Raw genomic sequence first — 140,493 nt, 5'->3', positions numbered from 1 at the left:
TGAAGATGACAGCTCCTGAAAAAGCGGAAGCCATCGAGACTCAGAGAGTGCCCTGGACATCCACAGGTGCACACCCATTAACAGAGACACACACTCACACCCTGTCCTCACACACATGGTGTCACACACCATCACACATGTTCAAAGCCAAGCCCCTGCCCATCACCATGGACACTTACACATGCCCCTGGGATGTGGCCTCCCCAGCCCCAGGACAGCCCCCAGAAAACCCTCCATGAGCCATCCTGCTCCAGTGGCCCCTGGGGCCAGTCCACAGACCTGCAGCCCTGCCCTGGCTCTAGGGGCCCCTGCACTGTCTCACCTGACTGCACCGCACTCTGTATAACGTGGAACGCTGTCCAGTCTGGTCAGTTCTCACTTGGGCAGTTCAGCTCTGACAGTCCTCTCCCTCCATGGCCACTCCACCCTGTCTGCACTGCCGCAGAAAAATGTTGGCTCTCCAACTGGTGAGGGGTTGGAAAGGAGCCATTCCTCAGGGTCTGACCTCTGCTCTCTGGAGCCGTACATACACACATGCCACACATACATACATGCCACATACATACACACACACATGCCATACACACACACACAAGGTGCAAGGTGGTCCCCATCATCAGTACTGTTCTTTAGAGGGATGTCACCTTGAGGCTGGGCTTCCAGGTGCCTCAGTGGTAAAGAACCCACCTGCCAATGCAGGAGACATGGGCTGGAGCCCTGGGTTGGGAAGATCCCCAGGAGTAGGAAGTGGCAACCCATTCTTACCTGAAAAATTCCGTAGACAGAGGAGCCTGGAAGGCTATAATCCATGGGGTCGCCAAGAGTCAGACATGACTGAGCAACTGAGCATGCACACACACTTTGAGGTTAAACAAGAGAGCCCAACAAGATGATTCTGCACATATGAAGGTAAGGGCCCTCCTGGCTGTCAGGCACTGTGCTAGGTGCCCCCGGGACGCTTCACTGGGAGCTGGGCTCTGCCCTCATTCCTACCAACACAATCCCTTGGAGCCCACCCACTGGCCCAAGTTAGGAACCCCTACTCCAGGGAGAGGGCGGCTGGGTCAGAACTGTCCCAAGGGCCAGGCCACATCCTCAGCAGCCCCTTCTCGAGCATCCCAACCAGGAAAGGTTCTCCTTGCTGCCCCTGCTCCTTTCTGGATTGTAGCCGTTGCCAGCCTGACTCACACACAGCCAGGCCAGGGCTATGAGTGCTGGGCTCAGTTTCCCCAAACTGACAGGGGGAGGCCTCCAGTTTTGTTCTTGTTCAGTCACTCAGCCGTGTCCGACTCTTTGAGACCCCACGGACTGCAGCATGTCAGGCTTCTCTGTCCTTCACTATCTCCCAGAGTTTGCTCAAACTCATGTCCACTGAATCAGTGATGCCAGTTTAGTCTGAGACAGGAAAAGCCACTGGAGGCTGGGCCAGGCGGTGGCAGTAGTGACCCTGGCCCAGTTTCCCCGAGAAGGGCCAGGCACAGCCAGATGCCCGGTGTTGCTGTCATTGAGGCAAGGCTGGCTGGCTGAAGCTACAAGATCACCCAGCAGCAGGGAGGCCAGGCAGGAGGCCAGAACAAGGCCACGGGCTCCAGGGTGCAACTCCAAAGACAACAGTCACTAGGAGAGGATCCCAGGGAGCTGGAGCCTCATCACAGCTGGTCTGGTTGCTGAGGGCAAGGGAGGGGAACTGGGGACATGGGAGGGCGGGGAGGGTGTGCTGCCTTTTCCTGGGCCCCATGGGGTAACTGCAGCAGGACAGAGGAGACTGGACTCCATCCCTGGGTCAGGAAGATCCCCTGGAGGAGGGCATGGCAACCCACTCCAGTATTCTTGCCTGGAGAATCCCATGGACAGAAGAGCCTGGAGGGCCACAGTCCAAGGGGTCACAAACAGTCGGATATGACTGAAGCAGCTGAACACACACAGCACCTTCTTCACTCATCAGGCACCTCTGCCCAGGCCTTGGACTCCAGACCAGAATGGCCACTTTGCTGATGGGCCCAGTCAGGAGCCACCCAGAAGCTGTCCCACTCTCCCCAGGTCCTGGAAGCTTGGCCAGCGCTGGATAAGGCCAGGGCCTTCCTACGGTGGCCCCACTTGAGACCCTAAGGGCTTCCTTGGCTCTGTTTCAGCAGCCCCAGGCACCTAGGTGTTGCCTCATTCTGGCTGAAAGCAAGAACCACTTGGTGGAAAATTCCCTGTGTTAAGATTTGCGCTTCCACAGTAGGAAGCCTGGATTAGATTCCTGGTCGAGGAACTAACATTCCGCATGCTACACGGTACAGCCAAAACAAAAAACAAATGAAAAAACACTTGGCAGAGTTTCCAAACTCACACTTTTGGGGACCTCCCATGGGCTAGATATATCCCGTCACATCTTCATCAGTTTTACATCACTTTAAGAGATAGGAATTACTCATTCATCCTGTTTTGTAGATGAAAAAAACTGAGGCTCAGAGATTTTCCCTAGCCTGCTCAAGGTCGAGCTGGAAAGACGGTCCTTTCTTTCCCCATGAGGTCCCTGTACTCTATGCACTGGTCCTGCCTGTCCACCAGCCAAGGTGTGTCTGGCCCAGAACCGCCCCCCCCTCTAAAGCACCGCCTGCAGGAGAGGCTTCCCAGGTATGCACGGCAGGCCTGCTGGGCTGTCTGCCTCCATGGCCCCTGGCAGCTTCTGATCTTGGTTGAAGTCAGCAGCCACTCCCCTTACGTGTGGTTACAAATAGGGGGCCAGGTTCCCTCTTCCAGGGGAGCCCCCTCCACTGTGGCTCAGAGAGGAGCCCACCTCACCTCTGCCTCCAGGAAGCCTCCCCGGGAGCCCTAGTGGAGCGCTGACTCCCTCTTGGGAGCACCAAGCCCCACGGAGCCCCCCAGGTGCTGCCCAATGGAGTCTCCACCCACTCAGCCACTGCCAGCCCACCTGCTCGCTCTGCCCCTGCCAGGCATGGGACCAGGGTCAAGGAGGCGGGGTGACTTGACTCACCAGCCCACCCTCACAGAGGGGCTGCCCAGTAGCGGTCACTGGGAAGGGGAAGACGCCCGCCCGGCTGAGTTGGCGGGAACTCACCAGGTGTACAGTCACGCCTGCCTCTCCCTGCATTCCCTCATCCAGGCCTCAGCCCAGGGATTTTCACCACATGAGGAAACAGAGGCTCAGAGAGGGGAAGTAAGTCCTACAAGGCCAAGTGCACAGCCAGGGGCTGGCAGAGGGGATGGCTTTGTTCAGGCCACTCAAAACAGCACTCGCTCCCACACTGCCCCCAGGTCAACCCCAGAGCCCCATGGGCCTCCCACAAGGGGCCCCCATACCTGACCAAGCTGGGATCCTGCAGGGCAAGGGGCAGGTCACAGAGGGGCTGCCAGGCTCATCTTCAGTGAAATCCCACCTCCCATCTCCCTATTCTCCAGAGCTCCGGGGGGTGGAGAAGCAGCCATGGAGGCAGTGGGCACAGGAGCACCCAGAGCAGTGGCCACGTGGGTCTAGGGGGCACAGGGCAAGGTGGGGTGCAGCTGCCCAAAAGCCCTGAGGCGAGGCCAGCCGAGACTCACCCCACACCCCGCCTTTCACGGGGTCAGGCCTGCTTCCCCGCACTGCATCCAGTGGGAGTGACAGATCCCGTTAGGATTAGGGCTGTTGTTTAATCACTAAGTCCTGTCCAACTCTTTGCAACCCCATGGACTGTAGCCCACCAGGCTCCTCTGTCCATGAGATACTCCAGGAAAGAATACTGGAGTGGGTAGCCATTTCCTTCTCCACAGGATCTTCCCTACTCAGAGATCAAACTCGCATCTCCTGCATTGACAGGCAGTTTCTTTACCACTGAGCCACCTGGAAAGCCAGAGTTAGGGTTAGGGTTAGGGTTAGGGTTAGGGTTAGGGAAGAGGCCCCACAGCCCCAGTCAACAAATGAAACAGAAAGTACTCTTCCAGCAACAATGGGACGGTGTCTTCCCCTTCTCAGAGAGCCCTGCGGGGCAGCCCCTTGCAGGCGCGCTGATGGGCAGGCGTGGTGAGTCACGTCACCCCAGTCTCAGCCGCCTCCTGGGGAAGGGATCTCATCTGGCTGTTGTGGGAATTGAATGAGCCACCATCCGAGAAAGCGATTTGGAAACTATGAAGGGCTGTCGCTGTGTAATAATGTAAATAATGAAGGAACAACAGGCTCCTGAGGGTAGGAAAGTGGGCTCCCTCTGCTCAGGCTCCCTTCTCTTCGGGGAAGTTGCAGTCACTTCTGCCTATACCCCAATGGCCGGAGGGTGGTCACCTGGACACAGCTTACCACCAGGAAGGCTTTGTTCATCCTGCACAGACATGGGCTCAGCTAACACCCCAGTCTACACCACACCAAGCAGACTTGTCAAAAAACTGATACCGGGCTTCCCTGGTGGCTCAGCAATAAAGAATCTGCCTGTCAAGGCAAGAGACATGGGTTTGATCCCTGTTCTGGGAGGACCTTACATGACACGTAGAGACTGAGCCTGTGCTCTAGGGCCCGGGAGCCGCAACCACTGAAGCCGCTGTGCCCTAGAGCCCGTGCTCCTCAATGGGAGAGGCCTCCACAGTGAGGAACTGTGCGCCACAACCAGAGAGCAGCCCCTGCTCTACACAACTAGAGAAAATCCACGCAGCAACGAAGGCCCAGCACAGCCAAAAACAAATAAATAAGTTAAGTGTTTACAACTGATACCATTTAACATTCATCCTAAATAACAGAAAATTCTTAGAACAATACAAATAGAAAAACAGAAGTCTTCTTAACTCCAGCAAACCTCACAGGGAACAGTGAAACTTGGGATCATCTCCATGAAGGAGGAGCAGACAAGGGAGCCCACAAGGATGGACAAGTTGCCATGTTTGGGGGGTACCCATGTTTCAGTGGAGCAAGAAAGAGATGTAGGAGACCTCCCTGGTGGTCCAGTGGTTTAGACTCCATGCTTCCAGTGCAAGGGGCATGGGTTCGATCCCTGGTCAGGGAACTAAGATCGTGCATTCAATGCAGCAAAACAAAAAAGCAAAAAAGAAAGAGACATAGAAGAGAATGCATGTGTGTGGGCTGGCTCTCTCAGTCGTGTCCGACTCTTTGTGACCCTATGGACTGTGGCCAGCCAGGCTCCTCTGTCTCTAGGATTTTTCAGGCAAGAATACTGGAATGGATTGCCATTTCCTCCTTCTCCAGGGGATCTTCCCGACCCATGGATCCAACCTGTATCTCCTGTTTCTCCTGCATTGATAGGCAGATTATTTACCACTGAGCCACCTGGGAAGCCCAGAGAAGAGAATAAATCATCATTATTTGCAGAAAATATGACAGCTTGTCAGAAAAACCTAAGAGAATCATCTTACAAATACTGGGACCAAAAAGGGAAATCAACAAGGTAACCAGATACACGATCAGCATATAACAATTGCTTTTCTACACACTAGACAAACCAATGAGAAATTGTAATAATAGAATTTGGCTGTTCAAAATGTTAACAAAAAACTGTAGGATACCTGGAACTGAATCTAACAGGAATGTGTAAGACCTATATGAAGACAGCTATAAAATTTGGATGAAGGAAGTGATCAAGCTAATTTTACAGATAATCATATCATGTCCTGTAATAGGAATATCTGACATAAAAATATTGGATCCTACCTGACTTGATCTGTGAATGACCACAACACAATCAAAATCACAGGATGTTTTCATGGGACCTGACAAGCTGGTTTTCATATTCATCTGAAAGAGAAAATACAAAAATAGTGAAGAAAGTTTTGAAAATTAAAAACAGAGAGGGGAGGACTTCTCTGCTAGTTCCACAGTTAAGACTCCAAGCTTCCAATGCAGGGGGCCTGGGTTCAATCCCTGGCAGGGGAACTAGGGTCCCACATGCCACATGGTATGACCGAAAAAGGAAAAAAAAAAGAACAGAGGTAGGAGACCTGTCTCACTCGATAGAAAAATAAACTAAAAAAGTCTAATGATTTTTAAAGAGTTGTTCTGGCATAGTAATATACAAAAGGAATCAATTAGAAATTCAAAGACCCAGTAATGATAAAGGCAACATTTCAAACCAACAGAGTGAAGATTGGCCTTTTTAACATACAGCAAAAGTATATTGTTCATTAAAAAAAATTTTACCTATATCTCCTATCAGTCACAAAAATACACATCATGGGAAATAAGCCATTTCAATAAGACCCAAAAATACAAGCCTTAGGGAAAATATATATCAGAATGTATTTATAACTTGGGGTAAAAAAAAAGCCTGAAGCAAACTTCAGAACACAAAACCCATGTGTGAAAAAACCGAAAGATCTGACCTCATATTAATTAAAACTTTCTGTACAATTAAACTTAACATAAATGAAGGTAAAGAGCAAGTGACAGACATGGAGAAAGTATTTGAAAAACAAATAACAGACAAAAGATTATTATAGACTAATTAGGCATGCATACTATGTGCCAGGCACTGTTCTGGACACTGGAAACATTGGCATGAAAAATGACAAAACCCCTGCTCTCCTGGCTCTGACATTCTAACGGGGTGAGGAGGGACGGGCATGAAGAAGTAGACATACAGTATGTCAGATGGCAGTCATGGAAAAAAATACAACAGGGAAGGAGAAAAGGCAGTGCAGGGAAGGCGAGGCACACATCTTTATATGAGACTCTCCAAAATGAGTAAGAAAAGTCAAAGAACAGCAACATAGGATTCACAGATCAAAGGGACTTCCCTAGTGGTCCAGTGGCTGAGACACTGCACTCCCCATGCAGGGGGCCCAGGTTTGATCCTGGGTCAGGGAACTGAGCCCCCATGCCAAAACTAAGAGATCAAAGATCCCGTATGCCGAAACTAAGACCCTGGACAGCTAAAGTTATTTTTTTTATTTTTTAATAAAATTTTCAAAAATTAAAAAAAAAAAAAAATTCAGGGGCTAAGAAATGCAAATGCTCAGGAAGCATGAGAAACACGCTGTCCCCACAGAAAGGATGTCAGGGCATTATTCTCCCACCTGGTTGGCAAACATTCAGTGCTGGGAGTGGGGTGGGTAGATGAGTAACCTTGTGCCTGCTTGGTGGGAGCGCAACTTGGTATTTTTAGAGGGTGACTGGGCAGAACCTATCCAGATGTGGGAAGCACATGCCCTTTGACTCCAACCCCTCTTCCGGATGTCACTCTGAAAAGAGAGAACTGTACAGCGATTTCCAGTGCAGCAAATATCTATTTTGGGTGAAATGGGACACTTAGTTGTATGATTCCTAAGCATTAAGTGAGGAATAATCTACCACAGTAATACAGGACAAGCTTCAAGGGACTTCCCTGGTGGTCTAATGATTGAGTCTGCCTTCCAATGTATGGAACACGGGTTCGATCCCTGGCCAGGGAACTAGGATCCCACATGCCATGGGGTAACTAAGCCATCGTGCCACAACTAGAGAGCCTACCGGCTGCACAGAAAAATCTCGCAAGCCATAACAAAGAGATCCCGTGGGCCACCACTAAACCCGACACAGCCAAGAATTAAATAAATAAGTAAAAAGGAACCAGCTCCAAGACAACGAGAAAAAATTGCAAATGAAGGGTCATGCAACATGATACCATTTCTATAAAAAAAGAGAAAGTTCTGTATGCTATATGAACATAAATATGTATGAAACACTCTAGGAGCAAAAGTCTGGTTATAAACCAAGGAAAGGCGCTGAGCCACCGGAAGGCCGATATGACTTAGCAGGAGCCTCAGGGGTGACCCTCCCGCGGCTGTCGGCTGTCACCATGGAGTGGTGGGTGGGGCAGTATGTGGTAGGGGGAGGCCCCAGGTTTGCTGGTATATGCAGGAGTGGGGCAGCTCTGAAGGGGAAAGAGAATGCTGGTGTTAATGCTAGTGAGTGACCAGGCTAGAGAGGAGACCCTAGGCCCTGAGCAGGCCAAGCAGGCGGACTCTGGCCAGATGGGCAAAAAGAGCCCCCCATGACACTGAACCACACAGCTCAGCGCCCTGTGCTGGCTGACCCTGACTGGGATGCCTTTAACCCGCCTTCCAGACTCTTCTTTGGTCTCACCTCTTCCAGGAAGGCTTCCTAGATCCTCAGGCTAAACCCAGGGTCTCACAGAGTCCAGGCTCACTTCTGCCCTCCCAACACTTGGGCCTCCCTGAAGTCAGCGTGGGTCCTGCAGTTTCACTTTCCCTGCTCCTTGCTCAGGCCTGGCCCCAGCAGGTCCTCCATCAGCGTGGGCTGGGTGGACCAGTGAGCTGTCCGCCTTGTTCTTCCTTCATTTTTGCTTTCACCATTGGATACCAGGCCTCCCTGGGGGATCTAGGAGCCGTTGTTAAGATTGAATCCCCATCCCTCCAAAGGGCAAGGCTCTGTCCTTTGCCCACCCGCCCCCATAACCCCAGCCGAGGAGTTGGACTCTGCCTGTGTCAGGGAGCCAGGTGGGCGGGAGAGGCCTGGCAGGGAGCAGGATGTGACGACTCCCACACAGCCCAGGCTCTTTTTCCATGATCAGAACACAGTGTACCAGGTGGCTGCCTTTGCTGGGAGCCACCTTGCTTCTCACGGCCCCCTCTCTGCTCACATCCTGTTTCCACCCGCTAACACCCGGGGCCCCAAGCCCTGGGCCCCCACCCCCGCCACCTGGGTTTTCACATCGCTTTTCCTGGGTTGCTCTAGGGGCACAGGGCCTCTCGTTTTCACCTTCTGGGGGCTTGAGGGATTTTACACTTGATTTTGTTCTCCTGACAGTATCCACTGTGGTCACGTGAGGCAGGCTCAGCGGAGGACAGCGCCAAGGTGGAGGGAGTAGAGCAGTGACCTTGGGCCAGGCCCTTCAGTGACCCAAGCCCCACTTTCCTCAGCTACCAAGTGGGAACCCAAGGGGGTGACCTCACAGGGAAAAGCCAACGACAAGGGCACCCACAGCAGGGGCCGGGGGGTCCTGGCAACCCCAAGTCCTGTCTCCCCAGGGACAGGGGCCTTGTCCACCACACCCACCCTGCACACACTTAGCACACACCATTTGTCACTTTTCTGGTTGCCCCAGACATCTATCCACACCGTAGAAAACGTGGGATGAACAGAAGACAAGGGAGAAGACAGTGAAACATTGCCCCTAACCCATCTTGGTTCATTCTTGGGGTCCCTTCCTCTCTCTGTGTGGGTCTTTTGCAAGGCTCTTAGTGAGAAGGGGCAGGAAGGGAAATCCACTACAGATAACAAAGCGTGGAGGGAGCCCAGGGTGGTGTGTGGCCCCTCCTCAGGCCCATGGGGGGGCCCTAACCCCTCCTCCCTCTCTTCCCCCGCCCCAGGTGCCCAGAGCCGTCCTCCTCCACCCCCGCCCCACCTCTCCCCCTTCCCTCTCCCCTCCCCATCCCTGGCGGCAGAGCCACGTGACTCAGTGCAGACAAAGAAATGTCACTTCTGGGCAAAGGCGGGATTTCCCAGACTCGCTCTCTCTTCCTCTGCTGCTCCCTGATGGAAAAGATGTTCTCCAGGCAGTGTCACCACACAAAGGAGTCTTCGAGGAGCCCAGCCCGTCTGTCACCATGCCAAGAGGCTGGCACCTCCTGACCAGCCCGGCAGTTGGCTGCAGCTGGTGAGCTCGCCATCGGCTTCCACTGGGACAAACCCACTCTCGGTGGCTCTCCTGCCCCATCCCTGATTTCCATCCCATGGCGGGATCTATCCAATCCCTCTGCGGGATCTATCCAATCCCTCTGCTTCCTGCCACCCCCCGCCCCGCACCTGCCACTTTGCCCTGGGGTGAAGGGGCGTCACCTGCCTGACCTGAGGGGCCCACCTTCAGGACAACCCAACCTTTCCCTGTGGAAGGGTGGCTGCCGCTGGACCTAACTCTGACAGCATCACCCCAAGTGCCTCCTCTGCCATCAGGCTGCCCTGGTCTGTGTGTGAGATGGATGAAAGCTTCCCTGTCACACTCAGGCCCTGGGTGAGAGCCCACACACTCAGCTGCCTGCTCGTAATTTCACTTATTCTCACCTAAGTCTGTTCCTGTGTCTCCAGCACCTGCCCACACCTGCAGGAACCAAAAACCTTTGCTTCTGCCCTCAGCACTTCAGGCCCATCTGGCGCACTTCCGCCCCTGCAAAGCCCTGAACACCCTTCCCTCCTGGCCCTTCCAACTCTGACACCTGAAAAGTCCTCATGTCCTCTTTATCCAACCCTCAGCCCTGGCAGCTAAGGGTTGCTGGAGAAAACTGCCACCAGGTCAGACTCAGGGGTCCCCCAACGCCCACGCCCCTCGGCTGATCCTCAGCTTCCTTGCTGCCATGCTAGTGATGTTTAGTACCTAGAGCTAGGAAACCAGGGTAGGGAATTTCAGGTTGGACCCCTCTCTCACAGCCCTTACCTAACAGTAAATGTTTGCTGTTGCTGTTTAGTCGCTAAGTCGTGTCCGACTCTCTGCAACTCCATGGACTGTAGGCTTCCAGGCTCCTCTGTCCAAGGGATTTCCCAGGTAAGAATACTGGAGTGGGTTGCCATTTCCTTCTCCAGGGGATCTACATGTGTAAAATAAAACTCTAAAGCTAAGAGATGAATATGTAGGAGACAACTTTTTTTCTTTGAGGGAGTAAAGGTTTTAAAAGTATAGATTATAGGTGCAAAAATTATGGATTCAACCACATAAAAATGAAAGCTCTCAGGACTTCCCTGATGATTCAGTGGTTAGGACTCAGCATTCCACTGCCATGGCCCTGGGTTCAATCCCTGATCAGGGAACTAAGATTCCGCAAGCTGCATGGCACAGCAAAAAAAAAGAGAAAGACTTCTGCTTCATAAACAATACCATAGAGTTAACAGATGGGGGAGAATTGGGGAGAAAATATTTGCAATGTCTAAAACCGACAAGAATTGGAACTTCCCTGGCAGTCCAGTGGTTAAGATCACATCCAATGCAGGGGCTATGATCAGGGAATTAAGATCCCACATGCTGTGTAGCACAAAGATAAAAATTTAAAAATAAGTAAAACTGACAAACTGAAATTGAATATAATATTTAATTTCGTGAATAAAATAAACAATTAAGGAATTCTAATGTAGCATATACAAGGAATTTTTGCAAAGCAAGGAGAAAAATAGAGGAATTATAGAAAAATGTCAATAGAGAAATGTATACAGCCATGATTGGCAACTCATACAAGGGAAATCTGAATGGTTAACAAGTCTGTGAAGAAATACTTAAACTCTCTAGCAATTAGAGAAATCAAAAATAAAACTATGACACATTCTTTTACAGGTTGGCAAAAAATACATGAAAATTAAAATCAAAGTTAGATAATACCAATTGTTGGCAAGGATATAGGGAAAGCAATGTGGCAGGATTGAGTCAAAAGTATATTCTATATTAACAAAATCTCTATGTATCTTTTCTCCCCAAAAAAAGAAAAGAACAGAAAACAAAAACCATAAAACCATCCCTATAAGGGGTATAGGATAGTGTGGAATAGAGTGAAGAGGAGGAAAAAAAGCAGAGAAAGAAGGCAAATGACATTCCCATTCTTCCTCATACGAAATATGAAATAAACATGAAGCATGGATCTATATGCAATAATACAGAACAAAAAATAATTGGAAATATACTCAATTTCAAACACGACTTGTACCACATAGCTTATATAAAAATTAACTTGAGCAGATCACAATCCTAAATGTAAAAACCTAAAACTAGAAAATATCTAGAAGAACACATGGGAGAACACCTTTGCCTCCTTGAGTTAGGCAAAGGTTTCTTAGAACATAAGAGTACAAAATGTAAAAGAGAAAACTGATAAACTGGATTACATCAACATTATAAACTTGTGTCTTCTTTAAAAGACACCATTACAAAAAAATAAAAGGCCAGTCACAGACAAGGACAAAATATTCCCAACAAATATATCAGACAAAGGACTTGCATCTAAAATATACAAATACACAACTCAACAGTAAAATGACAAATAATCCAACTAAAAATGAGCAAAGGTTTTGAATAGACATTCCTCCAAAGAAGATATACAAATGGCCAATAAGCATAAGATGTTCAACATCCTTAGTCAGAGGTGATGCACACCAGAACCACAATGAGATACTGCATCACACCCACTGGGATGGCTAGAATTAAAAAACAATAACAACCGTTGTTCAGAATGTGAAGAAACTGGAATTCTCAGAAGCTGCTAGTGGGAATACAAAATGGTATGGCTGCTTTGGAAAACAATTTGGTGGTTTCTCAAAAAGTTAAACAAAGAATTACCACATGACCCATCAATTCCACTACAAGGTACATACTCAGGAGAACTGTAAGCATATGTTCATACAAAAACTTGTACATGAATGTTCATAACCACACTGTTTATAATAGCCAAAAAGTGAGAGGGGGGAATTTCAAATGTCCAGCAACTGGTGACCAGGTAAATAAAGTGTGGTATGTCCATAAAGTGGAATACTACTCAGTCATAAGAAGGGATGAAGGGACTTGCCTGGTGGTCCAGTGGCTAAGACTCCATACTCACAATACAAAGGGCCCAGGTTTGATTCCTGGTCAAGGAACTAGACCCTAGTCGGGGAACTAGATCCTCCATGCCACAACCAGGCATAGCTAAATAAACAAGAGTAAATAAATATTTTTTTTTAAAAGGGAATGAAGTGCTGATTCATATGATAGCACAGCTGAAACTTGAAAACATTGTGCTAAATGAAAGAAGCCAGTCACAAAATGCCACATATTATATGATTCCATTGATATCAATGGTCCATTTTATATAGTAGAGACAGAAAGTACATTAGTGATTGGTTGTCTGGGATTGGGAGGAAGAGGATGAGGGAGTGATTGCTGATGAGTTTGGGAATTTTTTTGGCAGGGTAATGAAAACATTTAAATAGTGGTGACAGTTTCCACAACTTTGTGAATATGCTAAAAACCACTGAATTGTACTCATTAAAAGGGTGAATTTGATGATATAAGTATAATAATTCAATTATTAAAGAGCAAAAATAAAATTCTTACTTTGTAAAAACTCCTATAGTGTAACAAAAAGACAAAAAACCCAAATAAAAAATGAGCAAAAGATTTCAAATAGCACTTTAGAGAAGGCTCATCGATTCCAGTAAACACATAAAGATGCTAAATATCACTCATTAGGGAAACGCAAAGCATAATAAGAAGACTGGCCACAACAACTGTTAGCAAGAAAATGGAGCAACTAGAATGCTTATACACTGCTGTTGGGAATACAAAATGTTACAAACACTTTGGACAACAGTTTGGTGGTTTCCTAAGCATATTTAAACATGCAACTACCATTTGACTTAGCCATTCCTCTCCCAGGCATTTATCTAAAAAAACAAAATGAAAACAAACCTTGAAAACATATTCACACAAAGACTCGTACATAGGGACTTCCCTGGTGATCCAGTGGTTAAGAATCTGCCTGCCAATGTAGGGGACACGGGTTCCACCCTGGTTCAGGAATTGAGATCCCACATGCTTTGGGGCAACTAGGCCAGTGTGCCTCAACTACTGAGCCCACGCACTTCTAGCGTCTGCATGCCGCAACCACTGAGGCCCATGCTCCACAACAAGAGAAGCCACCACAACGAGAAGCCTGAACACCGCAGCCAGAGCAGCCCTCGCTTCCTGCAACTAGGGAGAGCCAAAGCACAGAAACAAAGAGCCCCTGTGCTTCATCAGAGACTCAACACCGCCAAAATTGTTTTTTTAATTTTTGAAAACTTGCACATAAATGTTTATAGCAGCTCTATTTGCAACAGCCAAAAACTGGGAGTGACCCAAATGTTCCTCAGCCGGTGAACGAATCGACAAACTGTGATCCATCCAATCAATGAATTAATTCTCAGTAATATAAAGAAATGAACCATTAATAAATGCAACACAGACAAATCTTAGAATCATTATGGTGAATAAAAGGAAAAATCAGTGCTTACTGTATGATTTCATTTACAAAAAATCCTAGACAATGTAGTCTACTTTATGGACACAGCAGGTCAGTGGCTGCCTAGGGATAGGGGAAATAACAAGGGACACAAGGACACTTTTGTGGATGATGAAATATTCATTATCTTAATTGTGACAATGATGTCACAGGTATATACACACATCAAATTGATTAGATTGTTCATCTGGAACACATGCAGTTAACTATACTTTGATTATATTTCAGTAAAGTGCCAGCAGGAGGAAATACGTAAGGAAACAGACCAAGTAAAGATGTCAGACTGAAACACACGTTTACTTTTCTTTTTTTAAGGATCTCATGTTTATATTATTTTTTATATACAGATTTTTAAACCATTATTTGGCTGTGTCAGGCCTTAGTGCCGCAAGCAGGGTCTTCCTTGTGTCATGTGGGGCCTTTCGCTGCGGTGCATGGGCTCAGGGGTTGTAGCATATCCCTCGGCATGTGGGATCTTAGTTCCCTGATCAGGAATCAAACCCATGTCCCCTGCAGTGGAAGTCTTAACCCAGGGAAGTCCCTGGAATTTTTTTTTTTAACATTTTCAATCCATGGTTGGTTGAATCCATGGTTGTGGAACCCGGGTGATATGGAGGACCAAGTGTAATGCCTAAATGAAAAATCAGGGTGTGGTAATGTAAGCTCATTATTTAGAGACCTGGAAGGAAATATCAACATAATCCCCTGTGAGAGATGAGCCTGGTTGTTCCTAGATAGGGGAAATGGTAGGAGAGAGGTTTTCACAACAAACTGGGTAAGAACTATTTTTGACTCTCTATATATGCAAACAACCTACATGTCCACTGATGGATCGATGGATAAAGAAGATGTGGTATATTTATACAATGGATTATGATTATTCAGCCATTATTGATATCATTCATCCATAAAGAAGAATGAAATCCTGCCATTTGCAATAACATGAATGGACTTTGAAGGTATTATGCTAAGTGAAATGTCAGATGGAGAAAGACAAATACTGTATGATTTCACTCATACATGGAAACTAAAAAAAAACAAAGCAACAACAAACTGATACAGAGAACAGCTTACTGTTTATCAGAGGAGAGGGCCTGGGACGTGGTGAAATGGATAAAGAGGTCAACTGGATGGTGAGAGATCATTCTGGAGTATATACAGATGCTGAACTACAATACTGTACACCTGAAACTTATACAATAAGAATTTTAAAAGCAAAAAAGAGAAGAATTATTTGACTTTTTAAACTATATGCATGAAAGCTTTAGATAAAACTACAAAAAATTATGTACAGATACAAGTAAGTAGGGAAAAGACACTGAATCTTTGACTTGTAAGGATTCTAGATAATTTTTCTTCATACTTTCATGTATAAAAGAAATTCATTACCTTTTTAGTCACATAGTTATTACTTTGGAAAATAAAAGAGTATGAAGGGAAAATCCAAAGAGTGTCAAGAATATTCTGTGGGGGGAGGGGATAATTCAGTGCAGTTAAGTTGCTCAGTCGTGTCCGACTCTCTGCAACCCCATGAATCGCAGCATGCCAGGCCTCCCTGTCCATCACCAACTCCTGGAGTCCACACAAACTCATGTCCATCGAGTCGATGATGCCATCCAGCCATCTCATCCTCTGTTGTCCACTTCTCCTCCTGCCCCCAATCCTTCCCAGCATCAGAGTCTTTTCCAATGAGTCAACTCTTCGCATGAGGTGGCCAAAGTATTGGAGTTTCAGCTTCAACATCAGGCCTTTCAGTGAACACCCAGGACTGATCTCCTTTAGGATGGACTGGTTGGATCTCCTTGCAGTCCAAGGGACTCTCAAGAGTCTTCTCTAACATCACAGTTCAAAAGCATCAATTCTGCGGCGCTCAGCTTTCTTCACCGTCCAACTCTCACATCCATACATGACCACTGGAAAAACCATAGCCTTGACTAGACGGACTTTTGTTGGCAAAGTAATGTCTCTGCTTTTTAATATGCTGTCTAGGTTGGTCATAACTTTCTTTCCAAGGAGCAAGCGTCTTTTAATTTCATAGCTGCAATCACCGTCTGCAGTGATTTTGGAGCCCAGAAAAGTAAAATCAGCCACTGTCTCCACTGTTTGCCCATCTATCTGCCATGAAGTGGTGGAACCGGATGCCATGATCTTAGTTTTCTGAATGTTGAGCTTTAAGCCAACTTTTCCGCTCTCCTCTTTCACTTTCATCAAGAGGCTCTTTAGCTCTTCTTCACTTTCTGCCATAAGGGTGGTGTCATCCGCATAGCTGAGATTATTGATATTTCTTCCAGCAATCTTGATTCCAGCTTGTGCTTCCTCCAGTCCAGCGTTTCTCATGATGTACTCTGCATATAAGGTAAATAAGCAGGGTGACAATATACAGCCTTGACATATTCCTTTTCCTATTTGGAACCAGTCTGTTGTTCCATGCCCAGTTCTAACTGTTGCTTCCTGACCTGCATACAGGTTTCTCAAGAGACAGGTCAGGTGGTCTAGTATTCCCATCCCTTGAAGAATTTTCCACTGTTTATTGTGATCCACACAGTCAAAGCCTTTGGCATAGTCAATAAAGCAGAAATAGATGTTTTTCTGGTACTCTCTTGCTTTTTCGATGATCCATTGGATGTTGGCAATTTGATCTCTGGTTCCTCTGCCTTTTCTAAACCCAGCTTGAACATCTGGAAGTTCACGGTTCATGTATTGCTGAAGCCTGGCTTGGAGAATTTTGAGCATTACTTTACTAGCATGTGAGATGAGTGCAATTGTGCGGTAGTTTGAGCATTCTTTGGCATTGCCTTTCTTTGGGATTGGAATGAAAACTGACCTTTTCCAGTCCTGTGGCCACTGCTGAGTTTTCCAGATTTGCTGGCATATTGAGTGCAGCACTTTCACAGCATCATCTTTTAGGATTTGAAATAGCTCAATTGGAATTCCATCACCTCTACTAGTTTTGTTCGTAATGATGCTTCCTAAGGCCCACTTGACTTCACATTCCAGGATGTCTGGCTCTAGGTGAGTGATCACACCATCGTGATTATCTGGGTTGTGAAGATCTTTTTTGTACAGTTCTTCTGTGTATTCTTGTCACCTCTTCTTAATATCTTCTGCTTCTGTTAGGTCCCTACCATTTCTGTCCTTTATTGAGCCCATCTTTGCATGAAATGTTCCCTTGGTATCTCTAATTTTCTTGAAGAGATCTCTAGTCTTTCCCATTCTATTGTTTTCCTCTATTTCTTTGCATTGATCACTGAGGAAGGCTTTCTTATCTCTCCTTGCTATTCTTTGGAACTCTGCATTCAAATGGGTGTATCTTTCCTTCTCTCCTTTGCTTTTCGCTTCCCGTCTTTTCACAGCTATTTGTAAGGCCTCCTCAGACAGCCATTTTGCTTTTTTGCATTTCTTTTTCTTGGGGATGGTCTTGATTCCTATCTCCTGTACAATGTCACGAACCTCCATCCATAGTTCATCAGGCACTCTATCAGATATAGTCCCTTAAATCTATTTCTCACTTCCACTGTACAGTCATAATTGATTTGATTTATGTCATACCTGAATGGTCTAGTGGTTTTCTCCACTTTCTTCAATTTCAGCCTGAATTTGGCAATAAGGGGGGAGGGGATAATTGGGAGGTTGGAATTGCCATATGCACACTGCTATACATAAAATAGAGAACTGATAAGAACCTACTGTATAGCACAGGGAAATCTTTTCAATGCTCTGCAATGACCTCTATAGGAAAACCTAAAAAAGAGTGGATATATGTATGTTATATGTATATATGTATGACTGAATCAGTTTGCTGTAAAGTGGAAACTAACACAACATTGTAAATCAACTGTACTCCAGTAAAATTTTTTTAAAAAGAACAGGCCACACAGAATGGGCACACCCTTGGTCCTCGGTGCTGAGCTATTTAATTCTGTCCACTCGAGTGCATTGGTTATGTACAGATATGAGAGTTGGACCATAAAGAAGGCTGAGCACCAAAGAATTGATGCTTTCGAACTGTGGTGCTCGAGAAGACTCTTGAGAGTTCCTTGGACTTCAAGGAGCTCAAACTAGTCAATCCTAAAGGAAATCAGTGCTGAATATTCATTAGAAGGACTGACGCTGAAGCTGAAGCTCCAATAGTTGGGCTACCTGACGCCACCTGAGCCGACTCACTGGAAAAGACCCTGATGCTAGGAAAAAATGAGGGCAAGGGGAGAAGGAGGTGACAGACAATGAGATGGTTGGATGGCATCACTGACTCAATGGACATGAGTTTGAGCAAACTCAGGAAGATAGTGAAGAACAGGGAAGGCTGGCATGCTGCAGTTCATTGGGTTGGAAAGAGTTGGACACAACTTAGCAACCAAACAACAACCAGTGATGTCTGCCCAGCTGCTTCACAGTTCTTTTGAAAGTCACAGCACATAGTGGGCCTTCAGTAATTCCTTGCTAATTATCTCTACATCCTGCCTTCTTTCTAGGTGCAGAAATACAGCAATCGAACAAGAATTAAAACAGGAAATGTAGGAATGATAGCCAGAAGATAGGACATCCAGCAGTTGGGCCTGCCATCAGCCTGCCCACCAGGCTGGGTCTAGGGGAGCTGACCCTCCTCCTAGATTGGGAACAGGATTGGCCCCTCAAAGCAGAAAGGCTGCAGGGAGCGGGCAGCAAAGCCGAGCTTGGCCCCCTTTATCTGCCCCCCGTTTCTCCCAGGCACTCTCCTTGCCCCAAAGCTGGGGGCTGAGAAGCCCTGCTTCTCCCTTGGCCTCCTCTTCTCAACCTATTCTGCACACCCACACAGGCTGTGCTTGTCTGACCCACTTCCTCTCTCCTTGATTCATAGGTCTTGATGCCAAGGAAGGCTTTGAGGGAGGGGTGGGGATGCCCAAGGAGACCGCAGTGAACCTTCGGTGGTTTCCATGCGCTTCCAGCAGCCACGGTGGCTTGGAAATGAGCTCAAGCAGCGGTGCGGCCCTGCCCCCTGCTGCCGCCACAGTGAAGTGCAGGGCAGGTGACCCAGGCCAGGCGGGGCAGTCGCTCTGGACACCTCAAGGGGCCATTGCTTTTGCATGGGTTGCGTTTGTTAAAGATTTTCTTTTGTTGACATGGACCATTTTAAAAGACTTGTTGAATTTGTTACAATATTGCTTCTGTTTTCTGTTTTGGTTTTTTGGCCAAGAGGAATGTGGGACCTTAGTTTCCCAACCAGGGATCGAACCCACACCCCCCACACTGGAAGGCGAAGTCTTAACCACTGGGCTGCCAGGGAAGTCTCGAGAGGGCTGTTGCTTTTGGAAAGTCATCCTGAAGTTGTGTTCTCTGCAATCTTCCCTTGTTGAATTGGGTTGAATGGCGGCCCCTCAAGGTTCCGATGTTGAAGTCCTAACCCCCAACACCAGGGAAGGTGATCTCCTGTGGAAATAGTGCCATTGAGATGTCCTTACTTAGGTTAAGATGAGATTATACTGGAATAGAATGGGCCTGTCACCAATACGACCGGTGTCCTTACAAAAAGGGGAAATCTTGGCCTAGACACATGCACAGGGAGGAGGAGGCCACATGAGCATGAAGGCCAAGGGTGGCAGGGGGTGGGAGGGTTCCATCTTCAAGCCAAGGGAGGCCAGTGCCTGGGAGAGGCCCACCCTTCTGAACACCTTGCTCCCAGACTTCCAGCCTCCTGAACTGGGAGACCATGCGTTTTTGTTGTTTAAGCCACCAGTTCATGATACTTGGGGTTTTTTTTGGGGGGGGTGTAGGATCTTCTTTTTCAGATTTATTAATTTTTTGGCTGCAGTGGGTCTTCGTTGCTATACATGGGCCTTCTCTAGTTGTGCTGAGTGAGGACCACTCTCTAGCCAGGGTGCTCAGGCTTCTCACTGTGGTGGCTTCTCTTGCTGCGGAACAGTCTGTAGGCCCTCGGGCTTCAACAGTTGCGGCACATGGGCTTAACTGCCCCGCGGCATGTGGGATCTTCCCGGACCAGGGATCGAACCGGTGCCCCTTGCATTGTAAGGCAGATTCTTAACCACTAGATCACTAGGGAAGCCCTGATACTTTGCTTGTTTGCTTTGCTTTGTTTTTTTGGCCATGCTGTGAGGCATGCAGGACCTTAGTGCCCTGGGATCTTGTGAGAATAAACAAGGATGGCTCTAATTCTTGAGTGGCAAAAGGATCTGTTCCCCAGCCAGGGATCAAACCGGGGTCCCCTGAAGTGGAAGCACGGAGTCTTAACCACTGGACTGCCAGGGGATTTCTGTGGTACTTTGATATAGCAGCCTTAGCAAACTAGAATATCTCCTGCCATTACTGCCTTTTTAATGAAGTCCTGAGTCTTGGAAGTGATGCACTTATGCCCCCATTTCCGCTCACTCCTTCCTCAGCAAAATGACCTCTGAATTTTTACTGAGCACATGGCTGCTCAAAGAACAGCCTACTTGTCAGCAGCGAGGCATGGTCTTTGGCCTAAGTTCTGGTCCCCAGCCTGTAAGCAGAAATGGTGTGCCACCCTGGAAAGTGTCCTCAGGGAAAAGATGGTCTCTTTTCCCCCTGCTGCTTCCTGCTGGCAGAGCACAGACACAATGGCTGGAGGGGGAACAGGCCTACGGGCACTGGGCAGACACGGCCCCTGCTCTCATGATGCTCCTCTGCTAGGGAAGAGACTAGCACAATTCTGGACTCCACCTTTTAGGATGAGCATTGACACACTATAATGTATTCAGAAGTATACTTGGGTCTCACCCTCCAGATTCTGATGTAACTGATTTCAATCCCATGTGAGGCAGGAGCCTGGGTCTGGGAGGACCCACGGGACTCACATGGAGCCACCGTGTCCAGCCCAGCGACATTCAGAAAAGAATATCAACATTAGTCTTGTCCCTCAAAGCTGAACATAATCCTAACTCATGTGTTCAGCAGAGTTTTAAGATATGATAAAATGCATTAACCATAAAAACACCCAAACACTACTGCTTTCAACCACGCTATCTTTTTAGGTGTGGTTAGGCTCTCTAAAAATTAGGCTTCCCTGGTGGCTCAGATGATAAAGAATCTGTCTGCAATGCAGGAGATCCAGGTTTGATCCCTGGGTCAGGAAGATCCCCTGGAGAAGGGAATAGCAACCCACTCCAGTATTCCTGCCTGGAGCATCCCGTGGACAGAAGAGCCTGGGGGGCTACAGTCCATAGGGTCCCAAAGAGTTGGACACAACTGAGCGACTAACACTTTTCACTTTCAGGCTCTTTAAAAATAGATGATAAAGTTAGATCATTTGTAAGTTATCTGTCTGAAAAAGTTTTTAAGTTCATCTGTGGACCAGAATCAACTAGCAACTGTGAGTGTGTGTAGCCTGGGAGTTCCTTTGAAATGACACTCTTATCAAGTACTACTGAGGTTTATAAAAATAAGCACATTTCACATCAAAATCACTTTCATCCAGAGCTTATTGTTTTTTTAACTTATTTATGGCTACACTGGGTCTTCATTGCTCCACACAGGCTTTTCACTGCAGTGGCTTCTCTTGTCGTGGACCACAGGCTCCAAGCGTGAGGGTTTCAGGAGTTGTGGCCCACAGACTTCATTGCTCCAAGGCATGTGGGATTTTCCCCAACCAGGGATCAAACCTGTGTCCCCCCACTGGCCAGTGGATTCTCAACCACTGGACCACCAGGGAAGTCCCTATCGTTTAATTTTTTAAGATACTTCTCAGGGTTGTTTGTTAGAAATCAGAGTTCTCAGATTTTCTGAAGGATGTTTTCATTTTGAAAAGAATTTACAAACTCCTGTCCTACTATGCTGGGTTCAGAGACTAGTTACTTTGTAAGTAAACATTTTTAGGAAATGCTACCTCACAAGGTCCCCAAGAAAACTGCCCCACCTCTTTATATTAACCCATGTGTCATGCTAGTGGTGTACGTCCTTAAATTTTCAGGAGAGAAATTATATTTATTGCTTCTAATTCTCAAAGAAAGAGCACCATCAAACAACTGGTAACTGGATAATGGAGCTAGGCAGTAGGGCAAGACTAAAACCACATAAGAACACAGGGGGATGAAAAGAAAGCCCACGATCCAGGTTCCAAGGTAAGTCAACAGCCCTGGGAAGGAATCGAACATGACATCTATGAGAAACTAGCCCAGCTTGAAGCCATTTGGCAGAGGTGTCTTTGCAGAGGTCAAAGTTAGGTCCGCACCCTGGCTCTCTCACTTCCTGTGTGACTTTGAGCAAGAAAATTACTTAACCTCTGATGCCATTTCCTGCTTATAAAACAGGGATAGCTCCATTCTCGCAGAGCTGTTAGGTAGGTTTATAAGAGATCTTGCATGAAAGCATGAAGCACAGTGTTGGGCACAGCAGATGTTCAGTGACTGTGCTATCCCAAGCACAACAGAAGCCAACAGTGACCAGACAGGAGACAGGCAACAAATTAATGCCACTTTAGCTTATGTTAGTAGTATGCAGATCAAGGGAGCTGCCGCCTATGTTGTATCCTTTAGGTTGCGTGACAACATACCGCTGCCACCACCTGCAGTTCTGGGGTAAGTAGCCCGGGGTGGGGGCCAGGTATGGGAGTTCCTAAACAGTTTGAAAACTACTACATTTCACTAAGGGCTTCCCAGGTGGCGCAGTGATAAAGAATCCACCTGCCAGTGCAGAAGACACAAGAGACCCTAGTTCAGTCCCTGGGTCGGGAAGGCCCCCTGGAGGAGGAAATGGCAACCCTCTCCAGTACTCTTGCCTGGAAAATTTTCATGGACAGAGGAGCCTGGGGGTCTACACCCCACAGGGTCACAAAAAGTCGGACATAACTGAGCACGGGACAGGTAGGCACTAAATTATCTTAGGCACCCATGAAGCTACATTACAAAGGGCAGGCTGTTAGCTACTTAGCTGCTCTTGACAAAGGATACAAATGCAACATATACTTAATAGGATCTTAATTTGGGGGGTGGGATGCTAGAGTCATTTAGGGAGCAACTGAGGAAATTTTAATATGAGCTATATGTACAACAGTTTATATGCTATTTGCAGTGTAGTTTACAGAGTAATTTATTAAAAAAAAAAAAAAAAAGCATGCTCAGGCACTTCCCAGGCGGTCCAGTCGTTAGGACTCCATGCTTCCACTGCAGGGGGGCACAGGTTCGATCCCTGGTCAGGAAACTTAAGATCTGGCATGCTGCACAGCAAGGCCAAAAAGAAAAAAACAAAACCCACGCTCAAGTATTTATAATGAAATATGTTTGCAATCTACTTTCAGATGGTGAAGTGAAAAAGTGTATTAATCAGAACACTGTAATGAAATGCCAGACAAGAGTGACTTAAACAGATTTCTCACAACTCTGGAGGCTTCAACATCCAAGGTTGAGATGCTGGTCTATTTCGTCCCTGTTGAGAGCTCTCTGGCTTTTCATGTTCCTCATGTGGTGGAGAGGGAGATCAACTTTGGCAGCAATTAGTATAAAGGGCACTAATCGCATCATGGGGACCCACCCTCATGACATGATCTAAACTAATCATTTAAAGACCTCTCTGTATCATGTTGGGGGTTAGGGCCCCAGCATGCATACACATTTTAAGACACAGTCCAGTCATGGCAAAGTGTATACAGGGAAGATAAAGCACACACTCCAACAGGTTAACAACCAGCAAAGGTAGGGGAAGGGTATACCAGGTTTTATTATTAGTACTCTTTCAACTTTTCTGTATGTATAGAATTGTTCAAAATAAAAAGTTGAATTTTTTAAAACATTTTTTGATGTGGACCATTTTTAAAGTCTCTATTGAATTGTTACAAAACTGCTTCTGCCTCTGTTTCATGTTTTTTGCTTACAAGGCATGGGGAATCTTAGCTCCCACCAGGCATCAAATCCAGACACCCTGCAATGGAAGGCAGAGTCTCGACCACTGCACCACCAGAGAAGTACTGAAAAAGCTGGAGGGTTTTTAAAGTCACTGGTGACATAAAGCCTGGGGAATGCTGTCACATGGACACGCCTTCAAGAAAACAAAGGGTTCTTCCACGGGAGAGTTTTCCAGTGTTGCTTCAAGCTCAGGGCTTGACCCTTCAGTAGAAAGTATGAGGCCCACTTGGTGTCAGTGTAAAGAACTTCCTGAAAGCTAGAGCTGTCTGGCAGCACAAATGCTGCTCTCAGTTAAGAACCCAACTGCTTCTCCGTGCAAGTGTTCACGCGCAGCCTGGACCGTGGCCAGGGTGCTAAGCAGGGGCGTCCCCAGCAGGGCGAAGGCCAGCACCCAGCTCTCCAGTGAGGGGTTACACAGACCCATGTCTCTCTGCGGCCCACGACCTCTGACAGGTCTGCTAGCCGAGAGGACGTTCCCTTCGTGTCTCCCACAGGCAACATCACACACACACTCAAAACTCATTGTGTGCTCGGTGTCTTCAATTGACCCACCAACCGGCACCAACCTGCCTCCCAGCAGAACTGCCTGCGTGACCTCACTTCCCACCACGCCCTGGGTTTGGGGGCTCACTCCCCCCTCTCCAGCTCCAGGGCTCCAGACCCAGGCCAGAGGCCCTGCTACTCTTCCAATGCTGTTCCCTCCAAGTCAATCCTTTTAAAGCAAAGGGTGTGGGTTACCAGTGGATCAAGACAAGGACGTGGAAATGGGTGGTTTGTTTTCAACTGCCAATCTGGTCACCTGGAAAGGCCTTACAGTCTACAGACAAGGTGGTGGGTGGTGTGTCAGTTACCGCCAGGGAAGTCCAAATCTTGCTGTTTTCATGTGCCAACTCTGCCAGCAGGAGTACACTTTTTGATCAGGAAGAAATAATAAGCCCAGTATGCAAGACTTCCTTGACAATGTATGTCCAAAGACACATTCCTTCATACCAATCTTTATGTATTTATTCACGCATTTGGTAAAAACGTCACAGTCAGGAGTGAAATCATTACAATGACGTAAGTAACTGTACAGACCAACACCAAGTGCAGAGTCAAACTGCCAAAAAGCACAGGAGCAACCCACAGCTCCTTTACTCAAGTGTACTCACGGCACTCGCCCAAACCACCCGTCCCAACAGTCACAGGCGCTAAGTTCCAATGTAACCCAGGGACTCATCCCTGGGGATGAGGAGGGAGACACGACTGATGAAGAGAAGCTGGGACTGTCTGATGTCGAAGAGTGGGGCAGGCGTTTCCTTGGCACAAAACTTAGGCCACAAAGAGGTTAAAGGGGCTTAATCTCAGGTTTCACTCCTCTTTCAGCAACACAAAAGGGTAGCAAGTGGGGGTGGGGAAATCTGGTCATTCATATTCTAAGAAATAAGGGGAAGGAGGAGGATCTGAAACCTGTTTCCAATGCTCCCAGTCAGAGTGCAGCATGATCATAAGCCCCATTAGCCAGGCCCATCTGATTGTGACTTTATCTGAACAGTGTGGTTTGCCTTAATTTTAACTTGGAAGAGGACGAAAAGCTTTTCACAGGGTCACATGAATCATATCCCCCTTGTATGAGCGTTTCGGACAGATTGCATCTGTCTGCTCACGCAGCTTGTCTGCAGCTCTGAGAGCTTCAGGGAGGTACCCAAACCCCACCCCTCTGCCTTCAGCCTTCCAAGATGGCCAATGTGCAGGCATCAAGTCAAACCCAAAGTGTGAAAAATAATGCCTGAATCAAAACGGTGCTGTCTATACAGTCCAGACTATGGAAAAAAAATCTATTCCATTCCCTAATTCCACGCCCCGCTTCTAACACAAAAGTTAAAAAAAAAAAAAAAAAAAAACACACAAAGCTAAACTGGATAACATTTTGAGCATCTCCACCAATCCTATCAAAAACAGTGATGATACAGTTACTGTCTGACAGCGTTAGTTTCCCCGTGTTCTTGGTAAATGGGCTACAGGGGGAGGCGGTGACTCAGATGAACAGAGCACATGAATACAGAAGAACTGGCTGACTCACCGGAAACTGCTTTGGGTGGGGAACATCAATGGGAGACAGAGATTGACATTTCTTGGTACAAACTTTATGTCCCTAGAGACAGGGGAAGGTGAGGACAAGGCACTTATGCTGCCAAGCAATAGTTCACACCCCCTCAACACCAGGACTGTGACCAAGAGTGCCCCCGGGCATGACCCTTCATTGGAGACTCAACCATCCAGTGGTCCAGTTGGACCTTCAGAACCGAAGGAAACCCACCCAAAGTGCTGCAGAACCGAGGCTGAGAACGGAATGTGGGCAGACAAAGCAAAGGATGTTGTCCCCTCTGGCCTGAGGCTAAGCTGGTTCCAAAGGAGCTCCAGGAAACACCAGTTTCAAAACGCCTGGCCCGAGAACATGACAAGGCCCTCCGGATGCCTCCTCCTCCTGTTCTGATACAGAGCAGCAGGGCTCTGAGAGCGGACACCAGTACTGAATCAGCCTGCAGTGGCGGCTACAGCAGACCCCTTCGAACCCACCCTGTTCTGCAGTGGAGGAGCCCGCCTGGCTCCTAGGGCCTGTCAAGCGTACTCGATGCGGGCAGGCCCACAGCTGCCCTCACTCTTGCGCTCAGAAGATGGGGGGGCAGCTTTGGCCTCACTCCCCACTTCCAAAGGCTTCGATGAGATGTAGTCCTTCACTTTGATCTCCATGTTCTTGGCTTTCAGAGTAGCCATGTGCAGCTTCTCCAGGAAATCTGGCATGCCTGTTGGGAGAGAGGGCAATCTGGGTGGGCGGACACACAAACCAGTAGGCTCACTATGTTTTCATTGTTTTAGTCACTCAGTCGTATCCGACTCTTTGCAACCCCATAGACTGTAAATCTGTCCATGGGATTTCCCAGGCAAGAACACTGGAATGAGTTACCGTTACCCCATTTTCTTCTCCAGGGGATCTTCCAGACCCAGGGATCAAACCTGAGTCTTCTGCATCGGCAGGTGGATCTCTATCGCTGAGCCACCAGGCTCAAAATTAGCAGGGCCTGTTTCTTTTCAGGTAGGAAGTCAATGCCTCCTTATAGAGATCACAGCCTCGCTGACAAACAACAAACTTATAGGGAGTGAAAACCACCCAGGACCTCTGAGATCCTTTGAAAACAGGTATTGATCAAGCCACCTAAGTCCCCAAAGGCTCTCTTTTATGTGATTCAAATACCACTTATCAGTGGCACAGCCAATTTTGTTGAGAAATGTCAAACAGGAACACCTCATCTCCTCTCCATTCCCCACTGAAGGGTAAAACACCGCCTACAGAGAACAAGAGAGAAAAATCTCATGAAGCTGTTTCTAAGGGAAGAGATTGGCCAAGAAAAATGCAGTCAATCCCAGCAGTGATGTGCTGTTGCCTTTGTTAAGAAGGGTAGTGGCCCCTTTCTCCAGTGGACTGTCCTATAACCACGTTTTAAGGCTTCCAACACGATCTAAGAAGAAAATTTGTAAATGCATTAACGTACACAGTGTGTATTAAGCAAACGTTCGATTCACCTCTGGGCAAAGGCTTCTTTCTGGGACTCCAGAATGTGCATCCCTCCAAACTGCAGCCAGAGGCTCACTACCTTCAAGGCGGTATTCAACAATGAACCCGGAAGGCCTCCCGTGAACAAGTCCTAACCCCCCTGAAGCCACAGAGAAGCTAGAGAAAAACAAAACGTTCAGCCCAAGTACCTGGCCCCAGGCACAAGCACCTACTCACCACTGGAGACCATCCAACTAACGCAGTAGCGAGGAAACACGGTCTGGGGGTTGTCACTGTATGTCAGTAAGTAGTCAAAGCCGTTCTGGAAAAGAAACACAGCAAAGATGAAGGTACCCGAATTACCCCTCAGAGCCTCTGTACCCAGTACCACAGAATAACCAAGATCGGACTCTGGGGCGGAGAGCAGCATTTTTTTTTACGCTGAGCAGAAAAGAGTTAACACGGAAGACCTGAGAGGTTACCATCTAGTGAGGCTGGCCCAGTGGTGTCTGGGGACTGGGTGCCTGCCTAACCCCGGTCAACAGTTAAGGACTACAGGGCTCCCTGTGCCACCTCTGTGCAAACAATGTGCTTCATGCTGAGCCCCTGCTCTCCCCCTGGGGTCTGGGATGGTAGGACATGCTAGACAGAGGGTGCCTGTGCGACCAGCCCCCAGTACAGACTCTGGGCGCCGAGTCTCCACTGGGCTTCTCTAGGCAGAATCATCACACGTGTTGCTGCTTTTCTGTGGCTGGGAGAGGATGTGTTCTGAGAGCCCTCACAGGACAGGGAGTGTGGGAGCCCACAGAGATTCCTCCAGACCCAGCCTGCATCCACCCTCCCATCACTGGGATAAATCTTAGCCGCGAGTACACTGTCAGCTGGGTCCTATGAGTCTTTCCAGTCAATCTTAGAATGTGGGAGTGGACCTCAACACATACCCCACCATCTTTAAATATCTTAATCTTTATTGAAATGATATTAACTCTTACTACTATCACTATTAACACTAGCATCAAACATTTACATGGTGCTTACAACCATGTGTCAGGAACTGCTTCAGCTCCTCAAAACAATCCTACAATGTAGACGCTGCTAATCCCCATTTTACAGATGAGGAAACTGAGCACAAAAAGGTGAAGAGACTTTGCTCAAGCTCACCCACATATTTAACCAGAGCCCAGATGAACCCAGAATCCTGACCATAGGGCCCAGGCACCCACTCTTGCTGACTCAGCCCTCTCACTGGTACACTGAAGACAAAGATTCAAGAGGTTTACAGGGGTCCCGATCCCTGGAGAGGTCTGAAGCAAATATGCTCCACCCAAAGTGTAAGACAGAACCACTTTTAAAAACTCCTTACTGAATTTGTTATTGTTTCTGTTTTATGTTCTGGGTTTTTGGCTACGGGATCTTAGCTCTCCAATCAGGGGTCAAACCCAAACCCCCTACACTGGAAGGCAAAATCTTAACCAATGGACTGCCATGGAGGCCCCAAGTCTGCACTTTTAAAAGCAGACTGGCCACAACTGTAGATAGCCGCACTGTGACTCTCACGCCTTACACTCAAGCCCACCTTCTTTATTACCTGGGTGAAATGTTTAGTCCTTTATTCATCTACTCAACAGCTATCTGAATGTCTGCTATGTGTCTGGGCACTGTGCTAGGCACTATATGGGAAATAAGAACATGCTGGTCCTTGTCCTCAGGAGCTTCCAATTAACAGGATAAATAGGTGCTGTAACAGAGATATAGACTGAATACCACAGAATTAAAGAGGAGGAGAGGTGAAGCCTGCACAGTGGGAACAGTGACACCAAAAGGCTGGCTAGGAGACTAAATGAGCTAATATATATAAAAAGCTTGAAATGATCCTTCCCATAAAACACTTGGACTGAGAAGTCAAAAGTCCTGGGTTCTTATCCACTACTGCCTATACTGAAAAAACTCAAAACTGAAAACAGTTGCCATCAGGAAGAAGGAATTAAATGGGTAGAAAGAACAGGGATGTAAGCTAAGTTACTCTTAAGAGTGAGCAGGCCCAGAAATATGAGAACTTCTAGATGCCAAAGTGTGATATTAAGGCTCCTAGAAGAAATGCTCATTTTCAGATTAACACCTGAAACTATAGAAGGTGAACCTGAAACATAGCACCAGAAGACAGGAGAGTTTCTGAGTAAAGTCAAAAGGACTTCGGTCAGTAAGAGGCTCCTAGATAAAAGTGACTGTAAAACAAACCAGATATGCTTAAATTTTTGAGTTTCTAATAGCATTTCGTTTTTCTTTTGGCCGTACCGCACAGCATGCAGGACTGAACCCAGGCCTCCTGTATTGGAGTATGAGTCTTAACCACTGGACCACCAGGTAAGTCCCATCATTTCTTTAAAAAATAAAAACTTCAGCCTTTGGAGGACCGCTTGTTGAAAGAACCAATTCATTATTTTAAAAATGAGTAAATGAAGGAAACAAATCAGCATCTTTCTTATTTCCCTTTCCTCTGTGAACTATAGGAAATCAAACAGTCAATGTATAAACTTTCCCTTCAAGTACTGGCTTCCCTGGTGGCTCAGCTGGTCAAGAATCCACCTGCAATGCAGGAAACCTGCGTTCGATCCCTGGGTTGGGAAGATCCCCTGGAGAAGGGAATGGCTACCCATTCCAGTATTTTGGCCTGGAGAATTTCATGGACTGTATAGTCCATGGGGTTGCAAAGAGTTGGGACATGACTGAGCGACTTTCAAGCATGTCATCTAATAAATGGAAATAAGCAAAGAAAGAATGAAGAGTTCGTACAAATAGTATTTTGTAACTTCTAATGAAATAGTTGAGCTGAGTAATATTCATCAATCACTTCCAAATTCACAAAGAAAGGGATCAGAGCATTGTCGTGGCAAAGGGGCTTGCTAACTCAATGAAGCTATGAGCCATGCCATGCAGGGCCACACAAGACCGTCGGTTCACAGTGGAGAGTTCTGACAAAATGTGGTCCACTGGAGGAGGGGATGGCAGAAGACTCCAGTGTACTTGCTGTGAGAACCCCATGAACTGTATAAAAAGGCAAAATCAGACATTATCTACCTTTTAATAAAGCAGTCTTGCTCCAAACAAATAACCTAAATCTGTTTAAGCCTCTAGCTCTAAGTACCCACAGACAGGGAACACAGGGGACAGAACAACACGTTTGATGACACTACGGGAACACAACCAGCAAAATCAGGACAAAGAAACTGCTTCTTCAATAAATAAATTCCAAGGGGGAAAAAGGAGGCAGAACTCAAGATACAGATGCAAAGCTACAGTGTGAACACATTTCAGTATCTGGATGTCATCTGAAATCTTGATTCAAATAAACACAAAAAAATTCGTGGGTGATCAGGAAAGCTTGAACACTACAGATACGAGCTATTAGGGAATACGATATTACGTTTCCAAAAAATCTCTCTTCTTTTTGAGATAAATACTAAAATACGTATAGAGGAATTCTTCAGTTCTTCTACAGCAAAACTAGAATCTGCTTCCAAAAAATCAGGGTTGTGGGAAAGCGAACAGAAAGAGTACAGATAAAACAAGTCTGGCCAAGAGTCTGGTCACTGTCGGAGTCGAGGGAGGATACACAGAGTCCATGCATTATGTTATTCCCTCCACTTCTTTATCTTTGGTCTACATCTCAAATTTTCCGTAACAAAAAGTGAAACTAGGGAGTCCCATCACGGCCTGGGAGTTAGCATTCCAGGATTTCACTGTCGTGGCCTGGGTTCAATCCCGGTCAGGGAACTGAGGTCCTGTAATCTGGCAGCACAGCCACAATAAAACAAACGAAACACCACCCCTTGGCCCAGGATCTGCGTTCCATCTGGCAAATCCAAACTCAGCTGCCTGGTTTTCAAGTATCTTCTATACACGATCAAGGTAATCACCACTCCTCCCTGAACTCTGCCTTCCTTTCTAAGCACTGAGTCTCTCAACATCAAGGTTCCCTCCTCCCTTTATCTGTGGCTGAAAATCATGGAATCATGTCTTCTACCGCCTGGGTCCTTCCTGTTTTCCTCTATCTACAGGCTGCTTTTTTATAAGAACTTAAGTCTTACCTTTCTCCTAAGAGCTTGCCACAATATGCTACAATACTCACACAGATAATTCATACTGTTCCCCCACTTCAGCTGAAAGAAGCTATTTCCTGTACAACATACTCCGCTGGTGGCCCAACTCGGCCTTCGCTATTTCATGGTCAGGGTTTCCAAAGGCAGTAATGCTGGGACTCGAGTCACTTTTTTCCCCCCAAATAGGAAATACACGGACAAGGTTCAAATTTCAGAATCAACATCAAAGAAAAGCATGAGGCATAATTCTAACTCCCACAGTCCCCAGCCTGCCCAAGCAACAGCAACATTCTTGCTTCTAATGCAAGGACTTTGAAACATGTTTAACTGTACTTACTTACAACACACTGGAAACAATACTTTCTACATTGCCAACCAAGTTCTTTTTTTCTCAGCCTCTCTCTCACATATACTTGTACATATGTAATCAAACAAAAGTTTCATAAAATATGCTTACATTCAGTTTCTATTTATTCCTTTTCAAGCACTAATTAAGTCTGTCTTCCACTAGTGGGTAGCAATGCATGGTTTGAAAAACACTGCTCTATGGGACTTTACCAGCGGTCCACTGGTCAAGACTCTGATCATCCAATGCAGGGGTTCGATGCCTGGTGGTGAAGATCCCACGTGCAAAAAAATATATATATATTGCTCTAAAATGGTACAAACGTCAAGATACATCTCTCTGTAAAACACCACACTGACTGAGGCAAACCATGGTTTTCTGTCACACTTAAAAGAGTCCCATTATATAGGTGGTGTAAATAAAACAACTTGCTGAAAACAAAAGCATGGCTAAGAAAACAGTCATCATACAGCTTTAAAACAAAAGTGATGGGGAGAAACAAAGTGATTTCAAAGTAAACAGGACTAAAAACAGCAACCACCACAATCAATATGTACGCTCAACAGAGATTTGGCTAAAATATCAAAAATAAAACACCACACTAAGTTGAAGAAAATATTCTTTGCAAAGGTCATAAAATGTTCAAGAAAGCAGACAGCACTGATAAAGAAACAGGAGTCCAGAAATGTGTTAAGTGTTCTGCCCGAAACAGGAGTCCAGAAATGTGTTAAGTGTTCTGCCCACTGTGGGGAAATTCTGATGCAAACGGTAGCTCGCTCTGATTCCTCAAGAACGCTGCCAACAAGCCTGTATGAGGCAGGGCCATCATCTTCTCATAACTGCCCCTCAGGTAACAGGAGCCAAGGGGTCATCACTACTTTGTCTCAGGGTCTTCCAGGTACACCACTCTACAGGAGGGGTCCTGAAGTGTGGTTCCCAGGCCAGTAGCACCAGCCTCACCTGGGAGCTTAAGACATGCAAATTCTCACGCCACAGCCCAGCACTGTTTAAACAAGCTCCAGTGGACCCGCTGCAAGCCAAGCGGAGAACCAGCATGCCCTCCCCAGTTCAGACAAAACGCATTCCTTGAGAAAATTCATAAACCGCTAACCCATCACATCTCAGATGATGTACAACTCACCTCATCAAATGACTTGTGTGGACGGATAACCATTTGGGACTCGTATGATCGGACCCTGACGAATTCCGGAGACTCTGGCACACTCGGGTGCTCCACAGCACTGGCAGGGAGAGAAGCAAGAGAAACTGAGGAACGTCTACACACAGGACCACTGGAGCTGAAGTTATGAAGTAAAGGCAGCCTCTTAACTTTTAAAGACTACATCAGAAAAGTCATGAATGAATATACAGTAACTTATAAAAACAAAGTGAGCTAACCTGGTGTTTCCTATCTCAGCAGGCTCTGTGTTGAAGAAGACAGTGTCTCTTTAATTATCAGCATTAAGGAACTGAAGGATTAGTTTGATGAAAGGTTTGCATCCCTTCAACCCTCTGAGACAGTCACCAGTCCCAGCCCTCTCATATTCTCGCTGGACGCAGGGCACCCCGGCTTCACTCACAAGACAAGCAGACTCCCACCAGACACGTGTGAATGAAGGCCAAGATGAAGGGACTCGGCAGAAGCCACTGCTCAGCACACGTACCGTGACACCAACACCATCACGTTGTTTTCCTCATCCACGCTGTACCGCCGAACATACACATAATCCCGTGAGTACATTGGGTACTAAACAAGAGGAGGGGTGGGAGGATCAGGGATCTGTTTCATGTGGATGTGATCAAAGCAAAACCAGAGGTGACAATACTCACGGGAAAATGGGTCACCCAGTGAAGAACCTCAGAGCCACTGACCACATCCCTCTCGATCACTTCCAGCTTGATCACCAGGGCATCCCATTTTTTCCTATATTCTGTATCCAGCTACAGAAAGAGCAAAGACCATGAAGATCCAAGAGATCCAAAACAAAGCTACAGAAGACTTCAGATGAGTGGGCCTCTTACCCAAGAACCTTCTTCTGAAACAGTGATCTGACCTAAAAGGCAGTGCCCAAGTGTCAAAGACACAGCTATCTTTACTACAGATAAGTCTTTTAATAAAATCCCTTCCTGTAGACCAATCCCATTACTTTGAAAGTGAATCTTAAAAAAAAACAACCCACAAGTAAGAAAAAAATATTGTCATAGACATGTCTAGAGAAAATACAGTAGACAGTGATAGAAATTTGTTAAGGGTGAAGTAATTCCAGAAAGTTTTAAACAGACAAAAAGTTCAAAAGTACGGCAGACACCTCACACAAATACAAGTTGCATTATTTTAAAAATTTCTAACATCACTAAGAACTAAGGAATCTCAAAGTAAGACACATATCATACACACTCAAATCAACAAAAATTCAATACAGATTGACAGAATTCAGTGCTTAGGGGAAAGCGTGCACTTGTGTGTTAGCAGTGGGTATTATAATCACCAAACTAGTTACTCAAAGTCCAATAAAACATGAGGACTCCAGGAAGGAAAAAACAATTTTTGTAGAACTCTAGGTGATCCTAGCTCCCCTTTTCTGTATTTCCCCGCGAGGAGGAACAGAGTCTTTGAACACATACTCTTATCTTTACTAAACACCTTTACTGCGGACAAGTTCCAGATTGCTAAATCCTGCCTGCATCTGTACTGAAGGGGAAGGACATCGCTAAGCCAACAGGTAAAACTGGAATACAAAGAGTCTATCAGAGTTGCATCAGTTAAATTTACTGACTTTGATAATGGTACCATGGCTAATTAGGAGAATATGTCCAGTTTTTTAGGAAGTACACACTGAAGGCTTTTGGAATAAAGGGTATGTAACTTACCCTCAAATTGTTTAGGGGGAAAAACTATAAAGTCTTATAAAATATATTAAAGCACTCAAATCCTTCATCTATTTGATCTTCCCAACAGCCTTATAAACAGCAGAACTGGCCTCATCCTCGGCAGGCAAGCTGTAAGTCAAAGGCTCACCCAGAGGCTATCTGACGTGAAATGAGGGGCATAGAGATGGATGGACTGAAGCCAACATTTTATGAGTCAGAGAAATCACTCACGTGGACGATGGCAAGAAGACTACTAGGCTTAGCAGCTCCTGATCTGGGAGGAGAAACATACTCACCTGAACATTGAAGAACTGCCGCGGTGTCACGTCTGTGTAGGTTCCAAACACTAGAACAACAAAGAATAAGCAATGTTTGCCACACTCATCACTCACTCTACTCCTATCACTTAACTGCATTTCCACCGCGGAGTGCTGACGTGCAGATCTTAAAGGCAGACTCAGAAACCAGAAGTCACACTGGGGCAGCAAAGTATGACAGAGACAACCTATAGCAGACTATAACAAAGACAAGGAGACTCCTGTCATCAGGAAGAGGAAAAACAACAAACAGCACACCAGGGCAGCTTTCCCTGAAAACCAGAACAGAGTGTGTGCGAGAACAGTGCCGTATGCTTGCGGGGCAACACAACCCCCGCAGGCGGGCCGGGCTCACCTCGGTACTGGTAAAGGTGGGTGCCTGAAATGGGGCGCCGCCACAGCTTGAAGTGTTTCTTATCCATCACCATCTCCCATGGCTGCTCTTTGCCTCCTGAATCTTCAATCCCTTCTGTCTGGGATTTTGGTTCTGGGGGGTGGCGCTCAACTCCAGAGCTCCGAAACATACCTGACATTTCCTCCAACCGTTTCATCTCATCAATGGATCTGGAGAGGAGAAAAACAGGCATGGTGAGGTGGTTGGAGTCAGCCCTGAAAAATTAACTGGCCACACAAAGACTTACACAGAGCAGTGTGGGTTTAAAACAGTATAAGGTGTAGGGAATAAATATATGAGTTCCTGAGTCTGAATCCCAGTCTAACATTCATCAATGAGAATATTAAATTACTTAACAATCCCTATTTCTTAACCTGTAAATTGGGGATGATAATAGAACCTACTTCAAAGGTTGATTATAAAAATTAAATTTACATGTAAAGTGCTTAATACTAGCCATATAATTAGCCCTAACATTTTATGCCTATGAAATGTCATTTGATATCCTTTGCCCATTTTTCAATTCGGTTGTCTTCCTATCACATTAAGAGTACTTACGAATTTTTCCTCCTTTATTTTAAAGAGAGATAATTCACTTGCTATAAAAAATTGTATTTCTACTATATACAAATCAGTGCTTTTTAGTATAGTCCCAAGGTTGTACAACCATCACCACCAATTTCAGAACACTGTCACCAACCCCCAAAGAAATCTTTACCCACAGCAGTTACTTTCTATAGCCCCTGACAATTACTAACCTATTTCTGTCTCCATGAGTTTGCCTCTCTGGACAATTCATATAAATGAAATCTTACAAAATATGGCCTCTTGGGTCTGGCTCTTTTCATTTAGTAATACATACAAGTTTCACTCATGCTCTAGTTTATTGCTTTTATGGCTGAATAATATTCCACTGTATGGATATATCACATTTTGTTTACCCATTCATCAGGTGATAGACATGTAGGGGTTTTCTACTTTTTGACTATTATGCATAATACTGCTATAGATATCTGCATACAACTTATGTACAGACAAAAGCTTTCAGTTTTCTTTGGTAAATTTCTAGGGAGTAGATTTACTGGGTCCGGGAAACTAACTTTTTGAGCAAGTGCCAAATTATTTTCCAAAGCAGTTTTTCCATTTCTAAATTCACACTGCAACGTATGAGGGTTCCAACTGCTTCACATCATTGCCAACACTTGTTAATGTCCATCTTTTTGATTCCAGCAATCCTAGTCGGTATAATGACTAATGACGTTGAGCATATTTTTATGTGCTTATGGACTATTTGTGTACCTTCTTTGGAGAAAAGATCTATTGAAATCTTTGTTTTAAATTGGGTTGTCTTTACTGTCAAGTTTTAAAAGTTCTTCATATATTCTGAATGGAAGTCTCCTGTTAAATATTTACAAATATTTTATCTGACTCTGTGGGCCGTCTTTCCACTTTCTTGATAGTAACTTTTGCTGTACAGAAGTTTTCAATTTTGATGAAGTCAAATTAATCTGTTTTTTCTTTGTTCACGTTTTTGATGTTATATCTAAGAAACCACTGCCTAATCCAGTATCGTAAGAACTTACGCCTATATTTTCTTCTACGAGTTTTAGTTTACATTTAGGTCTTTGACCCTTTTTAATTTTTGTGTACAGTGTGAGGTATGGGGTGTAAATTCATTATTTTGCACATCATCTCTAGTTGTACCAGCACCATTTTTTTAAAAAACACGGTTTTCCCTTTAATCTTTAAACAGCAGTTAGGAAAGCAAGACTGCTGGCTGACTATGTCATTTTTGCAATTATATGTTCTGTCTGAAATGCCCCTTTTCACTCCTCTTTAATCTTCAAAAACCGCACAAAGGGACTTCCCTGGTGGTGCAGCGGCTAAGTCTCTGGGCTCCCAATGCCAAGGGACACGGTTCAATCCCTGGTCAGGGAAATAGGGCCCACATATAAGAGTTTGTATGGCACAACTAAAGATCCCATGTGCCGTAACCGAGACACAGTGCAGTCAATAAATAAAAATATAAATTAAAAAAAAAAACCAACCATAAAGTTCAAGGTTAACTCCAAGAAAGGGTTAACCATATATATTTACTTTTATTCCTCTACAGAAACATACTGCACTATATTATAATTAATCTCTCTTTATGTCTATCCTCCTTACTAAATTGGCTCCTAGCAAGTACCTGGTAAACATTACATCCTCAATTAAGCGTTCGCAGAATAAACCGAGTAAAATAAATACGGAAGTAGGCCTCAACAATTCAAATTCTTATTAAAACACTACATTAATACACTGCTTTAGAAGTCGAAAATTCAAAATCATACCAGTAACCCACGATTAAAAGTTTAGAGCCATCCAAATGATAGTGCAGAGGTCTGGGTTCTAGTCCCAGCTCTGCCAACTCGAGCTGTGATTTACAAGTCATTTTACCTGCAAAGGCTCCCCTGTTCCACCTGTCACATATGCACACTATTCCTTGAAGGTTTATTCCAATTCTCTGAATTTTAAACTGTGGACTTCAATGAAAGTATTTATGTATGAGGACATTTGTGTTTTGACCACCTGAAATCTTTTCCTATTGAGGAGAACCCCCAAATAGGTGAGATACAGCCCAGTCCCCCTCTTTCACCCTAGCAGTTATCACGTTAACTCCTAATCAAATGAGGTTAATCAGAGACTTCTGGTGGAGGCTTCGAGTCTTGAGGAAATAACACAAGGCACAGGACCTTTCGGATTTCCTCCCTTATCCGGAGGGAGAAGTGCAACATCGGGGAAAACAAAGCCAGCAACGCTGTCCAAAGCCGAGTGTTCCTGAGGCAGGCCCTGGCTGTCCTCCCAGCCAGCCTGTGTTCTCTTCCGCCTTCCGTCAATGCTCTGTGTGTCCTGACACCTTTCTGATTAAACCCTTTTTGGAGAAAGTTAACCAGGATCAGTTTCTTTGTTTCCAACTGATAACCCTAGCCAGTCAATTTATATTGATGTTCTGATGAAAAATGTTTAACCATTTTTTAAAAGTTTCAATGTGAATTAAACATTGCAAAACAGGAATGACTGCTACCATTGCAAAAACCATAGAGAAATAGGGAAGGAAATTTAGAGCAGGCAATAAGGTTTTGCGGAGGAGAAAGCAAAAGTAAAAACACAGCTAGCTTTAGCTGTGAGAACAGCAATGCAGGCATCATGTAGGACCAATCATGGCCTGTTGACGACTAGTAAAGCACCCTTCAAAAAAAATTAAGCTGGACTCTTGAATGTCCTTACCACATAATGAAGAGGGGCAGGAACGTCTTGAGAAAAATACATCAGAGGCTTATAAAATTATATTGTAATGGTTTTAAGAAAATTAAACTATGTGACTATAGGCAATATTTTTAATGGCCTCCTAAGATTCAAAGTGATACAGAGTTTCTGACCTACTGCTTAATCCGTCTCTTAAGATTAAAGGTCACTAGGTGGCCTTGATTAATCATGAGACTGAGTCCCTAGGGGGGATAGCAATGTCCTGTGAAGGTATGATACTCACTCTTTGTACTGCACAATGTGAATGCTGGAAGATTCATGAAAATGTCAATGGTTCAATGAAAATGTCAATGATCATTGTCCCAGGTTTAAGAATCTCAGAAGGGTCTCAATTTCTAAACGCTGACATGACAGACTTCAGCAGCACAGTCACTACCATTTGTGTGAAGAAAAAAAAAAAACCTCTCACTATGTATCCCATTAGCCTGCTGTGTCAAATCTTATTTGGATGGGATGGTTGCCTACACCTTGTTATCTAAGAGACTTAAGTAACAAGGGAAGAAAGGACAAATGAGATTAAACCTGAAATAGCAGCAGAACTAGATTAGTAAGAGGATCAAAGAAAGATAGTCAATGCTTTCCTTTCTTCAAAACTAGTCATTTTAACATTTAAGAAAGGCTGTATGGAAAGCTATGGAAATGGAAGGCATAAAATTATGAAAACAGAAAAATAAGTATAATCATATTAGGCTCATCTAGGGAAATCCTACCCTAAGTGTGGAGCTTAATATAAGGCTCCAAAATGACTCAAATGAAGCCATTCCTGTAATGAGTAACTTACCAAAGTAACACTGCTTTGTTTCAATGATCCCCCCCTCAAATTCCCAATTATTGTCAAAGTTAAAAGACCTTGAAGAACAACTGTCATGGGACATACCCAGAAATGAGACATCAATAGCTCCTTGCAATTCTGAGCCAATTGGTTAACCATCAAATAATGAAGACAATCTCAAAAAAAAAACACAAAAAACCCTCAGCTTTTAACACAGTTCTGCTTATCTAAGAATGTATGAGAGTAAAAACATCCTTAAGTGACAGTGGGGGAAGAAAAAGTCCCTTTAAGCTAAAAGGACTTTTTCTTGATCATTTATCTAATTAATAGCACAGTGAAAAGTTTAAAGGCTGAAATAGGAAAATGGCCAATTTTCTTCATGAAACTTTATTGGTACATATTTATTGAAATTTCTAGAGCAATGAATTGTAAGTTTTTTTAAAAAGAGGAGGGAAATTAATGGAACATTTTCTGCTAGTCTTTCATATTTCTTAACTTCCTTCTTTTTGTTTTTGTAATTTTTTTTAATGTTCCAAAACAATTAAAAAAAAAAATTACTATTAGTATTTTCCCATAAGATTTGCCCTGCACTCAGAATGCCAGCCAGCACCAAAAACAGTGGTTAAGTTATTTTGTCTGGTCATTCAATTGAAGTTAATCAGGTAAGAGAGCTAGACTAAGCATTAAAAGACCTGATTTCTACACCTGGACTATCAATTAGTACAATTTACTTCTTTCCTCAAATTTTCGTGCTGATTTTCAATTAATGAGTTCCTATTTAAGATGTTCACATTCAAAAAGGGAGCCTTACAGCCCATCACTGTGTGACAACAGCAATATCAGAATGAGTGTGTACCAGGACAAGCTGGTACAGAAATGGCACAGAAGAGCCAAAGGCTGTGATTTAGGGGCCATGGGACAATCACACTCTTCTTCCACGAACAATGAAAGAAATGCACATGTCCCGAGGCACAGTGGACTATGCTCATTCTGGAAGCGACCCAAAATCATCTAACCAGTGCCAACAAAATCTAAGATCTTCTAACCTCGGCAGTGCATCCTGTAAAGCAAACAGAATACTTAAAGCACCAAGCCTAAGCCTGGATGGAAAGGGAGTCTGTGGGGAGAATGGATACATGTGTATGTGTGTCTGCGTCCCTTTGCTGTTCACCTGAAACTACCACAACACTGTTAATTGGCTATACGTCAATATAAAAGTTTAAAATATACATAAAAAACCACCAAACCTAAAAAGGTTAACCTGTACCCAGAATATCTTATTCAATAAAATACTGGGAACTCCCTGGCAGTCCAGTAGTTAGGATCCCTTGCTTTCATTGCCAAGGGCGTGGTTTGGATCCCCAGCCAGGAAACTAAGACCCAGCAAGCCGCACAGAGTGCAACCAAAATAATTAATAATAAAATACAAACATGACAGGCTAGGAGAACAAAGACCTTTGAAATCACCGTACGACCAAGATACAGTTGACAGCATATCATTTGCCACCACCCCCCCCATCAAGATAACATTTCTAAAAATCCTCAAAATGGACTTGATCAAATTTTAAGTATATGACTGAACTCAAGCATGAACTGGACATGGAGAGTTAAATGAGGGCCTTTACTGGAATAACAAGACTGGAGAGTGTCAAAAAGGGCATCTTAAGTGCTCTTACTGGCCTTTGTCTAAGCTTCTGTATTAACCCCAAGCGGGTTAATACAGAACAACACCTCTTTAGGAGCTGGATTAGAACCAAGGGCTTCAACTGTCTGATTTCTTTCTTCCACAGCGGGTGGTGACTATGGACTCAAATGTTTACCACATCTATTTCTTATCCTGTTTTTCCCCTCCAGCTCCTGGAAATGGGAGACCTACTGAACAGGGGTTCTAGAACATATCATCAATAAAAATACATGAAGAAAAATTATGAAATCTATCACCCGGGCCCCAACACCACTCAACTCCTATTCCCAACAGGGCAACCAGAGGCCCTTTCCTGGTCTTTCTCTTTCCCAAAACCAAATCCAACCAGGAATTTTCCCCTCAAACTTCACGACTGTGGAACATGAGTATTCCATCATCAAAAACAGAATGCAAATTCAAACAGTTGATAGGTAATTTTGCAACTACAAAGTTGCCTTCCCATAGTTCTCACACCTGAGAACACCATTAGAACAAATGGTTAAGGTCCCTGAAACACTAACAGAAACCAGGCAGACCTCTCGTGCTTTGATACCTTAACGTTTTTGAATAAGGTTGTTCATGCTTATGATTTTAAACTGAATTTGTAAAACAGTCCTTTTTACTGCTAGGAAAATTATTACCAGCTCTAAAGATACACTTTGCATTTAGTGACAACTCACAATGTTGCCTGGCATCTGGGTGCTACACTTCCAGACAGATCAGTGTTAACTTTACTGTTAACACTGTTAATTTTCCACACTTTCACCTAACCAAAGTGTGAAATAACAGAAAAAATGGCTAGAATAGACTTGTACTGGAATTTATCTGAGGTAAGACGGTAGGCACTGAGAGAGGGCATCAGAGGGCAGACAGACTGAAACCACAATCACAGACAACTAGCCAATCTGATCACATGGACCACAGCCTTGTCTAACTCAATGAAACTAAGCCATGGCATGTGGGGCCACCCAAGACGGACGGGTCAGGGTGGAGAGGTCTGACAGAATGTGGTCCACTGGAGAAGGGCATGGCAAACCACTTCAGTATTCTTGCCTTGAGAACCCCATGAACAGTATGAAAAGGCAAAAAGATAGGACACTGAAAGATGAACTCCCCATGTCGGTAGGTGCCCAATATGCTACTCTCGAGAGTCCCTTGGACTGCAAGGAGATCCAAACAGTCGATCCTAAAGGAAATCAGTCCTGAATATTCATTGGAAGGACTGATGCTGAAGCTGAAACTCCGATATTTTGGCCACTTGATGCGAAGAGCTGACTCATTTGAAAAGACCCTGATGCTGGGAAAGATTGAGGGCAGGAGGAGAAGGGGATGACAAGAGGATGAGATGGCTGGGTGGCATCACCGATTCAATGGACATGGGTTTGGGTGGACTCCGGGAGTTGGTGATGGACAGAGAGGCTTGGCGTGCTGCGGTTCATGGGGTCGCAAAGAGTGGGACACGACTGAGAGACTGAACTGAATTGAACTGAGGGGGACTATCCGAGGTTCTTGAAATCAGTTTCAGAGTTGAGGGGGCAGAATGTGTGGAGAGACACACATTTTTTGTTTAAAAAAAAAATACAGCGACAATGTAAAGCAAGACCCAAAGCAACGTTTCCTCATGATATTACATGAAAACTGTAAGGGCTTAGTTTAGAACAACCACAGATTAACAAATTCAACTAATGGTACTATACTTCTCACAGAGGTTTTTGATGATGACAACGTGATTACAGAGCCTAACGATACTCTCCGGAGTTCTAGCGGAAGTAGCAAGAAATACTGACCTAATTCTTCCAGGTTAAAATGTGTGGGCTACTGGTTTGTCCTGAGGGCAAAATCTCCAGTCTCATAATCCTGCCATGAGTCACAATGACAAAAGAGCTCTCCTGGCATTTCTCACGAAATCCCATTTGGAACAAAGTAACTTTGTAAATTGCATATCTATATCCTCAGGTCCATTTTAAAACCTGTTTGGTTTTTGCACCTTCTATGCATGCGTGCTTGCTCAGTTGTCCCAATCTCTGCGACCCCAGGCCCCTCTGTCCATGAAATTTTCCAGGCAAGAATACTGGAGTGGGTTGCCATTTCCTCCTCCAGGGGATCTTCCCCAACCAGGGATCGAACCCACGTCTCCTGCATTGGCAGGCGGATCCTTTACCACTGTGCCACCTGGGCGGCCTCTGCATCTTCCTGAAAGAATGAAAAATTACATGAGCAATAGCTTACATGTCTTCAATACCAACTTCCCACGTTGTTTTTTTTATTAGTCAAATAAAAAAAAAAAATGGCCGCACCATGCGGCATATGGGATTTTAGTTCCCTGACTAGGGATGGAACCTGCGCTCCTGCATTAGAAACGCAGTCTTCTTAATCACTGGACCACCAGGGAAGTCCTCAAAACGTTATTTCTATAGTGGCACGCTCCCCCAAAGTCCCCCTCTCCACTAACCTACACTTGCAGTTATCTCTAATTCGATAAATCAAATTAACCCGCAGAGACAACGTAGAAACGTGGGTTTGCTACAACCAGATCAAACTACTTGCATCGTCACTTCCAGTACCACCCGATCAACGGGAGACAGTGATCGCCAAGGCCGGCCCCAGGTTTCAAGGTTTCCACCTCCCAGCCCCACCACACCACCACCCCCCACCCCCTCCGCCCCAGAAAGGAAGCACGACCTTGCCACTGAGCCCACCTCTGCAACTCCTCCTCCCGGATCCTCTCCTCGTCCCACACGAACGCGCCGGCGAGCGCCGCCATCAAGGCAGAGGCATGGCCCGGACGTCCGCGCAGCCGGCGCCAGAGGCGACCGAGGAGGACGCGGCGCGAGCTCTCCGAGTACAGGCGGCCGTAGAGCTGCGCGATCTGCTGCGCGCGCCGCACGCGCAGGCCCGTCACAAAGCGGCATTGATTGGCCAGCAGGGCAAGCAGGCCCCCGCCCCGTGCGCCCCGCGCGCCCGCGAGCCCGGCCGCCGCCGCCGCGCCCACCAGCCAACCGGCCAGGCCGGCCGGCGGCCTACGGGAGAACATGCCGCCCCCGAGACCCGCCGGGGCCCGGGGCCCCGTGCACACGCCGCGCGCCCGAAGGAGAGCGACTCCTCGCTCACGGCGCCAAAGGAACAAGGCCGGGAGGGTGCGGGCGCCCTCTCGCCGAGTCCTCCTAGTTGGCCGGCCCCGAAGTCGTCTCACGGTCTAACAGGTCCTTCATCTCCCTCTGCAGCAACCGCTGAGGAGAAGTCTCCTTGAAGAGAGAGAGTCGGTCGAGGCACCGGCCGCGGCGGTGGGCCCGCGACCACTGCAGCAGGCTCTCCGCGGTTCCGGCCGCAACGCCGGAGGGCCGACAGCGGGACGGCCCTTTCGGCCCCCTGCCTCCTCGGCCTCCCCAGGCCGGCGCCAGGGTCCGGGGTACAGAGCGCGCGGAAAGCGGCGAAGCTGGCGAAGGATCCCAACCGTTCCGCGTCCACCACATGCGCTGCCAACTTGCACCCTACCCCCCCAGTCTCCGCCTCCCGGTCCTGATTGGGCGCGGCCGGGACTCCGGGTTCTGATTGGTGGCGCCAGGTGCTCGTCACTGCCCCCTCGCGGGGCGAGCCTGGACCCCTCGCTAGCAAGGTAGGTGGCGCGGCGGCGAGAACTAGTCAAGGGCGGCTCAGAGATTGACCGGCGGACCCCGCCGCCGCCGCCATCTTCCGGCCACCCGACCCCGCCCCGCTAGGGTCGGTGGCCAGGTGCCTGTTAGAACCCGGCTCGGTGCCCTCTCGATTGTTTTGAGAGGCTTGCGGTCGTCGCCTCTAGCTTGAGTCTAGGGTGAGGGTGGGATCTTGGCTTTGCGTCTGCGAGGCGCTGGGGGTATCCAGATTGGGGACCGGGGGCGAGACAGTGCAGACGCCTTTGGTGGATGGAGACCCAGCCGAACCTTCCTCGGCCTCCCCGCTGGCTTTCCCGGAAGCGCTGTACGAGCCAAGACCAATAAGCACCGATCCTCCCTCTGCGAAGCCTCCGAGAGCGGGCCAGTGGGACATCCTTAGAGCCTAGGACACTGTCAAGAGAGCTGCTTGGGCAGGTTACCCATCTCAGTGTGGAAATGCGGTAGCCGTTTTGTAAAAGGGCAGCAGAATGGAGTTACTTGGGGCAGATGGCCCTGGTCGCGCAGTAGCAGTCCTGTCTTTGACCCGAAGGTGACAGCGTGAGAAGGTAAATAGGTTTCCTAAAACCTACTTGGCACTACCCATCTTGAAGAGTATTAAATGACTGTTCTGTGCACAACCTCGTTAAAACGAAAGGGCTGGATGTCCAATAGGAAAACCTTACACGAAATTGTTTTATTTTTTAAATTTATATTAAGCTTATATATTACAGTACTGTAAAAGGAAGTCTTCATGTGAGAGACTGCTCATTCCAAGGCACTGAGTGCATTTATAAATTTCACACTTAATGTACCTACATGAGCAGTTTTATGTGGTCTTAATAAAAGATATTTCTCCAAAAAGAAAAAAAAATTGCTTTACTGGGAGCTGAAATTTAGATCTATCCAGACTGTCTTGATTTTACTCTGGGGATTGTTACTGATGTTTATTTTCCGTTGAAATAAGGAGAAATGGGTATATAACAGAAAATGGTATTTGATGCTTTGTGGAGCCAAGCTTTTCTCACTGGTGGTAGGATAGCTGGAAGTGGATGTGAGGGTGTATGGTCAGGCCACTCAGGATGGTGGTTCACCTTCTCTCTGTGCATGCCCTGCCAGACCTGTACCTACTTCACCTACACCCTAGTCACATGATTGACCTTCCTACACCCTCCTAGGTACTTGCCCCAGGCCCCAGCTAGTGATAGCTTATCAAAGGGGTGGTGAAGGGCATGTCCCTCTGCTGTTTTCCCTGGTAACTAATGAGCCCACCTGAAATCAGTTCCCCCACAGCTGGCCGTCTCCCCTTCCCTTCGATAGTCAAGACTGCCACTATGTCCCGCCTGCCCTGCACTTCACAGGGTGGGGTGTCACTTCAGAACCTTGCTTCAGACGTGTAAGCTCCCCCATCCATTAAACCACTGATGTCTCTGTTGCTAATTCTGTGCTCTTCCGTTTAGACGCTGGGCAGGCACAGAAGCCTTGTAGGCCTGCGAGGTTCAATCCAACAAAGGGGAAAGACTGAATTTTCCTACTCACTGGCTTCCTTTGATTTGAAGGAGCTTAGGACTTCTGCTTTTGTTCCTTTTGGGGGTTTTTTGTTGTTGTTGTTTTTGTTTTCTGTTTACCAAATAAGTTCTCCGGAACTCCAGCTGAGCTGCTCCAATCCAGCCATTGTTCCCCCGTCTTTGTTGCCTCTTTCTCCTTAGTACATAAACACTGTCAAGTTCACTTTGGAGAAGGAGACCTGAACTCTTCCTTTTTCCAGACACACCCCTTCTCCTTCCTTTTACAGCTGTGGTTTATTTTTGAAAGTGATGCCAAGCTGGACCCTGTGGGGCTCCCAGGTGAGTAGGCTTTTTTGCCTCCAGCCTCCAGGACCTTCTCTGAGTTCCAGAGGGCAAAAGACTTGCTAATCAAGGGAGGAGCAGTCACGAAACCACCTGGGGCAAAATTAAAGGGTTCACCAAGATTAGCAGACTGGACCACCTAAGACCTTGTGTTGTGTTCAGTTGCTAAGTGGCATCTGACTCTTTATAACCCCATGTGGACTGCACCATGCCCAGCTTCCCTGTCCTTCACTATCTCCCAGAGTTTGCTCACATTCATGCCCTTTGAGTCAGGGATGCTATCTAACCATCTCATCCTCTGCCACCCTCTTCTCCTTTTGCCTTCAATCTTTCCTAGCACAGACCCTAATTTTGTCAGCAACCTCACCCTTTTTGAAACTTCCCAGAAGAATGGGAGACTGTTAACTGCCTTGATCCCTATCACATACCCTACCTGACTGTATAACCTCTCCCTGTTCACCCGGGAGGGGAGCACAGTTCTTGAAGTGCTAGCCTACTGTGTTCCCCCTTTGCCTGGCAAAGTAATAAAGCCACTTTTTCCTTCTCCTCCCCATAACTCTTTCTCCATATTTCTGTTTGGTATTGGTGCACAGAGAGCCAAGATTTTGGCATCAAAAGGATGACATGAACATGCTTGCTGTCTCCATTGCTGTAGCTACCTATCCATTCAGCTTTAGAAGTTTCAAAATCCATTTCCTCTATACCATTCTCTCTACCACTTTATTGTTCAGACCCTGACAGTACTCTCTAGCCTAACCTCTCTTCCAGTCCATCCACAAACTTTGTTTTGCTTGTGTATTCCCAGAACAACGTTGAAAAAATGTATTCCCTTTGTATATTTTTGACTTGATCCAAAATTCTTAATCATGAGCTTGTTTTATATAAGTTAGGTTCTGCCTATTAGACCACCAAAACATAAAGCTGAGTAGGCATAATAATCCATAGTAAGTGGTGCATCCAGAATTGGGATGAGAGGCCAGGGACACAGTAAGCCACACAAGCAGATGACCTAGACATCCATGTCACCTAGCATTTATGCACTGAAAACAGGAAGGGACAGGGTACAACCTTCCAAAGAGTGACATAGCCGTTGAGGACACAACATACACTGGTTAGAACTAACTAGATCCAACACAGCAGACAAGTCGACTTCCACTTGAGCCTCAGTATACGCTCATTGTAATACATCAGCTAAATGACACACCCAAAAGTGGCATGACAGTTCCAAGGCCCAGCACAAAAAACCAAAAAGTGGGTGTGGACCCAATTCCAGGGCCCCTCTCCAGAAATAGTTGGAATAATCCTCCCACCTCATTAGCCTATGAAATTACCCAGCTCATAAAAACTAACCACCCCGTATTTCAGGGCCTCTCACCTGAGATGGCCCACTCTCTTGTCTATGGAGTATCTCCCTGAATAAACCTGCTTTCACTTTACTATGACTTGATCTTGAATTCTTGCCTGCATGAAGCCAAAACCCACCCTTGGCGGCCATCCCAAGGACTAGCCTGATATCTGGGACATGAGCATCCTTTCACCCACCCATTCTCTTTCCTGATACACACTGATGCCACTCCCTCAGCCCTGCCTATGGCCGCATAGAAGGTGGAGTCTCTTTATGACTATCTGACCAAGGAGGAAAAAAAGCAAAGCTTGGACTTCTCTGGTAGTACAAGGGTTAAGACTCTATACTTCTACTGCAGGGAGTGCAGGTTTGATCCCTGGTCCAGGAAGTTCCACATGCCACTTGATGTGGCAAAAAAAAAAGCTTGATTTGCTTATAGGTCAAAGTGGTGTGTGGGTGCAAGCTGAAAAAGAACCGCAGCTGCACTACAGCCCCACCCTATGGTGATCTTGAAAGATGGTGCCAAGGGAAATTGTCCCAGTGAATAATTCCTTTCACATCAGGAAGTGTAAACAGAAATGTAGGCAAGGTGGGAATATATATGGACTTAAGGCACTGGCAATAACCTCAGATATGCAGATGACACCACCTTTATGTCAGAGAGCGAAGAGCAACTAAAGAGCCTCTTGATGAAAGTGAAAGAGGAGAGTGAAAAAGCTGGCATAAAACTCAATATTCAAAAAACTAAGATCCTGGCAAATAGATGGGGAAACAATGGAAACAGTGACAGACTTTATTTTCTTGGGCTCCAAAATCACTGCAGATGGTGACTGCAGCCATGAAATTAAAAGATGCTTGCTCCTTGGAAGAAAAGCTATGACCAACCTAGACAGCATATTAAAAAGCAGAGACATTGCTTTGCCAATGGAGGTCCGTCTAGTCAAAGCCATGGTTTTTCCAGTAGTCATGTATGGATGTGAGAGCCGGACTATAAAGAAAGCTGAGCACTGAAGAATTGATGCTTTTGAACTGTGGTGTTGGAGAAGACTCTTGAAAGTCCCTTGTACTGCAAGGAGATCAAACCAGTCAATCCTAAAGGAAATCAGTTTTGAATATCCATTGGAAGGACTGATGCTGAAGCTGAAGCTCCAGTACTTTGGCCAACTGATGCGAAGAACTGACTCATTGGAAAAGGTCCTGAAGCTGCAAAAGATTGAAGGCAGGAGGAGAAGGGGACAACAGAGGATGAGATGGTTGGACGGCATCACCAGCTCGATGGACATGAGTTTGAGTAAGCTCCAGGAGTTGGTGAAGGACAGGGAAGCCTGGCGTGCTGTGTAGTCCATGGGGTTGCAAAGAGTCGGACAGGACTGAGTGACTGAACTGAACTTATGGTACTAGCATGGCTTGGCTGGTTGCACAGGAGCCCGGGAGGAGAAAGAAGACCAAGGACAAGGAGGTATTGGATACAAGCATGTGGATGGATTATGTGTTTGGGCAAGAAGTGAGCAGATGCCCACCAGAGAGCACCTACTGTACAAGAGGCAGTAAACAACCAAATAGAATGACTCACAAATCGGTATCAGCCAGATGCTGTGACCACCTCATACTGGCAATGAATGGAGTAGCCACAGTGGCAGGGATGGGAGCAACACGTGGACCCAAGAACACGGGCTCGCATTCACAAAGGCTGATAAAGTTCCTGCGATTGCTGAACATCCAGTCTACCAGCAACAAAATCAATGCCAAGCCCCTAGAATCAGTATTCCTCATAGAACACAGTCAGCCGCTTGATGCCAAGTTGACTACAATAGATAACTTCCATCCTGGGAATGAGCAGTGATTCATTTTGACTGGAGTTGCTGTATTCTGGGTATGGTTGGCCTTTTTTGCCTGCCAGGTCCCAGCCAGCACCACTATCTTGTGCGTGTGTACTGAGTGACACATTGTCACAGGGTCCCACATGTCATCGAATCAAGACCAAAGGACCCACTGCACAGCAAAGGAAGTTTGTGACAGTGACACGTGACAGTGGAATCCACTGGCCCTACCACATTCTGTACCACCCAAAAGACACCAGCCTGAATAGAGAGAAGGAGTAGCCTGTGAGGGCACAGCTGGGTACCAGCACAGAGATGCTGCAAACTAAGGACAGAGCAGCCTCTTCCAGGACACAGTTTGCACTCTGTCAAACAGTCATATGGCGCTGTGTCCCAACAGGAAGGATAGAGAGGTTCAGGAACCAAGGGGTGGAAGTAGGAGTGGCTCCATTTACCATTAATCTCATTATTCCATTTGGGTATTTATGTCACCAGAACTCTGAGGATTTTGAGGTCCTGTTTCCCAAAGAGGAAATATTTCCATCAGGAGATACAGCAAAAGTCCCATGGAACTCATTCACAGTTGCCACCAGGCACTTTGAGCCAAAGGACCAGCAGGCAAGAAGCACTAGTCGCTATCCTGACAGCAATGCTAAATAGGCAAGTGCAGCAGCCGTGACCTAGAAAGGGCATGGTGACCAGGAACTCAGCAGAGGTGCTGCCTGCCAGTGAGAAGAATAGAAAATGGGTAGTAGAGGAGGGAAATGATGAGTATTAGTTGGGGCCTCAAGACCAACTGCAGGGGTGGGGGCTGTGGTTCGTCCCATTAACCATCCGTTTCCCCCAGAAATAGCAGAGCTGCTCCCAGAACTTAGACAAAGTGGGTCTGAGAGGCGTGAGGAGTAGCAGACACTAGGATGTGCAACCTGGGTTGCCCTTCATGATGGAAGGTCTTCTGCCGCTTGCTGCTGAGAACGTGGCTGGCTTCTAGCCCCCAGTTATCAACCCTCTCCAGGAATTGCCCCTCAAGTGAAAGGAGAACTTCACCCAAAGTCACACCCTCCATCTTGGGGATAGCATGCATCCAATGACTGGCTGAAGCTGGAATATAAAGGCCTGGGCCCCTCACCCCAACTCAGTTCAGTTCAGTTCAGTCGCTCAGTCGTGTCCGACTCTTTGCGACCCCATGAACGCCAGGCCTCTCTGTCCATCACCCCCGGAGTCTACCCAAACCCATGTCCATCGAGTCAGTGATGCCATCCAACCATCTCATCCTCTGTCATCCCCTTCTCCTCCTGCCCCCAATCCTACCCAGCATTAGGGTCTTTTCCAGTGAGTCAACTCTTCGCATCAGGTGGCCAAAGTATTGGAGTTTCAGCTTCAACATCAGTCCTTCCAATGAACACCCAGGACTGATCTCCTTTAGGATGGACTGGGTGAATCTCCTTGCAGTCCAAGGGACTCTCAAGAGTCTTCTCCAACACCACAGTTCAAAAGCATCAATTCTTCGGCGCTCAGCTTTCTTCACCGTCCAACTCTCACATCCATACATGACCACTGGAAAAACCATAGCCTTGACTAGACAGACTTTTGTTGGCAAAGTAATGTCTCTGCTTTTAAATACGCTATCTAGGTTGGCTATAACCTTTCTTCCAAGGAGTAAGCATCTTTTAATTTCATGGCTGCAATCACCATCAGCAGTGATTTTGGAGCCCCCAAAAATAAAGTCTGACACTGTTTCCACTGTTTCCCCATCTATTTCCCATGAAGTGATGGGACCAGATGCCATGATCTTAGTTTTCTAAAAGTTGAGCTTTAAGCCAATTTTTTCACTCTCCTTCACCTTCATCAAGAGGCTCTTTAGTTCTTCTTCACTTTCTGCCATAAGGGTGGTGTCATCCGCATATCTGAGGTTATTGATATTTCTCTTGGCAATCTTGATTCCAGCTTGTGTTTCTTCCAGCCCAGCATTTCTCATGATGTACTCTGCATATAAGTTAAATAAGCAGGGTGACAATATACAGCCTTGACGTACTCCTTTTCCTATTTGGAACCAGTCTGTTGTTCCCTGTCCAGTTCTAACTGTTGCTTCCTGACCTGCATACAGATTTCTCAAGAGACAGGTCAGATGGTCTGGTATTCCCATCTGTTTCAGAATTTTCCACAGTTTATTGTGATCCACACAGTCAAAGGCTTTGGCATAGTCAATAAAGCAGAAATACATGTTATTCTGGAACTCTCTTGCTTTTTCGATGATCCAGTGGAACTCAGGACAACTCAAAAAGCCATCCCAGGGACTTCCCTGGAGGCCCAGTGGTTAAGAATCCACACTTCTATTGCAGGGGTCACAGGTTTGATCCCTGGGTCAAGGAACTAAGATCCTACAAGCTGTGGGGTGTGGCCAAAAAGAGAAAAAAAAGGTGATCCCAGCTTCAGAACTCTGGTCAGCTAAGGCCTTTGTTAGAGCCCACCTTCTCCACCTGACCAAAGCTGCTTCCTCCCCTTCCTCCATAGATGTGAGACTCCCAACCCATGTGCTAGTCTCTGCCTCGAAGCCTGCTGCCCAGGGAACCTTGCCTGGGCAGGGTTCTGTCACGGAGCTCAATAGAGTACACCTGTTCAGAGAGTGGGCTTCCTAGGTGGCTAAGTGGTAAAAGAATCCACCTGCCAATGCAGGAGACGCAGGAGATGCGGGTTCAATCCCTAGGTTGGGAAGATCCCCTGGAGAAAGTGGTGGCAACCCACACCAGTATTCTTGCTGGGAAATCCCATGGGCAGAGGAGCCTGTTGGGCTACAGTCCATGGGGTCTCAAAAGAGTCAGATGACTGAGCACACACACGCACGGACACGTCCTGAGAGCTGGTATGGGGAGTTAGGTCATGGGCCTGCTCTCTGCCTGGTAGGGGCACTGAAACTCCCATCCAGCCATCCTTCCGTGGTGTCCCTTAGCACACGCCCTTACCCCGTTCCACGCTTCCTTAGGGCCTGCAGGTTTCAGGTCCTAAACTGGGCATCATCTCTCCTAATTTCAGGATGTGGCAGAGAGACAGAAAGCACCTACTTATTGGCTTAGTGATGGTGTGTGTAGAATTTAGTTTTTAGGCATTACACCTGAGGATAGGCATTCCTGAAGGTTAAATGGACCCACTCTAAGTGAATTAGGGTTGTGTTGTTCAGTCACTAGGTCGTGTCTGACTCATTGCGATCCCATGGACTGTAGCACACCAGGCTTCCTTGTCCTTCATCATCTCCTGGAGCTTGCTCAAACTCATGTCCATTGAGTCAGTGATGCCATCCAACCGTCTCATCCTCTGTCATCTCCTTCTCCTCCTGCCCTCAATCTTTCCCAGCGTCAGGGTCTTTTCCAATGAGTCAGCTCTTCGCATCAGGTGGTCAAAGGATTGGAGCTTCAGCTTCAGCATCAGCCCTTCCAACGAATATTCAGGGTTTATTTCCTTTAGGACTCACTGGTCTGATCTCCTTGCTGTCCAAGGGACTCTCAAGAGTCTTCTCCAGCACCACAATTGGAAAGCATCACTTCTTCGGCACTCAGCCTTCTTTATGGTCCAATTCTCATATCTGTACGTGACTACTTGAAAAACCATAGCTTTGATTAGAAGGACCTTTGTCCCAAAGTGATGTCTCTGCTTTTTACTACGCTGTCCAGGTTTGTCATAGCTTTTCTTCCAAGGAGCAAGCGTCTTTTAATTTCATGGCTGTAGTCACCATCTGCAGTGATTTTGGAGTCCAAGAAAATAAAATCTGTCACTTTTTCCCCATCTGTTTGCCATGCCGTGATGGGACCAGATGCCATGATCTTAGTTTTTTGAATGTTGAGTTTTAAGCCAGCTTTTTCACTCTCCTCTTTCACCCTCATTAAGAGGCTTAGTTCCTCTTTGCTTCCTGCCATTAGAGTGGTATCATCTGCATATCTGAGCTTGTTGAAATACAGTTAGCTTTTTTTTTTTGGCTGTGCCAGGTCTCAGTTGCAGCATGCAGGATCATCGATCTTCATGGCAGCATGCGGGATTTCTTAACTGTATCATATAGGATCTAGTTCCTTGACTAGGCATGGAGCCCGGGCCCCCTGCATTGGGAACTCAGAGTCTTAGCCCCTGGACCACCAAGGAAGTTCCGAGGGTTAGCTTTGATGCCTATGCTTTAGTCCCTTTCCCCCAAGAACTTGGAAAGTAATTTGCTTGAATCTGATGCAACCCCTGGGCTCCAACTGTCAGGCCAAAAGATAGCAGTAATTACCTTCTTTCCCTTCAAAATGATACGTAACCCAAAGTTCTATTCACCTATTATTCAGAATGGAAAGTGTTTACAGTATTTATCCACATATTCATCAGTATGTGACATCTTTTCAGAGCAGGCAGTTTCCCCCTAATTCATAACCTAAAAGCAGTGCATGAAAGCATCTCTTTGTGTCATCAAGATGGGGCTGCACATGGAACTATAAGACTAAAGTAACCTCAGATCAACTATTCCCAGAAGCACATCAAAATCCCTGATGAGCATCATGTTCAGGCAACCTCCAGCAAGCCTGCCTTTGGAGCAAGCCCTCCTTGCCTCATGGAGGCAAGAATTGCTCCCCTTTTCCCAGCTGGACAGTGGAGGGCCTGGAGCCCAGGGAGTGAAGTGGCACATGACTCCTACCGCTTCCTTCCCTCCCAGCAACCAGTGCTTTTCTGGCTCAGCTCAGGTTACCCTCATCTTCAGCCTGGCCCAATTCACAGTGGGAAGAAACCCAACTACAGGGGCCACTGCACCTGGGAACGGACTGCTCATTGCATTGTAGGGCTGGGATAGGACCTTTGGTACAGAGATGCGTAACCGTGTGCAAGCAAGTCAAGACCCGAGTAGCCCAGCTGGAAGGCAAGCAGGAGAGCAGTCATTTAGGACCATGAGACAGAGGGGTGACTAGAAATTGCATCTTAACTTCCCTGGTGGTCCACTGGCTAAGATTTCCCCCTCCCAGTGCAGGGGGCCCAGGGCTTGATCCCTGGTTGGGGAACTGGAGCCCACATGCTGCAACTAAGAGTTTGCATGCCACAATTAAAGATCCTGCATGCTGCAACTAAGACCTGGGGCAACCAAGTAAATAAATACGGAAGAAAGAAAGAAACTGTATCTAAGAGTGTTGGCCTGAAGCCTCTTCAATGCCTCCTGCTTGGAACCCAGTAGACCATCTTAAATATCACCTGCCATAAGGCCATTTCCACCTTAGGAAACTTTACCTGTTTCCATGTGCAAGGAACTCCACCAGGGGTCATACTCCTGTCCTGTCTCTACCCCTTTATTTACTTTCAAGGAAAGTAAAAGATGACCATTCTGAGGACTTCCCTGGCAGTCCAGTGGTTAAGACTCCGAGCTTCCAAAGCAGGGGGGTGAGTTTGATCCCTAGTCAGGGAACTAAGATCCCACATGCTGCACAGCACAGCCAAAAAAATAATGACAAACAAATTTTCAAAGTCCATAAAGCTGTCCATTCTGGTGGAGGTGTGGGGTAAAGAGGGGCATGGGTCATGCATCGGGCAGCTCCACCCCTCCTTCCTCTTGGAAGTGAGCTACCTGCACGGGACAGAACCCCGCTGCTCTTGCTGATGTAGGCTCTACCCCTCTAGAGCTCAAGGGTCAGGGGAGGCTTTCTCTGGGTCTCCTGCTGTCCTGACTGAGTGGGTTAGCCTCATTACAAGGATATGTATTAACAGCCCACTTAGCGAACAAACCTAAAACCATATCCTCCAACTCAGCCTCTCCACTAGTAATAAAGGAGATATTTTGGCCTCTGTTGGCCACTCTTTTATTTCTTAGACCCGCAGAGACACCTTAGTACAGCTTTCCTGACCCCATCATCTTGCCCTTCTCTGAATTCCCACTGCACTTTTTTGTTGTATCTCTAGAATGACCTTCCATCACTTGGGTAGCCACCTGTTTCCTTTCCCTTCCCAGCTGAGAAGATCTCAGAGAAGACACTGGAGATCAGCTGGGGAAACAAAGACAAATAAAGTGAAAAACTTGAGGCAGACATGGAAACAAACAATGACGAGGCCACCTCATGAGGGTGCTCAAGGGGATTTTGGACAAGGCTCCATCAGGGATGCTGAGGAACGGAGCCTGACCCTGCAGGGGAGGGGAAAGTTCAGTATGTAGAGATTCACCAGTTCAGCATCCTCTCCATTTCTGGGAACCACTGTGTCTCAGCTGCTCAGCCTCCATCCCACCTTCTCTTAGTAAAATACTTTGGTTTCGGAACCACCCCTCCCTAGCCCTCCTTCCTTTCATCCATATGATCCTATTCCCAGCATCAGGGCTTGACGAGTGACCCTAGACCAAGCCAGTCAGAGCATCCAATCCTCCTGGCCAGGACTGTGAACCCTGGGTCCTGAAGAGTGAACATTGAGACATTTGTAAATGACGGGGAAGAAAAGGTTGCTGTGTTTTCAGCTGAACTTGGTGCTCAGAGGAAAGCCTGAAGCTAGCCAGTTCCGGTATCACCATTAGGGAAAAGCCTGGCTGGGAAATGGAGGTAGCTTCCAGGAGTGGAGCTGAGAGAAAGAGAGAGAGAAAAGTGGTCCAGAAGCACCTGTGGAGCCCCAAATTCACTGCATTACTTGACTTTCCTGGTCTTCGGCCAGTAAATTCCTTTTTTGCATGACCAATTTGAATTTTGAGTCATTTTTCAACTTAGGTAATATCAGAAAAGAGGTTTCAACATGAAGAAGGAAAAACAAGTGTTGGCAAGAATGTGGAGACATTAGAAACCTCGTATGTTGCTGATAGGAACATGAAATGGTGTTCCTTTAGAAAACAGCCTGGCAGTTCCTCAAAGTCTTCAGCATAAAAGTCACCATGACCCAGCAGTTCCTCTCTTAGGCATATATGTAAGAGGACTGAAAACATGTTCACAGCAAGGCTTGTACAGAAATGTTCATGGCAGCATTATTTACAATAGCCAAAAAACAGAAATGTGTCACTTGCCTGATTGATTGATAAACAAAGTGTGGTATGTAACTATGGTGGAATATTCGCCACACAAATCAGTGAAGGATTGACACACGTTACAACATGGATGAGCCTTGAAAACATTATGCTAAGTGAGAGCAAGTGAGTGAAGTGACTCTTTGCAACCCCATGGACTGTAGCCTGCCAGGTCCCTCCATCCATGGGACTTTCCAGGCAAGCATATTGGAGTGGGTTGCCATTTCCTTCTCCAGGGGATCTTCCCAACCAGATACAAAAGGACACATAGTCCATTTACACTAAATGTCCAGAACAAGCAAATCCATTGAGACAGAAAATAGATTAGTGGTTGTAGAGGGCTGGGGCAGGGACAGGAATGGGAAGTGACTGCTGATGGCCACAGGTTTCTTTGGGGGATGATAAAAATGTTCTGGAATTAGTGGTGATGATTGCATAACTTTGTGAATATATTAAAAAGTACTGAATTATACTTCTGCTGCTGCTGCTAAGTCGCTTCAGTTGTGTCCGACTCTGTGCGACCCCATAGACGGCAGCCCACCAGGCTCTGTCGTCCCTGGGATTCTCCAGGCAAGAATACTGGAGTGGGTTGCCATTCACAAGGGTGCATTTCACGGTACGTGAATTATGTTGCCATTTAGTCACTTCAGTGTGTCCGATTCTTTGTGACTCCACAGGCTGTAGCCCGCCAGGCTCCTCTGTCCAAGGGGATTCTCCAGACAAGAATACTGGAGCAAGTTGCCATCCCCTTCTCCAGGGGATCTCTCTGACCCAGTGATTAAACCCATGTCTCTTGCATCTCCTGCATTGGCAGGTGGATTCTTTACCACTGAGCCACCTGGGAAGTCAGGTGTGTGAATTTTATCTTAATAAAGATTAAATATGACAAGAATGTTGCCATTTGGTACATCTAGTATTATTGCCTGGAGAATCCCAGGGACGGGGGAGCCTGGTGGGCTACCGTCTATGGGGTCGCACAGAGTCGGACACGACTGAAGCGACTTAGCAGCAGCAGCAGCTGAAAGGTATATGGGAATTCCTCGTCCCATCCTTGCAACTTTTCAGCAAGTACACATTTTTTTTTTTCAGAACAAAGTTTTTGTTTTTTTTTTTTAATGCTTAAAGTTCATTCAAAGTCATTCTGTCTTGATTCCCCCAGAGTGGATATGGAAGGTGGCACCCTCTTCTGAGGAAGCTGGAGATTAGGATGACAAGAACATTAAAGTTATCCAGTTCTGCTCCTCATTTACAGATGAGGAAACTGAGTCCCAGAGGGCAGTGCTGACTCTGTGCGACCCCATGGACTGTAGCCCACCAGGCTCTGTCCATGGACTTCTCCAGGCAAGAATACTGGCGTGGGTTGCCATTCCCTCCTCCAGGGGCTCTTCCTGACCTAGGGATCAAGCCCCAGGCCTCCTGCACTGCAAACAGATTCTTAAACTGTCTGAGCCACCAGGGAAACCCTTTTAAGGTCCCACATCTTTTTCTTAATTGGCTACAAGATGTGGCATGTGGGTCTTAGTTCCCTGACCAGGGATGGAACCTGCGCCCCCAGCAGTAGAAGGCAAAGACTTAACCACTGGACTGCTGAGGAAGTCCCAAAGGTCACACATCTCATTGATAACTACCTCCTCACACATTTCAGATTATTATTGCATCCTTTTCTCTAGAGCTGTTTATTTTCCTCCCAGTCTTTCATCCATGTAGAATGCTTACCTTGACTCTCTCCAATTTCTCATCATCTTTCTGAAGTACATAGGTCCCAGGTTACGGGATGGAAACCCACCATACAGACATGTGTATTAGCTGTTGAACATGTGTAAAAGAAGGCATCATTCCTCCAGAATGGCATTTCAGGAGTTCTGAGTTATTCATGCAAAAATGCACCCACCTGCTGGCATGTGCTGTCAGCCCCCTGCCCGTGCCCTGGAGCCTGCTCCCTCCCCATCCCACTGGGCTGACTTCAGGATGGAGATGTAGTGGGGGGACTGCGGTGAGGTAGGCGGTCCCCTCAAACAGCCAGGATGCACGCAGGCTGTGTGTCTTCAGGGGTGCCAAGTACTACACAAGCAGAGCACTGAGCTCAAAGTAGACAAGAACAAAGCTGGGAAAGTCAGAAGCCGGGGCACCCAGGAATGGAGCTGGAAGAAAAGGGCAGAGCAGCAGAGAGAAGGAAAAATAACAATTCCTGAGAATAGAGCCAGGGTGATCCAGGCCGTCTGCCTGTTTGAATGTGGGCCAGCCTGATTTCAAGGCTCAGCCCTGTTTGACGATGGGACACACACAACTTCTGCAAGAGAGCAGAGCTGGATGGTGGCCACGTGTTGCAGTGTCCCAGTCAGGAGGGCTGGGGGCCAGGGGGAGGGGGTGATTCCGGGCATTTCATCTCCATTGTGTAGGCCAGTGCCAGCAAGTATCTCTTCACTGGTGTAGGCCTCATACATCCCAGCCAACACTGTGGTGCCATTGCTGAACCCAAGATCCCAAATGTCACCATCCTCATCCGGATCATAGGATAGAGCTCCAAACCCTCAGCCACAGTGGAGGGGAAGGGCCATGATCTCAGTTGGGCAAAAGAGACTCATCCTGGTCTTTAAACGAGAGCTTAGTGTGCAGCTGGGGCTGCTGTCTTCACTGTCGTTGGAGGGAGACTGCCTGAGCCCACTCACAGAGCAGAGGCATGGAGAGAAATCACGCCTTCAAGTCACTGTTTGAGTCCCTTGGTCACCAGCCCTGGTGGCTCAGATGGTAAAGAATCCGCCTGCAATGCAGGAGACCCAGGTTCAATTCCTGGGTCGGGAAGATCCCCTGGAGAAGGAAATGGCAACCCACTCCAGTATTCTTGCCTGGAGGATCCCTGACAGACTACAGTCTATGGGGTTGCAGAGAGTCGGACACGACTGAGTGACTGTCACACAGGCAGTCACCAGCCACCTAGTCATCCAGCCAAGTCACCTTTCAGTTGTGGGAACCAACAAATTCCATTTAATTATTCTGTGTTAAGAGTTCCATATCTCGCAACCATGTTCTGGCAATAAGGTTAACATTCCAGACCCACACAGGCTGGGTCCAGCCACTAACCAACCCCCTCCATGGGTGTCTCAGAACACCGGCTCACTGTCCCTAAAAGCCCCGTCCCTCTCCACTGACCAACTCATTCTCTCAGGAAAGCCTACCCACTCTTCAAGGACCATGTTAACTGTCTCTGTCTCCATGAAGCTCTCCTGTTTCAAGGCTGAGCCTACAGTCTCAAGGGGCATCTGGTGCCCCTTGTCAGGTTTCTGCCTTCCTGACAGCTGGGTCGGAGGGCCTTGGTGGGGACAGAAGCTTGTGACCCATTTAGTGGCTGAGACATCTGTGGGCAAGATGTCAGCTGAAAAGATTCCCTAGTTAGGTAAACTGCTCTCCCACAAGATGCAACAGCCTCTTCCTCTTGTCCTCAAGGTTCTCTCCCCGCTGCCCTTCACCTCACATACACAGCCTTCTAGGTGTGGTGGGTCAGCAGGAACCGGGGCTCCTGTGTTCCCCACGCCGGGGGCCCTGCCTTTCAGGGTCCCGGCCTCCACATGCCCTCAGATTCTTCCACCTGCCAGGCTGACCCTCCTTCATAGTCACCAGTCATTCAGATAAACCCTCTTTTCTCTTCACAAAATCCTTCCAGGGCTTTCCACTGCTTTTGGTCCCTGCAATGGGCCCCCAGGCCTTCCTGTCCTCTTCTCTCACAACATCCTGGCCGCCAGTTGTTTCTCCTCCTGCTTTCCCTCAACAGGAATTCCCCCCACCCCACTTCCAACACCCTCTCACATGAAGCTGCCTCATCCAGGAAGCCTCTCATCATCCCTGAGGTAGGAACCAGCCTCCCCTCTGGGCATGGCACTTTCCCAGCTGTCCATTAGTCACTTACTTCTCTCTGTCTTTCCAAAGACGAGTCCATCTCCTAAACTAAGAATGTAAAATCTTTGGCAAACGGCCTCTGAAGGTCATAACATTTCACTCACGGAGACTGAATGGTGCTTTTTATGCAAAGCACCTTTCATTGAGTGTCTGAAATGAAATGAGAGAAGAAAAGAACACATTCCCAGCTCCCGAGAAAGACGTGTACTCTTCCCAGTAATAATAACAAAAAGGCCAAGTGGGTTGCTCCTTCCATGGAGCCCTGAGCTCTGTCACCGTGAAGCACGCTGGGGCCCGGGTGCTGACACTGTGAATGGATAAAGGGAACGTGGGGAACCGTCAGGGATCATTACCCATGGCTTCTAAAGAAAGTGCATCTTCTTCTGCAAGTCCCGGCCCTGAAGTCTGTGCATCCCCACACAAGGGCTGGACTTCTGAAGCCACGCTTTTCTGCAGCTCACGGGATATAGAGGGAAGAGCTCAGGGTCTGAAGTCAAGACCTGGGGGGAGGCATCCTTGTTTCCCTGCCTTGGAACCTCAGGGCAGAAGTTGTCAGGATTAGAGAACTGTTTAGGTGCAGATGCCTCGCATGGAGCAAGCAGGTTCAAGTTCCTTCTAACCTTTTAAAAATTATGGCACACTTCCTCAATTTAGGTTTTGTGTGTGTGTGTGTGTATGGCCATGCCACAGAGGATATTAGTTTCCCAACTAGGGATTGAACTTGTGCCACCTACAGTGGAAGTGTGGAGTCCCAGTCACTGGACTGCCAGGGAATTCCCTTCTTCAATTTCTCCTGCTTCTCCAACAGGCAGGGAACAAACCAAATTGGGGAAACTGGGACACAAAAATGACAGGGAGCCATTGGCAATTACATTCTTATTTGTGGTTTCTATTTTTTTTGTTTTGTTTTGCTTTTTAATGTTTTTTTTCTAGGAAAAAAAAAAAAGAACACAACCAGGGGAGTTTATATGACAACTATCAGTGTCAGGAGGGCAGGGGAAAAGAGAAAGAAAGGCTAGAGGCTTGGGGCGCTGATAAAAACTGGATTCTGAACCACGTGGAATGGCTCACAGGGTCCTGTGTGTGGGTCCTCGTGAAATGACTGGTCACTTTGGCATGCGTGTTCGGTGCCCGGTCTCCTGGTCTGCCAGCTCAGACCCCCAGGGTCAGAGAGAGCTGTCCGCGCCCTGGAAATCTTCCAAAGACAAATTCGCATGTTACAGCAAGACGAGACTGATTTGAGTTCCCTGAGTTTGTGCTCAGGTATCACACATTCTTGCCCGAGAGGAGTCTGGAAGAGTGTGAGTCACCACGGGACACACTTTGGCATCACAGTGAACCCCACACGGCCGCTCACTCAGGCACAGGCACAGCTTTCCCCACCCACACGGACATCTGTGCAGATGTCCCTGGGTGGTCTGGCCAAAGGAGGACAGGGGACATGACAGGCCCTTTGAGCCATGGGCCAATGATGGCGTCCACTCTCCAGGCTTACTCTGTCTATGGTCTGTGAAGGACACGAAGATCTGTCTGCTTTCCTGCTCAACCCTGGACACCCCATCATCCCAAGAAGTGTGGCCATCTGGATCCACACCGAAGCTCTCAGATTTCTCCTACTTGATGCGCCAGATCTCAGGGCAGAAAACAGCTGATCCAGGGCCACGTGTGGCAAACAGGACAGCCAGACTGACGGCCAGGCAAGAAAGAGCTGGTAGCACACTGTAAGACCAGAGTCCATTCAAGAAGGGGAGAGGGCTGTGCAGCAGGCCGCCGCCCCGAGTCACAGTCCAGGGGACACACGAGCTGGAAGGACACAGGCAGGCCTGCTCGTCTTGACCAGGTGGCTCCGACACCTCACGCAGTGGGGGTCCCCTGGTTGTGGTTCCTATGTGGAGGGTGGTGGGCTTCCTGACCGGCTGCAGCCCCTGTTTCTACAAGGAGGCCAGGTTATGTCTCAGCGCTGCAGTCCTGAGGAGCACCACGCTGGCCAGCCAGCCAGGCCACAGTCCTCAGCCCGCCGCCGGGCAACGATGCAGCTCTGGGTTCCACAGGAAGGCCCCCAGGAGCCACGGTCACGGGGGTAGGGGGGGATGGGGAGGAGGGCTGCATTCTGCCGGGAGAGATCCGGGGCGCAACGGCCAGGGACTGGAAGGGACAGAGGCCCCAAACACTGCAGGGCCAGAAGGACTGGGGTCAATAGACGACGTACTCGTCACTAGTTTAAAAAGAGCATTGGTGGTGTTGCTTGGCTGTTTTTCCCTTTTAAAACCACTCACATTTTAAGAGGTGATGGGGCTGGGGAGATGCGGCCCTCTTCATACTGGTCCTTTCCGGGCCTCAGGAGACCTACTTTCCCCGCCGGGCCTCGGGCCACCAGCCAGGGATGGGGCGGGGTGGGCACGTGCTTTGCTTCCTGGAGGCCACCCCTTCTTCCCGCAAAAACAGGACCCATGTGACGGGCAGTCCAAAGACTAAAGTGCAGAGAAATCCACAGAGCGGGTGGCCCTGTGCTGGGTTTTCCCAGAAGAGGCGGGAGAGGGGCTCAGTCCAGAGTTACCGCTGGGGACACACGGGGACAACTATGAGGTGAGCCTGCGAGGCATGGTCCCCTTTCCCTTGGGCTCCATGGACGCATCTTCTATCAGGGACTGTCCACTATCAACAGCAGCCCAGGGAAGGCCTCAGCCTCAGAGATCAGGCCCACCAAGGGGGAAACGCAGATGACCATCCCTGGTTGGTAATGACTAGTGACCGTGGAGGGAGAGGCAGGTTCAAGAGGGAAAAGAGTGTGTTATCTAAGATCAGTGAACCCCAGGTTTCGAGAGCAGGGATCCATGAACAGCCCTACAGGTAGAGTCTCTCCCGGGGAAGGTTGGTGACGGTGGTCAGGATCCTACCAGTGAGACCTGCTGGGGAAAGGAGCACCTCTGGGTGTGGGCGGCGCTGCAGAGTGGGGAGGGCGGCCCAGGACGAAAGCCCACGGCGGGCACTAGGGTGTGTAGGCCGGGGGCGGCTGGAACTGGTTGATGACCTCGTACTCTGCTGGGTAGGGCTCGTTCTCCTCCATCTCCGAGAGCAGCTCCAGCGCTTGCTCCTCTTCCTCCGTGGGGTAGTGGCGCAGGAGGTTGGCCGCTGTGGCCAGGATTGAGGCCCCGCCAGCGCCAGCCACCAGGTAGAAGCTAACAGCAAAGGTGACGTAAACCTGGGACCCGTGGTACTTCTTATGTTGCTGCTGCTGGGCCAGGATGAGCTCGGAAGCCCAGTAAGAGAAGCCGATGACTGTGGCACACTGCAGGACTGGGCAGACAAAGGGAAAAAGGGGGTGAGCAGGCACCCCGCAACCTGGATTCTTGAGGAACCAGCTGCAGCCTTTCCACCCAAACCCCATTCTCAGAGAACCTGCCTGGCCCCACACCCTGTGAGGGGCAGCTTTTGTGACCAGGGTTGGGGACAGAGGCCTGACCCTGCCCAGGCCGGTCAGATTCTCTCTGTCTTAAGAAATTGGAATTGGGCTACTAGGCCAGCTGGAGGTCATTGGATGCCTAAGAGGAACAGGTATCCGGAGTCAGTACTAACCCAAGTCAAATCAACACACTGGCCCCGTCATGAGGGACGAGAGAAGCCTTTTACCAGCAGAGCAGCCTGGTCTACAGGAATGGGGAGGAGAGAGAATCTGAGACCATGCACTCCAGGGAGACACAGTGTTTCCTCTCTGGCTCCTTCTGGGCCCCATGAGCCCAGCTGAGCTTCAGATCCCATTCTTGGAGAGCGACGACAGTTCTTAGAAATTCTAACAACATTTGCTCCCTACGGCTCAGCTGAGTGGGTCTGCCCCACCGCCCCAGTGCTCTGTGAAAGGCCAGACCTGGAACGAGCAGCAGGAACTATGTCTGCGCGTGGAAAGCCCTTGGTCCCCACCTGCAACTCCAGACAGGATGCCCTAGCCCTGTGGCAGTCACTCCCACACTGGGAGCAGCCCGGGCTTACCCGTGAGGATGTGGGCGAAGGCATAGCGACGGGTAATCTTCAGGGCGGGATGCTTGGGCCCGAAGACATCCAGAAGGAACGCAGAGAGGCTGCACAGGATGCCCAGGAAGCAGAAGGCAGCGATGACTCGCAGGAGCAGGACTGTCTGGGGATTCATGCAGAAGTCTGCAGGGGAAGAACCAAATCCTCAGGGCTCCCAGGAACACCCTGGGGCAGGAAGTCCCCACCTGGGAGGAGTTCTCCCCACACCACAGTCCAGGGGAGCTAGGAGAGGACTGGAGGGTCTTGGCTGCTGCTCCCAGGGGGTCTGCAGAGAAGGGGGAGGAGCCTCTATTAGCAGACAGGACCCCTGGGTCACTGCTCCCATGAGCCTCGAGTCCTTCCTCCCTTCCCGTCAGGACTAGTCCAAGTGCAGCAGTCCACTTCACTGTACAGCGGACCCTTGAACAATACGAGGGTCCACTTACATATGGATTATTTTTCAAGAGTACTGTACGATCAGAGCTGGTTGAACCTGAGATGTGGAATCACGGATCCAGAGGCCAACTATAAATTACACAAATCATACACGATTTTCAACTGCTGGGAGGGTCAGCATCCCTAACCCCATTGTTGTTCAAGGGTTAACTGTACTTGCCACTCTTCTAATCATCTTTAAAGACCCTGAGAATTAATGTGACACATTAACCCATTCTGCTAAAGCATGCTTCCAGCTGGCAGGAGAAGCCCCTTGACTTCTGAGCTGAGACAGCCAAAGAGACAAGGGCCAGAGTCCCATTTGAGTCCATTCTCTATCCAGTCACTCATTCGTCCCCTTTTTCATTCAAAAAGACACTGAAGGGACATTCCTGTCTGTCTGGCAGTTAAGACTCTGTGCTTTCACTGCAGGGGCCATGGTTTTGATCCCTAGTTAGGGAACTAAGATCCCACATGCCACACAGTGCGGCCAAAATAAGTAAATAAATAAAAAAGAAGCTGAAGCAGTTTAGAGAACCATATAATTACAAGAGAGAACTAAATACATGAGGAAAGCTGGTAGACTGGACCTCCTTATTTATTTTTGCTCCTCCCCAAATCCTACTAAAACAAACACAGACCTGCACAAAGAGAGGAAGGGCAAAACAGAATTTGGAAAACTGGGAAGTAAAGGGCCTCAGAACTAGAACAGACTTGACACAAGAGATAAGCTGAAGTATAAGCCAGAAATGGGAAAAACTAAGAAGAATCAGATTTATACCACAAAAGCGTGGAAGGTTCAGAAACTGACAGCACCAAATACCTTCTAAAATGAGGGCAAAGCCTTTGGGGGCTACTCGCTCTAGCAAAAACGAGGGAATGGACCAAGAAAAAGGAAGATGCTAAAACAGGAGACATTCAAAGAGTAAGGAGGCCCCAGGGTCCTGGTGAAAGATCCCAGGATGACAACTGCACACCAGACACAGCGAGCAACCTACATGTTCTTCTGGGACTTTAATATCGTTCTTGCTTTCTTTTCTTTTATTTTTTTTTTTATTCCATCCAGACTGCACTGTCAGTTCCCTTTGATATCTACGCAATCTGCCATAGTTCTAGAAACACAGACAGAATAAAGGCTGATCCAAAAAGAAACCATTTTAAGCTTTTATAAAAAGTAGAAAATGGGCCTTAACGTCCCCTATTCAGCCACCAGCAAGTTTTTCTTTTATTTAGACCATGGATTACCAAAATGGATTTGGAAAATTTTGAAAAGGGCTGACAAGACTTACACTGTCCACTCCTTTCCTGAGTTTGGGTCTCAGGCCGAGAGGCTGTGGGACAGTGCACAGAGAGACACCAGGGTGCTGCTGGCTGAGAGCATGTGCCCAAGCTTCAGAGGTTCTGAGCTCTTGGTTTGGAGCCTGGGAATCTGAATTGCCACAAGCAGCACAGGCAGCTCGAGCCTTACACTCCAGGAGACACTGGACCCAGAGGCAGGTGACTGACGAGGAAGAGTCCAAAAGCTGGGGAGGGCACCTGAGCTCAATCAAGCTGACTTGAATCACCAGACATTGACTAGCCTCATGGGGTCACCTGGACTGAGGCCTGGCCTCCCACACGGAAAAACCAGACCAGATACCCAGAGGCCCTGGGCCTTTATGACAGCGCATACTTCTGCCTCAGGCACAAAATTTGCCTGGGAGATGTTCGCTGAGCCCACATGACTCATATGCCTTGATCTGGCTTCAGGTCACCTGCCAAGCTGCCCTCAGAGCTATCTGTCACTCTCTGTCTATCATGTCAGCTGACCATCTGTTTGGAGCCCACTCATCCAGTCTGGGTGATCGCCTGCTGCCAGAAGGCCTGCCTGTGCCTAAGCTCTGCCAGCAGCAAGGTCCAGCCTTCATTTAATCTGGCCCTGTGGTCCTGAAAGAGTCTAGAAACCCACAGGGCCTCTCTGAAACAAAAGCTCCCAGAGACGAGCTGTTTCCTGGCTGCACTGTGAACATTGCTAAAAGCTCTCTGCGACAGTTCTTCTGGGGGTCCACGTGGCACATGGCAGGGACCCGGCAGGACCCAAGTATTCTTCTAGTGCTTCCAAGAATAACTTGTGAGCAGCAGGGTGGAAGGGTTTACATCACACTCTGCTCTGCAGCAGGCTGGGTTCAGATTCCTCCCACATTACTCAACATGGCCAGGCCTTCTGAGCGATGCTTTAATTGTGCTACTTGGTTTTAATTTAACAACTAGTTTTAACTGAAAAATGGAACACCCAGGGCTTCAGAGATCCTTTCTTTGGTGGCATAGTGACTACAGGATGTTCATTATATTAGCATCCTTTACAACGTACATCCACTGGACACACGTCCAGGGCTCTTGTGTTTCAGAATATCCTTATTTCAGTCACAAGGAAGACTTCCACAGATGTTCAGCTGCCCCTTCCAAGAGATAAACATCTTTTTTTAAATTTAATTTTATTTTGGCCACACCACACGGCATGCGGGATCTCAGTTCCCCGACCAGGGATTGAATCCAAGCCCCCTCCAGTGGCAGTGTAGCGTCTTAACCCCTGGGCTTCCAGGGAAGCTCTGAGAGACAACCTTGTTGGCAGTTTCTTGTGTTTCCTCCAGGTATGCCTGCCTGTGCACACAGTGGGGGCAAATGTTATCTTAGTTAAGCCTCACTCCACTCCGGGGGATTCATCATATGGTTCAGATGAGGAATCAGAGGCTCCAGGAGGTTAAGTGACTTCCTGGAGGTCACACAGAGCTAGGCTCCGAACCAGTGTCAGGCTCTCTTGCACAATGATGCTCACCATCACCAAGCACTGGAGTCAGCCGTTTTATATTTCCCCGATGGAGCTAATCGATCAAATCCTCAAGAGCTGGATTTGAGTGAGAAGTCAAAAGGGACTATGGATGCTGGCAGAGCCCCGTCAGCACCAGTGGCTGCTGAGCTCACTACAGAAACAGCTGGAAGCATGAAATCTCTTCTAGGCCAAAAAGGTTTGGGTCGTTAAGAGATGAATGGAGCTCCTCCTGGGAATTATTGGGCCAAACCTGTTGGGTGTGATCTAAGCTTCAGCAACCATCAGAGCCTGGCTCTTTTTTTTTTTTAATTAAAAAAATACATATATTGTGTAATTTTGTTTATTTATTTTTGGTTGTTCTGGGTCTTCGTTGCTGTGTGCAGGCTTTTCTCCGTTTGCAGTGAGCAAGGGCTAATCTCTAATTGTGCTGCATGGGCTCTTTTCATTGTGGTGGCTTCTCGTGTTACAGAGCACGGGCCTAAGGCCTTGGGCTTCAGCAGCTGCAACTCCCGGGCTCTAGAGTACAGGCTCAGTAGTTGTGGCACATGGCAGGTGGGATCTTCCCGGATCAGGGATTGAACCCGTGTCTCCTGCATTGGCAGGTGGATTCTTTACCACCAGGCCATCAGGGAAGGCCAGAGTCTGACTCTTAAAAGCAGAAGGCAGGGGACTTCCTTGGTGGCCCAGTGGCTAAGACTTCGAGCTCCTAACACAGGGGGCCTGGGTTCAATTCCTGGTCAGGGAACTATTTCCCACATGCCGCGACTTAAAGATTTGCATGCTGCAACTAAGACTTGGTGCAGCCAAATAAAAAAATATTAAAAAAAAAAAAAAACAGAAGGCATATGAACTGGGCACCCAGTCTTAGTCCCACCACAGATTATGCATCACCTCAAGCAAGTTGCCCTTGACATCTGCCTGCTCACCTGTCAATGGAAGTAGTGACACCTGCCCCATCTGCACAGGGGCCCTTGGGGGCAGCCAGACCCCAAAGTTCCAGGAAGGAGCAGCCCTACTCCCTCTGTGCCGGGTGGCCACAGCAGTGTCTTCCCTGGCATGCCTTTCCTCCCAACATCAAGAACTGCCCCGTCCACGCACATCAGCCAGTGGGGGCTAGAGGATCAGCACCATGGGGGTGATGACGTGGTCCAGAGAAGGAGCTTTGCACCCACGGTTCAAACAGGTTTTGTTTCCACCTGACTGCCTTATGCCTTTCTCCACTCTAAAGCTCTGAGCAAACCTTCCGGGTCGGGGCGGGGAAGCCAAATGGGAACTTCCCTTGGAGTGATGCTGACAGATATCCCAGAACCCTGCCCCACACCCCCTGTGGGCTCTCATCAGAGGGTCTCAGAGCACACAGCAGAGATAGGCAGCGTTACCCCAGCCCTCTTAGAACCCTGCTCAGGCTCTCCTGGGGTCGGGATCTCAATGTCCCTTTCTCTCCTCCCCTGCCAGACATCGGTGTGGCAGGGAGGGCAATGAAGATCTGCTCTGTTGAGAGGGCTGCCTAAGAGAAGCCCATCCTCAAATGCTATGTGTCTGTTATTTTATTTGTGAGGAGAAATGGCACATGGAGCAGAATCCTGAATTTAAATTCCACCAGCGCCGCATCCACTACGCTCTGGTCAGACCACACGCACCCTGTCCTCCAGTTGTGCTGTGGCCTGTTTACTTTGGTAACCATTGCTTGCCTGTCCCCTCCAGTCACTGGGGAAGAAGGCAGCTGCTGTGTAATAGGATCCCACAGAACTGACTTTGCCCAAGGTCATTGGTGAGTCACTGGGCTGGATTGGTTTGGAAGGCCCCACTCTTCCTGTCTACCCACCCATGGCTCTCATCCCCTCCTGACCCAGAGAGGCAGCAGGTAGGAAGCTTCTAGTGGCTTCTCGCCAGTTCCCTTCTGTTCCTTCTCCTATTCCCCCCTCACTGGAGTCCTTGAGTCAGTCCTTCCAGCATTCATCCACCCACTTTATACAGCTGCACCCCACTCTTGACTTCTTAGCTTCCACACAAGGCTTCTGACACAAGACTCCAAGAGGGCCTTCCAGTGCCCAGCTGGGTCGTCCCACAGATCCCAAAGGTCCTGGCCCAGCTGCCTCCAAGGACACGCCCCTATAGGATCCAGAAATGCCAGCTGCATTGGTCACCACCCCTCAGACACTCCAGCCCTTCCCAGAAGGCCCTTGACCTTCCCATGCTTGCTGTCAATCGTGATTCCTCCAACTTCACATCCTAAACTCCCTCATTCTCCTGAGACGCTTCCTGAGCCTGTGGTCCCCACTGCCCCCTTGCTGGGTGCACTTGAGAGGCAGAGACGGCTCGAGGCTCAGAAGGAATGGTTATCTGGGCTCCCCTGCTGGGGGCCACTGGAGTCTGGGCACATCTCTGGCCCCCTGACCCAGGCTGAAGAGCTGTGTGAGAAGGGGCAGTGCCGAGGAGTAGAGGAATTCCAGACAGGCTCTTTTGAGCCGTGGCAAAAGCCTTTAGGGCTCTAGGAATGACAGAGGATGATGGGCTTTGACTCAGCCCAGCAACGAGAGGGGAAGAGGAATAAAAAACATAGTTTTGCCTGGGCTTGTGAGAAAAACTCAGCCAGAATGGGGAAGTAAGAAGTCTGGGGCAGCTCTGAATGGAGGAAAAGTCTAGTGCGCACTAAGGCACAGGGGTGAGGGGGAGTCCATGTCACTCGGAGCAGCTGTGTGCCCCTTAGTAAGACACCAGCCTGGGCCTGAGACCTGCGTGTGTTTGTGTGAGTGTGATGGGCATGATGACAGATACCTACCAAATAAAGAAGTTGTTTAGGTGACACTACAGCCAGGCATGAAGTGTGCTTAGCACAATGCCTGGTACTCAGGCAGGGGGCCAAGAAATGGGAGGGCATCATGCCAAAGCCTGTTGGCCCGCTCCACTCCCCATCACCTGCAGAGACCTGGCAGGGTCTGCTCTCCCTCTAGAGAGGCATCGTGAATTCCCTTTCAGCTTGGGGGCTTTCCAGGAAGCTAGCAGTAAAGAATCCGTCTGCCAATGGAGAAGATTGAGGAGATTCAGGTTTGATCCCTGGGTCGGGAAGATCCCCTAGAGAAGGAAATGGCAACCCACTCCAGTATTCTTGCCTGGAGAATCCCCATGGACTGAGGAGCCTGGCGGGCTGCAGTCCATGGGGTTACCAAGAGTAGGACACAACTGAGCGTGCACGTACACTTCTGGTTTTGATATGACACCAAGTACTTGAAATACTGACTACCAAGGGGATCAACTGCCAAGGTCTGGAAGAAGCAGTGGAAAGTGGCAGCTGTGCCTCAAAGAAGGCACGTTCTGGGGACGTGCTAACGGAAAGGTCACCCTGATCCGACTCAAGCTCAATGGGCTTTGGCCACAGAGAAAGCTGCGCATCACCTGCTCTCCATCCTGTGGGTGAGCATTAGTGCTAGTGGCCAAGCCATGTCTGACTCTCTGTGAGGCTCCTCTGTCCATGGGATTTCCCAGGCAGGAATACTAGAGTGGGCTGCCATTTCCGTCTCCAGGGGATCTTCCCAACCCAGGAATCGAACCTGGGTCTCCTGCATTGCAGGTGGATTCTTTACCATCTGAGCCACCAGGGAAGCCCATAGGTCTTGGTGAGCCAACACAGTGAAAGCTATCATCACGGTGATATCTGGAAACAAACCAGAAGCCCCCATCCGTTCTCTACAAAATCATCCGAAAGCTTTGAAAACTCAAGAGAAATGCAAACCAGCAAGAGAACTCTCAGAGAAAGACAAGATTAGGCCACAAGGACAGGGCTTTTCAGCCTCGACCTGCACAAATGGTATATGATCCAAGGCACTCAAAGAGAACTTGACCTTTTCACCAAACCCCAGGCAATGTGAATCCTTAAACAGACAATGTTGAAGATACCAAATAGGAACGGGAATCTGAGACATGGGGCAACACACATCTGGAATGAATTACAGCCAGGAGTGGCACACGGAGAAAACCTTCAGGAATGGTTCAAAAGGCCTTGGGGGTAATGAACTCTGCTGTTAATAAGGGCTGTTCACAATCCACTGACCATTTTCCCTGTAAAAACCAGGCAGCGCAATACTGCCCCCACACCACACAGCCTGTACCTTCATTACCAGAGACAAGGGCTGGGAAGGATGGGCTACAGGCCTCCCCTGCATCCAGTAAAGATGATGGTCCAGTTCCCCTTTCTTCTGCTTCCCTGGCCAGGAAGCACCATAATGAACAAAGCAACCTTACCTCGCTCCATCACACTTGTGAGGGTTCCACAAGCCAAATTCCAATTGTTTTACTGAGGGTGGCAATAGAACTGACTTCTGGTTATTGAAAATACCGTAGACTCCCTTTTTCTCTAACAACAATCCAAAGACTGCAGAACGCACAAACACCTTTTAAAATCTAGCCATATTTTAAAGTTCCTTTTTCTCAAAATGAGCCCCCCCCCAAAAAAAATCTTCCTGTATCTTGGGCTCCTTAGAAGGAGACAGGTAATCGTGATGCCTACCTAGCACCCTTATCTTCTCTCTGATATACAGCGCCCTTCCCCCAGCAGAAGCCGAAAATAGCAGTCCAGATTACGATGGCACTGAGGAGTGGGTGCTTGGCTGAATAACATCAGAATTAATGAGGGGCCGGACCCCAAACAGAGCCACCTGGTGGGCAAGAACATCAGGCAGCAATGGGCTGTTTCCTTCAACCAGGTGCCTACCCCAGGCTATCTCAGCTCCAGTCCGCACCCTGCCGAGGAGGCCCGGGCGCCCAGAAAGAAGAGGGCTGGCGCGCAGCGCCCTCACCTTTCAGCAGGTCCGGGTGCACGTAGCCTAGGACGTCGGAGACCCCCAGCTCTTGGCGGGAACAGGTGCCACCGTGGATGTGCAGCCAGGCAGGCTCGGCGAGCGCAGTACACAGTGCGGTGATGGACAGGGCACCAGGCAGGGCCGAGGCCAGACTACGCTCCGGCTGCTTGGGCAGAGCGCTGCCTCCCGGGCTCCTCCGCCGGCGCCCGCCGGGCAGCCCTGCGCCTCCGGGGGCGTACATGTCCGGGGCCGCCCGCCGTCGCTCCGCGGTCGCTGCTGGTCGCCGCCGACCTCCGCGGGGCGCACGGAGCCTGCCTGTCCGGGGGGAGGAGAGCAACGTACTGGGTTCGTAGCAGGCGAGGCTGGAGGAAGGCTGTCAGAGCCGACCCCAGGGGGTGGGGGTGGGACCGAGAGCCGAGCAGAGACAGGAGAGCTGCAGAGGTTCGGGGGACGGGGACGAGGTCCCCGGAGTGGAGCTGCGGAGGTGCGGGACGACGACCCGGAGAGGGCTGGGGCCCGCTGGATCTTGGCAGAATACAGTAGGGAGAGGGGCTGGGGCGGAGGTATCTGTTTCTGGTGGAAGAAAGAGCGGGACTCGGGGTCTTGATCAGAGGGTGCCCAGGGGCGGAAGGCCAAGCTGGGCCGCAGGGATCGGGGACCCGGGATCTGGGAACGGCGCTCTGCGGTGCGATCTGTGCCCAGATAGGACCCACCCCTCAGCGACTCCTGATCCTCACCAGTCAGCAGGGTTCAGTACCGGGATGGCGTCGCTCCGTCCCGGTCACGGGCTCCTCAGTTACCCCTACCCGAGCGGTCTCAGGGCCCAAACCCGCAACGCCAGGACAGACCCCGGCCCGATCCACTTCCGGCTTCCTCCACCTCTGACCCCGCCTCCTCCGGCTCCCCGCCCCGTTCCCGGCGCGCGACACAGGCCGGGCGCGCCGCCGGCTCCCTGCGCAAGGCCTCACGGGACTGGTAGTTCCAGGCCGTGCCGCGATGCTTTCCGTTGGAGGTGGGGCCGGGGCTGGGGGAATGGGGGGGGGGAGGACGACTACAACTCCCAGAAGGCAGCGCGCCCGAAGCAGCGGGCGCTTCATTTCCAGGGTGGACTCTGGCAGTCGGGCGCAGGGGGGTTTGCTCTGTGGGAACCGCAGCCGGCGCGGCTGGCTCTGCTCATTTTTGTCTCCTCCTGCGCCGGGCAGCCATGAAGGACTCGCTGGTGCTGCTTAGCCGTATCCTGGCGCACCCGGACTCCCGCTGCTGGTTTCTGGCCTGGAACCCCGCGGGAACTTTGCTGGCCTCATGCGGTGGCGACCGCAGCGTCCGCATATGGGGCAGGGAGGGTAAGCCCCGGTCCGGCTGGCTGCACTACCCCTGCCGCCAAGGGGTCTCCTTGCGCTTGGTGTGGGTGCCAGTCTCGGGGAGTACGCAGCCTGCGGGGCAGGCAGACCCTGGACGAGGGTCATGGGCCGAGGGAGAGGATGGAGGGGTTACCTTCGAGTTGAACCTTAGCCACTTTGAGAACGGGTTTTCCAGTGAAGGAGTCAGCAACTACTAGAAGCTAAAATGTCAATAGAGAGACTGAAACTGTTAGGGAAATTGTGATAGTTGCTCAGGCAGGAAAATGAGAAGAGAAGGAAGAAAGTAGGCTTCAAAGTAATTTGCAACAGTTGAAGAAGTTTAAATTTTATCCCAAGGGCATTTACCAATTGGCGACTGCCAACGCAAGAGAGGCCAGTTGGATCCCTGGGTCAGGAAGTTCCCCTGGAGGCCGGAATGGCTACCCACTCCCGTATTCTTGCCTGGAAAATTCCATGGACAGAGGAGCTGGGCAGGCTACTGTCCATGGGGTCGCAAAGAGTCAGAGATGACTGAAGTGACTTAGGGCGGACACACACACACATGTAGGTGCTCTTGGACAATTTTAAATCAGGAGAGTGATTCCTCAGATTTGTTTCAAAAGGATGCCTCCAGCTTTCTGTAACTTTAACTGGAGTCAGTTAAAGCCTGTTGTTCAATACACTCGACCCCCAGCTTGGCTCTGATGCTGGACCCTATTACCCAATGGCTTGGCTAGTGCTTCCATACCTTCTTGTGCACCCAGCTCCAGAGCCTGGCCTGTCCTCTGCTTTTAGGTGACAGCTGGATCTGCAAATCTGTCCTTTGTGAAGGCCACCAGCGCACTGTGCGGAAGGTGGCCTGGTCTCCGTGCGGAAATTACCTGGCCTCAGCCAGCTTTGATGCCACCACTTGCATTTGGAAGAAGAACAAGGATGACTTTGAGGTAAGTAGATGGGACCAAGATTGTTGCCTGTTTGATCCCCAGGGCTAGTTTAGGAACTTTTTTTTTATTCTAATATTTATTTTATTTTTGGCTGTGCTGGGTTTCCACTGCTTTGCATGGGCTTTCTCCAGTTGTGGCAAGTGGGGGCTGCTCTTTGTTGCGGTGCATGGGCTTCTCCTTGTGGTGGCTTCTCTTGTTTTGGAGTAAGGGCTGCAGAGCTCTTGGGCTTCAGTAGTTGTGGTGGACAGGCTTAGCTGCTCCAGGGCATGTGGAGTCTTCCTGGGGACCCATGGTGGAACCTGTGTGCATTACATTGACAGGCTGATTCTTAAACACTGGACCACCAGGGAGGTTCCTGGTTTAGGAACCTCAGCCAAGCTGGGTCAGTGGGACTGTGCTTGCAAGGATGACAGGGATCTTAGCTGGCACTGATTCTTGTCCCTCTTCACTGTTCACAGTGTGTAACCACTCTGGAGGGCCATGAAAATGAGGTCAAATCAGTGGCCTGGGCTCCATCTGGCAACCTCCTTGCCACCTGCAGCCGAGACAAGAGTGTGTGGGTCTGGGAAGGTGAGTCCGGATCCCTCCAGGGACACTTGAGAGCCTGCCACCAAATCTCTGTGCCCCGCCCTTGTGTCCCTGACAGTCGGCTTATGTGCTCCCTTCTTTTCTCTTCCACAGTCGATGAAGAGGACGAGTATGAATGTGTCAGTGTCCTCAACTCCCACACCCAGGATGTCAAGCATGTGGTTTGGCACCCGAGCCAGGAGGTAAGAACCAGGTATCTTGGTGGGAAAGAATTGTGATGTGGAGGGATGTACCCAGCCTCAGCCTGCTCTTCATCCTCAACCTGGCTTTCCCAGGAATCTCTATCTGTGACCAAAAGACATCAGTGAGTCCCTTTATAAAAGCACATCCCTGGGACTGTCCTGTTCTGGGAGGGAGAAGCGTTGGAACCGCAGACACTTCCGGGCCCTGCATACATGTACTGTGTTGTCCTTGGCTTCCCCAACAGCTGTTGGCCTCCGCCAGCTATGACGACACAGTGAAGCTCTACCGGGAGGAAGAGGATGACTGGGTGTGCTGTGCCACCCTCGAAGGCCACGAATCCACCGTGTGGAGCTTGGCCTTTGACCCCAGTGGCCAGCGCCTGGCGTCTTGCAGTGATGACCGCACCGTGCGCATCTGGCGCCAGTATCTTCCAGGCAATGAGCAAGGTGAGGGCCCAGCCTGGGAGCTGAAGAACCATCTTTACTGAGGGACTGAGACACATGGATGAGTCACAGAAAACTGGGCCCTTCATAGATGTGCCATGGGAGGGCTCCAGGGAGAGTGCTGGAAGAGTTCAGGGAGGCTCTGGGGAAGGGGGGCCGTTTTATCCAGACTGAAAGGAATGTGTAGCATTTTAACATAAGAGACTTCTGTGACTTCCGGTGGTTAAGACTCCATGCTTCCAATGCAGGGGGCACTGGTTTGATCCCTGGTCAGGGAATTAAGCTCCTACATGTTGCCAGACATAGCCACAAAAGAAAGAAAGGAAATTCTAGATGCAAAGAGGACCACATGAGCAAAGGCATTGAAAGTAAAGATGGCCTAGATTTACACCAGGAACAGTGATCTGTGTAGGGTAGATGGAGCATAGGGCATAAGGAGTTTGGAGAGAAATAAGGTAGGTTGGGCTGGGTAGCTGATATTGTTTAGTCGCTAAGTTGTGTCCGACTCTTTGCAACCCCATGAACTGTAGCACGCGAGACTTCCCTGTCCTTCACCGTCTCCCAGAGCTTGCTGAAACTCAGGTCCATTGAGTCAGTGATGCCATCCAACCATTTCATCTTCTGTTGCTCCCTTCTCCTTCTGCCTTCAATCTTTCCCAACATCAGGGTCTTTTCCCGTGAGTCACTTCTTCGCATCAGGTGGGCAAAGTATTGGAGCTTCACCTTCAGCATCAGTCTTTCCAATGAGCATTCAGGGTTGATTTCCTTTAGGATTGACTGGTTAGATGTCCTTGCTGTCCAAAGAACTCTCAAGAGTCTTCTCCAAAAAGGCAGGATAACTTGTCAGACATAATCTGTAGCAAAAGGCATTTTGAGGAGCAGGACGTCTCCTTCTCAGAATCCTGCTGTGAAAATGCAGGTCTGGCTGCAGTGTGTAAGGCAGATCAGGGAGGATGGGGACAGAGGATTGAGCATGAGGCCTCATAGGATACGGATGGGGGAGGGCAAGTTAGGGTCTCCTGTGGTGGGGCAGGTACTCCCCTGAGGTGCCCAGGGCATGGATACACCTGAGGCTCAAGAGAAGTCTGTCACGCAGGGGTGGCATGCAGCGGCTCCGAGGCCAGCTGGAAGTGTATCTGCACCTTGTCAGGCTTCCACTCCAGGACCATTTATGACGTCGCTTGGTAAGACCTCCACTTCTCCCGTCCACCCTGCCCAACCATTCTAGAGATTTTCGAGAAGTCAGGGCCCTCTTTCACCTTTGGGAATACGTGGGGATATAGAGCAGCCACCCTCATGTCTTCAGATCAGGCTAGACTATCTCCATGCTGGTTTAGCACTGGCTGGCCCAGGGTTCACAAGAGCAGGGGACAGACTTGGACCCAGGCTGAGGGTAGCTCCATACCATCCACAGCATCAAACCATCCAGAAATATGTGTTCTTGAAACTGTGGCTTCATGGGTGGGGTTTTATGGTTTGGTAACACGGCTTCTACCCTTAGGGAGTCTAGGAAAGCCATACCATTCACATAGGAGAGTCGGTAAGAGGGCAGTTCTGGCCCTGAGAATCTGTCCTCAGGAAATAACCCTAAATAACTGAAAAAGTTGACGTGCATCTAAGTTTTATTTATACTATCAAACATTTGGAAATAGCAAAAATGGACTCAAGTAAAATTAAGTGACCTATTGTATCAGTTTAAAAAAACGGTCAGGAACACTTCATGTCAGGGCAACTGCTTGTGCCTAGTGAGAAAAATATAATTCAGTGTTAATATGTAGTTTTTTAGGTTAATTATATTGAAAGAAACCTAGATGGCAGCACTTGAACCTAGATGGTGATGTTTGCAGCTACATGCTTGTTAGAGAGGCTCTAGGATAAGAGACTTGTAGCTGAGGCCTCAAGTTTGGGACTAGAACCAGCCCCTCGCACCTGACTTGCAAGCTTGGGAGGGAGGAGCCATCTGCACGCTCACTGACACACCTGTTCCCCCCCACCCCCCAGGTGTCAGCTGACAGGGGCCCTGGCTACCGCCTGTGGGGATGATGCCATCCGAGTATTTGAGGAGGATCCCGGCTCAGACCCGCAGCAGCCCACCTTCTCCCTGACAGCCCACGTGCCTCAGGCCCACTCCCAGGATGCCAACTGCGTGGCCTGGAACCCCAAGGAGCGGGGGCTTCTGGCCTCCTGCAGTGACGATGGAGAGTTGGCCTTCTGGAAGTATCAGCTGTCTGAAGGCATCTGAGCCACTTTGGCTTTGGATGGAATCGTGCTTCCCCAGAAAATGTCCTCAGACTTCTCCAGCCCCCAAGAGGACCAGGAGGAGCATCCTTGACCTTCCTTTATTTGGCCCTCCTGCATTCAGACTTGCGGAGAGGTGCAGGGCCACTGAACCACTCACTCTTCCCCCTCCTTTGACACGGAGCCCCTGGTAAAGAGCTGCAGAACATCTGTGCATTGTACTTAAGCCAGATTTTGCTTTAGGGCAGTGTTCAATTTGAGAGCAGAGGTTAAGTATACTATTTATAATCATCATATCTTTATGTAGGAGGGATGTAGCTCAGCCCTCTCTAAGACTATAAGCTTTATACAAATAATCCGAGTCCCAAGATCTATTTTGTTATAGGGACATTCACGTTTTAAAAGAATTTCATGGTGAGTCCTTCTCTGAAGTAGGTCCTGCCTTCCCAGTTTCTGGGTAAATCCTTGCATTTAAGACATGCAGTCAGTACTGAAAGTAATTCCTTAATGTAGGTTTGTTAGAATAAGAGACCCCTCTGCTTTCCCTTAGAACCCTTACATACCTTCTGTGCCAGGTGCTGTGATGACAGCGGGGGAGTGCTGAGAAATCAATGGGGAGAATGTGAACCCTAGCAGGGAGTTACTGTTGGCCACAGGTCATACATTCTTAGTGGGGGTGAAAATTGGGTCTTGGGTGAGATGCAAAAAAATCCTAAAGGGACGATTTGTGCCCTCTAAAGGACCACAGTACGTAATATATTGTGGTCTGTCGTGTTAAGATTTTCATAGTGGGGGTGAGTAGTAAAAAGCCCCTTAGGGAAATAATGCTGAAAAAGGTAGAGAAGCACTGGCATACACAGGCAGCGCTGTGGGCTCAGGTTGTCCTCTGACAGGCATAGCCAAGTAGGTTTTGACTTGAGGACTCCTCAAGGCCCTGGCCTTCAATTCAGTTTTATACCGCAGAAATCATGACCTTAGATTTTGGAGACAGCTAGGGCAGTACCTAGAGCCGTGGTTCTCAAGTTGTGCCTCCCAGTCATTGGAAATCCCTAGAGTGCTTCAGGGCAGGTAGAGAGGTCAGCACCTTGGCAGGAAGCAAGAAGTGGCACCAGATACTGCAGTCGGGTCTCCATGCCTTGCGCTCAGTGAAAATGCTGCCAACTCCACTGAGAAATATCAACAGAACCAATACAAATAAATTGTATTAGATCTCCACCCTTGAGCATACAGCGCATTGTCGGAAGCAGCATGCAGCAGTCCTGCTGCACATGGAGGTGAGGCTGCCCTGAGGAGCAGTTGTGCAGTTGAATGCTCCATCAACCGTGTCCATGGCATAACCATTTCTACTTGGAAGAACTAGCAAACTATAGTGTTTAGACTTGGCTATTTGGGAGACATTTTCTGGGAAATGAATGGAATGAGCCTGTCACTTCAAGGGAAACTGATTGTGTTGTCAATGATAAAACAAGCTTTCTAGAAAAAATTTAAATTTGTGAAAACTCGTATTGACATCATGAGCTTGATATCTTCTCAATGCTTAGGCTTTTCTGAGGGGATTGGTGGTGATAGGAACACATGTGATTTATGAAGTGTATTAACATTTGAAAGATTTGCATAGTTTAGTGAATGAGCATTTTCCAAATGACTAAGGCGTGTTACAAAGACACTCCTGGGCAAGACTCATTAAAAGAGTGAGAGAGACAAGTGGGTTTTAATGCAAGAGTGTTGCTCTTGATAAGTATGCTCATTGATAAGGTTTCATATCCACATTGCCTTTAAGAAACTACCACCTGTGTAGTGACGTAGTATCTCATAGCCTCTATTACCTGAGAAGCCTGTTTAGAAACTTCTTCCAATTTCCTATCTGTGTGAAGTTAGCTTTACATCAACTCACACAACAGGTTTTGGAAACAGCTGTGAGAATCCAACTGGCCATGAAAAAGATTTACAAAAATGTAAAATGCTGTTCTTCTCCCTGAATTTTAGAAGTTGTTCTTCATAAAATGTTAACATAATTAAGTTACTGTTATTTTAAAATGAATTTACTCTAGTAAATAAACATCAGTGGCTACAGCCCAAATAATAAAAGCTGTTTGGAGTTAATTTTTCTGTAGCGTAGAGGGGTCCTAAAACTATAAAATTGCCAACCTAGGGAAATTACCCATCAGAATCATCTTCCAGTTTTATGCACATTTATTCCTAAAAAGGGGCTTCTCAGGTGGCTGAGTGGTAAAGAATACACCTGCCAATGCAGGAAATGTGGGTTTGATCCCTGGGGTGGGGGAGGAAATGGCTACCCACTCCAGTATTCTTACCTGGAGAATTTCATGGACAGAGGAGCCTGGAGAGCTACAGTCCATGGGATCGCAAGGAGTCAGACACGACTTAACACACAAACAATATTCCCAAACAACAACAGAAGACAAGAATCTGAGAAGAAAATTTATAGATCTGAATCTTACCACTGCTTTAACCACCCAGCTGGCGCAGCCTCCTTCTGGGAGGGGACACTGCAGATCTTGAGAAAGCGCTAACCTGTTGGCTTCCACCAAAGTTCAGCGTTAGCTCTGCTTTGATGCCGACACAGAAGGGCCACAGGCAGTCCTGACAGGACCAGGCGCCGCCACCGCCCTCTGCTGGCTGAGCGGGCACAGCCACCTGGAGAGCAGCCTGGAGCCGGTGTTCATGGTCGACAGGCTCACTGGCTGAAAAAGCAATCCTTCGACTGGGGAAAGGAAACTTTTAATTTGGAATCACTGCAAAGACACATGGTTTCTCCAAGTCATTTTATTAGAACGTGTGACTCAAAAGGAACTACAAAGAAGATGCCTCAAAATGCTGTACATGCTTTGTGCTTGACGCCTACAGACACGGAGCCAGAGTGTGGATGGCAGGGAGCCAGGGGAAGCAGGAGGGTGGGGTGGGATCAGGTCTCCACCACTGCGTTCCCATATGCTGTACACGCCCCTAAGTCAGGTTCAACTCTTCTCTCCGTGAAAGAGTGAATGCCTTTGGACTCAATCTGAGTCACTGTCTGTCTCAGCTTCTTTCACATCCACGCTGAATTTGTACTCCTGGTCACATCCCATGTAAGCGTCACTCATGAAGTACAGGGTGTAGTTGTGGGCGCCGGTGGCCGGGGCCACAAAGTCGAGTTTCACCTGGAGAGAGCAACCAGAAGTCAGGGCCAGCTCAGATACCTGCCCCCTCTCGCAACACGCTGGGGCCAGCGGACACTCACCTTGGCCTTCTGCTGCAGGGTCAGCCTCTTGATGGAGATGAGACTATTGGACTTGGCGTCTCCTATCACCACCCACCAGCCCTCTTCACGTTTCTGTAGTGACCAAAACCCAACAAAGTCAGTGTGTAAAATTTGATGGCTGTGACACCAGGCAAAAAGTTACAAAAACAGGAAACCAGAAAGCAAGCTTTCCAAATTTTCAGATCAAAAGATAATCGGATACAGGATTTTATTTTATTTATTTTTTATTTTATTTTTATTTGTTACTTTTTATCTTTTTTGGCCACACCATGCAGCATGTGAGATCTCAGTTCCCAGACTAGGGATCAAACCCGTACCCCCTACAGTGGAAGCATGGAGTCTTAACCACTGGACCACCTGGGAAACCCCGGATACAGGATTTTAAACTAAGGTTTCTCATGTGAACTCAATTTTCAAGTAGACAGGTGAACTCATGTGTTGGTTCTGGCTCACTTCCTTGTCCCAGAGTACCTTCTCCTGTTTAGTGCCTGACATTAGATCCAAGACTCCACTATCAGACATCTAGTCTTTGAAGCTAGCAGCTTTGAGTTCCTCAGAGACCCTTTTAGGTAAAAGGCAGACATGCCAGAGGACAAAAACAGGTTAACATGGAGATGAGCCTGCCAGCAGAGTGGATCCAAATTAGGCCTTGTGCCAGGACTTCTCTCAGCAACCAGTCACCCAAATTCCCTTAGAGCAAAAAAACTAAAGACTTCCACAAAAGCACTCACAGCCCCCAAATTAGCCCTCAGCCTTGTGACATCATCATTACTCTAGCTTTCCCTCCCCTGATGCCTATGTGCCCTTGCAGCACAGACTCTAGCCAGTGGGCAGGGCCTTGAGGGGACCCCGGGAAGCCAGTCCCAGCACGTACCTGCGGGAAGAGAGGCGCGATCACAGGGCCCGTGACTTCCTCCTCCCGCTCCAGCTGCACCAGCACTACGACTGGCCCGCCACTGTAGGGAAACACACGGGCGCTTGTCACCGCTGTGCCCGCCAGGGAGCACATGTGGGGACCTGGGGCAGCCCGCCAGGCCCGCGGGCTCACCTGCGGATGCCATCCTTGTCCACCACCTCGTAGGACAGCTCGATGTTGGGGTAGCGGTTGCAGAAGCGGGCAACGTCGGCGATCTGGCCGTCCGACAGCTGCAGCAGGGCGCTGCGCTCCTCGTCCTCCATTTCCATGATGTCGAAGACGCTCTCCACACCCTGGGCAGCCATCCAGTGGGGTCAGGGAGGGAGAGGCAGGCGGCCGGCAGGGGAGACCGGCCCGGCCACTTGGCCTCGGCCAGGGGACTTGTCAGCGCTCTAGACTTCCCTCCCCCAGCCACGCCAGCCCCGACTCCAGCCAATGGAGAGTCCATCGGCTCCACAGGGTGGCCCATTTTATCCCTATGCTATCAGACCATCCAAAGAACACAGCTCACGACAGTCAGGCTCCCTGGTGCCTTCTTGGGTAACACCTTCAGAGAAGCCAAAACGTGACGTCTCCCCTCCCACAACCAACCCCAGTGCAGGACGCCCGGCCTCCAGACTTGGCCACCCCACACTCTGATGCAGGCCCAGCTCACCTTGTCTGTGCAACGTTTGATGTGCTCAGAGGTGAAGTGCGGCAGCTGTTTCAGGTAGGAGTCCTTGGACCACATGGCTTGGGTGACCATCTGGGCCAGCTCCATGGCCGCCAGGGCCGGGCTGAGCCACCCGTTGCTAGAGAGGACATCCACGCAGGCCTGGATGAGCCGGATGGCCTGAAGAGGGACAGGAGAGCATGAGCAGGCAGGGTGGGCACTGCTGCCTCAGAGGCCACGCTCAGGCCTCCATGCCCCCGATGCCCAGTCTCTATACCTTGCTAAGGATCTCCTCTGTATCCGACTGCAGCTCGGCACTCAGCTGCATGCGGGACAGGTGAGCCTGCAGAAGCAGGTTGGTCTTGACGTGTGGGTCATTGAACTTAGGGTTATTCAGCTTGTGGGGAACCTTCTGGGCCAGCTGGAAAGTGGAAGAAAGAGTGGTTGGTGAACAGGCGACCCTGCCTGAGACCTGCACTCAAGCCCAAAGCGCCACCCGTCCTAGGCCCACAACCATTCCAAACTCAGAGAGGTGACGGTGGCTGTGGCTGGTGGGGGTTGAGATGTGTGTGGAGTGTGTGAGGCAGCTTGGGGGCAGGGACTGGGTGTTTTCCTGAACTGACAGCGAGGTCATGTGCTCTGGGCACAGGGGCCGAGCTTCAACTTGGAAGACGCACTACAGAAGCCAAGATGTGCTCACCTGCCGCAGGAGGTTGTCCTCGTGGTGCCGGATGGGGATGTTCTCATACTCGGCCGCGTTGGAGATGATCTCGATGAGCCCTCGCACCTTGGTCTTGGCGTTCAGGGACATGCTGAAGAGCTCTGAGAAAGGAAGGGAAGGACATTTTGGAGGGGTCAAAGCAGGCAGAGGAGAAGTAGAGAGTTAACCCCTGGGCTAGCCCAGCTCCACCCTGCAACACATCCCTCTGACAAGCACACAAGGCCCTATCATCCAGGGCCTCAATGTCCCTCGACAAGCACACAGGCCTCGTCTGTCATCCCTGTGGCTGCAGACCCTGCAACACATCCCTGCAGCTCAGGCTCCCTGCACAGCCAGCCTCGCTGGCCCTCACCGATGGTGGTGTAGTTGATGTAATAGTAGGCAGCAATCATGCCCAGGTTCAGGGGCGCCACGTCCATCTCGTCCTCGATGCTGATGCACTTGGACTGTTCCAGATCACTCAGGGTCTGTTCCACGAGCTCCGACAAGTGGTCAGACAGGTGACGATGGGAGATGCCTGTGAAGGCAAGAGGTAAGCAGGGGTGTCCCAGGGCGATGGCGAACGAGGGCTGTGCAAACCACCAGAGGATGGTGCATGCACCACAGCCACTGACCCTGCAGGTTGTAGTAATTGGGGTTCTGGGTCATGCGGCGGTATAGGAAGGTCCAGGTGAGGTAGTCCACAGCATCCTGCTTGTTCTCGATGGTCTTGGTGACAATCTCAGCATTGAAGTGGTCATGCATACAGTGGTCCAGGTGAGACTCCACTGGCAAAGGCTCATATAAGAACTTCTTGAAGAAATCCTACGGGAAAAGAATGTCAATGACATTACAGTACACAGTCAATGACAGTACAGTCACAAAGAAAGGCCAAGGGCAAATATGGCCCCTGTGCAACAGACACGGCTCATACAAAATGGAAGATATCAGCTGTACAGACAAGGTGAGCTGGGTCTGGACCTGGAGAGTTGGATGTGTCTGCCTGTTCCCCCTGGCATCACTGGTTATTTCTACCATGGAGAAAGGTACACCGAGACCCACGGGCTGAGCAGGGCATGAGGAAGACAGACCCAGCCAGAGGACTAAGATCTCAATAAACAGAGTCAACAGCAGTAGCAAAAATAAAACACTACAAAATTCTACGCAGGCAAAGGCTTGTTACAAAAGCAATGTGGAAAAGAAAAGAAGACAGACAGCATATAAAAAAGTTAAGTAAAGACACCTATTGAAAGAGAGATTAAAGAATCTGTTCTGAGGCCCAGGCTCGGACGACAGCGGAAGAGGCCGGGGCTGACCTTTTTGGAGCCCTGGCACATGATGACGCAGCGCCCCTCATCATCCTGCAGAGGGCGGTTGGCATGGCCCACCATCTGCAGAACGTCGTAGATGGGGTAATCCACGTACCTAGAGACGGAGGGAGAAGAGGACTTAGGATGCTGCCTCCCTGAACGTCGAAGAATAAAATGCAGATACAGGGAGACGTGGAAAATCACAGTAAACCTGTTTGTGAGTGTGCTCAAGCCCTAGTGTCACAGGTTATCTATACATCAGTTTAGTTTTCAATATTAAGAGTCACAACTTTGTTGCTCAGGGTCTGTGAACCAAAGGTATTAATCCATCTAATGTGTGTGTGTGTGTTCCCTCATGTCCATCTTCTTGTAACCCCACGGACTATAGCCCGCCAGGCCCCTCTGTCCATGAAATTTTCCAGGCAAGAATACTGGAGCGGGCTAACATTTCCTCTTCCAGGGGATCTTCCTGACCCAGGATCAAACCTGTGTCTCCTGCACTGGCAGGTGGATTCTTCACCACTGCGCCTCCTGGGAAGTCAACCCATCTAATGCCAATAGCCAGATAACTCCATATTAAAGCATTTGATATGTAAGGCAGGCTCCCAAACCTCACAGCCATATAGTTCATGAGTGATCTAGTCCACCCCACTCAAATCCAAACCTAGAAGCAGGTTCAAGCATCAAAAATAAGTCTGCACAAATAAAACCCTAGCTGGGGTGGAATCTCGGCTAGCTATTTATTTCCCTAACCTGTTTTCTTCACAATAGTGACCTTCTGGATCTGCAGAGGTTACGCTCATCTTAGGAGAGAGGGGCCCGTTAACACACAGCACACTGGACTCACGCATGGATCTTGCCGTTGTAGTACTGGGTGTCCATGATGATCACCAGGTGGGCGGCCACATTCATGCCCCAGCAGAGACTCCGAGAAGCGACCACCACCTGGATGGCCCCTGAGCGGCAGAGGGGAGGGGACTGAGCACAGGGCCCCCTAGGTGGGGCGGGACCTGCTGCCTCCGGGGCAAGCAGGGGCTTACCCTGCTCTACATTTCAGAACTCAGTACAAAGTGGGGCGGGGACAAGGTTTCAAGACTAAGAGGCTAATGCAGTACTACAGGAGGGTCTGCCTGTCACTGCTGCTCTGTTGGGGGGGCTACCCTGCAGGAAACGAGGTCACCCTGGAACAGACCCCCAAGCCCAGAGAAAGGCAAGCTCACGCTCCTGCCTGACAGGCACGCTGGGCTGACTGGAACATGCTAACACCAATTCAGCCACAGGCTGGCCAGTTCCATGACAGCAAAATCAAGCTCTGAGGGTGCCCCAAACCAGGCAGATTCAGGAGTCAAACAGTGATAGGAAGTGATTCTGGCAGGAGCACTGCCACTGCAGCTCCTTAAGCACTGTCAAAATACTACTCTGCACAAAATGCCTAATGTCAACAACAGACAAAAGCACACAGCCACCCAAGGGAGACGCACAGAATGGACTCCATCTCTAAAGCCCACCCTGCCGAGTCCGTATCCATGTAAAATTAGGTCTAGAGGCCAAAGGTCCAAGTCTAAAAACCCAGGTTCTAAAAGAGCACGACTTTATGTGCCTGCCTGCTTTCTCCTCTACCAAGTAGATTATTCCACCTTCAGCTCAAGGACATTGAGATCAAATAAAAGATACAATAATCTGAGAAGTATCACCCACACGGGACAGTGCACTACACACCCCACTGACACCTGTAGCTGGTCCCACTCTGCACCTTGAGGCCTGCCCTCTACCTGAGCTGAAGAGCTGCTCCACCAGGCGCCGCTCCAGGGGGCTGAGCCCCTCGTGCAGGTAGCCCACCCCGTTCAGCAGCGTCTCCTTCAGCGTGCCGTCGCTCAGTTTCTCCAGGTATGGGATTAGGTCCTTCTCAGTGCAGTGCAGGAACCTGGGTGGCAGGAGCACTGACTCAGCCCAGAGTAGTGACACCCCTCCAGAGCCCCTCCCAGGGGTGCTCGCTCAGCGCCCAGCCAGGTGGGGACCACCCCCCTCGCACACACACAGCACCCGGCAGAGTGGGCCCACCTCTGGCGCTGGATGTCGGCCGCGCACGTGGTGAGGATGTCGATGGCGGTGAGGCGCGTCTGCTTGCGGGAGGGCACAAAGACGATGACAGGCTTCTTGGGCGAGTGCTTGGTGATGGCGTGGTACACGGGCTTGGCCATGGACAGCAGGCGAGTCTGCGTGTGGCTAATGTTGAAACCCTAAGACCGGGGAGGGAGAGAGAGGTGGTTAGGAACCCCGGGGAAGCTGGGCTGTGAGGCCGCGCAGGAGCCGTTAAGCGTGGGCCCCACCTGGATGTGCAGCTCCAAGGGCACGGGGCGCACATTTGGGTGGAAGTTGAAGGTGGAGGTGGCGCTGCAGCCCAGCCAGTGGGCCACATCCTTCGCGTTGGAGAGCGAGGAGCTGAGAGCCACGATGCGGATGGGCCGCTCGATCTGAGAGGAAATGTAGCGCATCCGGGAACAGATGACCTCCAGGACGGGCTGCGAAGAGGAGCGACTGATCACTGCAGGCCTGGGGGCTCCAGCCTCGGCCCTGAGCACCTCCGCAGGCAGCCCAGTGTGCTCGAGATGATCTCCTAATTCTCCCTTCTCATCAGGGGCTCTCCCGTCTCCGGGTGCACCTCTCCCCAACCAATCTCCACTAAGCTATGCTGGTCTCAAAAAAACCTACTAAAAAATCTCAGGTCATCCTTTTGAGATAAGGTGACAGGCAAAAGCAGCCCCTCATCTGTGGCCGACACATAAGGCCCGGGGCCAAGGCTACACTGCAGGTCCCAGCCCCGCCTCTGTGTGGCAAGGCCAGCCGTACCCCGTTCTCGCCCCCGATGAGGTGGACCTCGTCCACCACGAAGAGGTTAATGTTCTGGACGTTCTTGCGCTGCTTCCACCGCCGGGAGAGGATGTCCCACTTCTCGGGCGTGCTGATGATGATGTTGCCTTTGCCCAGGAGCTTCAGGTCTGTGCTGGTCTCCCCCGTCAGGAGCACCACCTTCTTGCTGAGCCTGTCCTGGAACTTCTCGTACCAGTCCATGTACACCTGGCAGAAAGACGTCAGGGCATCAGCAACAGTTCATTCATTTGGAGAAACACCTGAGAGGCCAAACACAGAGACCTGTCGCCCTTTAGATCTCAACCTACTACACCAAGTGACGAGAGCTTTTCTTTAGCAAACCGAGGAAAACGGCCACCAGCAGGTAAAGCCTTGCCCCAGCTGGCTCTGCAAATTTTAGGGCTCAGAAAAACCTCAATCTGGACTCAACAGATGAAAATGGTTTCTGGAAAATTCACACAGGACACACCTGTTCGGCCAGGGCCTCCATGGGGGTGATGTAGACACAGCGGCCCTCTGAGTTCTGCAGCAGCATCCGCAGGATGGCAAACTCCGCACAGATGGTCTTCCCGCTGCCCGTGGGGGCCCCCACAAACACGTTGTCATCGCTGTTGTACACAGTGTTGAACACTGAGAACCGACAGAGAGGCAGTGTGAACCCCGAGGGAGGCGCGACGGAGGCCATGTGGGATAACTCAGCCTGTCAGTCCAGAGCAGCAACCAGGAGGGGCGCGGGAACAGTGCCCCCAACTTCAGTCAGGCCTGTGCCTCCTCTCCCCCTCATCTGCCCCACCTCCACCAACACGAGGAGGAAAGAGGCCAGGGTAAGGCCTTCAGGTCCCCTGAAGGTCTGCCAGAGGACAGCAGAAGCATAGGAGGCCAGGGCTCCCTCCTCAGGGACCAGGGTGCCAGACCCGAGGGGACCAGCTCCCCTCCTCCACCCCTCCACCCCCTGACCACATCTCCTGGAAAAAGTCTAATACAGAGCGAAGCCAAGCATCTAAACCCTAGCACTCCTACTGGGATAAAGCCAAGTTCCACTATTCACTAGGGTCTCAGCCGGGGTGTCTCTCTCGTCCTCCATCCCTCACCCACAGAACAGGACCGAGACAGTAGTGTCTCCAATGGGAAACCACTTGTAGCATCGGTGGGAGGAGTGAACCACTAGGGCTCCACCCAGCCCAGAGAACCTGGGCGTGCTCTGGGAACAGAGCTGTCATTTAAAGCAGTGAAGGGGAGGAGGCCTCAAAGCCTCCCTGCTCGGGCTCAATACTGCCATCTCCCAAGCCTGAGAAACAGCCGTGCACCGTAAGACCTGCTCTACCAACCCTCTGCGGGGAGACGTGCAAAGAAGTGAAGCAAATCTAACAGTCACCAGGGCCGTCTGAGGACAGAAAACGTCCTGGCTGCTCCCACAGTTGGCACTGAGCTCCCACACCTGCCAAGTCCCTAGGTGCCCCCTCCCTCTCCTCCTGCAGAACCTACCTGTCTCCAGGGGACCTTTAAATGTCCCCAAAAGAACTGCCCGCCTGGAAATGGAAACACCTACCCTGGGTCTGGATGGGGTTGAAGAAAGGAAATTTATCCTGGTAGAGGCTCTCAAAGGCGCTGTTTCTCAGGGCAGACACAGGCAAGGGCTGAAGGTCTAGCAGCTCGGTTGGCGGCGGGTACTTCTCTGGCAGGATCAGGTGCCGGAAAGAGACGGGAAGCTGGGTCTCACAAGCTGCCAGGAGAGAAACGGGAAGGGCTGTGAGCGCGCTGGCAACCCCAAGACAGCTTGCGTGTCCCTCTCCCCAGCTAAGGTCAGCCCAGCACAAGGGGCCAGATCTTGTCTAAGAGCCCCAGGGGGAACCTGGCCCCGAGGACCCTGCGGAGGAGGTGCACTCACAAAGCCAGCGGTCGGACACCACACGGATGAAGTACTGAGGGGGCAGTGGCTCAAAGACGGGCACGAAGAACGTGATGAGGTGCTCGTCCTGGGCATACTTGGCCTTGAGCAGGAAGTACTCGTGGTGCAGGATCACCTCGCTGTCCACGTCCTCCACAAGAATCCAGAACGCCTCCGACGAACCGTGGACCTGCCCACCCAAGCACGAGGGACGGGAACATGAGCCGACGGGTGGGCAAGGGGAACTCAGCCCTCCCGCCTCGCTCGCCTCCACGCCCGAGGCTTGCCCCTGGCGCGCCCAGCCGGACCTTCTCGTCCCACTGGAAGTCGGGCGTGATGGTCAGCTCCACCTTTAGGGTGGAGCGCGTGATCGGCTGCAGGTGCACCGACAGCTCCAGCTTGGGGAAGAGGTGGACATACTTGTGGATGGTCTTCCCCATCTTGGGCATGCGGATGAGCTCGCCTGTGAGGACATGAGGGTGCACGCAGCTGCAGCCCAGCCTGATGGCCGGTCTGGCGAACCCGGCCCTGAGGGAAATGGGCGGATTCCGCTCCAGGGCGTGGGCTCTTCCCTCCACTCAGGGGCCCAGAGGATTCAAAGCTCTGAGACCAAGGGCAAGGAGCTTAGCAGTAATGGGACAAGACAAGTGACCGCAGGGCTTGGGGTCAGGAACTGGGAAGCAGGGAGACATCTGAGCTGTGCAGATGAGGAGGAAAAGATGGCTTCCCACACACCTATTTCATTGTGATTCAGGTCATACAGACGCTCAAAGGGGAAGTTCTTCTTCTCGATCTTCTTCACGACCTCCTCAGGGAGTTTCCGGAACTGGCGCAGAGGACACATGGACTGCCACCTGTCCAGGAAGGAAACGGGACCTTCTCGGTCTCAACTCCTACCCAGGTGCACACATCACACATTAGGCTGTGCTCCAAGGCTTTCCCACCACGACCTGAGCCCGAGACCCCCAACCCAGGACCAGCTTCCAGCGCACTGGGACTTACATGCGTTTGTCGATCATCTTACAGAGGTTCAGGGTCTTGTCTGTAAGCTGTGCCCAGCCTCGGTTCAGGACAATTTCAAAGATGGCCCGCATCAAGCGGCCAGCCGACTGGGGAAAGAGGAAGCATTCCCTCTGTTATGTACCCAGACCTAACGAAGCCGCTCTACACAGTTTAATCACCTTGAGCTCTGATATAATCAGCCACATCAACTCAAAATCCAAGTCCCCCCAGAGATGCTCAGGGATGCACGACAGAAGTGGGGCTCGAGCTCACTGCCCAGTATTTAACATACTGCTCACTGCATGACTTTACAGTTTTTGGCCCATTTAGCATTTAGGATCCTAGCAAGAGTAAAGGTGCTAGTGACTTGCCCTGAGGAAAAGACAGAGTAGCTGATAAAGCCTTTGGCCATTTCTAGGTTTACTTAGGAGACCAGCAGCTATAGTGGGAAGTGCTTCTCTGCAGAGAAGCAGACATGTGGAGCTTCCCAGATCTCTCTAATGGCCTCACCTTCCCAAGAGCTCAAGATGAGCAAAACAGAGTATCCACACCATACACACAGCAGCCAACAAGCCACCTGAGGCACAACTCGGCATTCCTTCTCCCTCGCTAGTATCAGCCCACTTTCTGCCAGACACAGCACACAGGGGATCGTAACGTATCAGGCCAGTGCAACGCCCCCCTCACCTGAGTAACGTAGACCATGTCAGCCATCAGTGCAAAGCCCTCCAGTTTCAGCTGCGAGATGAAAGCCTGGAGAAGCACATTGATCTGGAAAAAAGTAAGAACGAGGGCGATCACTGAACCATCCAAGGTGAGTAACATTTCTGCTCTGGGCCTCCGTGCCAGGTAAGATCTAAAGATCTTCATCTACAGACAATAATTGATATTCCATGCAAAAAAAAGACGTGAGAAAGATGCAGAGACTGGGAGAAGGGAGCAGGTTACCAAGCACAAGCCCAAGTTCCAGGTTCATCTTTTAGAAGATGAGGAAAACCACCTGACTCTGTCCCAAGCAGAGAGGAGCTGGGCTCACCTTTGCACTGGGCTCCTCAATGCTCTCCTTAACGGGGATGGGCACCCTCTCCAGCAACTTCTGCAGCTCCAGCTTCTCCTCCTGCCATAAGCAGGAAGCAGGTCAAGGAAAAGCCCAGAGATCAAGGAGAGAACCATCCGGCAACATGCTGGTGAGTACCAGCTTCTGGCTCCCACATACTGGGTGGACTCACCTCTCTCACAGTGATGTTCTTGAATTCTGAGGACAACGAGAAGACTCTGAAGAGCTCAATCTCGCTCAGGGTCGGCTTTAGCAGCTGGTTGTAGGTCTGCACCGTATCATTGGTGATGTAGTAGTGGCTGGCTATACGGCCTAGTTCTGTCACCTATGAAGAAAGAAGACTCAATTCAAGGCCAATCATTAACAAGCAGTAACCTCTCACTGTGGACAAGAGATGCCTACAGAATGAACTCACAGCACTACAAGTGCCTGGCTCATGTGTGGGAAGACGGCACAGGGATTTTCCTGGTGGTCCAGTGGCTAAGATCCTGAGCTCCCAATGCAGGAGGCCCAGGTTTAATCCCTGGTCAAGGAAGTAGATCCTGCATACCCCAGCTAAAAGATCCCCCATGCCACAACTCAAAAGATGCTACATGCTGCAATGAAGAGCAAAGATCCTGCGTGCTGCCACGAAGACCTGGCACAGCCAAATAAATTTATTTAAAGAAAGATGGCCCAATAAGCTGATCTACAGTGACCTGATGCCCTCCCAGAAAAGAGAACAGAATCAGCTACCACAGCTCAAGATGTAGAAAGGAGGCACCATCAGGTCGTACACCACTTTACAAGTGCCTAAGTTCAAAAGGCACAGTGCAATGCTGCCTGTTTTTCCGCTCTTCCAAGCAATGCGTAAGTAGACAGGCAGGCCTCAAATCAAGAAAGCCGTTTGAAAGACTGTCTCCAGGGGCTACAACTTTTGTGGGGATCTGTTCCTCCCTCCTTTGGCCCACTCACCTGGAAGTTGCCCGTCTTCTTGTCGTACTTGACCAGGTTGTTCTTATCCAGCATCAAGGCAGCGGTATGAACCAGATCCAATCGGCGCTGGTCTAGGAGTGGGTCTCCTTTGAGGTCATCGTGAGAGATGCCATAGAGGGTCGGGGACCGGAGCATTCGGATGTACAGGTAGGCGTAGCCCAGCCAGTTCACTGCATCCTATCACACAGAACGTGGGTCTCTGCATGCAGAACTGATGTCCACATGAAAAGTTCCCATGGAGCACTTCAGAATTAATTCCCAACTATGAAACTATGTCTTACACTGTCTCATGAATGTTCATAATATTTCGTTATTTAAGAACACAGTCCTTACTGAGATTTTGGCAACAAGGGGAACTGTCAGTCATAGACCCAAGAAGCTTGCAAGCACTTACATGGAAGGTGTGGAGCCCAGGGCTGGAGGACCCTGGTGCCGATGGCCCACACCACCTCACTCCTGGTGCCCCAGCCCCTCTGGAAAAGGCAAGAGGCGCTGAGAGCAGAGGCTGGCCCCACCTTTGCATTCTGAACGTTCCCTAGCACGATCTCCGCGTTGAGCATGTCGGGCAGCTTGGACACCATCTGGCTCTCAATGGGAAGCTGCTGGTTGAGGAGTGATAGGTAGTACTGCAGCTCTCCATGGGAGGTGATGAGGATGCCTTCGCCCTTGGTGTCGTACTGAGGTCTTCCCGCTCGTCCCAGCATCTGGTCGGAGACAGAAACCCAGAGGGCCATGGCCACAGAGCTTCCGGCTTTTGACTCCGGACTCCTATATCACAGAACCTCACGCTCCACCTGCCGTCTTTGGGGTATGTGGGCATCTTATAAATAGCATGCTTTTCCCCACCAAGAATAACTCAGAAGCTCCATACCTGCAGGATATCCAGCGCTCCTAGTTCAGTCCAGCGCCCCTTCTCTGGACTGTACACCTGGGTGCCTTTGATGATGACGGTGTGGGCAGGGAGATTCACCCCCCAAGCCAGGGTTGCTGTGGAAACTAAAACCTACAGAGGCAAGGCAAGGCAATAAGAAAAACAGACCTTGCCACCAAGGGTACATATCCTCAACTTCTCTAGGCAACCGGCCTCAGAGCTTCTAAGCAGGACTGAGGTGGGTCCCGTACTTGTCAATGAAACATCAGAATAAAGAGGAAAGGAGTCTTTGGGTTCCTCGTCTCTTCAAGAATCAACATTTCAAGGCTCTAGAGACACTTAAGAGGCAGTAATGCAGACCTATCTGAATTAAGGTTGGGCTTAGTCGTTCAGTCGTGTTCAACTCTTTGTGACCCCATGGACTGCAGCCCGCCAGGCTCCTCTGTCCGTGGGATTCTCCAGGCAAGAATACTGAAGTGGGTTGCCATGCCCTCCACCAGGGGATCTTCCCAACCCAGGGACTGAACCCAGGTCTCCCATGTTGTGGGCGGATTCTTTACCACCTGAGCCACCAGGGAAGCCTGAATCAAGGTTACTAGACAATTAAAAATATAGACGCTCCTGAGAGAAGGAATGAACAAGGTCCTGACCTTACGGGGCCTTGTGTGACAGTATCTGGAGTTGCCCACATCCTGGCTTTGCTGTGGTTCTCGGACGCTTTCCTAAACTTACTCAGCTTCCCTATGTATGACGTGAAGAGTTGGGAGGGGTGGTATGAAGTTACACTGACTGTACCTCCCATAATCCTCTGACCTGGGCTACCTGAGCCAGAAACAACAAAGTACCAGGCACAAGCACACGGCACAATCGCCAATGTTTTCAGTCTCCCCTGTCTGAGCTCTGCCCACCTCACCTGAATGTGTTTATCAGCGAAAAGATCCTCTACAAGTGTCCGGTCAACTCTGGTCATGCCTGCGTGATGAATAGCAAAGCCATAGGGCAGGAGGTCCTTCAGCTCCAGGTTCTGGGGAACAAAGAAAGAACAGGTGAGGAGGTGAGCCTGCCTGAGGGGACTCTCCCACAGAGGAAGCAAATCTCCTCAGCCAAGATGCTGCCCTTCACCCAGTCCACAAAAAACACAGCCAATCACACCCTGCCCTGTGTGAAAACAGCACCGCCAGGCAGTCCTGGAGGACAGCCTGGCCGACTCGGATTGAGCCAGCTACCAGGGAGGAGCGAGGGACCCAGGCCTGTCTCCCCTCACCTTGCACTGCTCAGCTTCTGTCCGCAGGACCTCTGTGGAGGCCGAGCCCTCTCTCAGAAACAGACCCAGCGTGTCCTTCTCCAGGCACATGTCCCGGATGGCCCTGGCTGTCTTCCCGGTCTCCTTCCGGGAGTGCACAAACACCAGTACCTGAAGAGAAGCCACAGTCAAGAGACACCACTCCAACAGCCACCCCCACAGCCCCGGGAATTGGGAGCAGGAAGCAGACGCTGCACCATTAGCAGGCCAGAAACTGAGGTCTTGAAGAGGGCAGATGGTAGGAATGCATACTGGCTTCGAAGCCTAACAGAGCCCTCAAGACCCTAAGCAAACAAACCTACCAAATATAGTGACAAGGGTCCTGTTACTAGGGCACCCAACTAACTCTTAACACTTTGTCTTTAATAGCAAGTTTAAATATAGTATAGATGAAAATTCAGGAGTCTCAATTAAAAATTTGTGTTCAGGTATCTGATGAGATTCTAAACAGTTAAGACATATAACAGGCACTGGCCTATATAAGTGGACTTAAAGTCTCAGTAGAAAACTAGCACCATTTTGCAGGAAATAAAGTCATCCAAGTATTTCTTGCCACAAAAGATTTGTCTCTTCCTCTAAATCTTTATACTTCTTTTTATGAGACAAAATACAGTGTTCAATTAAAAAATTACATCACACTATCCAGCAAAATGCCCTTTCACTAAGTTTCCATTTTTATTTTTCTTTTTAGAATATTTTTAGTGTAAGCCACTCAAATCTTTCATGGAAGAACCCTTGATGATCTAGACAGACAGACTGCTTATCTGTGCATGGGGATGCCTTTTCTGGGCGTTTTGTAATTACAGATTCAGTTTCTTTAATGGTTATAGGACTATTTATGTTTTATCTGTTTCTTCAAGGCTGTTTTGCTAGTTGGTAATTTCTAAGAGACTAGCTCACTTCTTTAAGGTTGTCAAACGTATGTGTAAGGCTGTTCACAGTATTCCTTTAACAGCCTTTCAAATTCAAAGGTAACAGATTCTGTAGAAATATCCCATTTCGTTTCTGGTACTGGTGATATGCTTTGTTTCTTTCTTTGTCTCTATCAGTGCTGCCCAATTATCAGTAAGTCAAAAATTCAAAGAGGTCAGGAATGACAAGAAACCCCAACAGACCTGATTTTTTCCAGCATGTTCCATGATTTTCTCATAGACAATTTCATTCATGATTTGGAAACGCTTGATGGCTTTCTTCTCCGTGATGCCCACATATGTCTGTTCTAGAGGCACTGGGCGGAAGCTAGAAGTCCAACAGTCAAATCAATGAGGCTTTGGCACAAAACACTGAATAAAAAGTCCTTTTCACTGCCAGGGAGTGATATGCCTCTTTTAGGATTTCTACCACATCAAAACCAAGGGCTATTCTAAAACTCGAATCTAATAAAGCTCCTGGGCAAAGGAAGAAATCAGGAAGGTCACCACCCTGCTTAATCTTCTTCCCATCTCTTGTTTTACCTGTTGTCAAAGTAGAAGAGGCCCTTGGCAGGATCTACACGTAGAAAGGTAGCCACATCTTCATAGTTGGGGAGGGTGGCGCTAAGGCCAATGAGTCGGACATCCTCCTGGGTCATTTCAATGTTCCGGATGGCCCTGGCCACCAACGCTTCTAGGACAGGACCTCTGTCGTCGTGGAGAAGATGGATCTCATCCTAAGGAATAGGACGGCAGCAAATTACCTTTGGGACCCAAGAAATGAGGCCCCCTTTCCTGACAGTAGTCCTGTTTTGTAAGTATGTAACTACTATTGCAAATGAAGAAGACAAAAAAAGGGATCCCAAGCCAGGGAACCTCAGAGGATGAGACAGTATTCACCATGAAACATCCCAGCAAACATGCTCTGAGCATGAGCTGCTTTGCTCCAGTTCAGTGGAACAATGCTTTATGGTTAGGAAAATCTGACACTTTGGGTAAATGAATTCCTAGCTCACCTAAAAGATAAATTTCTTTACTAAAAATGAAGCTTCTAATGAGACCAAATTTATATCAAATAAAGTTTCACCTCTAGGCAGTTATCTTTACCAAGAGCAAACAATATGATGTATCAAATAAAAGAATTCACATAGCCTAAGGCAGTGCATCCAAAATCTCAGCAGGCATTCAAAGCATATGGAGACCTTAATAAAATGCAGACTGTATTTCAGTAGGTGGGAGCAGGGCCAGGGACTCTGTATTTCTAACAAGACTTTGAGTAGCAGGCTCTAAGCAGGGGTTGGCCAACTTCTTCCTGAAGGATGAGAGGCAACATGCAAGGTCTCCTTTCTGATTCCCGGAAAACCTAAAGAAACTACCCTCAGACTGTCGTCCCTCCCCGGGGGCTTCTGAGCATTCAGAACACCATATCCTGACTCCCACTCATTCCCTCTGAGGAGGGATTACTTATAAAGCCCTTACAGTTCTGGGAATACGTAAGCAGCTTTTTAGACTGTCTGTTTACATTTATTTCAAAAATATTTCAGACATAAAAAGCCACAAATGATATGGCAGACACCATGCCCCTCCTGGGAAGTGTTTCCACTTAATGCAAATCCTCCTTTAGCAGTAAGAGCAACGCTGACAACAGCTGCCATTACACAGGCCAGTGACCTGAGGAAAGGCACTGAAGAAACAGTGAGCATGAAGGCCCAGCAAGCCCTCCTCGGCTGGCTGGTCTCCCTGTCCCCACAAGGACGCCCTGCTCACCAGGATGATGAGCCGCACGAGCTGCGTGTAGGTGCGCTCCCCGCCCTTGCGGGTAATGATATCCCACTTCTCGGGGGTGCAGACGATGATCTGGGTGGCGCTGATCTCCTCCTTACACAGCTGGTGGTCGCCAGTCAGCTCCGCAACAGTGATGCCATATGTGGCCAGGCGCTAGGTGAAGGAAAGGCATGTCAGGCAAGAATGCTTGGGGGGTGGGCGTGGGGGCTGGACTCCACACTCTCTGTAAAGTCTCTGTGAAGTGCGGGGTGTTAGAGGCAGGCATCAACCCTTCAGAGAAACACCAAGTATATGAGATCAGTGATATGAACTCTTATTTCTAAAACAAACCTGGGACTTCCCTAGTGGTCCAGTGGTTTAGACTCTGTGCTTCCACTGCAGGGGGGCTGGGTTCGATCCTGGTCAGGGAACTAAGATCCCACATGCCACATAGCGTGGCCAAAAAATAAAAATTAGTAAAATAAGAAAAAGATTCTCTGGGAGCTCTACACACAAGAGGGGGAAATGGAAGCTTATAGAAAACAGACCTGGAGTAACATCAGGTCTGTTACCAAGCACTCATGTGAGTGTTTCATAAATATTCCAATAATGCAAATGATACCCACTGCAGAAAATGGCTAAGAGGAAGATTAAAAAAACAGTAAACCCTTGTTAAAGCCCAAAACAGACCCAGGACTTTCCTGCTTCATAAACACTCTATATGGGTCAAGCTCCACCTTTGAAGGAAGAAAGAAATACCACATGAGGAGTTCTGGAAATGCAACAAGAATGTAAGGCGAGAAGCAGAGAAGCACCAAAGCTGTCCCCAGGACTTTGAGAGCTGCACCCAACACCTTCTGGAGGGAAGTTCTACCCTCTTACCTTTCCAAAACTGCCCACCATCTCCTGCACCAGAGACCGCATAGGGGCGATGTAGATGATCTTGAAGTCATCCACGTTGATGGTGCCGTCCATGTTAATGTGCTTCCCTATCTCTCGGAGCATACACATCAGGGCCACGTTGGTCTTCCCGGCACCCTAGAGATAGGGACAAGAAGGCCTGTGTACCTAGTATACTACCTCAACTTCCAAGGGCTTATCACCAAAACAGAGTGTGTCCGGGGAATTTTATCTTACCATTTAACACTTCTTCTACCAGAGGATATAGAATTAAGGCGTAAGAATGGAGAGGAACAATCTTGCCACCTAAAATATATACCGCGCTCCACAAGAAAAAGGCACGCAGGGCAGTGCTTACTGTAGGAGCGCAGAGCAGCAGATTTTCATCCGTCTCCAGGGCGGCACGGTAGAGCTTACTCTGGATCCGATTCAGTGTTTTGAAGCCCTCAAAGCCAGCCTGGGCATACTTGGGCAGCTTCTCCACTGGAAGAAGTTGCTAGAAAAGAGAAAGGCCGTGCACATCATATTAGCAACATCTCTGAGCAGACCATGGCTTTGCAAGATTACATTTCCTGGAAAGCTCCATGTGTAACTCTCCTCGAAGGCCAGAACAGAGAGATCAATACTGTCCCCTGGGCTCAAAATCAAAATGGGAAAACCCGGCAGCAGCTTCCACTTCTGGAATAAACCTACAAGACAAATAAAATCTACAAGACAAGGCCACGTGGAATGGGTTGCAATACAAAGTGGAAGGGAGGCAAAGTGAGCAGAACACTGAGAACAGCAATCCCCTCACTTCTTCAGAGCCGAAGGGCTTGGGCTTCAGGGCGGGCACGTGCACCTCTTCGTAGCCCTTGCGCTGGCGCCGGAAGGACCCGTCAGGAAGCTGGCAGCGTTTGTTGGCCATGAAGTGGCTTCCCTGGGTAAACACAAGGTCCTCCAAGTCCAGAACCTGCCGCGGAGCCAGCGCCTGGAGTATATGAAAGACAAGACCACAAAGGCAGTGAGCAAGCTGCACAAACGAGTCTCCACCCTTCACGGCCTCAGACATGACCCTGGTCCCTACCTCTCCGCCCTGGTCCAGATCCATGGTTTCCAGGTCAGTGTCCATGCGGGACTGACGCACCCGCTCTCTGCGGGACCGTTCCTCCTGGGGTGGGAAGACAGAAAGAAGAGCAACGGTTCATCACCACCCCCAGCTTCTCGTCCTTTTCAGTCCCTTAGCTGAACTTGACTCACAGGTACTGACTAGCAAGTCCTGAAACAGACAGATGGCCCTTTATGTTCAGACAGCTACCACGGGGACCACCAGAATGACGGTATCAAATCACTTTCAAGGGACTATACATAGTCTAGAGGTCTCAAAAGTCAACATTCAACACCCAGCACCAAGGGCTACCCCTGAGGGCTAGAGTATGGGTTCTGTGTTCAGCAAACACGTGCTGTGTTCCTGTGCTGTCAGCAGACACGACTTATTGTGTGAACAGACAGCAGAAGGTGCTGGTGATGACAGCAGCAGGTCAGTGGTCTCTCAACCACACCAGCGTGAAGGCATTGATTCCATTCTGTACCGATGACCACACTCAGAGCATCTGGAGAAATATTTCACTTCTTCAACTTCCTCCTTTAATAGGAATTTGGCTTTATGCTGTAATCTTCTAACTGGTGTCTCTTTTCCAAAGCAAACACTCTAGCTCAGCAATCAGAGAGACAAACAACCCAGTCCTTACCCGGATCAGATCCTCCTTCTCCGTTTCGTGCAGCTGGTAGAGGAACTTGGACAGCTCTGGGTCAGCCTCCATCTTTCCCATGATCCTCTCCTTTTCAGCTTCACTCTGTGCACTGGCCAGCAAGGTACAGTACAAAACTGCCAACAACAAAAGGAAAAAAGGGAAGGTGAGATACAAAAACAACCTTCAACCTTGGGGTAGAAATAAAAATAACCAAGTGAGGCTGTGAAAAGCAACACAACCCCCATCTCTCTCTCTCTCACACACACACACACACACACACACACACAGAAGGGTCCACAATCTACTCACTCATCATCCTGTGTTGCCGCAACACCTTGATAAAATCAAAAGTGTTGAAACCAAGGAGCAGAACCAGCTGGTTCTCACACTCGCGGTCGTCGCTGGCCGTCTGCAGAGAGACGGTAACACCACGATTAAGGCCACAGCCACCCACTTCCTACACTGCCCCATCTCCTAGGCTACACGGAACACAAAAACAGTATCCCGGCCGTACCTTCAAAATCTCCAACACCTCATCTGCCTTCTTCTGCGACACGATGGCATCATCGTAGAAGCGACTGAGCTGCCGCTGAAGCCAAAAGGCATCAATGTCCCGAGGGTGCAGATCCTTCTTTTTGGAACTCATCAGTTCCCCTGAGGCCACAAGCTATGAAGGAACCAGGCACTGGGCTCACCCTGTTGCCCTCTGCCCCAGGTGCTTTCTCATCGTCCTACAACAAAGCTCTGCAGGCTACTCACAGCCCACCCTCTTCTGAGGGCTTTCTGATGGGAAGCACAGCGTGGGGGGAACTCTGCTGTATTGAATTCAGAAGCACACCGACCCAAGATTTCATCAACACATGACTTTAAGAAGCAGGGTGCGTTGACATATATACAATACACAGGCAAAACAGACAGCTAGTGGGACGTTGCTGTCTAGCACAGGGAGTTCAGCTCTGTGCTCTGTGATGACCTAGAGGGGGTGGGATGGGATGCAGGGTGGGGGCAAGGCTCAAGAGGGAAGGGACATATGTACACATGTAGCTGATTCACAATGCTGTGTAGCAAAAACGAATACAACATTGTAAAGCAATATATTCCAATTAAAATACACAAACCACTTACATGGGGGGGAGGAGAGTGACTGAAATCTTGCAAAAATCAAGACACTACACATTTATTACAGCTCACCCTATAAAAGGGTAGCTCAATAAACACTACATAAGAGGACCAAGGTACGGGAACGAGTGCTACACCCAGAGTTAAGCTGCACGCAGCAACAGGCAGGAGTCAACTGTACTCACGTTAGCTGAGAGGGTGCAGCGCACCACCGCCTCATCTCCTTCCATGTCATCGTCAGATGCCTCTTCACGAACCTCCCCGTACACATCTTCATCACCTTCCTGTAGAAAGAGCCCCAACCCCAGCGCGTGATCTGAAGATGATCCTGGCATCCCCACAGAACCTCTCCCTTGCATCTCACTTAAAAGCTTGCTCCAGGGTTAAAGCAAAGGCATCTGTGGTGAAACCAACAGCTTACTGGAAACAGGGTCAGCCTCACTTCAGAGCACATTTAATGGAAGGAGAATACAGAAACACGCATGGGAAAGCACACAGCGACCAGGAGTGTGGAGACCACACTTGGCTTGCTCACTACTGTCCTTACTCACATTGTACTGTGTACTGAGCACAGGGTCATGTTAAAAGCAAGTCCTTGATAATAAGCATTTATTCAAAGAATAAATGCTTTCAGCAAAGCATTCTTTCAATTTGTTGCTACTTGAAATCATAAAATCCTACTAATTCTATTGCAGGAGGGGGCTTAGCAGTCTTCTGTTGCAATCATCTCATCTGATAGATGGAGACACTGAAACAAAAGGACCTCCCTGAGATACACGACCAAAACTCAGCTCTCTTGGCTCCCAGGTCAGTGCTCTTTCCTCTGACTCTCCTGTGCAATCCCTCCTTCCTGTCCTAGTTTATGATACTGCAAGGTCAGCATTAATGATCAGGAGCCAAACGCACCCACTGAGAATTCAAACGCAACTCTGCACGTTTTTCTCAAGTGTTCCACTGATTCCTACTTTTATTTATATTCAAGAAATCCTAATTAGGTGGCAAACCTCAGTTGCTCCTGCAACTGTTACTGAAACAACCATGCACAAAATACAGGCGCATTTTTGGGCAAATGTGCATTCTTTTGAAACTGGCAGTAGTACTGCAAAGAAGAAAATTAACACGATAAGGTGAAAAAGCATGAAACGGTGACAGCATATTCCGCAATGAAATATACACTGTACTTATCTTTTTTCTTTTTGCTGATCCACTTGGTTTATTGTCAGTTATCATACAATCAATGTAAGTTCAAATTTGCTTTACAATATCAAAAGATAACAACCACAACAATTTCTCAGCAAAATACTATTTGTGCCCAAGTCTGAAGTCCATACAACACCATAAAGCTTATCTGGCTTAAGTTAGGTAGCTTCTTTATACTAGAAGTAGTGCCCTTACCATAACAATTTAAAAAACACTAGTCTGGGTTTGTTTATCACTTACCTCCTCATCAGACTCAAACTGTACATTCACACCATATGTCTCATCAATGTTGTCGTCTGAAACAATGAGGGATTAGAAAAAGACGACAAGGAACAGTTAGTGAAATGAGGCACTTGGGAGCTAATTTCCTCCCTAACTGGTGACATGCCTCTCCTCAGGACAGATCTAAGGTCTAAAGCCTCACAGACAAATGACCAACAATAGAGGGCCTTCTGCGCTGCCACCATGAGGCTTGCTCCAACCTGCCAGCTTCGGACATAGCTCCGCTCTGCCTCCTCAACCACTTGCACCCCACCCGCATCCAGGCGCTGTCCAAGTTTTCTCCCACATTCCATACAATAAAAGGGTCTCAGAGTAAGAAATGGTGGCTGGAATCTAGGGATTCTGGTATCTAACAACCATAACTCCTCCAAAAACACCAAATAGGATATGGGACCCTTTTAAGGCATCTTTCAGCTGCTTTAATGACTGAGGCTAGAAGATCGTGTTGAGGGGTCAACAAGCAGCCAGGTAACACGGTCTGGACACCAAGAGCTCCTTACCCATATTCTGGATCTCCTTGTCTCCACCGTAGTCTGTGATCTTTTTGCCCAAGTTTACTAGCACATGGTATCTGGTATCATCTGTCTGACCCAGCAGCAAATCAATCTCCTTTCTCCTTTCCTTGTCCCGAAGTTTTTCATTCTTTAAAACAGCGAGAACTTCATCTGCTGCCCCACAAAGGATATCACGTGGCTGGAGGCAAAAAAAACACAACAACTTAGAAAGAAGAGAGACCAAGACGAAGAACATCACTGATGGGCTTTACACGACAACAGGATGTGGAGAGCCATATTTCTCTCAAAGCCTGCATACCAGGTTCTGATCATTTTCACTAACGTTAATTTAAAAATGCCACCAAGGGTCACACAATTGAAGGGAGACCCCTCTGTTTCAAAAAAAGATTACACTCAAAAAAAGAAGGGGGACTTCCCTGGTGGTCGAGTGGTTGGGACTCCACACTTCCACTGCAGGGAGAAAGGGTTCAACCCCTGGCTGGGGAACTAAGATCCCACAAGCCACACAATGTAGCCAAAAAATAAATAAAAATTAAAAAAAAAAAAAAAGACACAGCTTGCACAGCTGTCTGCCACATTCCTCCAGATGACAGAGGCACTCAGCAGTCCTGCCCTGACCTGCCAAGCTTTTGTTAATTCTTTCTCCTCACCTCCTCTAGCAACCACCTCACCAGAGTCTCTCAGAGACTCACAGAGGGCCTTAATCTAATCACGGACAATCTTAAGAGCGCAAATTCTGGATACAGACTACCTGGGCTCATATCCTAGCTCTGCCAAACACTACTTCCAAAGTTACTTAAGTATTATTTGCCTCACATCTCTCCTGCAAAATAAAAAATGAATATTAATAGCACCTAGTCACAGAGCTAACGAGACTGAAAGAGAAAACACACATAAAGTGCTACCTCACATAAACATCAGCCACTTCTGCATACTGATATGGCCCACACAGGAAAATCCACAAACAAGGTTGCTCTGGGGCCTTTTAGCTGTGACTTCCTCCCTCTCCAAAAAACTGTGGCTTCACCCTCTGGCTGCCTCACCTGGTCCCCAAGGGCAGCCTGGATGAAACTGAGCAGCACTTCATAGGTCTCCCGGGTCTCCTTGGTCTTGGGCTTATAGATGATGCCCACCATCTCATCGATGCCCTCCGAGAGCAGAGTATAACCCTTCATCTTGTTGATGTCGTGCCGGTCCTCATCACGCTTTCTTCGCCTAACAAACACATAGTATGACACTGAACAGGTAGAACCTTCCCTGTTAATGGTAAGACTAAGGCAAGCCCACCCTCCTCTTCTCAGCTTCATGATTCACAGGTAGTATTTAAAACCACAAATCTATGCCTCAGCAAATGATTCCCATTTGGCCTTGGTCACTTGCAGGAGTATTTCTTTATGGGAACACAGCAAGAGCAAGGGAATCCCCTGTCATCCTCTCAGTAGATGCACTACATGCTACATGAGACATCCGCCCCATTCATTTAAACAAACAACCCTTTCTACTTTGTATGACAATATTATATGATTGGATTTGACTAGTTTTCATCCCTCAGACACATCTTCCTTTCCCAGCCAGAGAACTGAAGCTCCAAAGGAATCTACTGCCATTGATTCCTGGGAAAAAAGTCATACTCTGCAAAGTGGAGGACCAATGATATGTAACTCATCTCAAATATAACTGCTTTAATCAAAACTGGACCTACAAATTTTTGAGATTTCATCATGGGATAGATGATGATCAGGTTCGAAGGATAACCGTGAGATAAAGTTCAATGATTCTTTAAAGTTTGGAAAAATATCACCCTTCCCCAAAGTAAAAAACCAACTAAAAAGCAAAACAAAACACCAGCCTTTCATGCTCGAATGGTAGTTTGTAACAACAAAAGAAAAAGCAGGCAAGAGCAAACAAAAGAAGTAGCGGAAAGTTAGTAATAGAAGAAAAGAGTTACTGTGACAAGAGTTTACCAAGAGTCTTGAAAATACTATGAAGAAAATTAAGATCTCTCTATGGATGAGAAACACATGCTGGAAAAGGGTCTAAAAGTTGTTTTCCATTTCAGGTACACTTGTTAAGGCCAAAGAATCTTTACCTTCACTGAGGTGTCTTAATGCCACTAATGAATGGCTCATCTTGCACCAAGCAATTCAGCAAAACCACTGCTTAAATACCAAGGGAAAATGGATTCTGCATCTGAAGAAAAATCATTTTTCCCCTTTGATACTCACTTGGCTCTTCTTTCCTCTTGCATCTGTGGTTTGGTTCGTTGAGCCTTATCTCCCATCCGAGTGCCCTCCAGCTTCCCAACCAGTGATAGCACTTCTCCTGTGGGTTCATCCCGGCGGGTCCGGTCAATGAGAGAGCGGTCAGCTTGGAGGACAAGATTCGAGTTCTGAAGAGACCACAATATTATTGAAGCTCTGAGGTAAGCAGGACTCAATTCCTATATCACAGGGATACCAGCTGACAACAAAGAAGAATCGGAGCGACTAAGTGTCGATAACCACTGCTGCTGCTGCTGCTGCTAAGTCGCTTCAGTCGTGTCCGACTCTGTGCGACCCCATAGACGGCAGCCAACCAGGCTCCGCCGTCCCTGGGATTCTCCAGGCAAGAATACTGGAGTGGGTTGCCATTTCCTTCTCCAGTGCATGAAAGGGAAAAGGGAAAAGTGAACGTGAAGTCGCTCAGTCGTGTCCGACTCTTAGCGACCCCATGGACTGTAGCCTACCAGGCTCCTCCGTCCATGGGATTTTCCAGTCAAGAGTACTGGAGTGGGGTGCCATTGCCTTCTCCGCGATAACCACTAGTCGGAATAAAAAGATGTTTTCCTTGAGACGCGCATCGTACAATCGCGCATGAGCAAAGGGCAATCAAATCAATATAACAATCATTGCTTCTAACACTGCTCATAATAACTCCCACCTGGGCAAAGTGTCGGGCACGTTGGGGATGACACGGAAGGGGTGGGGAAGAGCGCTGACGGGACTGGGACAAACACTCCTATAGAGCTCTTCGCCCATCGCGGTAACAGCAGAGCCCCAATCACCACTGGGGTTATTCATGTCGCCGTGTACCCCCACCCTCGCCAGGTTCTGATTTCTCCTCTGCTTTCGTGGTTCTCGCTAGACCTTTAGACTGAAAACTCCCTTCTTCAGCCTCCCGCTCCCTATCGGACTCCCCCGCCCAGAGCCCTCCGCCGAGCCCACACGCACCGCTTTGTACTCATACTGCAGGCTACGGGCGGTTACATCCGCCATGGCCGCGGCTGCTCAAGAGTCTCAGAGCTCCGCTCCCCGGACCACACGCTACAAACGGTCGCCGATCTCCGCTACCACCGTGCCGGAACGACGCAGGAGATACGCACCGCAACCGAGAGATGGGCTCCCTTCCGCTTCCGGGTCGGACGCCGGAAGTGCAGTCGGGAAATAGACCCGGCGTGTGCGTTCCGATTTGGGACCGGCGAATCTTGGTACCCTCGAATGATGGTTCCGGACCCATGGCCCGTACTCCTGGGCTCTGGCCTTTGGCTCCCAAAAACTTCCCACGTCAGAGCGAAACGTATGCCTGCTTAGCACCCTATCCTGTCCCAAGTGCTTTTCTAACCCCTTCTTCCTCTGGTAACAGTCCTATGAGCTATGCAGGCAGGGAGGGGCTGATGAGCCGGATTTCTGGCTGAGGAAACTCTAGCACCTTGCAAAAGACTGAACCGTGTGTGTGTGTATGTGTGTGATTTCTGGCTGAGGAAACTCTCGCACCTTGCAAAAGACTGAACCGTGTGTGCGTGTGCGCGCGCGCGCGCGTGTGCGTGCGTGCGTGCGTGTGTGTTATCTTCCTTTCGGTTTTTCCTCTGTATTAAACAATTGATACAAAGCTCTGTTCCTCACCTACCCCCACCTAGAATCCATGCTTCCGCGACCCTCGTTCTGGGCACCCAGGCGACTCCTCTTTGCCCCCAAATGCTTGTCACATTCTGCAGCAGGACCCTTTCCAAGGCCCCAGGAACATCAATGAAGGAAGTAGCTGCCCTCCTGCCAGGGCTAACTCGTTGAAGACAGTGACTTAATTTCTTCTCCAACAATGAAGCCCACCCCCAACCCCCGCCACGGAGAGGGGCAAGAGGCACCCCTGCCCTCCTACCACTGATCAACCAGTTCTACTCTGTAAAAAAGATCCTGATGCTGGGAAAGATTGAGGGCAGGAGGAGAAGGGTTAGCTACAGAGGATGAGATGGTTGGACGGTATCACCAACTCAATGGACATGAGTTTGCACAAACTCAGGGACATAGTGAAGGATGAGGAAGCCTGGCACACTGCTGTGCATGGGATGGCAAAGAGTCAGACACGAACAAGACTGAATAAGAACAATTAAAGACGAACAAGAACAATTCTGTGGAATGGTGATGAAGAGCTGAATGGTTACTTAGAGCCTGTTTGCTTTTTTTTTAATTGCTTTATTAACTTTACATTTTTCCGTGCAAATGGGTGAACTTTACTGTTGACAGAAGCTTAGATTTTGTGTGAAGGCAATCTCCAATTAGAAGCTGGTAACACAGAACCCTCCTGACACATGGAAATTACTTAAGAGTCACAGAAAACAGATCAGTAAAGGCATTATCAGGAAAATGCAAGGAAAAAGAGAACAACAGTGGGAATCACAGTAATAATCTCATGGAAATGACAGGAGCCAGGGCATAAGGCAAAATTCATCATGATGGTCATGGTGATTAGAGAGCACCCCCATAAGGATATTCAGACAATTCCTGAATGGCAGCTCCCCAAGTTTTCTCCTGATTTCTTTCATCTCTTCCATGAACACTTCCATATCATCTCCATCTCTACCCATCCCATTGTTGACCTGCCTATTGGGTATGGCCCATCAGGCTTCCCAGGCGGTACTAGTGGTAAAGAACACTCCTGCCAATTCAGGAGACATAAGGGACATGGATTTGATCCCTGGGTCGGGAAGATCCTCTGGAGGAGAGCATGGCAACTCACTCCAGTGTTTTTGCCTGGAGAATCCCATGGACAGAGGAGCCTGGCCCGCTACAGTCCATAGGGTCGCAAAGAGTCGGATGCGACTTAGCATGCTCGCACATTGGGAATTAGGGGCAAGTCTGCAAGCCTGTCCCCATCTCTGATTTCTTTCTGGCTGGTGGCTTTCACTCCCTCCCAAAGGGTGGCCTTCCTCTCTGTTCTGCATAGGCTGCTCCATTTCTTCATTTCCCTAGTGGATATTTGCCATGATGAGATTTTTTTTCCCCTTGGTTATTTTTCTGGGCCTGTCCTCACTGTCTCCTGCTCCTTCCAATTCTTGCCTCAAATGTGCTGCTATCACATTTAGTTTCATAGACCTGCTCAGCTTGCCCCGGGCCTGATGCCATCCCACTGTGTGCAGGGCAGCGGGGAGCTTGTACCCAAACAGGAATTGCCTGTTTGCTTTTGAAAAATGAGCTAAAGGAGGCTTAAGGAATTCATCCTCAATGGCCATCTGCTGGGCCAAAATTGGACCTATGGAGATATTTTGACTCACTATTGGTGCCTTATTTAAAAATTGGGATAGTTCACACCATGTGGATTTCTGGGATCTAGGGAAAAGTCAGAATACCAGCCACATGAGACCCACATCCCTGCATGGCTGCTTGCCCAGTGCCAACCAGCAGCTGCCACCCTTAGAAGGCGCACATGCTTCTCTCACAGAACCTGTTTTCTTTCTCTTTAATCCCTCACTCTGGTGTTAGCTGCCTGGCCCCCATAGGCAGGGAATTTGCAGCCCTGACTGTGTTTCGATGTATGTAACTGGTCCTTCCAAGGGACAGTCAAGTCCTGTGACAGCTTTGCTCCTCAGCAGCTGTGTGACTTGTAGCTACCTTGTCTCTTTAGGTGAGTGTCATTTTGTCATCCTTAAAATTCAGGCAAGGGCCTTCCCTGGTGGTCCAATGGCTAAGACTCTGCCCTCCTGATGCAGTGGGCCCAGGTTTGATCCCCAGACAGGGAACTAGGTCACTAAGAGTTGGAATGCCACAACTAACAGAAAGATCCCACATGCCGCAACTAACACAGCCATTTGGTAACTTGCATGGAGTGGCTCCTGAACGAACTTTTTGGCCAACCCAATAGCTGAGTGGTTGTCAATGGGGTGGGAATAGAGTGAGGGAAATAAGTGGGGTGTAGGAGAAGATGGTTGGTGGGTAACTGCTAATGGGAACACATTTTTTTTTTTTTTGCCACACCATGTGCCATGTGGGATCTTAGTTCCCTGACCAGGGATTGAAAGTTTTTTTGAAAAAATTTAAAATAAATTTTAAATTTATTTGAAAAATATTTTTTTTTGAAAAATAAAGATTTTTTGAAAAAATTTAAAAACAGAATTATTCCCAGGAAGCTGAAGGACCTGGAAGCATTCCAAAAGGCACAGACTGTTGAGGGGACATTAGTTAGCAAGTTGGGCTCAGCTCTAGCCTCATGTCAGTTTGTGTGGGCCCCCTTGTGCGGCCTCTCTCCAAAGATGACCTTCAGGATTCACTACTCCTTAAGCCCAAAACCGAACATAGGGTTACTCAGGCTCCTAGGCCCTGTATTTCTGCACCTTAAGACCTGTCACCTCATTTAGTTACCTCTGAAATGTGTATATGTGCACTAAACTCCATGAGCATTTATGGGTACACAGAGAAAAATGAGACACAATTAGAAACCTTGAGAAATTAGTCTTACAGGAAAAACGAAACATGAGGAAGGCAATGGCACCCCACTCCAGTACTCTTGCCTGGAAAATCCCATGGATGGAGGAGCCTGGCGGGCTGCACTCCATGGGGTCGCTAAGAGTCGGACACGACTGAAGTGACTTAGCAGCTGCTGCTGCTGCTGCTGCTGCTAAGTCGCTTCAGTCGTGTCCGACTCTGTGCGACCCCATAGACGGCAGCCCGCCAGGCTCCGCCGCCCCTGGGATTCTCCAGGCAAGAGTACTGGAGTGGGTTGCCATTTCCTTCTCCAGTGCATGAAAGGGAAAAGTGAAAGTGAAGTCGCTCAGTCGTGTCCAACTCTTAGCGACCCCATGGACTGCAGCCCGCCAGGCTCCTCCATCCATGGGATTTTCCAGGCAAGAGTACTGGAGTGGGGTGCCATTGCCTTCAGCAGCAGCAAACAAAAAGCAAAATGCAGTCAGTGCCACAAGGGGGCACTGGACAACCAGAACTCACCTCTGATTTAGGAGTCAGAGTGAGGCTTTAGAGTTGTGATGGAAAATTGCCCACCAGGATTTCAACAGAGGCAGGGAGTGGGAAAGATTTCAGGGAGACACAGAGAAAGCAACAGCACAAAGGTGGAAAGATGGAGGCAAGTCCCAGGAAGTGTTAAGAGCTCGATTCAGCTGCGTGGGCACCTGCTCAGTTGTGTCCAATTCTTTGTGACCCTGTGGACTGTAGCTCGCCAGGCTTTGTCCATGGGATTTCCTAGGCAAGAATACTGGAGTGGGTTGCCATTTCCTCCTCCAGGGGATCTTCCTGACCCAGGGATTGAACTGGCATCTCCTGTGTCTCCAGCATTGCAGGCAGATTCTTTCCCTGCTAAGCCATTGAGGAATTCAGCTGAGTGCAGGGCAAATGTAAGGAATACATATATGTTGTAACAACAAATGTAAGCCACTGTGACATAATTTGGGTGGGCTTCCCTGGTAGCTCAGCTAGTAAAGAATCCCCTGAAATACAGGAGACCCCAGTTCGAGTCCCGAGTCGGGAAGATCCCCTGGAGAAGGGATAGGCTACCCACTCCAGTATTCTTGCCTGGAGAAGCCCCATGGACAGGGAAGCCTGGCAGGCTATAGTCCATAGGGTCGGACATGACTGAGCAACTTATGTTGTTGTTACAACAGAATCTCTTGAAAAAACAATGCTATTGTACAGAGATTTTGCTTTTTCCTAAGAGTCAATGGGGCTTCCCAGGTGGCAATAGTGGTAAAGAACCCACTTGCCAATGCAGGAGACATAAGAGACATAGATTCAATCCCTGGGTTAGGAAGATCCACTGGAGAAGGAAATGGCAACCCCTCTCCAGTATGCTTGGAGCTTCCCAGGTGGCTCAGTGGCATAGCACCCACCTGCCAATGTAAGAGATGCAGGTTTGATCTCTGGGTCAGGAAGATCCCCTGGAACAGGAAATGGCATCCCATTTCAGTATTCTTACCCAGAAAATTCCATGAGCAGAGGAGCCTGCCAGGCTACAGTCCAAAGAGTCACAGACTCAGACACGACTGAGCAACTAAGTACACACAGCAGACAATAGGAAGCCAGAGCAGATTTCTGGTTTAGGAGGAACTTTATAGCAGGTGTTTGATTAGAAGGACCAACATTTAGGTTAAGCAAAAAATGAAATCAAACTATTTATCATGCATTTGGCAAGCATTTGCAAAGTACCACTTTCGCATACATTATCTCATTTAATTCCCACAAAGTCCTACGAAATATATTGATTTTTTCCCCATTATACCAAGAAAGAAACTGAGAGAAGATACCCAGAAGATACCCAGAGAAGATAACTGACTTGCCTGGTCTCCCTTGCCTCAAAGCCGGGCCATCTCACTCCAGATGCTCTTTAGAGGGGTTTCCTCACAGAGCTAGCTGTGGGGAAGGTGATACTTAGATGGATAGTGGAAGGGTCGGGGTGGGGGGACCAGAGACAAGGAGTACAGCTGGGAGGCTATTGCAGGAGGTGAAGCAGGAGACTAGGGGTGTCTGATGGAGGCACATGGGCAGGGATTAAGGAATGCTAGAAATGAGATTGAAACACCGGGGAACTAGGTAATTGGTGTATCCAGGGAACCCTGAACTCTTGGGGCTAGTAAAGAGGACTTCTGAGTTACCTGAAAGCCCTTAGCTAAGCCTTTGACTGTGTGGATCACAATAAACTGTGGAAAATTCTGAAAGAGATGGGAATACCAGACCATCTGACCTGTCTCTTGAGAAACCTGTATGCAGGTCAGGAAGCAACAGTTAGAACTGGACAGGGAACAACAGACTGGTTCCAAATAGGAAAAGGAGTACGTCAAGGCTGTATATTGTCACCCTGCTTATTTAACTTATATGCAGAGTACATCATGAGAAATGCTGGGCTGGAAGAAACACAAGCTGGAATCAAGATTGCCGGGAGAAATATCAATAACCTCAGATATGCGGATGACACCACCCTTATGGCAGAAAGTGAAGAAGAACTAAAGAGCCTCTTGATGAAGGTGAAAGAGGAGAGTGAAAAAGTTGGCTTAAAGCTCAACGTTCAGAAAACTAAGATCATGGCATCTGGTTCCATCACTTCATGGGAAATAGATGGGGAAACAATGGAAACAGTGTCAGACTTTATTTTTTGGGGCTCCAAAATCACTGCTGATGATGATTGCAGCCATGAAATTAAAAGACGCTTACTCCTTGGAAGGAAGGTTATGGCCAACCTAGATAGCATATTTAAAAGCAGAGACATTACTTTGCCAACAAAAGTCCATCTAGTCAAGGCTATGGTTTTTCCAGTGGTTGTGTATGGATGTGAGAGTTGGATGGTGAAGAAAGCTGAGCGCCGCAGAATTGATGCTTTTGAACTGTGGTGTTGGAGAAGACTCTTGAGAGTCCCTTGGACTGCAAGGAGATCCAATCAATCCATCCTAAAAGAAATCAATCCTGGGTGTTCATTGGAAGGTCTGATGTTGAAGCTGAAACTCCAATACTTTGGGCACCTCATGCGAAGAGTTGACTCATTGGAAAAGACCTTAATGCTGGGTAGGATTGGGGGCGGGAGGAGAAGGGGACGACAGAGGATGAGATGGTTGGATAGCATTACCGACTCGATGGACATGGGTTTGGGTAGACTCCAGGAGTTGGTGATGGACAGAGAGGCCTGGCGTGCTGCAATTCATGGGGTCGCAAAGAGTCGGACACGACTGAGCGACTGAACTGAACTGAACTGAACTTGCATGCTGGATGGTGAAATGGGTCCTGACCTGGAATTGAGCATGCACCTTGTAGAGTCAGAGTGAGGTTAAATCAAGTGACTCCAGAAAACACAATGTCCTACGAAGACATTTATTGATTCCCAAGGACATTTATTATTTATTGATTCCATTCTACAAGAAGAGACTCAATAAATGATACCTCCCTCTCTGCCTAGAACACCCATTCACCCATTAATGCACACTTTGAACTACTTTATTCATTCACTCACGTCTTCATTTAGCAAAATTTATTGTCTCCTATGTACCAGTCACTATACTAGGTTCCAGGGCTGTACCAGTGAACCAGAGAGATTTTATATCTATAAATATATTTTTATGTATATAATATTTATTACAATTATATTATTATAATATTATATATTATACTATATTTTATAATTATATAATATAAAGTATAATACATATTATATAATAATAATATATATTATATATGTAATATATTAACTATAATATATTTTATATGTCATAAATATTATATTATAATCTATATAATATATTATATAATTATATTTTTATAATACATTACATAATATAACATATGCAATATATAATTATATTATTATATATTTATTATATATCTATATTAATGTCATACATTATATTATATAATTATATATTATCTATATTATAATATAATATATAATATAATTATATAATAATATATAATTTTAAAATATAACATATTATATATTATAATATTATATAATATATTATATTGTATTATTATATTATATATATTATGTTTATTATATGTAAATGTATATTTAAATACATTATATTTATATTATATATAATGAATATATATAATATAATATATATAATATGTATTATATATAACATATATGTAATATATAATATAATATATAAAATATATATTATATATAACATATTTGTAATATATAACATATATAATAGATGATATATATAAATATATATAAATAAAGTATGTATAAATATATAAACATACATGATAATATATACAATATATATACTATAATAATATATATTATATATAATATAATATAGTATATTATATAATATATATTGGATAATTTATATATTATATAATATAATGTATATAATATATATGATATATCATATAATATAAATATATGATATATAATATATATTGTATAATAATATAACAATATATAATATATGATATACAATTTATATCATATAATATATTATATGATATATAATATATAATATTGTTATATAATATACTATATATGTTATAATATATATTATATATTTTTATATAATAATACTTATTATATACATTATACATACAATATATTTATATGTAATGTATATACATTATACATAACATTTATATATAATGTATATATAAATATATATTATATATGATTTAGATATGTAGAGGCAAAATTGATTTTCTAACCCTTTCATTTGGTGTATGTTTCTAAGAAAGATTTGTTTTCTTCTGAGTTTTCACCTTAAGAGGCAATGCCCTTGTTTTAACCAAGATGCAACTTGTAGTTATTAAAAGCATGGAGTCTTGGGTTTCCCTGGTGGCCCAGAGGTTGAGAATCCACCTGTCAATGCAGGGGCGCAGGTTCAATAGCTGGTCCGGGAAGATCCCACATCCTAGCAAGGAGGCAACTGAGCCCATGTATCACAATTACTGAGCCTGTGCTCTAGAGCCTTCAAGCCCCAACTACTAGAGCCTGCGCACTGCAACTACTGAAGACCCAGGTGCCTAGAGCCTGTGCCCAGCACCAGAGAAGCCCCCAGCTCACTGCAGCTAGAGAAAGCCCACACGCAGCAGCAGAGACCAGCGCAGCCAAAAACAAATTTTAAAAATTGGTGTTTTAAGGCATGGAGACTTGTGTCAGACTGCCTAGGTTCAAATCCAAACTTCACCCCTTACTAACTGTGCAACCTTGGGTAAGTTCTTAGTGACTCGGGGCCTCAGGTGCATAGTCTGTGTAACAGGGTAGTTTTACCTACTCCATAGGCCTGCTGGGCGCCTAGAACTATGCAGGAAGTAATGTTTCTCAAAAGCCTCTATGAAACACTGTATTTGGAGGCAGTTTGTAACATAAACACAGGAAGACTGTCTCATTCTTTGTCATATCCTTCTTTTCTTATCCCAAATGGCCCTATGAAACCTGATGGCCCTTTGACACAGCACACTCGTTTTTTCTTTTTTTCGCCATACTGAGCCGTTTGTGGAATTATGGCTCCCCAACCAGGGGCTGGGTCACTGCAGTGAAACCCTGAGTCCTAACTACCAGTTTGTCAGGGAATTCCTCAGTGCACCTGGTTCTGAATGACTGTTGGCTCTTCCCCACATTCTAGCTCTCACAAAGATAACGGGTTGCCGGCACTTGCTGTGTCTAGTAGCGTGGCTGTAGGTTGGGTGGCTGTGCTGAAATGCATTGTGAGGCTGACTATGCAGTCTGACACAATCACCAGGTGGCTGATTTGTAGGGACTGAGAATTCATTTTGGTCTGCAGGTTTCCATACGCTCATTTTAAAATGAAATAATATCATAACTATGTATAAATGTAGACTCCTGCAAAGGCAGTCATGTGTCAAGGCACAGCTTGGCATTTGGAACAATACTGATTCCGTGACAGATCCATCCCAAGCCAGGTGGGGGGTGACTTGCCATTTTGAGGACTGGCTCCTGCCACAGATGGAGGAGAGACGCTGCTTGACCCGCTTATCTCCTCCTTATACTGGTCAGATCCTCCGTTAGGCTTCCCACTCCGGACCATGCCGTTCCCTGCAATTTCTGTGGCCTAAAAAAAAAAACCTGCGCTGCACTCCTGCCCACCTTGCTCTCTAGAGTCTGCTTTTGGTTTCAACTCAGCAGCTCCAATTCTTGCCTATTAATCCCCCCCAGCCCAGACTGCTGGTTGGGAGCAGTCCCAAGTTCTAATCATTTTTTTCCCCAGGCATCATAGTTTTCCCAACTGTGTATCCAACCGGCTTTTTATTATTATTATTTCAACCTCGCTGTGCAGCATCTTAGTTCCCTGACCAGCGATAGAACCCACACGCCCTGCAATAGAAGCTCAGAGTCCTAACCACTGGACCGCCAGGGAAGTCCCCAACCAACTTTTTAGTAAGCCACCAAGCATGGACGCAACACCTGCAGGACTGTGCCCGGTGCAATGAGGATCACCAAGCTCTTTTCAGAGGCAGACACACGGTTGAGGGCAGGCTTCAGGAAGGTTTGGAATACAGATTGCTGCCTGAGACCAACGTGCCAAGGAAACAGGAAAAGAGGTCATGAACCTGTGTGCCCATCACACTAGGACCTCAGAAACCCCGTGGGGGGCTCTAATGGTTCCTCCCACCATGCCCCTACCAAAAGTGACCACTTCCCTGAATTTTATGTCAACTATTCTTTTGCTTTTATTTATAAATTTACTATTTATCTATGCTCTCTAATCAATATACTTTGAGATCACTGAGCCACCAGAGAAGCCCCATATATATACACATATACATATATATATATTCTTTATAGGTTATTACAAGGTATTGAATATAGTTCCCTATGCTATACAGTAGGTTCTTTTTATTTGTTTTATATATACTAGTGTGGATCTGTTAATCCCAAGCTCTTAATTTATCCCTCCCTCCCCAGGACTCTAATTTTTTTAAGGGTGTCTTATTCTAGGTTTATGGATAAAATGTTTTCTCAAAAGTCTTTGAGGGTATTAATGATAGTTCATTCATGAAGCATTCTTCTCACTGCTTTGTAATGAATTCAGAATTAATTGAAATATGTATAATAGTGGTTGAGTTAATTTCATTTATCTATAGAATATGATATTATAATGATTACATTTATAGAAAAGACTAATAACATAGGACTATCATGATACATCTTGGAGCAAAAAGAGCAAGTTAAACAGCACCACAGTATTATATATTCTTTTCCCCATATTTTGTATATTATTATAAAATTTTTTATTGTGAAAAATACCAAAAAGTTGAAAGAATTTTATGATGAACACTACCTCAATTCTAACATTAACATTTTAGTATACTTGCTTTATTGTATTTCTAACCAACTGTCCAACCCTCTATCTATCCATCAATCTACCTCATTTTTTGATGCATTTCAAAGTAAATTACACATGCCAGTGTTGTTGTTGTTGTTCAGTCACTACATCGGGTCCAACTCTTAGCAACCCCATGGACTGCAATACTCCAGGCTCCCCTGTCCTTCACTATCTCCCGGAGTTTGCTCAGATTCATGTCCATTGAGTCAGTGATGCCATCCAACCATCTCATCCTCTGCCACCCCTTCTCCACACCAGTATACCCTCCCCTAAATACTTTAGCATGAACATCATTAACAATATTTCAATATTTGCTTCCAGTGCTTATTCATCTAAAATAAAATTTACATATAATGAAATACATAAACCTTAAAAGTGTAAAATTCTCCGAGTTTAGACAAACTCGTATATCTGTGTAAACTCAAATGCCTCCCGAGGTGTAAACATGATTCATTACACCAGAAAGTTCCCTCATACCCTTCTTAATCAATGTCTGTCCCCAGGGGGAAACACTCCCTTGATTTTTTTCTACCTTAGGTTAGTTTTGCCTGTGATTTCAGTTTTAAAAAAAGAAGAGAAAAAGAAACTTATGTAATATGCATATTGTTTTACCATATGACGGGCATGTGCCAGCACTTGTTCTAAGTGCTTTAGAAATATGAACTCACCTACCCATATCAACACTTTGAGCAAGGTAGTATTATTTTCTCCATTTTACAGATAAAGAAACTGAGATGTAAAGCAGCCAAATAGCTTAATCAATGCCTCATTACTGAGGAGTAGGGCTTGGGCCCCACAGTCCCCACTGTTAACCACACATCAGCCTCTGTGTGAACACCTTTCAGACCTACGTCAACTTCAAAATGCTGACAGCAGTTCTCTTGGGTAGTAGGGTTGTGAGTGACTTTTGTTTTCTTCCTTTTGCTTACCTGTATTTTCTAAGCCCTGAATAATCATAGGAGGGACTGATGCTGAAGTTGAAGCTCCAATATTTTGGTCACCTGATGCGAACAGCTGACTCACTGGAAAAGACCCTAATACTGGGGAAGATTGAGGGCAGGAGAAGAGGGCATCAGAGGATGAGATGGCTGGATGGCATCACTGATGCAGCAGACATGAACTTGGGCAGACTCCAGGATGAAGTGAGGGACAGGGAGGTCTGGCGTGCTGCCATCCATGGGGTCATTGAATCAGAATTGTGTCACTGGATAAGTATCAGAAACGACTGGGCAACTGGACAACAACATTTTCTAGGATTTCTTCAATGAACGTATATTACATCGCTTGCTTGTATACCCAAAGCTTTAAAAAGTATTTTAAAATATTTCCTGGAGAAGGAAATGGCAACCCACGCCAGTATTCTTGCCTGGGAAAACCCACAGACAGAGGAGCCTGGCGGGCTGCAGTCCATGAAGTCGAAAAAGAGTCAGATACAACTTAGGAACTAAACAACAGACTAGAGAAGAAATTACTGAGAAGTTACTGTAATTCAAAGACACAGATGCCTTTGAACAGAACAAAAGCTTTTACATCATTTAAATAAGAGAGAAAAAAACTATGAATTTATAATTTAAAATTGTATACCTCTTTACACTGAATTTCAAATAAAGGGACGTTGTTATTTTTCCTTAAGGGCTGCAACATATACATACATATAAATATTTCTGTTTTTAAATAAAAGTTATCCTTGATGTGTTAAAAAAATAAAATATCCTCAACATGCCCAACGCTACTCTTTTCTAAGACATGACACCCCCTTGCCTGATCTCTCTTCACACTCACAGCCAAACCCTTGAATATCGACAGGCTGAAGTATGGTCACTTTCTGCATCACAATGTGTCTTCCCAAGGTTCACTTATTCGATCATTTTAACCAAAGAACAAGCAGACATCCGGTGTCACATAAGAACTATGCCTATTAGTTGACACGTGAACACGGGTGGGCGAGAGGCAGGAAGTGACTCATTCAGCATGGTTTCTTAGTTTGCTCTTCTTGAAATTAAGTATAGAATTTCAATAGATGTGCTCAGTATCTTGAAATCAGTAGAGTCTGTTTATATTTTTGAAATCTCCGTTTAATTGTCAGCGTCTATTTGCTGTCCTCCCAGCAGTACAAGTGCTACATCTGAGAGGAGAGAGCCTGCTGTTCCATGTGCAGTGAGATGCCACTCAGATTGATGAAGCAGGAGTGGCATTCTATGCACAAGTAGCAGCTCTTCTGTTAATGATTCTCCTCCTTTACAGGGCATTCCTGGCTGATTGGAAACAAGGTGGCAGATTTTTACTTTCCCTCCATGTTTAACAGCATCAGCAACGTACAAGTCTGTCCACACAGGCCTTGACTGCACAGCAAGCTTCAAAAAATCTTTGTCACCAGAGCAAGCTAACTCTTCCAGCTTGTGATAACAAGAAGTTAGTTTGATGAAAACCTTGCAGTTGTGAAAAAAAATTGATTTTTTTGAAATTTCTGGTTGAGAAAAAATGGTTTTTACTGTATCACGATTATTTTGCCTTAGCTTCCTTGATGTACCATCCATAGCCCAAACCAAGTATTTTATTTAAGATCCAAATGTTTATTTAGACACCTCCCTGGTGATTCAGTGATTAAGACTCCTTTCCCCCAATGCAGGAGGCCCGGGTTCAATCCCTGGTCAGGGAACTATGCCCCACAAGCCATACGTAAGACCCAGTGCAGTCAAATAAATAAGTAAATAAAAACAAATAAATAAATAAATGTTCATTTGCTTATTTAATTCTTGGCCATAGACTCAATTTCTACATCATCCTGGTCAGGATTCTGTGTGGATCCTAGGCATGTTTCCTGTAAATTATCCCCAACTTCCAAAACCCTATAAAAACAAAAGGTACCTATCCAAACAGTCCCTTATTCTTCATAGCTGGAACACTTGGGGTAATGAATGAATGTGTCATTCATTTATTCCATTCATTCATTCCAAGACACAGCTGTTGCAAGACCAGCATAGAACTAAGTTTAATTTTAGTCTTTGCCCTTAAGAGTCCCAGAATTTCATTAGTGACACCAACAACTTAGTGGGGCTTCTCTAGGTATCCACCTGCCAATGCAGGAGACTCAAGAGACTCAGGTCTGATCCTTGGGTGAGGAAGGTCCCCTGGAGAAGGAAATAGCAACCCACTCCAGTATTATTGCCTGGAAAATCCCATGGACAGAGGAGCCTAGTGGGCTGCCGTCCATGGAGTCACAGTCTGACAGGACTGAGTACACACACAGATACACACACACACACACACACACACACACAAACAACTAAGCAAGGTGCCGATTTCTGTGGTAAGTACCGTATTTTGTAATGTGAATACGGATGACAGATACCAACACTCAGGAGGGGTGGGTGGCTACTCCCTGAGCAAGGTGCTCTAAATATGTGGGGTTATTTAATCCTCATGTTGTAGCCATGCGTTCCGAGAAACAAACTTGCTCCGAAGGACAATGCAGATAGTGGAGTGCAGTTTATTACACCTGCGGGCCCAAGGAAGAGTCTCCTCTTAGCCAAGGACCCCGACCAGTTTTTTGTGAAAACCTTATATACCCTAAGCATACGTGCCCAAACCCACCTCCCCAAATTCCCTGAAATTAGTCTCAGCAAAGGAAAAAGAAAGACAATCAAAGTTAACCCGTGATTCATATGCCTTAAGCCTAGGTAGTTAACAGTGGACAATTATCAATAGGCTTGTGGTCATACCCCAATAAGCATAATAGAATGTATAATTCTATTTGGTTACACAGATAATTAGGGTATTCTTTGAGGTGATGGAGAGCCCTGGGGCTCTTCCTTCCAGGGGCCTGGTTTTCCAGTTGGTATGTCATTTCCATAGACACTGGGCTCATAGCTTAAAGTCCACAGTCCGGCCCAAGATGGAGTCCTGCTTTCAAGAGAGAGCCTGTTGTTTCCTCCTTCACTCACACTAACCTTAAGAGAAAAGGACTCTTATCATTGTGTTTATCAGATGAGGAAGCTGGGGCTCTGGGAGGTTCAGAACTTTTCAGGCCTCAGACAACAGGCAGCAAGACAGGACTCTGAGTCTTGGTGCTCTGTTCTCTTTCTCCTGCCACACCAATCTGCGTCCATGGGGGAAGAATGGATCGTGCAAAGTGTTAGGCACTCAGTCCCCTCTGACTTTTTGAGACCCTATAGACTGTAGTCCACCAGGCTCCTCTGTCCACGGAATTCTCCAGGCAAAAGAATACTGGAGTGGGTTGCCATTCCCTTCTCCAGGGGATCTTCCCGACCCAGGGATGGAACCCAGGTCTGGTATATTGCAGGGGGATTCCTTATTGGCTGAGCCACCAGGGCAGCCCTGGATCATGCAAAGGAGGACTGTCCTCTGCCCACTCCAGGGACAGGCAAGGGAACTCTCTGTGCTCTAGGCAAGGTCTAACCTTGGGCACTGAGCTGGGGTCTGCCGATGACTCAGTCCTCCTGCCTTCTCTTTCCTGTGTTCTACCCTCAGGCCTTCCGTTGACCTGGGTTTGCAACCTGAGACTCCTTGTTTGCCACCTGAGACTCTTCGTTTCCAGATCACGCCGCTGGGCGAGGGTTTTCCTTTGGGGGCATAGGTCCCTTGGAAGAAAAACCCGCCAATGCTATAGCGGGTGTCCCGCTGGAAAGCACGCCTTCTTTTTTTATCCTGAAATGAAATTTGTCGTTGGTTAAAACGGTCATCACGGACAGTGTTTAAACGAAGTGGTAAATGCAACAGGATGAGAACTAGAAGGGAAGTAATTCACAACACTCTAGTGAGAGCCTCCTCGAGTCCCAGCCCAGGCTGATCGCCCGAAGGCTCAGGAGCACACGGTTTGGCCCGGGGGAACTTGAGATGGGGTAGGATAGGTGGGGTGGGCTGGAGGTGATGGGTGGGGTGGGGCTGGGGTGGGCTGGAATTCCGGGAAAGTGCCAACATTCCCCTTGCAACAGTACTCTGGTCACATGTGCAACACTGGGAAGTACTGTCTCGGACGTTCATTCACAGGCACTACACCTTGGGGCGGGGAGGATGGGGGGGTGGGTTGCGAGCTTCTCTCAACCACGTGCCCCAGTCACTGTGCGCCCCTATACTCTCCCGAGGTGACCTCAATGTACTGATGAGCAGACTCCACTGAGAGAGGGCAGAGGTGGGGGGATGGCTCCTGGGAGGGAGCCGCTGGGGGCACAGTTGGCGGTGAAGGGCTGAAGGGAGAGTGCCATGGAGCTCCCAAAACTGACCCGGAGGAGGAAGCCCCTTCCTCCAGTCTCTGGAACCAAGCGGACAAATCAAGCCCGGGGCTACACAGACAGGCCAGCGTGGGCGCACCTGTTTCTTTCAGTTCAGGTCAGTTCAATCCCTCAGTCATGCCCGACTCTTTTCGACCCCAAGGACTGCAGCACACAGGCCTCCCTGTCCATCACCAACTCCTGGAGTTTACTCAGACTCATGTCTATAGAGTCCGTGATGCCATCCAGCCATCTCATCCTCTGTCGTCCCCTTCTCCTCCTGCCTTCAATCTTTCCCAGTATCAGGGTCTTTTCAAGTGAGTCAGTTCTTCGCATCAGGTGGCCAAAGTACTGGAGTTTCAGCTCCTGCATCAGTCCTTCCAATGAATATTCAGGACTGATTTCCTTTAGGATGGACTGGTTGGATCTCCTTGCAGTCCAAGGGACTCTCAAGAGTCTTCTCCAACACCACAGTTCAAAAGCATCAAGTCTTCAATGCTCAGCTTTCTTCACCGTCCAACTCTCACATCCATACATGACTACTGGAAAAACCATAGCTTTGACTAGATGGACCTCCATGGGCAAAGTAATGTCTCTGCTTTTTAATATGCTGTCTAGGTTGGTCATAACTTTTCTTCCAAGGAGTAAGCGTCTTTTAATTTCATGGCTGCAGTCACCATCTGCAGTAATTTTGGAGCCCAAAAAATAAAGTCTGTCACTGTTTCCACTGTTTCTCCATCTAGAAAACTCATTTTGAGCACCATCAAACCAAGACACACCAGAGTCTGGGCACTCAGCCACACTCATTCATAATCTAAGCATTGTCATTTTTTTTTCTCTTTTATTTTTAATTTATTTTTTGTCTTTTTGGTTTTTTGTACTTTTTTTCTTTGGTGTTGTCTGAATGTTATTTGTACCTGCTCATTGTTACACAGTTTTAAAAAAAAGCATAGAAAAAGTCACTTGTAACCAATCCCTCCATTATCAAAAGATCACTGTCAATATTTGGGAATCCACCCTTTGAAACATTTTTCTTAGGCATATTTCCTAAGTATTAATATTATATACACACAACATGTAACAGTGGCATCCAATCATAGCATGCTTCTGTAACCCCCCCACTTAATATTTTATGATTCATTTTCCATGTTAATATAGATTTACATTCTATTTTTTGTGTATACAGTATATTTCTATGTTTTTAATAGGTGTATTGTGTGATGATCAAACCATAAGATTTACACAGTGAATTAATTTTGGTAAACATATTGCAGATAACATGGGTTCATGACAAGACCCTTTTACAAAAACTTTATCATTTTTTAAAAGTCTTCACAGATCTGTGGCTGAGCTTATCCCAATGATCATAATTATTTTTTCATGCATAATCTGCCATTCACTCTAGCTGTGGGAGTCTTTGTGTGGCCTCCTGGCACTTTGTCTAACATCATCTGAGACAGTCTACTAATGGCTCCCTCACTTTTAAAGATCAGCAAGATGTTCTAGGCTTGCCCCACCTTTTTGGATATCCTGACAAATTGTGCTGTCACCCTCCAAGGAATTCTGACTCTTTTTAGGGAACAATAGCAGCACAGTGGGCTTCCCTGGTGGCTCAGCGGTAAAGAATCTGCCGCAGTGTACGAGACCCAGGTTCAATCCCTGGGTCAGGAAGATCCCCTGGAGGAAGGCATGGCAACCCACTCTAGTATTCTTGCCTAGAGAATCCTACAGACAGAGGACCCTGGCAGTCTGCAGTCCATAGGACATGACTGAAGTGACTAAGCAGCAGCAGCAGGACGGTGGACCCAAATCTAGTCTTAAGCATATGGATTCAGGGACTTCCTTGGTGGTCCAGTAGTTAAGTCTCTGTGTTCCCCATCTAGAGGCTGTGGGTTCAATTCCCGGTCAGGAAACTAAAATCCCACATGCTGCTTGGCACGGCCAAAAAAAAAAATCATGGATTCAAATGTGCTTGTGTAACAGCAAGTGAGCTTGTTGCCCACTGCACACGAAAGCCCAAATACCATTTCAGGCAAATTTTTTTGCTGAAAGAAAAAGGCTTTATTGCAGGGCAGCCAAGCAGGGAGTGAAATCAGTCAATCCTAAAGGAAATCGACGTTGAATATTCATTGGAAGGACAGATGCTGAAGCTGAAGCTCCAATACTTTGGCCACCTGATGGGAAGAGCCGACTCACTGGGAAAGCCCCTAATGCTGGGAAAGATTGAAAGCAAAAGAAGAGGGCGACAGAGGATGAGATAGTTAGATAGTATCATCAACTCAATGGACATGAGTTTCAGCAAACTCTGGGAGATAGTGAAGGACAGGGAAGCACGGCATTCTGTAGTGCATGGGGTCGCAAAGTGTTGGACACACTTAGTGACTGGACAACAACAGCAACAACAAGCATGGAGACAGGAGGCAAAGTTCAGATCTGCCTCTCCCATGGCTTGTGACTGGGATGTTTATTCTGAAAGTGGCGACTTATAGAGGGAAGGGGCTGGGAAATGATTGGTGGAAAGTAGGTTTAACTTTCTATGTAAACTTCAAGAGCTCTCTATGGGGACATCCCTGGTGGTCCAGTGGTTAAGACTTCACCTTCCAACGCAGAGGGTACAGTTGGATCCCTGGTTGGGGAGGTCAGATCCCACATGCCCCATAGCCAAAAAGCCAAAACATAAAAAACAGAAACAATATTGTAATAAATTCAATACAGACTTTTAAAATGATCCGTATTGAAAAAAAATCTTTAAAAAAAAGTTCTCTATGCCGGTGTGATTTTCCTTTAAGCCTCTTTACGGATTGCGTGTGCCGCTTGGGGGGTACAGTTCCTATGTAACACACAGTGGATTTTTGGCCTGTGACAGCCAAAGTTCAGTGTCAGTCATTCTAGTCCCTCAGCTCATCTGCACCTGCTCAGTCAGGCGGGGCTGTCAGCAAGCTGTTTACTTAGCTTCCTCTGTGTGCTCAGTCACTTCAGTCGTATCCAACTCTTTGTGACCCTACAGACTGTAGCCCACCAGGCAACTCTGTCCGTGGGTTTCTCTAGCCAAGGATACTGGAGTGGGTGGCCATGCCCTTCTCCAGGGGATCTTCCCAACCCAGGTATCAAACCCAGGTCTCTTACATCTACCTGAATTGATAGATGGGTTCTTTACCACTAGCGCCACCTGGGAAGCTGATACTCTGCAGAATAAGCTTGGTGCTCTTGGTGCATCATTTTGTTTCCATCTTGTTTCTACCTTAAGCTACAGGGTGTAGGGTGTGGTTTATTTGCCTGCATGTAGCTGAGGTAGGCTGGTTTCAGTATGAATTCACAGACCGGCACTTGTTTGGGACAAACTTGGGTACCTTTGGCAGAGACGGGCATCTTCTCTGTCTGCCCCTGCCCACCCTCTCTCACCTTTCTCTCCCTGCTCTGTGCCCTGGGGAACTGGCCCTGAAGGATTAAATCAGGGACTCCCTTGTCCACTGGCTTCCAATTGGTTTTGCCCAGTAGGAAGCATCAACTAGAAATCAGTCTTGAGAGAACTCAGCTCTTTTCCTATGGGGTTCCGGAGGTACAGTTTCATCCTCTCAACTGAAGGCCAGATTTTTTGTTGTTGTTTTTAATCAGATCTTCTCCAAGTAACTACTCTTCTTGAGTTTAGTAACAAATCACTCCACCCTCCTAACCCTCACCCAGAGCTGGGCTGGCTTCAGGAACAGTAGCCATCCCTTGCATGCATGCATACTAAGTCACTTTAGACGTGCATGACTGTGTTTGACCCTGTAAACTGTAGCCCGCCAGGCTCTTCTGTCCATGGGATTTTCCAGGCAAGAATACTTGAGTGTGTTGCCATGCCCTCCTCCAGGGGATCTTCCCGACCCAGGCATCGAATCCAAGTCTCTTAGGTTTCCTGTATTGGCAGGCAGGTTCTTTACCACTAGCACCACCTGGGAAGCCCATCATCCCTTGCAGCTTTCCCCAAATCCCCACCCTTTTTGTTCCTTTATTAAATTCTCCTCAATTACCCAGCATGAGGATGCCATCAAACCCCACTGGGAACCCTGATACCACAGTTTCACGACTTCTTAAAAAAAACTGATTTTTTAAAGCTTTTCTATATTTTCCAAGCTTTTCAAAATTATCATGGTTTGCACTTATGAGCTGTTAAAATATTATCCAGAAACATCACACACATTCTTTTTTGAGGGTCATCTTGAGCAACTGGTGTTCCAAAGGGCACATTTTTGGAAATATTGGCACAAATCACTTCTAGAAGGTATTCCCAAAAATCTCTAACACTTATTTCTGGGTCAGGGGGTGTGAGGGTAGCTTCTTTGTTCTATTCCTCCTATATATTTTTACAATGAGCACGTATCATTTTTACAAAAAGATAAAAACTTGAAAAATTTCTAGGGAAATGTGTATATTTTGCTGCTTAAAAGCAAAAGTGAGTTAACTTTTTCTGTAAATGGCCAGATGGTAAATGTTTTAGTGTTGCTAGCCAAGAGGCAAAGTGGAGAATATTATGTAAATGCTTACACAGTCAGAGAGAAAATAAATTTCTACGAAATTTTCTGCAAAATTCATAATAAAAATAATCAAGTGCAATTTTTTTGGTAATTTGGGCCTACTAATGGAAGAATTATTCCATGATTATACAGTGGAAGTGACAAATAGATTCAAGGGGTTAGATCTGATAGACAGAGTGCCTGAAGAACTATGGATGGAGGTTCATGACATTGTACAGGAAGCAGTGATCAAGACCATCCCTAAGAAAAAGAAATGCAAAAAGGCAAAATGGTTGTCTGAGGAGGGCTTACAAATAGCTGAGAAAAGAAGAGAAGCTAAAGGCAAAGGAGAAAAGGGAAGATATTCCCATTTGAATGCAGAGTTCCAAAGAATAGCACGGAGAGATAAGAAAGCCTTCCTCAGTGATCATTGCAAAGAAATAGAGGAAAAGAATAGAATGGGAAAGACTAGAGATCTCTTCAAGAAAGTTAGAGATACCAAGGGAAAATTTCATGCAAAGATGGGCTCAATAAAGGACAGACATGGTATGGACCTAACAGAAGCAGACGATGTTAAGAAGAGGTGGCAAGAATACACAGAAGAACTATACAAAAAAGATCTTCATGACCCAGATAACCACGATGGTGTGATCACTCACCTAGAGCCAGACATCCTGGAGTGGGAAGTGAAGTGGACCTTAAGAAGCATCACTACGAGCAAAGCTAGTGGAGGTGATGGAATTCCAGTTGAGCTATTTCAAATCCTAAAAGATGACCTGAAAGTGCTGCACTCAACATGTCAGCAAATTTGGAAAACTCAGCAGTGGCCACAGAACTGGAAAAGGTCAGTTTTCATTCCAATCCCAAAGAAGGGCAATGCCAAAGAATGCTCAAACTACCACTCAATTGCACTCATATCACATGCTAGCAAAGTAATGCTCAAAATTCTCCAAGAGAGGATTCAACAGTACATGAACTGTGAACTTCCAGATGTTCAAGCTGGATTTAGAAAAAGGCAGAGGAACCAGAGATCAAATCGCCAACATCTGTTGGATCATTGAAAAAGCAAGAGAGTTCCAGAAAAACATCTGCTTCTGCTTTATTGATTACACAAAGCCTCTGACTGTGTGGCTCACAACAAACTGTGGAAAATTCTTCAAGAGATGGGAATTCCAGACCACCTTATCTGCCTTCTGAGAAACCTGTATGCAGGTCAAGAAGCAACAGTTAGAACTAGACATGGAACAACAGACTGGTTCCAAATCAGGAAAGAAGTACATCAAGGCTGTATATTGTCACCCTGCTTATTTAACTTGTATGCAGAGTACATCATGCGAAATGCCGAGCTGGATGAAGCACAAGTTGGAATCAAGATTCCTGGGAGAAATATCAATAACCTCAGATATGCAGATGACACCACCTTTATGGCAGAAAGTGAAGAAGAACTAAAGAGCTTCTTGATGAAAGTGAAAGAGGAGAGTGAAAAAGTTGGCTTAAAACCCGACATTCAAAAAACTAAGATCATGGCATCTGGTTCCATCACTTCATGGCAAATAGATGGGGAAACAACGGAAACAGTGACAGACTTTATTTTCTTGGACTCCAAAATCACTGCAGATGGTGACTGCAGCCATGAAATTAAAAGACACTTACTCCTTGGAAGAAAAGCTATGACCAACCTAGACAGCATATTAAAAAGCAGAGACATTACTTTGCCAACAAAGGTCCTTTTAGTCAAAGCTATGGTTTTTCCAGTAGTCATGTGTGGATGTGAGAATTGGACTATAGAGAAAGCTGAGCATTGAAGACTTGATGCTTTTGAACTGTGGTGTTGGAGAAGACTCTTGAGAGTCCCTTGGACTGCAAGGAGATCCAACCAGTCCATCCTAAAGGAAATCGGTCCTGAAGATTCATTAGAAGGATTGATGTTGAAGCTGAAACTCCAATATTTTGGCTACCTGATGCAAAGAACTGACTCCTTGGAAAAGACCCTGATGCTGGGAAAGATTGAAGACAGGAGGAGAAGGGGACGACAGAAGATGAGATAGTTAGATGGCATCACTGACTCGATGGACATGAGTTTGAGTAAGCTCCAGGAGTTGGTGATGGACAGGGAAGCCTGGTGTGCTACAGTCCATGGGGTCGCAAAGAGACGGACATGACTGAGCGACTGAAATGAATGGAAGAATGGAATTAAAAAAAAAATAACACGTCAATGAACTGGGGCTCAAAGTTAGTGTTCCCTATCATCCAAATTGATTGCAAATTTCATCTGTAAGTGCTGATCTGTAATGAAATATTACATATTGCTTCTTTTTCTGTTGAGGTGTGGTCAATGTACAATATTATATGTTTCAGGTGCATGACACAGTGATTCACAGTTCTAAAGGTAACATTTCATTTACAGTTATTGTAAAATATTAGCTATATTCCCTGTGTCGTACATAGTGATTCTTTGAAAATATTTTTCAATACAGATAAAGATTGTTAATTGATATTAATCCACAACTTATGATTTTAATTGAGCATATTTATTCTTATATGGAGAAGGAAATGGCAACCCAATCCAGTATTCTTGCCTGGAGAATCCAAGGGACAGAGGAGCCTGTTGGGCTGCCATCTATGAGGTCGCACAGAGTCAGACACAACTGAAGTGACTTAGCAGCAGCAGCAGCATTCTTATATAATTAGATTTATCTCGCTATTTGCCTTTTAGTATGTCATTACACTGCAGATTAATCACTCATTAGAGATTACCTGGAAGATCCTTAATTAAAAGTTAAAAACAAAGTTAAATGGATTTTGAAATATGGAACTGTTCTCTCCACTTGCACCAATATCTGGCAAACTCTGTAACTGCTGTTCAGAAATAATTCAGAAAATATATCTGCTGCAGATTTATGTGGGAATGGACATCCTGCTTCTTGTTTTATCTTTTGACAGCGTGGGAAGTGTATTGAGTAGCTTGCTATTACTTGTGATTCAGTTTGTTGAAATGACTTTATCACAATAAATTTCACACAATTGCCATTTTGCCTTGTAATTTTAGGTTGACCTCACTAAGAAACAATATCAAGTCTGCAACAAAAACTAATTTCCAAAGCCACTCAGTGTTTGAGCAAAGTAGTTGAGGACAGTTTCAGAGAGAAAAATGTTAATCTCAGCTCCAGTCTTGAAAAGATTACAAACTGCTGTGTGGTAGAGCAAGTCAGTATATTCAGTTTCTATTTTTGAAGAAAATTCCCAGAACTGATGATTTTTAAGTCCATGAGAATAAACTAAGTTCACCATTGACAATATTGATCACTGAAACATGATGGATTAAAATATTTTCCACAAAGTACCTGCCGATGAATAATAGGATGAATAACCATAGGCTTTAAATACCTTTTCACTAGTTTTGTAAATTTGTTCATCGAAGACTTTTCCTGTTCCACAAATATTTTTCCCACCATCAGATGTGACACATATTAGCAGATTCTACTTCAGGTTGTCCTGAATTAGTGTTTTCTCAATTTTGAAATATTCTTGCCTCTAGCTGTTCCATGCAGATATTCATGAAGTCTACTTCTTCAGTTCAGTCGCTCAATCATGTCCGACTCTTTGCGACCCCATGAATTGCAGCACACCAGGCCTCCCTGTCCATCACCAACTCCCGGAGTCTACCCAAACCCATGCCCATCGAGTCGGTGATGCCATCCAACCATCTCATCCTCTGTCGTCCCCTTCTCCTCCTGCCCCCAATCCTACCCAGCATTAGGGTCTTTTCCAATGAGTCAACCCTTCGCATGAGGTGCCCAAAGTATTGGAGTTTCAGCTTCAACATCAGGCCTTCCAATGAACACCCAGGATTGATCTCTTTTAGGATGGATTGATTGGATCTCCTTGCAGTCCAAGGGACTCTCAAGAGTCTTCTCCAACACCACAGTTCAAAAGCATCAATTCTGCGGGCTCAGCTTTCTTCACCGTCCAACTCTCACATCCATACATGACCACTGGAAAAACCATAGCCTTGACTAGACGGACTTTTGTTGGCAGAGTAACGTCTCTGCTTTTAAATATGCTATCTAGGTTGGCCATAACCTTCCTTCCAAGGAGTAAGCGTCTTTTAATTTCATGGCTGCCATCACCATCAGCAGTGATTCTGGAGCCCAAAAAAAGTCTGACACTGTTTCCACTGTTTCCCCATCTATTTCCCATGAAGTGATGGGACCAGATGCCATGATCTTAGTTTTCTGAACGTTGAGCTTTAAGCCAACTTTTTCACTCTCCTCTTTCACTTTCAAGAGGCTCTTTAGTTCTTCTTCACTTTCTGCCATAAGGGTGGTGTCATCTGCATATCTGAGGTTATTGATATTTCTCCCGGCAATCTTGATTCCAGCTTGTGCTTCCTCCAGTCCAGCGTTTCTCATGATGTACTCTGCATATAAGTTAAATAAGCAGGGTGACAATATACAGCCTTGACGTACTCCTTTTCCTATTTGGAACCAGTCTGTTGTTCCATGTCCAGTTCTAACTGTTGCTTCCTGACCTGCATACAGGTTTCTCAAGAGACAGGTCAGATGGTCTGGTATTCCCATCTCTTTCAGAATTTTCCACAGTTTATTGTGATCCACACAGTCAAAGGCTTTGGCATAGTCAATAAAGCAGAAATAGATGTTTTTCTGGAACTCTCTTGCTTTTTCGATGATCCAGCGGATATTGGCAATTTGATCTCTGGTTCCTCTGCCTTTTCTAAAACCAGCTTGAACATCTGGAAGTTCATGGTTCACGTATTGCTGAAGCCTACTGTAAGCATATTCTAAATTCCCATTAAGTATATTTTCCATTGCACCCCGCTGAGTGGAGTTGACAGCCGGCCCTGCAGTGCCCCCTAGAGCCACCTTAGGGAGGCTGACCGGCCAAGACGAGAGTGCCCCTCAGCTGCGAGTCTGGGGCCACAGCCCCTCTGCAGGGCCTGGGGAGTGCAGGCGGCGGACACAAAGCTCCGGTTTCGGCGGGCGAGGAGGGTCATGGGGCCCCAGGGTGGCACTCCCGCGGCGGGGTCGCTGGGCGGCCAGGAATCGGGTGGGCGGGGCGGGGCGGGGCGGGGCGGAGCCTGGGCGGCGGGAGCGCCCAGTTGGGCTGGCGCCCTCGGAGCCGCCCGGGGCACGGTGGGGTCTCGAGGCCTGCGGCTCACTGGCAATCGGACACTCGGGCGAACGCGATGCGCTCCCCGGGAGAGGGCAGCGGGACCACTCCCGCGGGCGGACTCGGCGAGGAACCCGGAGCCCCCACCGCGCGGGGAAGAGGGCGGGGACCTTCAGGCCGCGCGGGCTCTTTAAGACCGTATCCGTGCTAACACCGACTGTGAGTAACCTGGCCCCGGGTCCCGGGAGAAACCGAGAGTTGGCTTGGGAAAAAAATAGACGGAAGAGAGTTCAGATCTCTGGGAGTGGAATTTGGCGAAGTTTATGAATGGCGGCCCGGGGCGGGGAGGGGTGTCGGTGGTGGTGTACGACTTTGATCCAGACCCCGGGTACCTTGTAAATGTTAACAGGGCTCCTGGAGAGGGCGGTGAGACTAAGCAAGGACAAGTTCCAAAGGGAGGAGAGCCCCCCACCTGGCTTCAGGGGCCACACGGTGTAGTCCTTCATGATCTCGGTAAAGCCTATAGCTTGTGAACAGGTAGGGTGGATTCAAGATCCAGGAAGCTTTTGGCCACTGCAGTGGATGGAGAGGCAGAGGAATCCACCACTGTGGGCTCTTAGGAGGCCTGGGGCTTCTGATTCTTCAGGAAGTTTCCTGGGCTGAGAGATGGAGCTGCGCCTGCCTTTGGGCCTGGCTCACCAATGGGGCATCCTGCAGCCCCCTAAGGATCTCAGGGAGCACAAGGGCAGGGGTGGAGAGGTGACTGGTGGCGCTGTGTCTCCTTGGCTCCCACTGAGGGTTGGTCTACCGAGCACTGGGGAAGAGGAGAGGCTGAGAGGTCTGATGACACAGGGTGTGCCGAATGAGGATTGTGAAGTCACAGAGGAAGTGGGGTGCTACAGCCGGGCCTGGGGCTAACCTGGGGCAAGAGGAGGAAAGGTGTTGCCCAGGCAGACCTGTGGAAGGGAGCCTCTGGGATCAGCGGAGCACACCTGGTGCCCACGGTGGACTGATGAGTTGGGTGAGGCCACCGTGGCCCAAGGGTCCCCCTCCTCTTCCTCCTCAGGAATGCAGACAGTTCTGTGGTCCACATTCTGGAGACCTTAAATGCCACCCACAGCATGTGGAAGGAAAGCAGTTGAGAGACTGGGTGGTACATTCGGTTGCTCCCCTTTCCTCCCCAAAACTCCTCCAAGGCACACCGCCCTTGCTCTGTCTAGCCCCAGCTCTGTGAGCTTTCTGTTCCTCCTGAGTAGCTGACCTCCAGGACTTAGGGTTCTGGGACTTCGGGGAGTGTGCGCCGGAGAGCAGAGGAGTCCTGAAGAGCACCACTGACTCCCACCCTCCTACTTCTCCAGATGCAGGGGCCTCCATGGCTGTGATAAGCCTTCTGTTCTTGGCAGTGATGTACGTTGTCCACCACCCCTTGCTGGTCAGTGACCGGATGGACTTGGACACGCTAGCCAGAAGCCGGCAGCTGGAAAAGCGGATGAGCGAGGAGATGCGCCAGTTGGAGCTGGAGTTTGAAGAGAGGAAGCGAGCAGCAGAGGAGAAGCAGAAGGCAGAGAACTTCTGGAGAGGGGACACCTCCGGTGACCAGCTAGTGCTGGGGAAGAAGGACAGGGGGTGGCCGTTCCAAGTGGACGGCCAGGAGGGCCCCCTGGGCTGGATGCTAGGAAATCTGTGGAATGCTGGCCTCTTTTGCGTTTTTCTCATTTTTGAGCTCCTGCGACAGAACATGCAGCACGAGCCAGCCTTTGATTCCAGCAGCGACGACGAGGAGGAGGAGGAGGTCCGGGTGGTGCCCGTCACCTCCTACAACTGGCTCACTGACTTCCCCTCCAGGGAGGCCCTGGAGTCCTTCCATAAACACCACGTTCAGAACGTCACCCGGGACCTGCCCTGCACCTGCGAGTTCGTGGAGAGCTTCGTGGATGACCTCATCGAGGCCTGTCGGGTGCTCAGCCGCCGGGAGGCTCACCCACAGCTGGAGGACTGCCTGGGCATCGGGGCGGCTTTCGAGAAATGGGGAACCCTCCATGAGACCCAGAAGTTTGACATCCTGGTGCCCATCATCCCCCCACAGGGCACAATGTTTGTGCTGGAGATGAGGGATCCAGCCCTTGGCCGCCGCTGTGGCTGCGTGTTGGTGGAGTCAGAATGCGTGTGCAAGCGTGAGAAGCTGCTGGGGGACGTGCTGTGCCTGGTGCACCACCACAGGGAGCACTCGGCCCTCGTGGGTAAGTCTAACAGCTCCATCAAGGCGGCGCTCTGCACCGGCTGCCACCTGGACGTGTACAAGACTATACAGTGGCTCCGGAGCATGGTGGGCAATGCCTGGGCCCTTGTGGCCCACAAGTATGACTTCAAGCTCAGCTTGCCACCGTCCACCACCTGCTGCAAGCTCAGGCTGGACTACCGCTCAGGCCGCTTCCTTTCCATCCGCCTGGTCCTGGGAGTGCAACGGGAAGACACCTTGGTCTACCTGGTGAGTCAGGCCCCCGACCAGGAACAGCTCACCAGTGTGGACTGGCCTGAGTCCTTTGCGGCCTGTGAGCACCTGTTCCTAAAGCTGGTTGGGCGTTTTGCTCCCGAGAACACCTGTCACCTCAAGTGCCTCCAGATCATTTTGAGTCTCCGAGACCTGCAGCGTTTACCCCAGGGAGCATCCCGCCCCATCCTCACCTCTTACCACTTCAAGACAGCCCTCATGCACCTGTTACTGCGGCTCCCCCTCACAGACTGGCAACACGACATGCTCGCCCAGCGACTCCAGGACATCCTCTGGTTCCTGGGCCGAGGCCTCCAGCAGAGGTCTCTCCATCACTTCCTCATCGGTAACACCTTCCTGCCCCTGACCATCCCAATCCCCAAGACATTTCGGAATGCCGAGCCCATCAATCTCTTCCAACACCTGGTGCTAAACCCCATGGCACATTCACAGGCAGTGGAAGAGTTTCACAACCTTCTGACCCAGGTGAAAGCTCTGCCCTGTTCCTCGCTGGCCGGGGCACGCTGACTCGTATACAGGCCATTAAAAAGGGGGAGACGGTATTTCTGATTCCTCAGGTGGCAAAAAGAGTTTTATTTTTCAGACACATCAGCGGTATGTGTGACCTTCACCTTGCCAGTAGGGGGTTATGATAGATTAAGAGACTTAGGTATACATGAAACGGTTATGAGGAGGGGTCCAGCCTGCAGGGGCTAATCTAGGGTGGGTCTTTGAAGTTTTCTTCTCCTGACTTAACTTTCATCATGACTCAAAGAGGGCCCAGGGAAATGGATGTTATGGGATTGTCTTGCTGCTAAAGAGTTGAGATCCGGAGGGGACCTGTGAAGTTGGGGTGTGTAGCAACACTGGAAGTGAAATAACCAGAGAATACCTCCATTCCAGCTTATTCTTTTTTTGTGTGTGTGAATGACTCCACACACATCTCTTGGCTTCCTCCTTGAACTCAGCCTAGTTCACAGCCAAGCTGGTAGCACCCCATTTTATCCCAAATACTGTTATGGCAGCTTCTCATTATTTTAGGATCAGAGTTTTCAGACCTTCATTATTTGAAGATGTTTATTTGCCATTTTCTTCATTTAGCCCTTTCTTCATGTTATGTGAAATATAATACAGCTGTTTTATGCATCTAAAAAAAACTCCAGTGCTACCCAAATAACTTATTAGCATTGATTCACAAACAAATATTAAGTCGACAATGGCCTGTCCCATAATTGAGATGATGTATATTCTAAAGTTAATGACATTGTCAACATCTGATGGCCAACTTTGGGCCTGGAAATATCAAAAAACCCTTAAGGAGGACAGTCTCTTGGGAGGCTTGGAGACGAACAATTGCTGTTTCTGAGGGGAGTCACTTATTTGTTACATGGAAAGAAGGTTTAGCTACCACATGTAGCTGTGCTTCTTTTCAGTCTGGTAATGCCTTGGTATTCTCTCCTCAAAGATGACACGGTATTATTTGAACTATGTTTGTGGGTTTGCAAAGCAGGGTCATTGCAATCCAGGCACATTGCCAGGGCTGGACAGGAAGGGGCTGTGAAGCCGATCAGCTCTAACAAAGCCATGATTCTGGAGATGTGATTGGTATATTTCCCCTTCTTTCAAAACCCTGGGTATCCTGGGGAGGAGCATTAAGAAATGTGAGACTCTAGTTGTGGGTGTGGTTGTTTTGGAAATACCAGTGCTATTCCTAGCCAGCACTCCAGCACTGCCAGGAGGAGAACCTGGCCCCACGTTTACCTTGACCTTGGGTGGGGGGTTAGATGCTGCCTGCAGAGGCTTTGGTTATAGAATCCACACCCTCCGTTCCACAAAAATAAATGACAAGGGTCCCAGATGCTGATGCCAGCCAATATTTAGGGCCCCCACTGCTGCACAATAGCTGCTATGTTCTCACGTTGTCTGTTGGTATTGGCCAGGTACTGCTTTCAAGTTCAGATGCAGTGATATTGGTTCTCTGCTGGTGGGATTCTGGTGTTTTAAAAACATCCATATGCTTTTGTTTAGAAAGTAATTTGCTGATGTTTTACTACCAAATCAATAAAGGAGACTATTTTCTGTATCAATTGGAATCTGGTGCAGTAACACACAGCAGATCAGCCTGTTTCTAAGAAGTTACGTTATCCTGAAAGCTTCATCCAGTACCTCCTGGTGTTTCTCAGCGTATGTTGAGCCAGTCTGCCCTGTGGTTTCCCATTAGTGTGGCCAGTAGCCAGGAAAGAATAATTCAGAATCTTAAGTTACACATTTTCAGGATGCCCACACCAAAATATGCAGTTACACATTTTCAGGATGCCCACACCAAAATATGCAGCCACATTGAAAGGTCTTAATGTCTACAAGCAATATATATAAACTCCATAAGGCATATGTCTGTCAGGTAGAAAGAAGGTGGATCTAGGACTGGGTGGTTTCTAGTCTAGGAGGAGACAAGGAAGAAAATGTAAAGTTATGAGTGGGCAGAAGAATACAAAGGGAATAGGCAGCAAAGCTTGGGTGGGGCAGAGAGTATAAGAGTATACAAAAAACAAGTAGTAATGAGAAGAACAGAGCTGTTGCGCTCTGGGAAAATTTCTACAATAAAAGGGGAAACTTCCAGATATTTAGGAAGCTAAGTTTTATTCTCAAACAATATCTGGCTAGTACCCAGGATACAACAGCAGTTATGGTAATGGGAATACTTAGTGTTCATTGAGCATTACCAATAGTCCAGACACATCTGGTAATTCATTTAATCCTCATACTATAACCCCGTGAAGTGGGTGCTTTAACCCCTCATCTTACCTAGGAGGAAGCTGAGACTCAGAAAGAATATACAGGGACTTTCCTGGTGGTCCAGTGGTTAAGACCCCATGCTCTCAATGCAGGGGGCCTAGGTTCGATCCCTTGTCAGGGAACTAGATCCCACATGCTGTGCCTAAGAGTACACATGCTGCAACTAAAGATCTGCATAAATAAATAATAAATATTTTAAAAAATAAAGATTCCACATGTCACAACTAAAGATCGTGCATGCCACAATGAAGAACCCAAGTGCCACAGCCAAATACATTTTTTTTAAAAAAAGGAGGATACAACTTCTCCCAGTAACACAGCTTGTAAGTGGCAGAGACTAGAAGAAAGTACCCATCCTACCACCTTCCAGCATAGTCTTGGGAATAAATCAAGACGTAGGGTTTACAGAGTTTTGAAAAGCAAAAAGCACTATATTAATTTTAAGATAAAAGGTGTTATATTATTGTTTGGGAATTCTAGAAGATAGAAATTGTTGGTTCTTCGTTCAGTCTTTAGGTCAGGAATTTCATACCACATAGAAAAAGGCATTTCCTCAGAGCCATTTCAGCTACATGTTGAATCCCAGTAACTCGGTGGTTTATATCAGGAACTACATTAGGTACATTATATGAGCCAGCTGCAGGCTGGAAGATCTGGGCAAATTTAAGCTGAAAGGTTGCTTGTACAGGTAGCCAACTGACAACCCTATTATTCCTCACCTAAACTAAGGCTGTTTGGCATTCGGTTTGAGGAAGCAGAATCTGGGTGAGGAGTGAAAAATAGGAAAGGGGAAATGGCTCCAGCACGTCTCTGGCTGATGAGGGGTGGGGGAGGGGCCCCAGTACTTTCACTCTTGTAGACAGCAGAGCTGAGTTTTGCACACCACTGATGAATCCATCTCTCGGCATCCGCTGTAGTCCTAACGCCCCCAAACAAAGACGGCATTCACAACGGGAGGTGCAAGACCTGTCTGCAGCAGGCGGGCCTGGCTCAGAGATGCAGGGGGTGGAGTTGGCATTGCCTCCCTGCATGTGGGGCCCCAAGCAGGCTGCTCAGGAGGCTCCATTATAACCAGCGAACAGATTCATGGGTCTGCTAGAAGACTTCCTCTGCCAGGCGTTCCGAGAGCCAGTTCTTCGGAGGCTCTAGGTTTAGTGCCACCTGCCAGCCTCCCAAATCCCCCTGCTCTTAGATGGTGCACGCATAGAATCCAGAGGATCAAAACCCATTCCCACTTCCTGTCACAAATGCACATAGAGAACAATAGCTGGGACCCTAGTGTATTCTGAGTCTATGTGCTCACAGGATCTATTATCTAATTCCTCATAAAGCCTAGTGAAAGGGGGGTATTAGCATCACCGCTTTATAAATGGGGAAGAACATGTGGCCCAGAGGTTAAGATGCCCAACCCAGGATTTAAACTTGTCTTTCAACTTTGCTCATTCAATATGTATTTAAGCACTTGCTGTGTCCAGGGCTAGCACCAAGCTCTAGGAAAACAATGGTGAGCAAAGACACGCTTTGACCTTATGGAGATGACAGTCTATGGAGGAGACAGATACAAAATAGTCACCCCAGCAGATGTAAAATTAACAAAGGTAGGGACTTCCTTGGAAGTCCAGTGTATAAAAATCCGTGCCTTCACTGCAGGGGGCACAGGGTTCCATCCCTGGTCAGGGAACTACGATCCTGCATGCCGCGTGGCACACAGCACAGTGCAGCCAAAGAAAAACACAAAAACAAAAAACCCCAAGGGTGACAAGTTCTACTGATGCCTCCAGTAAGGACACTTGAGTGTATCAGGGAAGGCCTCCCTGAGGAAGTGACGTGAGCTGAAACCTGATGGGAGCTAATTGGGTGAAGATGAAGATGAAAAGGATCCTGAACTTAGGAAACACCACCCTGGGCCCCAGGAGAAGGGGGTCAGAGCAGGTTTGCAGCTGCTGCGGACCAGCAGGAAGGAAACGCGGATGAAAAGAGATGTAGGATTGAAGAGACTTTTAGCAACTAAAGTGAGTCCAGCAATGGATTGAGCGGATAGAGTGAGGGAGAGGGAGGTGTCCAAGATGGCTCCTGGGTGCTGATTTGGGCTCCTGGGTAAACTTGTTTTCTTTCTTCTATGGAACACTGCCTTATACGAAAGATTTGAAGGTGGCCACTGGGAGCACAAGTTTGTGCAAAAAGTAAATAGGCCTAAAAAGTCGTTTTCAAAGGGTAGTACTTTTTTTGGTTACCAACATGACTGAAGAGCATTCAGTGAGCAGATGGTGTCAGGGATACTGAACAGTCCTACAAAGAGGGCAAGAGTGTCACATGCTAAGAACTGTTTCACCCTGAATGCCAATAGCACCCTTGCGAAGAAGCACTGTATAAAATGTCATGTGTTAAGAAATTATAGGATGCTCTAGGAATATTTGGGGGAACGGCCTTTTCTCCCAAAATACAATTCTCTGGATGCAATGAGTGGAATGAACAGACAGGCAGCACAAAAACACCAGTCTCACTTCCAATCTTAACCTTACTTTTTTGACAGGGGATAAGATATCTAGGAATCTTTTCGCAAGAATATATATTAGCGAAAGTCTTCATTCAAGTACACACAACAGTTTCCATCAGTTCTTCCCCGGCCTGTTAACGCTCTTCCTTCTGGTGTCCGCTC

At 47.8% G+C, this 140,493-nt stretch overlaps 6 protein-coding genes and 1 pseudogene across 22 annotated transcripts; 3 read left to right on the top strand and 4 right to left on the bottom strand.

Moving 5' to 3' along the window:
- Nucleotides 1-24,772: 24,772 nt before the first annotated feature.
- On the bottom strand, nt 24,773-44,607 carry STARD7 (StAR related lipid transfer domain containing 7). Of its 4 annotated transcripts, none has more exons than XM_081484743.1 (9): nt 43,814-44,607; nt 43,102-43,307; nt 35,314-35,522; nt 34,938-34,987; nt 33,601-33,711; nt 33,435-33,517; nt 32,912-33,011; nt 27,562-27,646; nt 24,773-26,575 (listed from the first exon to the last, which is right to left on the bottom strand). In XM_081484743.1, the coding sequence occupies exons 2-9, from the start codon at nt 43,254-43,256 to the stop codon at nt 26,391-26,393; spliced, it is 978 nt and encodes a 325-aa protein (XP_081340869.1). In that variant the 5' UTR covers nt 43,257-43,307; nt 43,814-44,607; the 3' UTR covers nt 24,773-26,390. The 4 variants fall into 4 exon arrangements, with proteins under 4 accessions (XP_081340869.1, XP_081340870.1, XP_081340868.1 ...); XM_081484744.1 differs by lacking the exon at nt 43,102-43,307 and adding an exon at nt 38,085-38,263; XM_081484742.1 differs by lacking the exon at nt 43,102-43,307 and adding an exon at nt 27,025-27,116.
- Nucleotides 44,070-56,424, top strand: LOC145503947 (uncharacterized). 6 transcript variants are annotated; one of them, XM_081484745.1, is made up of 4 exons: nt 44,070-44,251; nt 44,339-44,730; nt 46,539-46,590; nt 55,715-56,424. In XM_081484745.1, exons 1-4 carry the CDS (start codon nt 44,147-44,149, stop codon nt 55,913-55,915), a joined length of 750 nt encoding a protein of 249 aa, XP_081340871.1. In that variant the 5' UTR covers nt 44,070-44,146; the 3' UTR covers nt 55,916-56,424. The 6 variants fall into 6 exon arrangements, 3 of the variants coding, with proteins under 3 accessions (XP_081340871.1, XP_081340872.1, XP_081340873.1); XM_081484746.1 differs by having other exon boundaries at nt 55,666-56,424; XR_014051946.1 differs by lacking the exon at nt 46,539-46,590 and having other exon boundaries at nt 55,666-56,424.
- A 5,081-nt stretch (nt 56,425-61,505) lies between these two features.
- TMEM127 (transmembrane protein 127) lies at nt 61,506-73,565 on the bottom strand. 3 transcript variants are annotated; one of them, XM_081484740.1, is made up of 5 exons: nt 73,426-73,565; nt 72,686-73,003; nt 64,625-64,789; nt 63,676-63,934; nt 61,506-61,832 (listed from the first exon to the last, which is right to left on the bottom strand). In XM_081484740.1, the coding sequence occupies exons 2-5, from the start codon at nt 72,927-72,929 to the stop codon at nt 61,790-61,792; spliced, it is 711 nt and encodes a 236-aa protein (XP_081340866.1). In that variant the 5' UTR covers nt 72,930-73,003; nt 73,426-73,565; the 3' UTR covers nt 61,506-61,789. The 3 variants fall into 3 exon arrangements, with proteins under 3 accessions (XP_081340866.1, XP_081340865.1, XP_081340864.1); XM_081484739.1 differs by lacking the exon at nt 61,506-61,832 and having other exon boundaries at nt 62,854-63,934; nt 72,686-73,261; XM_081484738.1 differs by lacking the exon at nt 61,506-61,832 and having other exon boundaries at nt 62,854-63,934.
- On the top strand, nt 70,723-80,512 carry CIAO1 (cytosolic iron-sulfur assembly component 1). Of its 2 annotated transcripts, none has more exons than XM_081484736.1 (7): nt 70,723-71,303; nt 74,824-74,972; nt 75,431-75,542; nt 75,654-75,742; nt 75,988-76,189; nt 77,283-77,370; nt 78,188-80,512. In XM_081484736.1, exons 1-7 carry the CDS (start codon nt 71,252-71,254, stop codon nt 78,426-78,428), a joined length of 933 nt encoding a protein of 310 aa, XP_081340862.1. In that variant the 5' UTR covers nt 70,723-71,251; the 3' UTR covers nt 78,429-80,512. The 2 variants fall into 2 exon arrangements, with proteins under 2 accessions (XP_081340862.1, XP_081340861.1); XM_081484735.1 differs by lacking the exon at nt 70,723-71,303 and adding an exon at nt 73,767-74,031.
- Nucleotides 80,513-81,196: 684 nt separating this feature from the next.
- Nucleotides 81,197-107,048, bottom strand: SNRNP200 (small nuclear ribonucleoprotein U5 subunit 200). 5 transcript variants are annotated; one of them, XR_014051944.1, is made up of 45 exons: nt 106,865-107,048; nt 105,881-106,044; nt 104,699-104,870; nt 103,641-103,833; nt 103,099-103,154; nt 101,844-101,942; nt 101,054-101,206; nt 100,849-100,948; nt 100,537-100,673; nt 99,873-99,956; nt 99,603-99,776; nt 99,165-99,302; nt 98,789-98,944; nt 97,910-98,080; nt 96,686-96,879; nt 96,347-96,470; nt 95,193-95,342; nt 94,842-94,952; nt 93,929-94,060; nt 93,573-93,761; nt 93,037-93,234; nt 92,255-92,407; nt 92,062-92,142; nt 91,713-91,796; nt 91,026-91,132; nt 90,759-90,877; nt 90,332-90,486; nt 90,024-90,213; nt 89,685-89,858; nt 88,605-88,765; nt 88,115-88,342; nt 87,595-87,786; nt 87,326-87,504; nt 87,037-87,188; nt 86,112-86,220; nt 85,271-85,379; nt 84,586-84,779; nt 84,328-84,492; nt 83,955-84,076; nt 83,532-83,675; nt 83,258-83,434; nt 82,735-82,895; nt 82,561-82,642; nt 81,662-81,758; nt 81,197-81,585 (listed from the first exon to the last, which is right to left on the bottom strand). XR_014051944.1 is itself a non-coding variant. In XM_081484732.1 (45 exons), exons 1-45 carry the CDS (start codon nt 106,907-106,909, stop codon nt 81,442-81,444), a joined length of 6,498 nt encoding a protein of 2,165 aa, XP_081340858.1. In that variant the 5' UTR covers nt 106,910-107,048; the 3' UTR covers nt 81,197-81,441. The 5 variants fall into 5 exon arrangements, 3 of the variants coding, with proteins under 3 accessions (XP_081340858.1, XP_081340860.1, XP_081340859.1); XR_014051943.1 differs by having other exon boundaries at nt 81,666-81,758; XM_081484732.1 differs by having other exon boundaries at nt 81,666-81,758; nt 84,590-84,779; nt 94,842-95,001; nt 95,155-95,342.
- Nucleotides 107,049-108,318: 1,270 nt separating this feature from the next.
- On the bottom strand, nt 108,319-108,894 carry LOC145545631 (protein BEX3-like; annotated as a pseudogene).
- A 23,611-nt stretch (nt 108,895-132,505) lies between these two features.
- ITPRIPL1 (ITPRIP like 1) lies at nt 132,506-135,608 on the top strand. Of its 2 annotated transcripts, none has more exons than XM_081484730.1 (2): nt 132,506-132,766; nt 133,906-135,608. In XM_081484730.1, exon 2 carries the CDS (start codon nt 133,920-133,922, stop codon nt 135,564-135,566), a length of 1,647 nt encoding a protein of 548 aa, XP_081340856.1. In that variant the 5' UTR covers nt 132,506-132,766; nt 133,906-133,919; the 3' UTR covers nt 135,567-135,608. The 2 variants fall into 2 exon arrangements, with proteins under 2 accessions (XP_081340856.1, XP_081340857.1); XM_081484731.1 differs by lacking the exon at nt 132,506-132,766 and adding an exon at nt 133,496-133,568.
- The last annotated feature ends 4,885 nt before the right edge of the window (nt 135,609-140,493 follow it).

The sequence above is a fragment of the Giraffa tippelskirchi genome, chromosome 4 (genome assembly GCF_054371585.1).
Source record: "Giraffa tippelskirchi isolate mGirTip1 chromosome 4, T2T-mGirTip1v1.2.pri, whole genome shotgun sequence".
Taxonomy (NCBI): domain Eukaryota; kingdom Metazoa; phylum Chordata; class Mammalia; order Artiodactyla; family Giraffidae; genus Giraffa; species Giraffa tippelskirchi.
The sequence above is the reverse complement of the archived record's forward strand: the minus strand, read 5'-3'. Positions and strand labels throughout refer to the sequence as shown.

What these genes read in the sequence shown, in the direction of transcription:
- LOC145503947 (XM_081484745.1), top strand. Translation starts at nt 44,147, where the DNA reads ATGCCGCCCCCGAGACCCGCCGGGGCCCGGGGCCCCGTGCACACGCCG. An exon ending in AAAGGAACAAGGCCGGGAGG is followed by an intron (nt 44,252 to 44,338) that starts GTGCGGGCGCCC and finishes CTCCCTCTGCAG; the next exon opens with CAACCGCTGAGGAGAAGTCT. An exon ending in CTGGACCCCTCGCTAGCAAG is followed by an intron (nt 44,731 to 46,538) that starts GTAGGTGGCGCG and finishes TTCCTTTTACAG; the next exon opens with CTGTGGTTTATTTTTGAAAG.
- STARD7 (XM_081484741.1), bottom strand. Translation starts at nt 44,148, where the DNA reads ATGTTCTCCCGTAGGCCGCCGGCCGGCCTGGCCGGTTGGCTGGTGGGC. An exon ending in ACTGGGTGACCCATTTTCCC is followed by an intron (nt 33,518 to 33,600) that starts GTGAGTATTGTC and finishes CCTCTTGTTTAG; the next exon opens with TACCCAATGTACTCACGGGA. An exon ending in GTGATGGTGTTGGTGTCACG is followed by an intron (nt 33,012 to 33,434) that starts GTACGTGTGCTG and finishes TCTCCCTGCCAG; the next exon opens with TGCTGTGGAGCACCCGAGTG.
- TMEM127 (XM_081484739.1), bottom strand. Translation starts at nt 72,929, where the DNA reads ATGTACGCCCCCGGAGGCGCAGGGCTGCCCGGCGGGCGCCGGCGGAGG. An exon ending in GCACCCGGACCTGCTGAAAG is followed by an intron (nt 64,790 to 72,685) that starts GTGAGGGCGCTG and finishes CTTCCCCTGCAG; the next exon opens with ACTTCTGCATGAATCCCCAG. An exon ending in CTTCGCCCACATCCTCACGG is followed by an intron (nt 63,935 to 64,624) that starts GTAAGCCCGGGC and finishes TTGTCTGCCCAG; the next exon opens with TCCTGCAGTGTGCCACAGTC.
- CIAO1 (XM_081484735.1), top strand. Translation starts at nt 73,893, where the DNA reads ATGAAGGACTCGCTGGTGCTGCTTAGCCGTATCCTGGCGCACCCGGAC. An exon ending in TTTGGCACCCGAGCCAGGAG is followed by an intron (nt 75,743 to 75,987) that starts GTAAGAACCAGG and finishes CTTCCCCAACAG; the next exon opens with CTGTTGGCCTCCGCCAGCTA. An exon ending in TCTTCCAGGCAATGAGCAAG is followed by an intron (nt 76,190 to 77,282) that starts GTGAGGGCCCAG and finishes TCTGTCACGCAG; the next exon opens with GGGTGGCATGCAGCGGCTCC.
- SNRNP200 (XM_081484732.1), bottom strand. Translation starts at nt 106,909, where the DNA reads ATGGCGGATGTAACCGCCCGTAGCCTGCAGTATGAGTACAAAGCG. An exon ending in CCTGAATCACAATGAAATAG is followed by an intron (nt 90,487 to 90,758) that starts GTGTGTGGGAAG and finishes ATGTCCTCACAG; the next exon opens with GCGAGCTCATCCGCATGCCC. An exon ending in TCATCGGGGGCGAGAACGGG is followed by an intron (nt 87,787 to 88,114) that starts GTACGGCTGGCC and finishes TCCTCTTCGCAG; the next exon opens with CCCGTCCTGGAGGTCATCTG.
- ITPRIPL1 (XM_081484730.1), top strand. Translation starts at nt 133,920, where the DNA reads ATGGCTGTGATAAGCCTTCTGTTCTTGGCAGTGATGTACGTTGTCCAC.